The 144,179-nt window shown below is 35.1% G+C and overlaps 5 protein-coding genes and 2 long non-coding RNA genes across 19 annotated transcripts; 1 reads left to right on the plus strand and 6 right to left on the minus strand.

Annotated features, from left to right (window-relative positions):
- Positions 1-27,275: 27,275 nt before the first annotated feature.
- LOC110708990 (protein ACCELERATED CELL DEATH 6-like) lies at positions 27,276-30,432 on the minus strand. Its single transcript, XM_021887214.1, has 3 exons — positions 29,842-30,432; positions 29,037-29,485; positions 27,276-28,222 (listed from the first exon to the last, which is right to left on the minus strand). Exons 1-3 carry the CDS (start codon positions 30,401-30,403, stop codon positions 27,548-27,550), a joined length of 1,686 nt encoding a protein of 561 aa, XP_021742906.1. The 5' UTR covers positions 30,404-30,432; the 3' UTR covers positions 27,276-27,547.
- Positions 30,433-30,767: 335 nt separating this feature from the next.
- Positions 30,768-72,186, minus strand: LOC110708442. The gene is made up of 6 exons (XM_021886571.1): positions 71,047-72,186; positions 55,960-56,534; positions 52,286-52,807; positions 46,131-46,557; positions 45,437-46,029; positions 30,768-31,231 (listed from the first exon to the last, which is right to left on the minus strand). Exons 1-4 carry the CDS (start codon positions 71,633-71,635, stop codon positions 46,393-46,395), a joined length of 1,851 nt encoding a protein of 616 aa, XP_021742263.1. The 5' UTR covers positions 71,636-72,186; the 3' UTR covers positions 30,768-31,231; positions 45,437-46,029; positions 46,131-46,392.
- A 9,978-nt stretch (positions 72,187-82,164) lies between these two features.
- LOC110708443 (peroxisomal membrane protein 2-like) lies at positions 82,165-85,840 on the plus strand. The gene is made up of 7 exons (XM_021886572.1): positions 82,165-82,701; positions 83,414-83,554; positions 83,720-83,833; positions 83,931-84,104; positions 84,883-84,998; positions 85,272-85,344; positions 85,447-85,840. Exons 1-7 carry the CDS (start codon positions 82,330-82,332, stop codon positions 85,450-85,452), a joined length of 996 nt encoding a protein of 331 aa, XP_021742264.1. The 5' UTR covers positions 82,165-82,329; the 3' UTR covers positions 85,453-85,840.
- A 2,029-nt stretch (positions 85,841-87,869) lies between these two features.
- Positions 87,870-92,297, minus strand: LOC110708876 (protein ACCELERATED CELL DEATH 6-like). The gene is made up of 3 exons (XM_021887099.1): positions 92,294-92,297; positions 91,198-91,679; positions 87,870-89,819 (listed from the first exon to the last, which is right to left on the minus strand). The coding sequence occupies exons 1-3, from the start codon at positions 92,295-92,297 to the stop codon at positions 89,169-89,171; spliced, it is 1,137 nt and encodes a 378-aa protein (XP_021742791.1). The 3' UTR covers positions 87,870-89,168.
- Positions 92,298-93,607: 1,310 nt separating this feature from the next.
- On the minus strand, positions 93,608-95,318 carry LOC110708444. The gene is made up of 2 exons (XM_021886573.1): positions 94,810-95,318; positions 93,608-94,604 (listed from the first exon to the last, which is right to left on the minus strand). The coding sequence occupies exons 1-2, from the start codon at positions 95,227-95,229 to the stop codon at positions 93,981-93,983; spliced, it is 1,044 nt and encodes a 347-aa protein (XP_021742265.1). The 5' UTR covers positions 95,230-95,318; the 3' UTR covers positions 93,608-93,980.
- An 8,899-nt stretch (positions 95,319-104,217) lies between these two features.
- Positions 104,218-114,248, minus strand: LOC110708445. Of its 13 annotated transcripts, XR_002508736.1 has the most exons (13): positions 113,895-114,247; positions 113,217-113,447; positions 112,098-112,221; positions 110,986-111,148; positions 110,832-110,882; positions 110,496-110,654; positions 109,364-109,439; positions 109,095-109,174; positions 108,961-109,000; positions 107,661-108,235; positions 106,845-107,515; positions 106,032-106,103; positions 104,218-105,695 (listed from the first exon to the last, which is right to left on the minus strand). It is a non-coding gene; the product is annotated as an uncharacterized LOC110708445 (long non-coding RNA). The 13 variants fall into 13 exon arrangements; XR_002508737.1 differs by having other exon boundaries at positions 104,218-104,514; positions 106,032-107,515; positions 113,895-114,248; XR_002508734.1 differs by having other exon boundaries at positions 106,032-107,515; positions 113,895-114,248.
- Positions 114,249-127,567: 13,319 nt separating this feature from the next.
- Positions 127,568-131,203, minus strand: LOC110708447. The gene is made up of 3 exons (XR_002508739.1): positions 131,010-131,203; positions 129,104-129,431; positions 127,568-128,204 (listed from the first exon to the last, which is right to left on the minus strand). It is a non-coding gene; the product is annotated as an uncharacterized LOC110708447 (long non-coding RNA).
- Positions 131,204-144,179: the final 12,976 nt, after the last annotated feature.

Genomic DNA, 144,179 nt, shown 5'->3' on the forward strand with positions numbered 1-144,179 from the left:
CAAGAAATGAATGAAATTATTACAATATAATGTATATTTTATCTAACTTGATATTGATAAGTCTTTGCGTTCATAGTCTGATCCAATCTTGAAATAAGAACGGCATGAAGCCAAGCAGACGTGTGATCTCCCTGCTGAGATTTCCAAAATGCAGATAGACGAGGGATAATGAAAAGGTGGATAATGAAGAATCGGTCACCTTCGTGAAATATATATTTGCCAATTTCTTCATGAGTTTCGGGGCATCGACCTCACTAGGATTACTTAAAAAATCAAACTTCACCGCGCCATTAAACAAACCCAAAGTGTCTTCAAAAGCTAGACCATGACCAACAATGTCAGCATGTCGTAGAAGCTTTATCTACACCCAGTAGACTGTAACCGAGAAGCAAGAAAACCATAATGCCGAACATCACCTGCAGAATAAACACCAAGGCCTCCAAACGCAAATGGTCGAGTGGCAAGCCGCCACAGTCAATCGCCAAACCCAGGTCCTGAAGCAGTAACAATACGCTCCAAAGATGATCGAAGAGTCTTGTCAAAAGTGCGCTGATGAGCCGCCTCAAAAGTAATAGGGGGACAAGTACGAAAGGGAAAGTAGTGTTTATAAACTCCGGTACAAGCCCTAAGTAACAATAGCTCACTAATATTATTATTATTATTATTATTATTATTATTATTAGTATTATTTTATTATATAGTAACAACAACTGTTTGATTAGTTTTATTTAGGCCAAATTAGAAAATAACACCTGTTAAAAGACCGTATTTTGATTTTAACACCTTAACATTTCAAAGTTTTATTATAACACCTACTAAAAAATTAAAATTTTGGTTTCACCACCAGAAAACGGATTCCGTGACGGAAATTGTGCGTGGGCCCCACAAGTTAGTTCACTTTCCAAATTTCTTCCCATTCATTTCGACTATTTCCCCTTCCATTAATTACCCAACCAGTTATCCTTCATTTATACTTATTCTTTCAATCCCACTCACAATTTCCATCCTTTTCAAAAACCCCATTAAAAAAAATTTGATCTTTGAAAAATTCTGGCAAAATTCTTGATTTTTTTTAATTTTTTTGGAAATATTTTGGATACCCATTTGATTTATTGACACAAATGACAGAAGGGGGGAGGGGAAGGGGGTTTTGGGTGGGGTTTCGGGGTGGTGGAGGAAGGGGGGAGGGGTTTCGGCAATTGGGCAGGTCGCCGGCGAGGGGTGGGGTGGGTGAGGTGGCTGGAATCGAAAAGGGGAGGGGATGGGGGTTTTGGGTGGGGTTTCGGGGTGGTGGAGGAAAGGGGGAGGGGTTTCGGCAATTGGGCAGGTCGCCGGCGAGGGGTGGGGTGGGTGAGGTGGCTGGAATCGAAAAGGGGAGGGGATGGGGGTTTTGGGTGGGGTTTCGGGGTGGTGGAGGAAAGGGGGAGGGGTTTCGGCAATTGGGCAGGTCGCCGGCGAGGGGTGGGGTGGGTGAGGTGGCTGGAATCGAAAAGGGGAGGGGAAGGGGGTTTTGGGTGGGGTTTCGGGGTGGTGGAGGAAGGGGGGAGGGGTTTCGGCAATTGGGCAGGTCGCCGGCGAGGGGTGGGGTGGGTGAGGTGGCTGGAATCGAAAAATCTCGGTTGCTAAGTCCTCATTTTCTGCAACCTCTTCAGCTGATGTTGGTTCAGACTGAGGGTCAGTAGTTGGCTCCTCCATCATTCAAAATATTTGGAACTTGTGGATTTTATCAATTTTCATACAGACAATCTGGAAATAGTCGAAATGAATGGGAAGAAATTTGGAAAGTGAACTAACTTGTGGGGCCCACGCACAATTTCCGTCACGGAATCCGTTTTCTGGTGGTGAAACCAAAATTTTAATTTTTTAGTAGGTGTTATAATAAAACTTTGAAATGTTAAGGTGTTAAAATCAAAATACGGTCTTTTAACAGGTGTTATTTTCTAATTTGGCCTTTTATTTATTTTTAATTATAAAATAACCTAGCAAGCCATTTGTATTCGAGGTTTTAGGGTGTACTGTGCAAATTGTTAATATAAATAGTTAATTATTTTAAGTATACTAAGTATACGCTAATAAAAATAGTTACTTTTTCTTAATAAAGGTCGGTATAGGATTTGTTACTGATTTAATTAGTAATTGATTAGACAATTTAACACATTTGAATTTGTACATGATCAGTGGAAAAATAGGATTTTACTTAAACAATTGTTCTTGTTACTAAATATATATGTATCTATGTTTCAGCCATGAAAGTTGCAGCGACTGAAAATTAATTACCCGTTCCAGTTCAGAATCCAGTTTGGAAATTAGTAGAAATCTTAATACGAGAAATGAATGACATTTTATTTCAATATAATGTATATTTTATCTAACTTGATATCGATAAGTCTTTGCGGTCATAGTCTGACCCAATCTTGAAATAAGAACGACATGAAGCCAAGCAGACATGTGATCTCCCTGCTGAGATTTCCAAAATGATGATAGACGAGGGGATAATGAAAAGGTGGATAATGAAGAATCGGTCACCTTCGTGAAATATATATTTGCCAATTTCTTCATGAGTTTCGGGGCATCGACCTCACTAGGATTACTTAAAAAATCAAACTCCACCGCGCCATTAAACAAACCCAAAGTGTCTTCAAAAGCTAGACCATGACCAACAATGTCAGCATGTCGTAGAATCTTTGTCTGCAACCTAGTAGACAGTAACCGAGAAGCAAGAAAACCATAATGCCGAACATCACCTGCAAAATAAACACCAAGGCCTCCAAACGCAAATGGTCGAGTGGAAGCCGCCACTGTCAATCGCCAAACCCAGGTCCTGAAGCAGTAACAATACGCTCCAAAGAAGATCGAAGAGTCGTCAAAAGTGCGCTGATGAGCCGCCTCAAAAGTACTAGGGGGACAAGTACGAAAGGCAAAGTAGAGTTTATAAACTCCGGTACAAGCCCTAAGTAACAATAGCTCGCTAATATTATTATTATTATTATCATTATTATTATTATTATTATTATTATTATTATTATTATTTTTATTTTATTATATAGTAACAACAACTGTTTGATTAGTTTTATTTATTTTTAATTATAAAATAACCTAGCAAGCCATTTGTATTCGGGGTTTCAGGGTGTACTGTGCAAATTGTTAATATAAATAGTTAATTATTTTAAGTATACTTAGTATACGCTAATAAAAATAGTTACTTTTCCTTAATAAAGGTCGGTATAGGATTTGTTACATATTTAATTAGTAATTGATTAAACAATTTAACACATTTGAATTTGTACATGATCAGTGGAAAAATATGATTTTACTTAAACATTTGTACTTGTTACTAAATATATATGTATCTATGTTTCAGCCATGAAAGTTGCAGTGACTGAAAATTAATTACCCGTTCCAGTTCAGAATCCAGTTTGGAAATTAGTAGAAATCTTAATACGAGAAATGAATGACATTATTTCAATATAATGTATATATTATCTAAATAGATATCAATACTGGAATTTAATTAATTAGCCGTTCACCATCAATTGTTTAATTGGAAAAGCGTGATAGATAAGTGAAGTGAATTTTTTTTAATTAAATTAAAGAAATGTTTGAAATAAATCGATCATGGTGGATTTTTGATTGTCCAAAATCGAATTTTTTTGTCCAGTAAACATGCTCGCGAATAGAAAATTCGGATAACTTCATCTGAGAAATTATTGTCGGTGTTGGATTCCGTAATTTTCACCCACTCTGTTCATCTTCTCCGGCGTCCTGCTTATCTTCGCCGGCGTCCTTTTCATATTAACCTGTAATATGGTTGTGATACCATCAATTATAAAGTAATAGAAATTTAATAAAAAAAATTAAAAACAAAACAAAGATTCATTGTGCATTAAATGAGGTTAGGCGCCAAGAATTTTCGCCACCCATTTTTCCCGCTTAAGTTACTACTTAGCGCCATTGAGGGTGAAATTTTCCCCCTAATATTTCCTCTTCTTTTTTTGGCTCAAGCTTATGTGGCATCACCTAATTGGGAATGTATGTGGGCTCTACATACATTGAATGTATGTGTATCACCCTCCTGTTTGCATAGTGCATACTAGTATCCTCAATTTGAACGCCGCGCTGAAACTTCAATAACAATGGAGATTCGATTGTAACAAGCAGTTTTAGTTTTAGTTTTTTTTTATTATTAAAAAAATTAACTGCAAAACAGGTTTTTGTTTTGTTTTGTTTTTTTTTCTTGCTTATTTTATATCTATCTATACTACTATATAAAGAGAAAGGAATTTTGGGTGATAAATTTGTCTTTCCCCAAAATGCCCTTCTCAATTTACAAAATTACTTATTCATTAAGTAATATTTTTTTTAAAAAAAAGAAAAAAATTCATTCATAACTACTCCGAATATATATATATTCTTTTAAATAAAAAAACAAAACTAAAAACTAACTACCCACTAACCAGAATTATCACTAAAAACAAACAAAAATTATCTACTTTTCATAAATAAAAAATAATGTAACTAACCACATTTACTTTTTTTTTTATTGAAAAAAACCACATTAAACTTTGTTAAAAGATAACTATATCATGATTTTATTAAAAAAAAAGGAAAATTAATACCAATATAGTTCCCTCAAAAAAATCTACATTACAAAGAAAAAAAAAGCTTAAAATTTATTAGATAAAATAAAAGGAAAAATTATACATCAAACTAATCTACATACGAAGATGTTTACTTTATAGTTTTCAATCTTTTATATAAAAACTCAACGATCAACAATATTTTTTATGGTTAACTGAGGTACACAAAGTGGAGTAGATGTCCTATTGACAAAAAAAAAAAAATTCATTCTTAAATTTAAAGTTTATGTAAGTATTGATTTTCGAAAAAAAAATCCACAATAACAATATTATGAGTAAATTAATAAATTTCTTATAATGTACACGCGTAGCGTGTGTCTCGTAGCTTGTTTAAATAATTATTAAAGTCAATTGAATGGATGGACAACATTGATTTTTGTAAATAAAGGGTCTAGATTGAAAATAATTACAATGTCTACAATTTTATTGTAGTCATTGAAAAGTCTCTCTCTTTTGATATTTTTTTTTTTTTTTTTTTTTTTCAGGGTGTTTCGGGTGAAAACAATGGGACCTTGTCGAAGGTCCGATGAAATGGTGAAGACTGGGCTCGGTCCAAGTGATGTTGGGCCGAGGGTTTCCTGCACAGCAAACACACGTAAACTAGCCTCGGGGGTGTTGCCGAGGAAGGCCCCTCCGATGCTAAAGTTAGTACAATGTGTAGAGAGAGAGAGAGAGCTATGCAAGAGATTTAATTGCTTGAGGCTTTTTTGAATGAATGTACAAATGTGATATTGATGGCTTTTATACCTTTGCATATATGGGGGATGTGAGCCTTGGCCCAATTGACTTGCCTTGTGGACTGATCTTGACTTTAGCACAATTGGAGAGATGAACCTTGACCTTGGGCTTTTTAATTGGATCATTTAATGACTAGGCCCAATTGGACTAAATTGGACCCAAACAACTTGCCCCCCAGACCCGACTTGGAAGGATGACGGGTCGGGTTTGATTAATCAGAAAAAGGAGGGAAGTAAATGATTTAATTAATCCAAAAAATTTGAATTTAAACCGTAATTAATGAAATAACGACGGTTGGGCGACTAATTGTGGAAGTTGGACGGATAATGGGCGGTTTAATCACGAGATCGTGTGTTTAACGGTTACTTACTGGGGTATTTAAGAGAAATTAAAGCACGGACTCCCAGAATTCCCACTTCTGGAAACATAATCAAAGAAGCGCACCGTCTCTCCTCATTTCTTCGCAGACACAACCCAGAATTTTCGAGAGAACCCAAGAACCCGCGTCAAAACTTCGCAAATTCCCCAAGCATTAAGCTTAGAAACTGAGACTCGTCACTACCAACTCGTAAATCGGCAATTTCCGCTTCAGATTAAGGTAATTTCCTTTGATTTTAGTTTATTTTTCTTCACATTCGAACTCTTTCTCCTTTTTTTGACTTTTTCTTCAAAACCCAACCATGGTGAGAGGAGTTAGAGGTAGGGCCCGTGCTCCAAGAAGAGCAAGGCCGATTCCCGATCCTAGGAACAGGACTGGGACCTGGAATGGACAGAGAGTGGAGTCTCACCCTGCTGAAGGGATTAGGGCGACTCCAATTTCTTCGGTTCCTCCTCAGGGACTGGAGGGGCTGAGCGTTTCTGGGCGGGACGATGAAGTTCCCGCCATCCTTTGGGATATCCTCCCTGGATTTTCAGAGTGGGAGGATGCTGAAGCAGCTTCGGCCATGATAAAGAACTGCCCCTACTCGTGGTGGGTAGAGAATGCTGAACAGTATCGGTTTGCCGAGCAGATTGAATTGCATTACGACATCCTTGAAGCTGATGGGTATTGGTGCCGAATGCCTGTGGCATCCGATAGGATCCATCGTCCAACCCCGGGATATGTGGGGGTGTACACAAGACAACTTCAGCATGGGCTGAGGTTCCCTTTGGACGTATTCGTCCGAGACTTGCTGATCCACTATAATATTTCTCTATGTCAGCTAACTCCCATTAGCATCCGAAGGGTGATGACGTACTTATGGGTCTGTAAGTTCTTCAGGTATGTGCCGAATCTGCACTGCTTCAAAAAGCTCCATCGGCTAGTGCCAAATATTCAAAGTGGGCACGAAGATCACGGTCCTGGGTGGTACCGGATTGAGTCCCGGCCCCAGTACCTAACCATGTGGCCGAACGACTCTTCAGATAAGGACTGGAGGGGTCAATGGATTTGGGTCAGAACGCCCATGGACCCGGACCACCCTTACGTCTTCAGCGCTCCAAGGTATCTTGCTGAGCCTGATCCCGAAATGGGAAGCTTAGGTCCCCCCGAAGATAACAGCCCAGATCTAAACCATAATCAATAGAATATCTTCGGCAAGCTGCCGAACCGAGGGGGCAGCGGCCGAATGAAGCATATTCCGGAGACTTGGCTCCCCGATACGCATTACGTCTTCCAAGAGAACATGCTAGCAGCTGTCGGCCTCAGCCGAAAGTTTAGGGATGGTAACCTTCTTCGGATGGGGCCGAGGCCTTTTAATTATCTCTTTTTCTTTGTTTTTGCTTCGCACTTTTCTGCTGTGCCGATCCAGCTGAACTAATCTTTGTTCTCTTCTTTTTTAGAGCGAGACGAGACCAACGTCGGCATTAACTACAATCGTCTCGGCGTTAACCGAGAAAGAGTTGTAATTGATCGGACCCCTTCTATCACTGAATCGAAGCACAGGGAAGTTCATCTAGATCATTCCCATTTTCAAATTGAGGTTGTTGCTCTATATCAGAAGCAGAAGCCCTGGTGGAAGAAGAGAGATCCCTGGTTTCAGCTGTTTGACGAAGAAGCTGAAGCTGCCCGTACAACCAAAGAGGTTGCACGGGTTATTAAAGCTTATGAAGGAGGGGAAGGGTCCTCCAAGTCTGCTGAAGAAGAAGCTGCAGCTAGGGCAGCCGAAGAAGACGAGGCTTTGCTGAAGACCTCGGTGAGCTTTTTGGACTTAGCTTTTCAGCTTTGTTTTTTGTTTTTTGTTTTGTTTTTACTCACATTCTTCATGCCCCCTGTCTTTTGCAGTCTGAAGAGAGTAAAAGACAGAGAGAAGGGAAAGCCCTTGCTCGTCCCGAAGATCAAGTACAGGAAGAGTCTGAAGAGTCAGACATGGACGAGCAGCCTCTTCACAAAAGGAGACGAAGGATGGACATCATCGGACCGCATGACTTTCAGAGGAGGCCGATGACCATTTGCATCGAGATAAGAGAACCTTAGGAAGGAGGTGGATCGCCGAGGGTTCCTCAGCCACCACCTCAATCGCCACCGAAGACCCCTCTGCCACCCCCTGAGATGGAGGTGGATCAGAAAACTCCCGATCCTAAGGGAGGGGTCCAAGAGGAGGTTCAAGAAAGTGCTGCTGAGCACGGAACTGAGGATGCTGTGATGCCCGACGCTGAGGGTTTCACAGCTGACATTGCAAGAGAGGTTGAGGCTTTCGTCCTCACACATGAAGAAGAAGCAGAAGTCATAATAATTGACTCGTTGAGAAGAAGGAGGATGCTGAGCCATCTAAGACTCAGGAAGCTCCATCGTCATCCTTTCCTTCTTTCCAGACGCTGAAATCTAGAGAAATGGGTTTCTCGGCCCCCCGAATGCCAATTCCAGATCACATCTGGGACCTCATATGGGTCCAGAACCGAGAAGGTGCTGCAGCCTACTTCGGCGATTTTGCTGGCATGTCCGAAGTAGATAGGGCGAGGATTTGGTCGCTGAAGGCCACTGCTGGGATGGGCGAATCCAGCAGATCAGTTCCTAACCCAGCCAGGTCTAACCAACTGCTGATGATGCAGGTAAATCTCCTTCCTTGCCTTTATCTCTTTTTCAATTCAGCTCTTTAGTTCAGTTTTCAGTTCTTTCTTTCTTTTTTTTTTACTGACTTGTGATCCCGTTTCCAGTTTGTGCACAATCAGACTCTCACTGTAGAGCTGATAGATACCCTACATGAGAGGGTGGATGCTGTTGATTATGACAAGAAGGTAGATGAGGAGGAGCTGAAGCTTGCTAAGCTGAAGCAAGCAGCGGCTGAAGAGAGGCAGCAGAAGGGAGAAGAATACGAAAAGAAAGCTGCTGAAGCCCTTCAGACCTTCTACTCTGCTATGGAGAAGGAAGTTTTTCCCCCACTGATAGAAGGGGAGAAATTCCTTCAGGAGCACATGAGAGTGGACATCCCCAAATTCAAGGCTGCCATCGGGAGCTGAATCCAAGAGGGAGTTGCTGCACAAGCCGAAGTGCAGCAAAAGTTGGAAGCTCTTGAAGCCAGCAGAATGGCTGCTGAAGAGGTGCTCCAAGCTCGGAATGTCCAACTCTCAGAGGTTGCTACTGCCGCTGAAGCTCAGAAAGCTAAGCTCCAAGAGGCTGAGGATCAGCTGAAGGCCAAAGAAGACAAGCTGACCCAGACTCAGACTGAAGCTTCCCATGTTCGGCAGGAGTTGAACGAGCAGAAAGAGTCATCCTCCAAGCTCACTGATGAGCTGAAGAAATCCAAGGAAGACTTGGAGGAGACAAAGAAGAAGTTGGCTGACACTGAGGCTCTACTCAAGGTCCGTATCTATACCCAAGAAGAGTATGAAATGGGTTTCAGAAACGGGTTCAGAGTGTGCCGAAGAGTCTGCCTACATGCTGAGTCGAAGCTCGACTGGTCCAAATGTGCTGAATGGATCCAGGATCCCGAAGATCTTCACATGAAGTAAGCAACTCCAATCGAAGCTGATCCTTGAGGTTGAGGAAGCCGAAGAAGAAGCTGAGAGAAAGGAGTTGGAGGCTGAACAGAGGGAAAGGGAGGCTCAGCAGAGTGCAAAGCCTGCCTCTTCTGCTGCTGGGACTGAGGCCGCTGTGGGACCCAGTAATGCTGATCAGTCTGATCCTCGGGCTGAAGCATAGGAACTCGGGCAGTCGTCTTCAGAATCTTGCGGTTCATCGTGCGCTCAACTTTAGACTTGCCGCTTTCTGAATTTTTTGCCTTGTTTTTTGCTTCAGCTTGCCTTGTCGTACAAAATGCTTTTCTTGTTTTATATATGTACCTCGGCAGCTGTAATTTTCCGCTTGTGGGCGGCTGTCGATGCTTTAATATGATCTTTAAACATTTGAACTTGTAGCTCACTTTCTGAGCATTACTCTCATTAATGTGATGCTTTTTCTTCAATTGCTTTGTCTTATTCTGAATGCTTTACTATTTCTGAACTTGAGAAATTGCGCAAATATTCTGCTAAGTACAAAGCTTTCAGCTTGAAGATGACCTGCACTAATAGTGCCTCTTCCCCCCCTCCCCCAGAAATCTGAAGACTCAAGTCTTTGGATTAATGAGTTGGGTTTTATCTTTTTGACTTTTGGACTAAGTTGGATAAAAGATTTTTAATAGTTGCTGTTTTCCTTGATTTCTGTCTATCTTTAAAAATGGATATCTGACAAGCGCACATTAGGGCGCGCTTTAAGGCATATAAATGGGTGATTTTGGATGTATTTAGGCCCGTTTTGGTCGTTTATTGCCTTGTTACACTCGTTTCCTTCATATTACGTGCTTCACGGGTTTCGGTCTGTTTTTGGTGTGATAACAGGTATAGTTGACCAAGTTATGTCGAGTCCCGAACCATTGGTGCGTAATCAGGCTATTATCGATCCTAGTCCACCAAGCTAAGGCTTTGCTGCGGTTCTCAAGGCCTTGAAAGGCAAGTTAAGTAGCAGACAAGGCAGAATAATTCACAAATATGACACCTTTTCACTATTTTGCTCACAACTTTCGGTATACAAATGATAATGGAGTGATTCTAATTGCATTGGAAAGTAGACTTGAAGAGCTTTCCAACGATATATTGCACGCCTCAAACGGAGCTTTGGATAAGAAGTTGTGACTGTTTTAAGAAGACCAAAGTGCCTGCAACCTTCCTGCCTATGTTGCTCGACCGTGCCAGATTCAACACGGCCGTGCCAGATTCAGCACGGCCGTGCCAGGCATTAGCACGGCCGTGCCAAGCCAATTTCCATGCCCGTGCCAGTGCCAGATTCAGCACGGCCGTGCCAGATTCAGCACGGCCGTGCCAGGCATTAGCACGGCCGTGCCAGATTCAGCACGGCCGTGCCAGGCATTAGCACGGCCGTGCCAGGAAGCTGCACGGCCGTCCCATATATAGCACGGCCGTGCCAATTTGAAGAAGAAACCCGGTTTACTTACTGACAAGCTAGCACGGCCGTGCCAAATACAGCACGGCCGTGCTGATCCAGGGTTAACTGCGCGCTTGACTTCTCCGAATTAGAAGACTTATATAAGGCCCGACTTTAAGAGGATTCAAAGACAGTTTTAGAGATAGTTTTGAGAGCCTTTGTAGAGAGTTATTGGAGAACGTTCTTAGTATTAGAGATTCATTAGTTTTCTTAGAGAATTTCCTAGAGATTTTAGTGTTCTTGGATTGATTTGAAGCAAGATTTGCGAAGATTCTTTGTATAATTCATTAACGACGGATATCAAAGTTCTGAACTTTTCCATTGATTCGCATCAATACAATTGGTATTATTCATTCTTGTTTATTAATCAAGCTTTATTATTCCTTAATCAGAATTCATGTTTATATCTATTATGCTTTTGGAATTCATTATTGCTTTGATTATGAATATGTGTGAGTAGTCTCCTAGCTAGGGTTTCGGGATGAAACCCGGCCTAGGTAATCTATGTAATTGAGGATTGATTTTGATAAACGGATTGTGATTAAATTGATTATATGCGATTGCATGTTAATTCATTATAATAGGAGTAGCTAACCTAGAATCTTGAATTTGATTGCATGATATCCTTGATTTGAACAAGAGATTGTGAATTGAGTATTTCATTATTGAATGTGGTTTGATTATGTATCGAGTAATGTTAAGTGCATGAGAAATCCAAGCTTAGTATTGCCCGTTGTCTTCCTATCACATGATATTGATCAGACATATAGTCTTTGCATATCCCGTTTGTCTCTGTGATTCCTTGTTGCGTAGTTACCGATGGTTTGATGAATTCCCGTTCTCCCTAGTGTCTTAGTTTATTGATTTATTCCATCTTATTAGTAGTATTTTAGAACACCATTTTCCATTGATTTCGAACTAGCTTAGGTTTAAGATTGATTTGCAATTACTCTCGTTCCTCGTGGACCGAACCTTTATTTGCCATTGTACTTGGTTATAGGGTGTTCGTATAAGTATTGTTTGATTGAGAGTTAGATTGTAGCGACCATTTTAACCCTTGTCAAAATGGCAACGTTGCCAGGGAACGGTGTTTGTTAATTGCTTTTTGATTTCTTGAGTCTAGTTCATCATAAAAAAAAGCACAAAAAGATTTTTCCCTTTTGGCTACACTTGTAGCCCTGCTATTAAATTGGTTTGGTTAGTGTGTATGCGCAGGTCTAAACAGAGAGAATTAATACCCTTCGATCCAGAAATCGAAAGAACTTTGAAGAGCAATCGTAAATCTCGATTGACGTCATCAAACTCTCAAGGAAAGGAACACAACACACAACAGGTTCCAATGGCAGACATACCGCGCCAACCCAATCGGCCAGCACCACGACCCCTTAAGGAGTTGGGAACTCCTGGGGCGTATAGAGCTTCAAGTGGGATTGCTCCACCCACTACTGAGGCCAATGATTTCGAGATCCGGCCGGCTATGATCACCCTCATTGAGAGAAGGCAGTTTAGTGGTGCCAAGCATGAGAGCCCTTTGGCTCATTTGAACGAATTTGAGAAGTACTGCAATACCATCAAGGTTAATGGGGTGAATCAAGAGTTCGTGAGATTGAAGCTTTTCCCCTTTTCACTTATTGGGAGAGCTCTCGAATGGTTAGAGAAGGAGGTGAAGCCGAACTCTCTACACACTTGGGATGATGTCACGACAGCATTTTTGGGAAGATTCTATTCTCAAAAGAAGACGGCCGATGCTAGAGCCTTGATTCAAGGGTTTCGGCAAAGGAGTGGGGAGTCGATCTATGAAGCATGGGAAAGGTACAAGGAGTACCAAAGAGAGTGCCCACACCACGGAATCCCAACATATCAAGTTTTACAGATTTTCTATGGAGGATTGAGTCCTCAAGGGAAGACCAGTTTGGATGCGGAGCAGGTGGCCCAATAATGAACAAAACTGAAGAGAAAGTCATAGATATTATCGAAGATGTGGTACGACACCACATGGATTGGCAAGACGGCGATCGAGATGCTGTGAACAAGAGTGGAGGAGCGGTCTATTCAGTGGACCACCTCAATGCCATTAGCAACCTGACATCACAAATTACGAACCTCGGGAAGGAGATGTCAGTGATTAAAGCCAAGCTCGATTCTGTGCCATTGCAAGATCTTCCCTCCCAATCTAAGGGGAGAGGTATGAATCCTAATCCTTCCGTTTCTAATATGCCTGTAGGATGTATTTTCTGTGAAAACTGTAGGTCTTATGATCATTATACTAATGCTTGTAATTTTGATCCCTCATATGATCCTAATAATAATGATGGTAATAGATATAATAATGAACAGGTCAATGCTATGTCTTATGATAACGGACCTAGGAATGACAATAATAGATATCTGCCACCTAATCAAAGAGGGAACAATTATAATCAGGGAGGTAATGATTTTGATTATCAAAACCAGTGGGGAAATAGAGGCCAAAGGGACCAAAATTCCCAAGGACCCTATAATCAACATGGTGGTTTTGGAAATCAAAACCAATACCAACAGGGTAATCAAATGAATCATAATTCCCAAGGGCAATTCAATCAAGGGGGAAACGGCATTAATAACAGGGGAAACTGGAATAATAATAAGGGGTACTCTAATCAAAATCCCCAACAATCTAATGTGCATGGTTCCCGAGCTACAAATGATAATTATTATGCTCATGGACCACCACAGAGATCTAGCTTGGAGGAAATGATGGAGTCCCAGGCCAAAATGTTCAACACTTTTATGTCCACCACTGATAAAAATTTTAGTGAAGTGATGACACATAATAAGATGCTTGAAACCCAGATTTCTCAGTTGGCTAGTGCTATAAAAGATGGGGTTGGAGTTTCAAAACTACCGCCTCAAGGTATTGACCCTAAAAACTCTGTAAATGCTATCACCACTAGGAGTGGAAAGACATTGAGGGGGAGCGATGAAGTAGTACCCCCTAGGAGTCAACCTGTGACTCCACCTATCACTGATAATGTTGTAGGAAGTGAGGATGAGAGGACCAGAGAAAAAGATAAAATTAATGAGGTCCCAAAGGAACAGGTGGGAGCACAAACCAATGAACCCGACCTATTACATAGACACCCCTACCCCCAAAAATATGTGAGACATAAGCTAGATGCCCAATTCGGGAAGTTTTTAGAGACCTTGAGAGAAGTCCACCTTTCTATACCATTCACTGATGCTATCAAGCAAATGCCTAACTATGCTAGGTTTTTAAAAGATATATTGAGTGGTAGAAGAAACTGTGAAGGGGTAGAAACTGTTAACCTCACTGAACACTGTAGTGCTATAATAATGAACAAAATGCCTCCTAAGTTAGGAGATCCGGGTAGCTTTTCAATCCCTTGTGCTATAAACAAAATGAATATTGATAATGCTTTGTGTGATCTTGGAGCTAGTGTTAGTCTCATTCCATATTCTGTTTATCAACGATTAAATATAGGAGAACTTCTTCCCACTAACATATCCCTTCAATTAGCCGATCGATCGATCAAATTTCCAAAGGGTAAAGTGGAAGATGTTCCCCTAAGGGTGGGGAAGTTTGTCATACCTGTTGACTTTGTGGTCCTAGATATGGATGAGGATGTTCATATACCTATAATTCTAGGACGTCCTTTCCTAGCTACTTTGGGGGCCCTTATTGATGTAAAGGGTGCCAAGATTTCATTGAAAGTAGGAAAGGAGGTTTTAGATTTTGATTTAAATAAAACTATGAAATATCCTTGTTCTAATTCTGATAATTGCATGATGGTTGACACTGTTGATTCCATTGTCTCTGATATGCGTAACGAATTATTCTATACTAATCATGATTTTGAGTTGAATGAGAACAAGGAAAACAGGGACATGGAGGAGCAATTTCTAGATACATTAGATGTGGCCACTGCAAAGGAGGCTAATGAAGCACCAAAGGTAAAGCTTAAATCCCTTCCAACACATCAAGGAAGGGTTTCCCCTGTGTTTGTAGTACCTAAGAAAGGGGCGGTGACTATTGTCAAGAATAAGAATGGTGAGCTTATCTCCACTGCAATGGCAAGTATTGATTATGGGCAACCTGTAATCCATGTGTTGCGTCAAGCTAATGACGTTAAAGAAGCGCTTCCGGGAGGCAACCCGAGACCCAGTCAATGAGGTACTTTTCTCTTTCCCTTTTTGCCTTCTAGGTAGTCTCTCGATGCCTGACATTGAGGACAATGTCTATACTAGCTTGGGGGGGGTGAATGGTTTCCTTGTTGATTTTCCCTTGTTTTTCTTCATATTCCTATAAAAAAATAAAAAAAAACGAGTTTCTTTTGGTTTCTTTTTGGTTTGTTTCTATCTAACCTGTGCAGATATGAAGACTCATGGAGGTAGCATTAGGAGCTTCGCCGCATCTCATGTTATCTTAGTGTGTTTTCAAGAAGCATTTGGTGAAATCTTTCCCTTTTTCCTTTAGTTTTTTTTTGTTTTTGTGTGCAATATAGGAAAAGCTTCTGTTATGAGAATGTGTAGTCTAGTTTATATGATTTGCCTCATAGTCTTTTCCTATATTTTTGGATCGTGATAAACTTGTCTAATTGCATAAACTTTTGGAATAATGCTCATATTTGGATTCGAAACGTGAATGAATGTGTGTGGAATATCTATTTCTACTTAAGCCAGTGATGAATACACAGTTTGAGTCTATTGTTGATCAATGTAGACGAGTCTAGGCGAAGGTAGTTGGTTAGAACACTTTTGTCATGTGAAACTCTATGCCTTTGGGCTGTGGTAAGATGGAGTCGCTTCCCATTTGTGGATTTGATCCCCTTAATTGGTAGTTGCTTTGTTTTTGAATCCCGTGAGGTTTTATTGTTCTAGCCTTCATCATTCTTCTTGAGTGGCATATTTGGATCCTTGATTACGCATGTTTCGATCTTTGTGTTGACTTGTAGCTCCCAAGACCGACTTGACACTTTTAAGGGAGGAAGAGGGCACCTTTTTCATTTTTCTTATTCTTTTTCCTTTTGTTTTGTTACAAATTAATTTTCTTTTTACATCATCTTACTTGCTAACCATGTTGAGCCTTTAATTCCATTCTTGGTTACCCATGTTACAAACCCGATGGCCGATGTTTTACCAACCCTTAGTTGTGAAGCGTTTACCTCGCAAGGTTTGTTTGAGCTTATTGTGTATAAATCAAGAATAATGATCGATAGTTGGTTTGAGCAAGTTTGAAAGTGAGCTTAATTGTAAAGATGTAATATGAAAATTTGTTTTTGAAAAAAAAAAAGAAAAAAAAAAGAAAAGAAAATCAAAAAAAAAAAAAAAAGGAGAAAAGCCGTCCGAATTGTGAAAAAGGCGAGGACATATGAATAAAAGCTTTGAAGTTTGAAAAAGGTGATTTGAGTGTGTATAACATAGAGAGTTTGGGATGTGTAAAAGTGTGATCAATGTTTATTGTGGAATGTGAATTGCATCTTTTGAACTATTGTTTTTGAGAATTGTGATTCTTGCGCTTCATTTAGGAATTAACCCCATTTTTTAATTTAAGACCCTTAGACTTTAGAGGTGTTCGGTTCTCAAACGGTGGAGGGAGATACCTTTCAACCCTATGGAAAGATTATGCGTAATCGAGATGTCGGGATACCTTTGTTAATTCCTCAAAATATCACTTTTTCCGGTTCCTTCGAGGAATCACGAGGGGCCAATTAGGGTGGTGATTTGAAGCAAAAGGGGAGGACGTGGCCGGTTTGGTTGGGTTTAGAGGGAAGCATGACTTCTTTGTTCTGTATGCTTGGTTTAGGTTTTGTTTGCATTTTGATCAACGATACCTTGGATTGTGTGTCTCGTTGCTTGTTTGAGTGAGTTTTCATTCCGTGCATGGTTGTTCTAAGTAGGATCCATTGACTTCATTCCGTGCTAAATTGGATTTATATGTAATGGCAATAGTTTATTTGATCACGTGTGTGTGTGTATCCCTTAGTTTTGCTCGAGGACTAGCAAAAGTGTAGCTTGGGGGATTTTGACAAGCGCACATTAGGGCGCGCTTTAAGGCATATAAATGGGTGATTTTGGATGTATTTAGGCCCGTTTTGGTCGTTTATTGCCTTGTTACACTCGTTTCCTTCATATTACGTGCTTCACGGGTTTCGGTCTGTTTTTGGTGTGATAACATGTATAGTTGACCAAGTTATGTCGAGTCCCGAACCATTGGTGCGTAATCAGGCTATTATCGATCCTAGTCCACCAAGCTAAGGCTTTGCTGCGGTTCTCAAGGCCTTGAAAGGCAAGTTAAGTAGCAGGCAAGGCAGAACAGTTCACAAATATGACACCTGTTCACTATTTTGCTCACAACTTTCGGTATAAAAATGATAATGGAGTGATTCTAATTGCATTGGAAATTAGACCTGAAGAGCTTTCCAACGATATATTGCACGCCTCAAACGGAGCTCTGGATAAGAAGTTGTGACTGTTTTAAGAAGACCAAAGTGCCTGCAACCTTCCTGCCTATGCTGCACGGCCGTGCCAGATTCAGCACGGCCGTGCCAGGCATTAGCACGGCCGTGCCAGATTCAGCACGGCCGTGCCAGGCATTAGCACGGCCGTGCCAAGCCAATTTCCATGTCCGTGCCAGTGCCAGATTCAGCACGGCCGTGCCAGATTCAGCACGGCCGTGCCAGATTCAGCACGGCCGTGCCAGGCATTAGCACGGCCGTGCCAGATTCAGCACGGCCGTGCCAGGCATTAGCACGGCCGTGCCAAATTCAGCACGGCCGTGCCAGGAAGCTGCACGGCCGTGCCATATATAGCACGGCCGTGCCAATTTGAAGAAGAAACCCGGTTTACTTATTGACAAGCTAGCACGGCCGTGCCAAATACAGCACGGCCGTGCTGATCCAGGGTTAACTGCGCGCTTGACTTCTCCGAATTAGAAGACGTATATAAGGCCCGACTTTAAGAGGATTCAAAGACAGTTTTAGAGATAGTTTTGAGAGCCTTTGTAGAGAGTTATTGGAGAACGTTCTTAGTATTAGAGATTCATTAGTTTTCTTAGAGAATTTCCTAGAGATTTTAGTTTTCTTGGATTGATTTGAAGCAAGATTTGCGAAGATTCTTTGTATTATTCATTGACGACGGATATCAAAGTTCTGAACTTTTCCATTGATTCGCATCAATACAATTGGTATTATTCATTCTTGTTTATTAATCAAGCTTTATTATTCCTTAATCAGAATTCATGTTTATATCTATTATGCTTTTGGAATTCATTATTGCTTTGATTATGAATATGTGTGAGTAGTCTCCTAGCTAGGGTTTCGGGATGAAACCCGGCCTAGGTAATCTATGTAATTGAGGATTGATTTTGATAAACGGATTGTGATTAAATTGATTATATGCGATTGCATGTTAATTCATTATAATAGGAGTAGCTAACCTAGAATCTTGAATTTGATTGCATGATATCCTTGATTTGAACAAGAGATTGTGAATTGAGTATTTCATTATTGAATGTGGTTTGATTATGTATCGAGTAATGTTAAGTGCATGAGAAATCCAAGCTTAGTATTGCCCGTTGTCTTCCTATCACATGATATTGATCAGACATATAGTCTTTGCATATCCCGTTTGTCTCTGTGATTCCTTGTTGCGTAGTTACCGATGGTTTGATGAATTCCCGTTCTCCCTAGTGTCTTAGTTTATTGATTTATTCCATCTTATTAGTAGTATTTTAGAACACCATTTTCCATTGATTTCGAACTAGCTTAGGTTTAAGATTGATTTGCAATTACTCTCGTTCCTCGTGGACCGAACCTTTATTTGCCATTGTACTTGGTTATAGGGTGTTCGTATAAGTATTGTTTGATTGAGAGTTAGATTGTAGCGACCATTTTAACCCTTGTCAATATCTGAAACACAAGGCCAACTGAAGGCAATGTTTTAGATAATGGCTTTTTGGGATACAAGGCTCAATTAAAGCAATACCCCAGACTTGTCCATGGACTCATGTCTTTGGAGAACAAGTCTTACTGAAGTTTGACTTCAGCTGAAAGACCAGAGTTCTTTAAAAAGACGAGTTTTTCAGCAACCTGAAACCCAGTTACCCCAAGGCGAAGGTTTCAGACGATGCTGAATAAAGACCCTTAAGAGTAGATAGAATAAAGAAAACTTGAAAGGATAAAAAGTTGCAAGTATTTATAAAAATGGTGGCTCTGAGGCCTTTCATTAATAATTCGAAATATACTTACAAAGATTGTTTTACCCCGAAGGGTTTACACATGATATTTCTTAAGTACATCAGCATTCCAGTGGTTTTTCAGCTCTGTTCCATCTAACTAGCGAAGCTTGTATGTCCCTGGCTGAAGCTCATCATAGATTTCATAGGGTCCCTCCCATGCAGCTGAGAGTTTCCCATGGATTCGGCCTTTCTGAACTGCAGCACCATTCCGAAGGACAAGGTCTCCAATTTTGAGAGGCCTTGCATGGACCCTTCGGTTATAAAATTTGCTGATTCTCTGCTTATAAGCAGCCATTCTGCCTCGGGCTGAGTCTCTTACTTCATCGAGGAAATCGAGAGATTCCTTCATAAGTTGCTCATTCTCAGCCGAGAAGTGGTGCACTCGTAAACTTTCAGAGCCGATTTCTACAGGAAGAACGGCTTCGACATCATACACCAGCTCAAAAGGTGAATAGCCCGTTGCCTCTTTCTCAGTCGTCCGAAGTGACCAGAGGGTTCCTGGAAGTTCCTCTATCCACTTAGACTTTTGATCTTCAACCCTTTTCTTCAAAGCAATGAGGATTTGTTTATTTGCAGCTTCGGCTTGGCCATTACTTTGTGGATGACACACTGCTGAATATGCCAACTTGATGCCAAATTAATCTGTGTACCGCTTCAGCGGTAGATTATTGAATTGCCTCCCATGATCAAAGACAAGGACCTTCGGAATACCGAAGCGGGTGATGATGTTCTACCAGATAAATTTCCTGACAGTTTGTTCTGTGATATTCGAAGCTGCTTCAGCCTCAATCCATTTGCTGAAATAGTCGATGCCGACTATTAACCATCTCTTTTGGTAAGGTGCATCTGGAAAGGGTCCCAAAATGTCCAATCCCCACTGGGCGAATGGAAGCGGGTTCAGCACAGGCTGAAGCTCTTGGGCTGGTTGATGGATGACTGGTGCGAATTTTTGACATTTTTCACATTTTCTAACCAGTTCCTTAGCGTTTGAGATCATGGTAGGCCAGTAGTACCCCGCCCTTAATGCTTTGTGGGGCAAGGTTCTTCCCCCGATGTGGTTCCCACAGATGCCGAGGTGAATCTCCCGAAGGATGTAATCTGCATCTGTTGGTCCCACACATTTCAGCAATGGGGCTGAGAAGGATTTTTTCAGAAGCTCCCCTCTGAAGACGATGAACCTTGAGCTGGTTCTTTTCAGTTTGGAGGCCAAAGTTCTATCTTCGGGAATTTCTCCCCGAAGCTTGAAAGCTAGGATGGGGTCCATCTAGCTGGGTTCTGGGTCAGCGCAGCACACTTTAGGTGCTTCGTCGACACTTCTTTCTCGGCTCACTTCCACATATACAAATCTGTTCAGCTTAGTAAGAGTTGAACTGGCAAGTTTGGAGAGTGCGTCGGCTTGAGCATTCTGACCCCTTGGGATCAGCTGAACTTCAAAAGTTCTCAGTTTTGCAATGACTGTTTTGACCTTGGAAAGATAGGCTATCATAGAGGGCTCTTTGGCCTCGTAGCTGCCACCAATCTGATATGCAACTAGCTGAGAGTCTGTTTTCAGGCAGACATGCTTGGCTTCCAGAGAGATGCACAATTCTAGTCCAGCGATTGCTGCCTCATATTCAGCTTCGTTGTTCGAAGCCTTGAAAGAAAATTTTAGTGCATACTTAAAGGATTTGCCTTCGGGAGAGGTTATCACTACCCCTGCCCCCGAACCATTTACGGTGGAGGATCCATCCATAAACATGGTCCAGATTTTCTTTTCATCGTCTAGCGTCTCTTGGTACGGGCATTCGGCCAAGAAGTCCGCCAGAGCCTGAGCCTTGATGGCTGCCCTCGGCTGGTAGCTGATGCTGAATTCGGTAAGCTCGAAAGCCCACTTGGCCAGCCTACCAGATTTTTCAACTTTGCCCAGAACTTTTTCCAGCGGTTGATCAGTTAAGACCACTATTTGATGGCAATCAAAATAGGGTCTCAGCTTCCGAGCAGCTACCACTACTGCAAAGGCGACTTTATCGAGTAGAGGGTAGCGAGTCTCAGCATCCGTCAGAGTGTGACTGACGAAGTAGATCGGTTGCTGAATTTTATTTTCTTCCCTCAGCAGCACTGCACTGATGGTCGCTGGGCTGACAGCCACGTACAGATACAAAGTTTCTCCCTCTGCAGGGCTAGCCAGTGTTGGGAGTTGAGCCAGATGCTCCTGAAGCTGCTTGAAGGCCCCTTTTTGCTCTTCTTCCCAAACGAGCTGTTTTGTTTTTGGGAGTTTCAGGGCCTTGAAGAAAGGTAACCCCTTGTCCGAAGCTCTAGAAATGAACCTCGAGAGAGCTGCCATTCTTCCGGTGAGCCGCTGAACATCCCGCTTTGTTTTCGGCTCAGGAACGATCGAGCGCTGCTTTGACTTTGGAGGGATTGGCGTCAATCCCTCTCTTGCTGACCTTGAACCCAAGGAATTTCCCTGACTTCACGCCGAAGACACACTTCTTCGGATTCAGCTTCATTTGGTGCTTTCTTAAGGTGGCGAAGGTTTCAGCCAGGTCCTTAACATGGTCTTCAGATTTTTTGCTTTTGACGATTGAATTGTCAACATAAACTTCCATGTTTCGTCCTTTTTGATCGGAAAAAACTTGATTCACCAGCCTTTGGTAAGTTGCCCCCGCATTTTTCAATCCGAAAGGCATCATTTTATAGTTGTACACCGCGGCGTTCGTGACGAATGCCGTCTTTGCTCGATCGTCGGGGTGCATGAAGATCTGATGATAGCCCGAGAATGCGTCCATGAAACTAAGCAGGGCATGGCCACTTGTCGAGTCAACTAGCTGATTGATCCTCGGCAAGGGATAGGAATCCTTCGGACAAGCCTTATTTAGGTCCGTGAAGTCAACATACATTCTCTAGGTACCATTGGCCTTCTGAACCATCACCACATTTGCCAGACATTCTGGATATTGACAAGGCTCGATGAAACCTACATCCAGCAACTTTTTGATCTCGACTGCGATGTCTCGGTTCTTATTTGCGGAGTAATTCCGCTTCTTTTGCTTAACTGGCCGACACGTTGGATCGACGTTAAGCTTATGGGAGATGAGGTCTTGACTTATCCCAGGCATATCAGCTGTTGAGAAAGCAAACACATCTCTGTTGTCCCGAAGGAGCTGGATAAGTTCACAACGGGTGTTCGGATCAAGGTCCATCCCAATCGTTACACATTTCTCAGCATCTCCTTCGGTCAACTCAACCGTCTCAGTCTGCTGGTCCATGTCCATTGCTGATGGGCTGGACTCTTCACAATCTGGCCTGCTGTCTATGTCAGCAGGCGTCCCAGACTTTTTCTTCTTCGGCTGGCTCTCTGAGTCTTTCGGCTCAGGCGAAGAGCTAGCCTTTTCCTTTTCTGGCCCTTTTTCTCTGGGCACAGAACCTTGGGCCGAAGCACTTAGACCTTTCGGTTTTTTTGTGCTCGACTCTCTTTCTTTCTCTTCCTTATCCTCATCGTCGTCATCTGGGCGACTAGTGGATGGCTTGAGGTAGTTGCACCTTCGGGCGTCCTTTTGGCTGCCTAAGATCCTTTCGGGGAAGCCGGCGTCTGAAACGTAGATCATCAGCTAATGATAAGTTGAGACGACCCCTTGGATCTCGTGAATTATGGGTCTCCCCAAAATCACGTTGTATACTGAAGGAGCATCGATGACCAAAAATTCGGTCATGACGTTCTTGGCTGCCTTATCGCAGCTGATGGTGACAGGAAGTGTCACCTTCCCGTCTGGATAAGTTGAAGCCCCGTTGAATTTGGATACCGGGTAGGGTACTGGCGTGAGGTGCTTGGGCTTCAGCTTAATTTGATTGTAGGCCTTTCGGAACAGAATGTTTGCTCCGCTGCCACCGTCAACAAGAACCTTGCTGACGTCGTGGTTGGCCACCGTGGCGATGATCACCAACGGGTCCTCATGAGGGAATGTTACCCCCCGGCAGTCGGCGACTGTGAACGTCATGTTCGGCACCGGCGACTAAGGAGACTGAATGTCAGCGTTGTTCACCCGGTGGGTCAGAGCCCTAAGGTGTCGCTTGTGTTCCCTCCGAGAACATATTCCTCCCGAGATAACATTGATTGGAGAGAATTTTCCCTCCGCATTTTTGCTGTTCTTCCGGGGGAAGTCAAGGTCCTGTCGAGAGTCCTTTGCTGACTTCTCGCCTCTTTTTTCTCGCGGTGATCCGCGATGTATTTTTTCAAGTATCCCTTCCGGACCATGTCCTCGATCTGGTCCTTCAGCTGGATACACTCCTCGGTGTTATGTCCCGGTGATTCATGGAACTCGCACCATTGATTTTTATTTTTTCGCTGATACCACTCCAGGAGTGGTCTCGGCTTTCTGTAACTCTGCTCTTCCTTTGTTACGCTGTAAATTTTGGCGCGCGGAAGAGAGAGCGGGGTGTAGGACTCGTATCTGCCCGTAAAAGGAGCAGATTTTTCCTTCTTCGACTCGTTGGCCGAAGATTGTTTCGAGGCTTTCGCCTTTCCCTTTGCCTTCTGGCCTTGGCCTTCAGACGGGGGTATTTGTTTTTGTTTCCCTCCCCCAGATTGAGGTTGGGTTTTTGTTTTGTTCCACTCTTCAGCTCAGATGAACTTATCCGAAGCATTCAGTGCCTCCTCCAAGGTCTTGGGTGAATTCATGACCATGAAGTCGGAGAACTGCCCTGCTCTAAGGCCATGCTGAAGGGCGAAAACTGCCAGCCCTTGGTCCAGTTGAGAGATGCTGGACGACTCGTTGCTGAAGCGAGTCAGATAGTCTCGGAGGCTTTCAACCTCTTCTTGTTGCAGACCCATGAGCTCTGCAGTAGTCTTCTCTCGGCGGTTTGCCGTGGAGAATTTGCTCTTAAATTTGGAGGACAGATCGTCCCACCCAGTGATTGAGCCTTGTTTCACTCCCTTGGAGATCCACTCTTGCGCGACCCCCTTGAGAGTGGTTGGAAAATATTTGCACCAAGTCGCTTCGGACCTGGGGCAAAGATGCATATGAGCCTCGTACGAGGCGACGTGGTCCTTCGGATCTGAAGTCCCATCGTATGTAATGTGCGACGATATTTTAACCGTGGGCACATGCTCTTCCAGAATCTATTGCTCGAATGGGGAACTGGTGGGTAGCATAACGGCCTTGCCTTTGTTCCTGGCCGAAGGAACTGCGCTCCGCCCTCTTAGAGAGGTAGGAGTGGTTTTCGTCCCTAGCTGGGAAGTCTGGGCCTCGGCTACAGGGAACGAGAGGCGGCTGTGCACACTCGGCTCCCTGCCACCGAGTCGGTCGAGCACGCTTCGGCGAACAGTCTTAGGTCGCTCTCGGTGGGCAGATTCTGGCCGAGAGGCTGAGTTGCTGCTCTTGTGCGTTTCTGGCCGAGAGGTTGAGGATCCTCTGAAAAATTGAGGGTTCTTTTTCCTCTCTCTTTCAGTTTTCCAAGTATCCTCTTCCCACTCTTCCAGCTCCTGGAAGGAGGGAGGTTTTCCCCCGTCGCGGTCTAGCTTCCTCCGCTGGTTCCTGGTATGCGGAGGAGTTCGATCACGAGGTGGATGCATATTTTGTGCCCTCATCGCCTCCATGAGCACTGCCAACGCTCTCGCCACCTCTTCCGAGCTGGGCCCCGTCAAAGGGGTCCTCGCCTGAGTGTGACACTACTAGAAAATAGCTTAATTCCGACGGACTGCTTTCGACGGACCCAATATTCCGTCGGATAAAGGGAAATTTACGACGGATTTTTTTTTCGTCGGAAATTTCCGACGAATTCATCGATTCCGTCGGAAATTTCCGACGGAATAAAAGTCCGTCGTAATTTTTGTATGTTCCGATGAAATTTTCCGTCGGAAATTACCTTTTCCGACGGATTTATATTCCGTCGTAAGTTTACGACGGAATATTCCGTCGGAACATAATTTATTTTTTTAAAAAAAAAACCATTTCCGCTACAAAACCCTAAACAAACTTCAAGAAGCGCCTCTTTTCTCTTCTCCTCTCCACTCTCTCTCTTCTCCATTCCTCTGCTTCTCTCTCCTCTCTGCTTCTCCCTCTTATCTTCTTCTCTCTCCTCTCATTCTCCTTTCCTCTGTTTCTCTCTGTTCTCTCTCCTCTCGTTCTCCCTCCTCTCGTTCTCCTTTCGACCACCACACCACGGCATCAACAACAACACAACCACCGTCATCAAACACCACGGCATCAACAACAACACAACCACCGTCATCAAACACCACCGTCATCAACGACCAACACACAAATGACATCAACCAACTACTTGAAAGGTTTTTTAGGCCAAATTCGGCCATAAAAAGTTTAGATCTACACTTTTCATGGCCGAATTTGGCCTTGTTAAACCGTTTTCGTGTTGAAATTCGAAGCATATTTCAATTTCAGGTATGTTTTATGTTTTAATTTTTCGATTTTTGTTTCCGTTTATTTTTTTTTAAAATATGGATTTCGGTGGTGGTGGTGGGTGTGGCTGATGTGCGTGCGTTTAGCATTTGCAGTGGTTTTTTGGTGGCTGTGAGATATGGGCTTAGGTGGGGTCGGGTTCGGTCGGGTCCGGGTTAGGGTTTGGGTGTTTAGGTGGGTGGATCTGGGTATGGGTGAGGGTGGAGTATGGGTATTTTGGTTAGAGTTCGGTCAGGGTGAGGGTAAAGTGGTGGTGGTGCTGTGGATAGGTTAGGGTGGTTGTGGTGGTGGTGCTGTGGATCTGGGTACGGGTGTGGGTGGTGTTGTGGATAGGTTAGGGTTAGAAAGTGGGTGTGGTTGGGGTTGACAGGGGTGTTTTGGGTGGTTGGAGGTTGTCGGTGGGTGGTTGATCTGGTGGTTATCGGTGGTAGATGTGGTGGTTGGGGTGGTTATGGATGACGGTGGTGGTCTGCTAGGGCTAGGTTGTAGGTGGGTAGTGGGGTGGTGGATCTGGTGTAGGTGGTTGGTGGGTAATGTTCTGGTGTGGTTGGATGGTTGTGTGAGGTGGTGTGGGGTGACGGCTTGCGGTGGTACAGCATGGCGGTGGCCTTTTTTTTTTTGTTTTTTTTAAAGCATTTTCCAACGGAAATTCCGTCGAGAATTTACGACGGAATTCAATTCCGTCGAAATTTTCCGAGGGACTTTGCCGGGCTTGAAAATACTCTCGGCAGACTGAAATCCGTCGGAAATTCCGTCGAAAAACCCATTTACGACGGAAATTCCGTCGGAAAAGGGTGTTTTTCCGACAACAACTTTTCCGACAACCGGTTACGACGGAATTCCGTCGTAAATGGGTTTTTCGACGGAAAACAAGGTGTTTCCGACGAAAATTTTCCGTCGCAATTAACATGTTTTATAGTAGTGTGAGAATGAGAGCGGATGGTCAAAGGCTGGCTTTGGGGAACTGAATGAGTCCCGTGATCGGACTGACTTCTGTTAGACTAAAGGGGACTCGGTCTATGATGGGAGTTGTGTATCATGGGAGAAAGGGACTCCTCCCGGTACGATCCTCCCCCGAACTAGCACCCTTAGACGAGTTTCGGTCCGGCGAGGGTGATGGTGTAGGAGTTTTAGGCCTTTCGCCTGCTCCTGGACGGAGGCTTTTGTTCTTGCGGTTCTTAGCCATTGCTACTAAGTTGATTGCAAGATGATTTTGATTGGCTTAAAGATGTTTGAAAGTCTTTCCCACAGACGGCGCCAAATTGTTTCAGGTGCAAACAATGGGACCTTGCCGAAGGTCCGATGAAATGGTGAAGACTGGGCTCGGTCCAAGTGATGTTGGGCCGAGGGTTTCTCGCACAGCAAGCACACGTAAACTAGCCTCGGGGGTGTTGCCGAGGAAGGCCCCTCCGATGCTAAAGTCAGTACAATGTGTAGAGAGAGAGAGAGTTATGCAAGAGAATTAATTGCTTGAGGCTTTTTTGAATGAATGTACAAATGTGATATTGATGGCTTTTATACCTTTGCATATATGGGGGATGTGAGCCTTGGCCCAATTGACTTGCCTTGTGGACTGATCTTGACTTTAGCACAATTGGAGAGATTATACTTGACCTTGGGCTTTTAATTGGATCATTTAATGACTAGGCCCAATTGGACTAAATTGTACCCAAACACAAGGAATGTTAAATGTTAGTTACATTAGAAGTTTCTTACTTGTATTAAGCTTACCCAACTCAAATCTCTCAACTTTATGGTTAGCTGTTAAATTGACTGCCATTACTTACTGATGACATTCATTGTTGACATCTTATGAAAAATTTGTCACTTAAATAAAACAAACGACGGTTAAAGAAAAGTAGATCACTTATAAAACAGAGGATGTTTGTTAATAGTGTGCATAATATATATGTTAACAAAAGTGAACAAATAAAATCCTTAATTTGGGTGTACAATAAGCCAATAACCTTTGCAAGATTAAGAAATTAATCACCCTCATATGAGATATTGTATAATCAAAATCAATACCACACAATAAAAACTTAACCCTCCTAACACACTTGTTATTGGATGTCCCATGGCTAGCAACGCTACAAGGAACATACCTGACACACCGTGATTACGATGGCATCGCTCTCTTTTAATTTCTCTGCTCCTCAACACTGTCGTGATTACGATAGCATCGACCTCTCAACTTGTTGAATTGCTCTTGAATTGGTTCCACAATGAACTTTTTAAACTTGTTGAATTGCTCTTGAATTGGTTCCACAGTGAACTTTTTAAACTTGTTAATAGCAGTAGCAAAACCACCGCCATTGTTAGCAACCAAACTGATTGATTGCTTCCAAGTAAGAAGGAAGGTAATGAAGCAGAGTCCACAAACCAAGAGAGCCAACCATAAACTCTTTTCAGCAGTAACCACAAACACACCCATTGTGAATGTAAGCAATGTGAGGTAGAAGGATGCACGAAGCAAGTGTATAGCGATATCTAATATCCCGAGAGAGTCGTGAATGTTGCCAATAACCATCACCCAAAGTAGTAAGAAAAGGCAAAGCATTGAGCAGCACATTGCACCTGAGTTTGATGTAACGAAAATGATGAATGCCGTCTTTTCCAAAAGAATAGGAGAACCGTCATCGCCATTAAATCCACCAGGTACTTGAAAGGCAGCTGCAAAAGTTATGGTTGCTAACAGGGCAGCAACTACAGAGAGAGCATTGGCAGACTCTTTCGTATCTGTCTTGCAAATACCGTATGATCTTTTAGCTAAGTACACTGCCTCCGGCATTTTATACCGAATTTGTTTTACTATCTGTTGCATGTAATGAAAAGTATTAAACAAAAAACAATAATACAGAAACAATTGGGGTCTAATTCACTTTTTTTTTTTGCTTATATTTCTAAAAAGTGAAATCATATGAATTCAATTGATAAAAAATAAGTTTATTATATCATCGTTTTATGTGCGCTTTTTTATCACTAAAAATCTTTAATTTTATGATAAAAAAATAAACTACCTCCGTTACATATTATTTGCAATGATTAGCATTTTCCCTCTCTACTTTATGTCAAATCGTTGTAAATAATATGTAACGGAGGTAGTAAAAAAAAATTAGATTTGAGGAGAAAGAAAGTGTAACCGGAATGGATAAGGGAAAAAAAAGAAAGGGGTTTGGTATTGAGTGAGCATGTGCCTAGCACATAGTGTAGTGAACGTTGAAAAACAGGGTCGAACCCCATTTTCCAACATAAGGTATGATGTCCAAAAACGTAAAGAGGTTTTTGACAAAAAAAAAAAAAAAAAAAAAATAATAATAATAATAAATTATGAGAAGGGTCTTTGACAAAATTTTCTTAGAAAAATATACTAGCTCAGCTTCATGATGCAACTTTTAAATTTTCTATTTCTCACAAATAATATCCAAAATGACATCTAATATGAAATGGAGGTAGTACATTATTACAAATCTAATAGAACTATATTTGATATATTTTTTCTTTGTACACTATTGCAATGTTTGGTAAAATCAGACAATCAGATCAGAATAGATAAGCAAAAATAAGGTGAATTAAACAAGGCTCGACGATGCTAATGCATGCAAGCAAACAAATAATAATACACATACCTCATTTGGGACATCATGTAATGCAAGTAAATCCCGAATTGTTTGTCCCCTTTTATTTGCCAATTCTAGTTCTGTTAGTTTCGTCTCTAAACATCTTTTAGCTAATGAAATTGTAGCTGCAGTGTTCTCAGTCTGAATGGCATGATGAAGGGGTGTGTTTCCGTCATAATCTTGCACTAATCTTTGTGCATCAGCTTCAGGGATATCGAATAACATCTTCCTATCAGCATCCTCACCCGTAAAACGCAACAAATGCAAAAAAGTCTTGCCACTTGAATCTAGGAGGTATGCTGATTGAGGATGTTGTTCAAGTATAGCACGTAAAACACTGAAACAACCAGACCTAGCTGCGCACATCAATGGGGTTAGGCCTTCATCATCTCGTATATAAGCTGCTTGACTGCTCGTATCACGTAATCTCTTCACAAACTCGTCTGCTTTTTCAACAGCTGCATGATATATACGTTTAACCCATTATGTTGATAGAATCTAAAATCAATTATGATTATGAAACTCAAATCATATTTTCAATTTCTTTTGGGATATTCCCCGTATTGAGAAACGAAATTTGTTTCTAAGGAGCACTTTCGTGAATAAATCAACAACTTTTCATTATTGTGGGCTTCACAATTGAATAAATTTGTTGGTTTATTTATGAAAATGTCATATGAGACACAAATTTTATTTTTTACTATGAGAAATTGGGCTCTTTTTTTTTTTTTTTTTTTTTTTTTTTTTTTTGACATAAGGTCAAGGGTTTAAAACAAAATATAAGATTAAACATAATGTTGGAAAAGAGACTTACTAATAGAAAAGCCATTCTTGGCAAAGGAATGGAGTGGAGTCTCGCCTAAGTCATTCACACGAGAGGCGGCCTCATCGTCACATTTAAGCAGGGTGAACGCATCATTGAGGTTGTTGGTCTGTAAAGCCTCATGAATCGGAAAGTTACCTTTGTTATTTTTCACAGCCCATGGGGCAACATAAAATGCTTTCCGTCTTTCATCTAACTCGCCTAGAAAACCTTTGGATGCATTTACTAGTAATTCCCCTGACTTACTGTCCTTGCACTTCACAGCAAGGTGAAGGGGCGTGTCTCCATTATTATCCGGTCGCATGCTAAGACTCGTGAAGTGTTCTACAGCAATCTTAACAAATTGATCTGCATTTGCACTTCCATGTCTAAGAGCTATGTGAACAATATTATTTCCACCTGGTGTTTGACGACAAAAGTATTCCTCATCAAGTTTTATTTGCCCACTTTCCACATCGATTTCTGTATGAGCTTCAGCCATAGCCTTCTCAAATTTTTCAGTACTTCCTTCTACAGCTGTTTTGTAGAGATCTTCATTCATCAATTTATCCATTGATTCCCTCTCTTTCACATTGCTTCTGCTTACCAATGGTAGCAGTGGCTTCTGCACAAGCAAGTAATTAAAAACGAAAATTTATTAGCATTGTCCAATTTTCAGAAGATAAAAGTGTTTATCAATTGCTTATTCCAAGCTTGTAAGAGGTACATCAATTTCTTGTAAACGGATGCATAACTTTTTCTATTAACAAATACAAGCAATCGATGCATTCCAAGCTTCTAAGAGGTACATCAATTGCTAGCTACATCCATATTTGATACTTTTAAGTTTTAACAAATGCTGCAAGTGAATCCATAACTACACAAATTAAAGATACATATAGAAAGAGAGATGGAGTAGAAGCATTACGCACCATGGTAGGCAAATGGGCTCGTGTTGAGAGTAAATCAAAAACTGATTGACCATCATTATTAACAATGTTTAATTCCTGTTTGTTTTTTGACTGGAGACACACTTCCATGAGAAATTTTGCTTTAGTATAATCCGCATCAACAATGGCTAAATGCAAGGGAGTGTTCCCATCTTCATTTTGTACAATTCTAAGATCATCAACCTCAGAAAACTTGAAGAAATCCTTCCAAACCGGTAATATATCTCTCAAATCATCAGCAAGGTCTACCACCAAAGCCTTTAGGTGGTGCAAAATTGTTTGACCTTTATCATCTCTAAGCCCAATGGATGCAGGAAACTGTTGAGCAAGAAGCCTAGCCATCCCGAGTCGGCCACTTTGTACTGCTCTTAAAATAGGAGTGAAGCCCTCTTTGTCACGCTTGTAAACTAGAGACTTCATTAGTTGAGAATGTTTCTCTAGAAAATCTTTTTCTACAACGTTATACGTACATTAATCATTAGCAGTTCCTCGTTCAACAAAAGATTAGAGTAAAAAATAGGCAAAATTGGTATAAACAATCTTTTTGTCTAACTTTTTTATTTACTAAACCACCTTTTATGTTTTTTTTTTATTTACTAAACCACCTTTTAAGTACCAAAATTCTTAATTGCACCATCAAAATAAATAAAATTTCCTCGTTCATATTGTATATTTTATTAATATCAAGTTTTTATAATTTTTACAATTTATTCAACAGCTTCAATCAATATTATTTACTAAAAAACAAGTTGGGCCCTATTTTTCTTGCATTGAACCAAAATATCTTACATTTGCAACTTCATTAGCAAAATCCTTATAATCGTTAGTAGTAATTATTATAAATATTCAAACATGTAAGAAAATCGGGTGTACAATAATTATTGTACTTTTGTTGTATAGTTTGTTTTAAAGATAAATAATAGTTACAACAACCAAAATAAATAAAAGTTGCCCCAATTTGAATAAAAAGTCCCCTCGATATAAATATAAGTTATTTATGCTTTATTGATAAAAAGAATTTTTCTTAAATGAGTATAAATCAAATTTTAGTGAGGGAAAGTGACTATAATACCCTAATAAAACTTAAATCTCAATGGTTATTTACATTAAAAAAAGGAAAAATTCACATTTACTACCAGCAAAAACACCACGTATCAGATTTATTACCTGTCTTAAAAAATATTTTATATTACTACCACCCAGAATCACATAATTAAAATTTTACTACCACTTAACGGAATCCGTTAAAGTTCCGTTAAGTTTATTAATAAAAATAATAATTAAGATTTTTCAAAAAAAAAATGTAACCCAGCCACCCCCTCCCCTCAACTGCCACCCCTTCCCACCCCCCTGCCGGCGGCCGGAGCGACCCCACCCCCTCCCTCCAGCTGGCGCGACCCCACCCCTCCCTTTCCTCCACCCCTACGCAGCCAACCCCCTCCCTTTTCCCGTTCTTGCTGCCCTTACCCCCACCCCAAACCGCGCGGAAACCACCCCCTTTCCCTTCCCCTCTCACCGGAAATTGCCCCCTCCCTATTCCCCCCGTCGAAATTGACCCCCCTTCCCCTACCCTTTCGGCCATGCCTAACCCTAAACTACCTCCCCAAAACCACCCAAAACGAATTCAATCTTCGCCGGAGCTGCCACTGGTGGGTTCCTTCAAATGCGTCAGGGTCTTAGATCGTCGGCTCGTTCTACAGCTTTTGGTGGGGTTCTTCTTGCTTTGAATGAAGGTGCTGGGATTATGATTAATCGGATGTTGTTGCAATTGGGGGGTTGTGGGTACGCTCAAACGGGTGCAGGTGTGGGTGGTGGGTTTGAGCAGGGGAGCTAAAGTGGGGGCAACAAGAACAGGAAAAGGGAGGGGTTGGCTGTGTAGGGGTGGGGGTGGGGTCGTGTCGGCGCCGGCAAGGGGTGGCAGTTCAGGGGACAGGTGGCAGTGAAGTGAAGGGTGGCTGCAAGGTGGTTGAATTAACGGTTGCTAGACCTAACTAGTTGTTGTTATGGGCCCCTAAAACAGAAACAGTAACGGGGTTAGTCACTAGTAGTTATTTCTAAAGTTAGGGATTTATGGTGGTAGTAATATAAAATATTTTTTTAGACATATAGTAAATCTGATACGTGGTGTTTTTGCTGGTAATAAATGTGAATTTTTCCTTAAAAAAACATAGATATCTATAAAAAAAAAGGAAATTTTGTGTAGAACTACCCTAAAGATAGGGTCATTTGTGAACAACTACCCATTTTATTTTTATTTGTTTAGAACTACCTACAAGTTTGAAAACATTTGGGTAGCACTACCTATTAACATTTTTCGTCCAATTAAGACGTTATTGGAGCTCACTTTTATCACTTTTGCCACTCAATTAACTCTCCCAATTTGTATAAAGGTTTTAATTTACCTTAATTAACCTAATTAAGGTTTTCATCAAAATTTATTTTAGGGTTCATGAGTGTAGTATTATTTGGGGATTTTAATTTCTAAGGTTTGGGAGTTTAGTTGAATCGGGGTTTTTGCTTATTTTAACATTAATTGACCATTGTAATTGAAAAAAGTAAAAAATTGGGCCAAAATAACGTTTTAATGGGACGAAAAACGTTGGTGGGTAGTGCTACCCAAACTTTTCAAAACTTGCGGGTATTTCTAAACAAATAAAAAAAATGGGTAGTTGTTCACAAATGATCCTATCTTTAAGGTAGTTCTACACAAAATAAAAAATTATCTCAAAACGACCGAAAGTTATCCTAAAAAGGTTCTATATACACTAATCATACAAGATCATATCATAGGATGGTTCTACCGTAGTCGTCGACTACGAACAACTACGCACGACTATGGACGACTATGATAAGAAATTAAATCTGCGTCGTTTATTATTTTTTTTTTTGCTTAATCTTAGCCTTTAAATATTACACTTTCAAAAAAAATTAAAAATTTGATTTACACATCATTTAAGTCATGACCAGTCAGCAAACTGTTGTTTGTTTTCATACTTTTAGAAGGTTAATTTTTTTTCCCCCAATTTACAATATTATAAAAAAAACCATCCAAGTCAATTATAAAATAGTTAACAATTATTTTTAAGAGGAGAACTCATATTAATAGTTTCAACCTTCTTTAATGACGTACTTCATCATTAATTTTTAACCTTATTTTTCATCCAAAATTCATTCGTATATATGATATCAATAAGAATAATGTTTTCATCATATTTATGCGTCAATATAAAATTAATTTATGATATTAAATCAATGTAAGTATATGTATACACAATTTGATTAAAGCAATAGCATAATATTTTATAATATTATGTTTAATTTTATTTGTCATATAATTTCATGTTAAATTTTAATTTGTCATATGAGTTTTTAGTAACCCCATTGTTAAAGCTTGAATCGACAATGCCATTGTTTAAGATGGGTGTCTGTTTATGTTGAAGATGAATTTATTTTATTTTATATTTTTCTTTTAGTTTTGTACAAAAATAAATAACAAATAAGTTGAAAAACTTCCATGATTTTAGCATTTTGCATTTTGTGTAGAAAGGATTTTTTTTTTGAAGAAATATCAAAAGGTTTTATACGATTTTTTTTTTTTGAGATTATATAATCAATCTAAATATTTTAGCTAAAACCATACAACCATAATTTAGGAAAAAGAGAAAATGGTATTATTTGAAAAAAAAAGAAAAGAAATATTAGTTTAAAAAAATTAATTAGCCTTGTACTTTCATAGAAAAAAAAATGCTTGTCAAAATACATATAAATAAATAAATTAGTACTTCGTGATTTGGGAGGTAGGGTTGATTAGTAGTTATCTTTGACTAAATCTTTCTTTACTTATTTTTTTTTTCCAATATAATTATCTTTTTATCAATTTATGAATATGTAGTATATAAAAAAAATATGTAGTATAATTATTTTTTATTAAATTAAGGTTGACATTTAATTTTAAAAGATACTCTGAATTTATTATATTTTTTTTTTGAACAAAAAAAGATATTCTAAATTTGATTATAAGTGGGGGTGAGCATAACAGGGTACCCTGTAAAAATTCCAGGAACTGGAACCTGTTGCAACAGGTTCCTCAAAATGGGAACCGGAACTGGAACCTGTTGAACAGGTTCCTGGAAATTGGGAACCGAAACCAGAACCTACAGGTTCCGGTTCTGATTCAAGGTACCTTGTATTATAATATACTCACAAACTTTTTTGCGGATTTTTTAATAAAAAACTGGTTGGTCACTAATTTATAATGTTTGCAGCTTGCAAATAAGACAAACTAATAGTACTTGTCTAATAAATTTAATATATATATTTTTATAATTGTAATTTTGATATTTATTATTTAAAAATTGAGTAAGAATTAGTGTATAATTTGAAATTAAGTGATATTTTATTAGGTACAGGATACCCTACAGGTTCCGGTTCCAAAAAATTGAGAACCTGAACCGGAACCTGTTACTACAGGTTCTCCAGTTTGCTACCCGGAACCAGAACCTCTTGTACAGGTTTCGGTTCCAGAACCACCGATTCCTAGCAGGTTCCGGTTCCATTTCAGGGTACCTTGATTTTTTGTTCACCCCTAATTATAAGTATTTAGATTTTGGAATATTCATATTAATATCTAAGGAGAATATAAGTTTTAAATGAACCGTATTACTATTATTCATCACTAGTGTTATATTTTATTCTTTATCCATTATTCTCTATCTATAAATAGAGGACATTCTCTCTTAACAAAGGGTTAAATATTATATTAATGCTTGAAATTAAGCATTACTAGTACGTATTTTCTAGTACTCGTAATTAACATTCATTTAGGGCTTGTTCACATTTACTGAACTAAGCTGTACTGAACTGAACTAAGCTGTACTGAACTGAACTGAACTGATTGGAGCTGAACTAAACTGAACTGATTGGAGCAGAACTGAACTGTACTGATTGGAGCATAACTGAACTGAACTGAATTGAGCTGAAATGAATATTTTATGAGAGAGGAAAATTAAGAGCTGAATTGAACTGAACTGAACTGATTGGAGTTGAACTGAACTGAATTAAACTGAACTGAATTGATTAGAGATGAATTGAACTGAACTGAACTGAAATTAAGTAAATATGAACAGACCCTTAATTAATACAAATAATTATTTTCCTCAAAAAAACTGCAAATAATTATTTAGTGTCAAACTAAATACATTGAATCTTTCCCTAAAAAAAACATTGAATCAAGACAATTGAACAACATAAACTATTGCATCTATTTTGTCTAATTACATTTTTTTTGGTGCAAGTCAAGTATTTGTAGTTTGGTTGTTTTTTTTATTTATGTTTTCATGTCTTTTCGACTCAAAAAATTAGATTAAAATTGTTTTTTGAGTAAAAAAGACATTTAAAAAGGTGTGTGCGTATTTGAATTAAATATTTTCATGTTGCCCTTCAAATTTTTTTTTGTTGAAATATATATATTTTGTAATATTCAAATGGAACCTTCCCATTAATATATAGGCAACCTCAAATGATTAGGGTTTAATTTATTAAAATAGATATACTACTTCTATTTCATATTTTTTGCAACTTAATCTCACAAATAATGTTATTTTAATACCTCCAAATACTCTTTATTGGAACTCTATAATACTTTATTAAGACTGCTTAATTTGATTATTTATAATACCTCCAAATATTTTTTTTGGAACTCTATAATACCAAATTGGGACTGCCTAATTTGATTATATTACCTCCAAAAGTTCTTTATTGGGACTTTATAATACTTAATTGAGACTGCCTAATTTGATTAAAGTACCTTCAAAAATTATTTATTGGGACTCTATAATACTTAATTGAGAGTTCCTAATTTGATTATAATACCTCCAAAAATTCTTTATTGGGACTCTATAATACTTAATTGAGACTGTCTAATTTGATTATAATACCTCTAAATATTCTTTATTGGGACTCTATAATACTGAATTGAGACTGACTAATTTGATTATAATACCTCCAAATATTCTTTATTGGGTCTTTACAATAATTAATTGAGACTGCCTAATTTGATTATAATACCTCCAAATATTCTTTATTAGGCTTCTACAATACTTAATTGAGAATGCATTATTTGATTATAATACCTCCAAATATTATTTATTGACACTCTATAATACTTAATTGAAACTCCCTAATTTGATTATTTATAATACCTCTAAATATTCTTTTTTGGGGACTCTATAATACCTAATTGGGATTGCCTAATTTGATTATAATACCTCCAAAAGTTCTTTATTGACTCTATAATACTAATTGAAACTGCCTAATTTGATTATACAAGCTCCAAATATTCTTTATTTGGACTCTATAATACTTGATTGGGATTTCCTAATTTGATTATAATACCTCCATAGATTCTCTTTTGGACTCTATAATATTTAATTGGGACTGCCTAATTTGATTATACCTCCAAATAAAATTCTTTATTGGGACTCTATAATACTTAATTGAGATTGCCTAATTTGATTATAATGCCTTCAAATATTCTTTATTAGAACTCTATAATACTTAATTGGGATTAACTCATTTGATTATAATAACCTCGAAATATTTTTATTGGAATTCTAAAATACTTAACTAGATTAACCCCGTGCGATAAACGATTTTAAAATAAGAATTGAATTATAGACTTTTAACACATACTGAAAGAAAATAACTACTTTCTCAATTTTCTTAACTAATTTATAATTAAATATGAATATACAATTCCCCAAAATGCATAATTTTCATATTTAATTAGGAAATTTCAATTATATTATATTATTAACTATTGTTAACAACTCGTAAATAACTAAATAGCATAATATGTATGTGTAGAAAACCCAAAATTAAAAATTTAAACATTCAAATGGAATATATTTTCAGTGAACATGTACCAGATTCTTTTGTGCTGAATAATGATGGTCCGATGGTGGGGGAGGTGTGTGAAGAGGCGCTTAGTGATAATACGGGTGTGGGGAGGGAAATGGGAAGGGTGTTAACTGCTGGTGGGGGGTCTGAGTTGGGGGTTTCAGTGAACATGCCTAAGGGAGAGGGGGGTGTTGTTGGTGAGAAACAAATAAGGGGGGATGGGGAAAAAAAGAAGATTCTGAAGACTTGGAGAAGGTTGGAGAGAATGGAGGAAGGTTATAGTGGGGAGGGGGTTGTTTTGGGCATGGGCAGTAAGAATGAGGAGTTGACAAAGAATAAGAAAAGAAGTATGGTGAGTGAGAATTTAAAGGAGCCAGTAGATAAGAAGAAGAAGATGGACATTGATATTTTTTCTGGGGACAGACACATCCAAGTAGAGGGAAGTGGTGGTGACCACTCCCTCGAAGGGCAATGAAAATATTAAGCTGGAACGCTCAAGGACTTGGCAACCCTTGGGCGGAGAGGACTCTCCTAGACTTGTGTTGGAGAGAGAGGCCGGAGGTAGTGTTCTTGATGGAGACGATGATTGATGATGGTAGGTTAGAAAGAATTAAAAAGCGGTGTGGTTTTGATAGTGGTATTTTCATTAGTAGTAACGGAAGGTCGGGGGGCATTGGGTTTTGGTGGAGGAGTGTAAGGGTTAATACGGTGTCTTTTTCTACTCACCATTTTGCTGTGGATATTTGTAATCCGGATGGGGTACCTTGGTGGAGAGCTATTGGTATTTATGGATGGCCCGAGACGGAAAATAAACATAAGACGTGGGAGATGATGAGAAACCTCAAAAATGATTGTTCTTTGCCTTGTATCATGTTTGGTGATTTCAATGAAATCGTTAGCATGAGAGAAAAGAAGGGAGGTGTGGTTCGGCGTGATTCTTTGATGGATGCTTTCCGGGGAGCGATTGATGATTGTGGATTGAAAGATTTGGGGTACAAGGGTAGTATATTTACCTGGCAAAGAGGGAAAACGGTTGATACTACTGTGTGAGAGCGACTCGATAGGTTTCTTGGTGATGATGCGTGGTGTGAGTTATTTCCAAATTATTCTGTGCAACACTTGGTGAGGGAGGAGTCGGATCACTCCCCTATTTTGCTTGACAACATCAATTACTATGAAAGGGGTAGGAAAGGGAAGTTGTTTCGCTTCGAGAGTATGTGGCTTTCCAGGGATGATTGCAACAATGTGGTGTCGAGCTCGTGGCAAAATAGTGAGGGCCTAGCTCCTCATATGAGGATAGCACATTGTGCGAGTGATCTGAAAAAATGGGCGTCGAAGGCTTTTGGTGACACCAAGAAAAAGTTGAAGAAACTGGAAGAGGAGTTGCGAACTGAATAGGCTGGTCTTGTTGATGCCTCCATGTTAGCGAATTGCGAAAGAATTTCTGGGGAGTTGGGTGAGCTTCGAAGACTAGAGGAGAGCTATTGGTATGCAAGGTCTCGTGCTAATGAATTGCGCGATGGTGATAAGAACACCGCTTATTTTCACCGTAAGGCTAGCCAGAGACGCAAGAAGAATCGGATTGAGGGGCTGACGGATCACGATGGCATTTGGGTTTCGGATGACAGACGTGTGAAAGGGATGGTGGCGGAGTATTTTTCGCACTTGTTTTCTTTGGGTCTTCCATCGGGGTTTGAGGAAAAACTTGAGGGTATCGATAATCTGGTGACTGACGAGATGAATGTTGCCCTTGAGTTGGAGCCGAGTGCAGATGAAATTAAAGAAGCGCTTTTTCAAATGCATCCGAACAAAGCACCGGGCACTGATGGTATGCATGCTCTATTTTTTCAAAAATTTTGGCATATTGTTGGTCCTGATATTATTACTCTTGTCAAAAATTGGTGGAGTGGTTCCGTTGATATTTCTGAAATAAATCGGACTTGCATTGTTCTCATTCCAAAATGCAATGATCCGAAATTTTTGACTGAGTATAGACCGATTAGTTGTTGCAATGTGATCTATAAAATAATATCTAAGACTTTGGCGAATAAATTGAAACCTTTGTTGAATGATATTATATCGGTCAATCAGAGTGCTTTTGTTCCGGGCCGTTTGATTACTGATAATGCACTAATTGCTTTTGAGATCTTCCATTATATGAAAAGAAAAGGGGAGGGGAGACATGGTTCAGTGGCGCTGAAATTAGATATGAGTAAAGCATATGATAGGGTTGAATGGGTTTTTTTTGGAGAAGGTTATGGAAAAATGGAATTTGGGGGAAGATGGATTGAGAGGGTCATGAAATGTATTTCGAGTGTCTCTTATTCTTTTAAAGTGAATGGTGACATAACTGGGAAGGTTATTCCTTCTAGAGGCCTCAGGCAGGGTGATCCTATCTCCCCGTATCTATTTTTGTTTTGTGCTGATGCTTTCTCAGGTCTGATTTCGAAAGCGGCTAGGGAGAAAAAAATCCATGGGGTGAAAATTTGTAGAGCCGCTCCAAGGGTCTCTCATTTGTTTTTTGCCGATGACAGTATAATTTTTGCTAAAGCTACTCTGCAGGAATGCTCGAAAATTGCTGATATTATCAGAGTGTATGAAAGAGCGTCTGGTCAGAAAGTCAATCTAGATAAGACAGAGGTGGCTTTTAGTAAATGTGTTTCGGCGGAAAGGAGGAATTTGATTATTGAGACTCTTGGTGTTAGAGAGGTGGAAAGACATGAAAAATATTTAGGTTTACCAACGATAATTGGTATGTCCAAAAAGGCTATTTTTACCTGCTTGAAAGAGAGGATTTGGAAAAAGGTGAATGGGTGGAAAAAGAGATTGATGTCGAGACCGGGTAAGGAAGTTCTCATTAAGGCCGTGGCTCAAGCTATTCCAACATACATGATGAGCATCTTCAAAATTCCGGATGGATTAATTGAAGAAATCCACTCTTTTGTGTAAATTTTGGTGGGGGTCGAGGGAAGATGTGAAGAAGATGCACTGGAAAAATTGGAAAAAGCTTTGTTTACCGAAGGCTAAAGGGGGTATGAACTTTAGAGATTTGAAGTGTTTCAACCAAGCTCTCCTAGCTAAGCAACTTTGGCGGCTATACACTAACGAGTCAACTTTGCTCCATAAGATTTTGAAGGCGAAATACTTTAAGAACTCGTCAATTTTTGAAGCAAATAGGGGTTTTGATCCTAGTTTCTCTTGGCGGAGTATGTGGGGAGCGAAGGGTTTGTTGAGAGACGGGTTGGTATGGAGAGTGGGAAATGGTTCAGATATTGATATATGGGCTGACTCGTGGCTGCTAGTTGATGGTAAACCTTGCAAAATCCCTCAATTGGTGGATGGGGGTGGTAGTAGGAAGGTGTGTGATTTGATGTATGATGATAGAAGTGGGTGGGATGTTGCTAAGATAGAGAATATGGTGGGTTTTGGGATGGTGTAATGCAATTCTCGCTACTCCCCTGCCAACGAATTTGTGTGCAGATAGGAGGTATTGGGGGGGACAAAATCTGGAATTTATGCCGTTTGTTCGGGCTATTGGCTGGCGAAAATGGGCAGTGTGGAGGGGCAACATGATAATATTGGTGAAGATGTCTGGAGCTATGTTTGGAAGATCCGTGGTCCTCCAAAACTCCAACACTTTATTTGGAGCGCCGTGAAGGGGAATTTGGCTGTCAAAGCCAGGCTCCATTACCGCCACATTGTGAACGAGAGCTCGTGCCAGATTTGTGGGGCTATAGAGGAGACAATCATACATACACTCTTTGAATGTGTGGCTGCAAAAGAGATATGGGAACATAGTGATCTAAAGGCGAATTTGGTGGATGCACCAAATGACTCCTTTGTGGCTCGATGGGAGTGGCTTATGCGCAAATACACACCTGAGGTGCTTTGCTCGATGGCTGTGCTGATGTGGGCTTCGTGGAGATGCAGGAATCTTCTAATTTTTGGAGACGAGAGACCCAATTTCGTGATGCTGGCAGCGGGGTTCTGCAAATTGGTGCAGGACTATAACTCCTACGCAAGTAAGGTTATAGTGCGGGCTATTGGTCCAGCTAGCATTACTAGCTGTGATAGGTGGCTGCCTCCTTCCCCTGGGTGTGTTAAATTTAACACGGATGCTTATGTTCCTAGTTCGGGGAGTGCAGGACTTGGTGTGGTGGGGCGTAATGCCGAGGGTGTTCTCGTGTGTGCTGCAACGAAGAGAGTATATGGCTCACAACCGGAATACATAGAAGCGATGGTTGTTTTATATGCTTTGAGATTGGCGAGGAGATTGGGTTACAAGTCCATTTGGATCGAATGTGACGCGGTAAATGTGGTCAAGCAGGTGAATGCAAATAGCGGAGGTCTTACCCCTTTATTTGTTATCTATGATGATATTAGGATTGATAGAGCTTGGTTTGATAGTTGTGTCATTACTCATGTTAAACGTTCTTGTAATACCGTTGCCCATCTAGTTGCGAGGTGGGATACGGTAAATCACTCCGAGTATGTACGACTTGACTCTTTCCCCCAAAGTATTATGACTTTGGTGGGATTAGATGCTTCTTAATAAATTTGCTCTATCGATTTCTTTCAAAGAAAAAAAAATATTTTCAAAGCTATATTAAATAGGATAGCTTAAAAAAGAAAAAAAATATATGACATCATCTTTGCATTTTGGAGGGGAAAAATTAAATAAAAAAGTGACACATAGGCAGTGATGAAATCAACGATCTATAATACTTAATATAAAAAAATTGAGGCTGCCTAATTTGATTGTAGTAACCTTGAAATATTCTTTATTGAGACTCATAATACTTAATTGGGACTGTTTTCATTAATTATAATAACCTTCAAATATTCTTTATTGGGACTTTATAATACATATGATAATGAAATCTTTAGAATAACTAATATACAGCACGGTGCTAAGCTTGATTGCTAGGTGGAGGATGAAATAAGTGGCATTGTGATGTATAATTAAAGCCTAAGATTAATTCAATTAAACAAAAATTAGTATTCTATTCACCCGATTTTCACTGATTAGTACTTATCTTAACTTATCTGAACTTACCTAAACTTATTTTAAGTTAGTAGACCTTATTAAAACTTAACTTAGTTGTAATTTAATTTGTGCTTGGTTAACCCTTATCAAAACTTATTAAACCTGAACTGAACTTATATGATGAACTTATTACACTTGAAATAAGTGAAAATAAGGTGAATAGAATTGACCCTTAATGAGGCTCCCTAATTTGATTGCAATAATCTTTATATATAATCTATCAGGACTTTATAATACTTTATTAGGAATGCCTAATTTGACTATTACAACTTTCAAATATTCTTGATTGAGACTACATAATATTTAATAGGAATACCTAATTTGATTGAACCTTTATTATTCTTAATTGCCTATAACTATGTGCCGGTCAAATTGTAACACTTAAAAAAACACGGAGGGAGTACATAATACTTTTTTTTTTTTTTAGGAAAAGGGAGTACATAATACTTAGGGTGTGTTCTATTCACCTAATTTTCTCTTATTAGAACTTATCTGAACTTACTTGGACTTATTCGAACTTAGTAGATCTTATTACTCCGTAAAACTCATTTTAGTTGTAATTTATACTTCGGTAACCCTTATCGATCATAACTTATTAAGCCTGAACTGAACTTATTTGAACTTATATATAATACCTAAAATAAGTTAAAATAAGGTGAAATAGACCCTTAGAGTGTGTTCTATTAATCAAATATTCACTAATTTAAACTTGTCTTAACAAATCTGAACTTATTAGACCTGATTAAAACTTAATTTAGTTGTAGTTTAATTTGTACTTGGTCAACCCTTATCAGAACTTATTAAACATTAACTGATCGAACTTATTTGATGTGCTTAATCTTTTTTAATGGGTGTATTCAATTCACCTTATTTTCACTTATTTCATGAGTAATAAGTTTAGATAAGTTCAGTTCAGGTTTAAAATATGCTATAAGGGTTAGCCAAGTACAAATTACAACTGAATAAGTTTTAATAAAGTCTAATAAGTTCATAAGTTCAGATAAGTGAAAATCAGGTAAATCGAACACATCCTATATATTTAAATCGAATACTATCCCCACCTTCTTAATTTTAGAATAATGTTTGCAAGATTGAATTATTTGCATTTGAGCATATTGTATCATTTTGTAATCAAATAGTAGGCAATATGGCTATATTTTAATTTAGAATTTAATTTAAATACGAGTAGAGGATTATTGTTCATTTGACATTACACAATAAATTACTGAGTAATATTTATGATATTTTATCTCAAGTAAAAAAAATAATTTGTTTTTTGTAAAAAAAATATAGTTTTTTTTTTTTGAAAGAAAGTTTTGTTTTAAAGAAGTAAATTAATTTGGTTTTCGAAAAAAAAAAAAGTAAATTAATTTTATTTTACGAAAGAACATATGTAGCAGTTTCCTTGAATCATGGATTCATGATTATATTTTTATCAAAATCCATCCTGAATTATCTCAAAAAAAAGGAAAAAAAAATCAAGTGGTTAAAAGAAACAAAAATAAAGTCCTTTACAAAAAAAAAAATTAAAATTAAAAAATGAAACGTGTTAGTTTTCAATTTTTCCTAAAATCATGTTTTTTTTTTTTTTTTTTTTTTTTTTTTTACTAATTCTAAATATATCTTCACATTTAAATTTACAGTATTAATTTTTGCCAAATTTTTGTTTTTTTTTAATTTATTTTTTTTGAATAGAAAATTTTTGGAGGAAGAATATTACCAATTTGATTAAGTAAATAAAATATCATGATCTTATTTAAGGCAAAGATAGTGGAGAATTAGTCAATTAGAGACCTCCAATTTTTTTTTTTGGATTTATTCATTTTTTTTTTCCAAAAATAAAATTAATGGGCAAAAATTTTTATTGCTTTTTTGTTTTTTTATTTAGAAAAAAGGAAATAACTGCGGATTATATTTACGTGATAGTTAATGACTTACATTCATCAATGAAGGATTAGACTTAAAACATATAATTGATGTCATATTGCAATTTATATTGACTAAAAAAACATAGACATTAATGTGATGATTATAATTTAATTTTCTAATTCACATAATTGATGATGATGATAAAGTTTGAAATAATTACAGGTTAAGGTTGACAATGGAGGTTTTTTTTTTTTTTTTTTTTTTTTTTTATTATTATTTTTTTTAATAAGAACCATTGATGAAAAGGTTGAGTTGAACATAATTGAAACTAACTTGAGTTGAACACAATGGAAACTAACGCTAATTACATGCATATGAATATTTATTCCTTAATAATTTAACCAAACAACACTTTAATGAATTTTTTATTTTTAGATTTTGGAGGATGAATGTTTTTGTTGTTGAAGATGAAGGTTTGATGAAGATGACAAAGGTTGAATATGATATTCATATTCATACAAATTACAAAGGTTAATAATGTGAAAGATGATTTAGGTTGAAGATGGAACGTTTAAAATTTGTTAAATTTTTTTTAATAAAAAAATATTCATGCTCAAAAAAAAAAAATATTAAACAAACAATCCCTTGATGACTGTGTAGCTTAGGTGTTGAATTGGGTGGCTAGGATTAAACAACTAATATATCAAAGGTTCAAATTTAATCTTTAAGTGTAGTCGTCCGTAGTTTTCCGTAGTGGACCACTACGCTATAATTTTATCATAACATATCCTAAAAAGAATGATGAATGCACACTAAATAAAATGTAAGAGGTAGAAAAACATACCTGAGTAAGTGGCGTATCGTGCGATCACATGAAGAACAGTCTCATCAAAACCATTCACATCCGTAATGTCATAATTTTTTAACGCAGATATATGACCCGCAGTCCAAGATCCATGCATAATAATCGCCCAAATTGATGATGTATCATTGTCATCGATTTGCAGCATCGCCCAAAATAAAGAGATAATGTTAGTATTACCAACCCGTGCTGCTTCATGAAGGATTGTATCCCCTCTTGTTGAATTTCTCACCATCCACGGTGGGCTTTTATCATCCCAAACAGTCCATATACGAATACACAACTTAAAGAAATTCAATGCATGATCAGAAGGTTGAAGCCTGGCAGCAATATGTAAAGGTGTATCCCCTTTTGAGTCCTCCTTATATATTAAGGGAAAGGTCCCAGTTTTGAAAGCACTCTCAATGAAGGAAAATTGATGATGTCGAAGGGCTATATGAATGATATTACTTCCATCTGGGGTTTGGGCTGTTTTCTTTTCATACGGTGAATTATGTATCCCCATTTGTAGCTGCCTCATAAAGCATGTCATCCAATGTAGTTTCTACACTCAGTAATTGATTCATGAGTTTCTTCTGCAAAACGAATAATGCATGCGATAATTAACATTAGGAATTGATAAAACTTATATACTGTTTATGGTAATTAGTGACAATAAATTGATGAGATGGATTACTAGGATTTGAGGAATGTCTGATCCATTTGAAATCATGTACCATACTGACTTTCCATCATTGTTCTTCAGGTGTACAAATAACTCCTTCATCTTTAAGCTTGATTTTGCGTTGATGAAATGTTTGATGAAACATTGTACAACCTCAAAATTACGATTCAAGATGCCAACATGTAATGGTGTGTTTCCGTCAATATCTTGTGATGACATTAGGTCACTCATAACAATGGAATCATCTCCCAGTTTTTTTAAGAGCGATTCTAACTCACCAATCACTCATACGTATTGATGTAGGAAAAAAATTGTAAATCCAAAAAGCGACTAAGGTTTGGCCAGAGTGTGCTGCTCTTAAAATTGGGGCGAAGCCATCTACGTCGCGCATATATGCAGCAAACCCACTTTTATAGATGATTTCATTCCCATGCACTACCTTCAACATGCAACAACATAATCAGGAAGCAAGCATATAATTCCTCCATTCGTAAATACATATTTTTTTTTTTTTGCTAATCGAAAAATCAACAAGAATGGATATTTTATAGACTAAAATAAATTCCTTTACTGCTAAATTCACATAGTATTGTCAATGCACAATTGGACATAATTTTTTACTTTTTTATATTAGCAGATTTGTAATGAAATAACTCAAAGAGACCAGCCATTAATTAGTACAATTAGGTCTCCTTTCTTACTCACTAAATGACAAGTTTAAGGGCGTGTTCGGCGCTAGCTTTTGATTAGCTTTTAGGTAGCTTTTAGTGGTTTGACGACCATGTCAAACCACTACTCAACAAAAAATGTGAGTGTTTGGCAAAGTTATGGTTCAAGTAGCTTTTAGTGGTGGAGGTAGCTTTTATTAAAAGCTAGGATTATTAGCTTTTGAAGTTAGAGGTAGCTTTTGAAGTAGCTTTTGAAAATTTAATGTATAGCTTTAAAAATAAAATATTGATTCTTAAATGTAACAGCTAGTCAACCACTACTTTACCGAACAATCATACCTAAATTATCTTTTTTCACTGCTAACAGCTTGTTGACAGCTAATAGCTATTTCCACAGCTCACAACTATCTCTAAAGCTACAGCTACCTTCACAGCTACATTTTGCCGAACATACCAAAGCCAAAATTTAGGAGACAGACTAGACTTCATATTTTACAAGTCTCTTTACTTCTTTCTATAAAAAACCTTCGTTGACTCCTTATAACTGCTAATGTTATTAGCGATATGATTTTAATATAAAGCTGCTAATGACTTTTCAAACCAAAATAAAATAAAACTCTTTATAATCGGTCCTATGTGGACAATATTTTTTGGAGAAAAGACCCTTTATATTTGATCCTATATGTAACGATATTTTGGGAATTTGTTTTATAATCGATGCAAAATGGAAATTAATTTTTGTTTCGACAATATTAAGGATTATCATTCAAGCATTACTGATAGATATTATACGCCAATTTTACAATATCTACAACTTTGTATTCATCATACAAAATCGTTCATGACCTTTGATTTGTAAATGACAATCACAGCCGTCCAATTTGTTGACCATCATTTTTTATTTTTTTTTGAGAAAACGTATTAGGTGTCTTATATTAATAATTTATCCATCAAAACATAAGGAAAAACCTCACAAGTACTATGGTTCTCCCATACTTACTTAACTCCATAAGGCGTCAAAACGGTTAAATCGCTAATTAAATTATATGCAACGGTATTGCCATCCTGTTTAACATGGCACCATAAAACAGAATATCATGAGCGATTTTAAGCTGTTGACCATCTTAGTTCCAACAAAATAATGAAATAAAAATAAAAATAAAAAATTTTCCGATGAATATCGTTTCAAAAAAATTAGATTGTTGAATGAAGACATTATAAATTTCAAACTAGTTTTTATCCCGTGTAATACACGAATGAAATGAATTTTTAATTATGTAAGTATAAACTCGTATTATATTATTAATATATTAAATATTTATTCTAAAATATGAATAATTTAAATTCATATATAATATCTTGTTCATTTAAAAAAGAAAAGTGATGTAAATCATCAATAAATAATACGGAGTACTAAAACGAATAACAAGAATGACATGTGTCAATTACTGGTGCTGTTTTTTTTTCCCTCCATAATTCCCACTTTTTTTTTTCAATACCATCTACTACTTACTATAAAATTTGCACAAATTATTTAACATAGTATATAATTGTAATAATTTTGATTCATATATTTTCCATATATCTTATTTTGTCCATTTTAAAAATTTAAATTAGAGATGACAATTGTATCGTGTTGTGTTCCTATTCAAAATTAAACGGGTTGGGAAGCCTCAACACTAACCCGACCCATATTATGACTGTGACGTGTCGTGGCGACCTATTTAATTAAACTTGTTGAAAATTTTTGGCACAAACCTACTTTTTTCGTGTCCAGTTCGTGTCATGTTGTCGAGTTATGTTGTTACTTCAATCATACACGTGACGTGTTGTGTTCCTATTCGAACTTAAATGGGTTGGAAAGCCTCAATACTAACCCGACCCATATTTATCACAACTTTTTTTTTTTAAGAAAACTACCAACCTGAATTTTAAATAATAATAAAAAAAAAACCTATCATCCTATTCAAATAAATTAAAACAACTCCATAACTCCATATATATATATATAAAATGATTGTAAAAGGGAAATCAATTAAAGATGAAATGACATGAAGGTAAGAAGCAATCAAGCAAATACTATTTTTTTCAAAGACAAGAAAAAAAGAAAAAAAAGGAATATTTATATGGTGACAAGTGGCAGTTTGTATGACCTGTAAACTTTCATGTTATTAAATATTAGTATATACTAGGTTGGAATCCGTGCGATGCACGGTTTATATAAAACCTATTTTTAATTTATACATTTTAAAAATAAATCGTTATACATGAATATAAATAAGAATTATGTATATTTTTAAATTTTTAAATTTTTTATTTTCATCAAAATTATGATATATTATATATTCAACGTTGTCTAATTCATAATTCAATGTAGAAGTTCATTTATTCGTGTACTATTTAAAACTGTTTCAATTTCCTACGATAAATTGATATTTTTTAGTTGTAATGAAGAAGCTTCCAATATTTAAATTTCAAAAATGTTAAATATAATAGCTCTAAAAAAATGTTAAATATAATACTTCACCAATTGTGATGTGAGAATCGTGTAAAAAAAAATGAAAAAATTTATTGAATCGAGATATTTTTCTTTTGTAATATTTCACTCTCCATTTGGTATCATGTAGTTTAGTTTGTTTCACTAAAAAACCTTTGGCTCCTCAACTAACCAAAGCAATGGATTGAAGATAGAGTTCTCAACAGCTGAGCTGACCTGACCTGAAATACCGACTCTAACCCGACCTATTAACCGACCTGTCTGAACTTGAAAAAAATGGTGACCTGAACCCGACCTAAAACCAACCCTAGACCCGAGTCGACCCGAGTATTTGAGATTCGAACTCGAACATTAACCGACCTAGAGACGGCCCGAATGTAACCTGTAAATTATTGACCTGAACTGAACCCGACCTGAACCGAAATTAACCCAAACCCGTTTTAACCCGTCAAAACCCGAATTCAACCCGACCCGAATTCAACCCGACCTGTTTCTAACCCGAACCGAATTTAACCCAACCTGCTACAAACCCGACTCGAATTTCAACCCGACATGTTACAAACCCGACCCAAATCAACCCGACTTGTTATTGACCCGACCTAAATTCAACCCGACTTGTTATTGAATCAATATGTATAAGTCGTTATCTCATGTTGGTATTGGAACGTAAATTGAATCCTAACTCTATTCCTTCAATATTTCACTTTGAATTTTAAGAGGTTAGTTTCACAACATGTTTTTAGGGACGAATTTCAGGGAGGAAACATGTTTTCCGCAAATTATTGACTTGAACCGAACCCGACTTGAACTCGAGAATAACCCGACATCTGAAATGACCCGACTTGATTATAACCCGCAAATTATTGACTTGAACCAAACCCGACTTGAACCGGAGAATGACCCGACCTAATAATAACCCGTAACTAATTGACTTGAATCAAACCCGACTCAAACTAACCTAAGAACGACCTAACTCGTTTAAACTCGTAAAGACCTGAATTTAACCCGACCTATTTTTAACCTGAACCGAATAACCCGACCTTTTACTAACCCAAACCCGATAAGATGTATGACCCGACGTGACCCGACTCAAGCATGACCAAACCTGAACCCGACCCGCATATGTAATGACATTAACCCGTATTGACCCGACCTGAGATGACTCGACTCACACTAACCCGACCCGTTTACCCGAATTGACTGCTCTAATTAAAGACGAAGTAACTAAAGATACATGGATTCAATAAAAATAAAAAGATAATGAAAGTATCATGACATATCGTACGTGAAAAGCGCTAATCAATTCCACTATCTTTCTATGATGATATTTATTCCGTTTTAAAATTTTGATTTAACGGTTCATACAATGGAATAAAAAGATAAACTGTCAAAACAAATAGAGGGATATGATTACATCTAGAAAATCAAGGGTTAGGATTAAATCTAATACACTGTCTACCAAATTATTATACTACCGGCGTGTTCATATTTACTTAACTGAGGTGAACTGAACTGAGCTGAAATTAAATTAAATTAAAGTGTACAGGTCCTATTTCCAGTTTCTTGTTACTTACAACAATTTCCTAAAATGGATGGTTCACATTACTTGCACCTTTTTTTTCTTTCCACTTTTAGTAAGTTTTTGGGTGGAATTTGACTAAAATCCCCCCATTTTTTTTTTTGGATTTTTAGATTTTAACACCACAAAAACGAAAAAAATGATTTTTAACACTACAAAAAAAAAAAAAAAAATTTAACACCAAAATTTTTTATATAAAATTTGATTTTACCACCACTTAACATTTACTGTCCAAAAATCTGTTAAGTGAGATCCATTGTGCCACATGTCATCGTATTATTGGTTTAAAAAAAGGAAAAAAAAATCAAAACCCTAAAATAACCCAGCCAACCCCATCCCTACCGCCGGCCACTACCCCACACAAACACTCCCGTTCCCAGCCCCAGTCGCCGCAAACTCCATCCCCTACCTTTCCCCCTCCATTTCCGCCGCATCAAATTTTCCTTATATATATATACTAGTTTTGGATGGTTGATAATTAAAGTTTAGGATTATTAAATTATATTTTTAGTGATTCTCTATTATTTTTGTAAATAAATTAAATATATTATAAATTGATCTTATTTGGAAAATTAGTCTTACAACCACGTATTAATGTAGTTTTGAAAAATATTGCTGATTAAAAATCTTGTAAATTACTAGTGTAAAAAAATTTAAAATTTTAATTTGACTACAAAACTCCACTTTAGACCATTAATAACATTATATATCCCCTTAATCCACGTTTAATCCTTGATTAACCATTTAAAAGACCCAAATAAATAAATAAATAAAATAAAATTTATGGTGGAAATAGTATCGATTTATAAGATATTTATTCAAAGTTACGAATAAGTTTGTATATATGAAATATTAGAAGTATATCGATAATAAAACTCTATACGACATTTTTATATTTAAAATTCTATTCAAACGTCTTACATAGCATCATATGTGTCACGATAATACCTATTTGGTGTCGCCTACTTAGCTTCACACTTGGCGTAAAATTAAAATGTCATGCGTCGCTGTCTCGTTGCATTGGTGCAAGACTGACTTTATTTATCAGTGATATAATATATTAGATTAGATTTTAAGTATGAAACACCTTCCCGAAATCAAAATATAGGGGGAGGTTCTGGTGTCCACCTAAAAAGACCTTAATACCCTCCTTGCCTTATACTACACAAACAAATTAATGTGCCCCATCATCTTCTATTACAAATTATACACAATCTAAATCAAATAATTCTAAATTTTTAAATTTTTAACCAATGATTTTAATTAATGGATTAATTTTCAATTAATTATATCAAAATTTCCTTAATAACTATTAGATTATATTTTTCATATATCAATTTTCTCATTTCTAGTACAATCAATAATTACTTAATCAACTCAAAACAAAATTAAATTTTACTTTAGTAAGAGAACAGATACTCACCGAGTCACCGTTAAAACGATTGCAGTATTTTGCAAGCAAATGAAGAACAGTCTCACCGCTCTCGTTTATGTCTAACAGTGCTTCTTGGAGATCAGGATCAGTCTCAGTCTCCCAATGTAATAACTCATAGTTACTGGAGCGTACGGCTTCATGGAATATTGTATTGCCTCTGGAATTTTTCACCCTCCACGGCGGTATGCTTAGAGATTGCCTATTCTTATCAATCCAATGCTTTAGAGATTTCTTCACCACTTCCCTTGCTACATCCGATGGTACCCTGGCACCAATGTGCAGTGGAGTATCACCATTTGAGTCTTTCTGGTATATCATATTTGGATATCTGCTTAGTGCTCTCTCGAAGTACTCTGCTTTCCCATGATGTAAGGCGATATAAATGACATTGCTTCCATTTCCTTCAGAAATCAAATCATTTATATATTTGTCTCCATTATGTTGTAAAACAAACCCGTACTGGTCATTATTGGTGATCCTTCCCGTATTGAGCCTATCCATCATATTTTTCTACAAAGCATAAAGTACAAGTTAGTTTAAGTTTTGTTACTGCTAGAATACGAATGCAATTATAAAAGATACTAATCTTCATTTTCGCAATTCACTAATTGCACATGCAATAAAGTAACACAAATTATTCAATGCTCCACTTACCAATTATAATTGCAAAAAGACTTGCGTGGACCTAGTCCATAATAATGTTATTGTAGACCCGAGGTCTATTCACACGCAACTGACTTTATATTGAACATAGTGACCATTATTTTTAACATAGTAACCTTATTTTTAACCTAGTAACCTTTATTAAAACTACTACAACGTTTAATAATATTGTCAACTTGAAATACGACGCTATTACCCTAATTTTAATATAGTGACCTTTATTACTCATATTGATCAGTATATAAAATATTTCATTACAAAAATAACCATTTAGGCCTATATAATACCAAAATGATTTTTATTTCAATATAGTGACCTTTTTTTTAATTATAGTGACCCTTTTTTTTATTAATAAAACAACCATACTTTCTCTAATGTTAGTGGTCCACAATAAACTAGTGTGAACCAGGTCCATTTAAGAATTTGTATTATAATTGTCCAAATTGATTAAATTTAAATTTGGAGACTAGACTTTGTTTGATTCATCTAATTTTATACTTGTTCAAATAAGATTAGACAAAGTCAAAATCTCGTGTACAACGGGTGTACATTAATTTTATTGTAAAACGGTCAGTTTGGACATAACTTTAAGTATTTTTATGGTAACTTTAACCACTTAAAGGGAAACTCTTAATTAGTCGTTGTTTTGAATTTTATATTAATGTGTAATTTCTTATAGATACGTGACTACATATTATAAAATAAAGGCTAATATAATTAAAATACATTATAAGTTTTTTTGTAAGATAAAATTTATTGATAGAAAAATAATGACTTTTGCATTATAAAGGCTAACTTTAAGTAATTTAAATATAACTTTAACCAGTTTTACAATAAATTAATGTACACTCATTGTACACGACTTTGTCTTTGACAAAATAATTTAAAATCATATAAATTCAAACAAAATAATATAAAGTCTAAGTACATAAAATGTAATATATTTATTGTAAATTCAAAATTTTCTGTTCAAGTTTTCAAAAAAAAAATAAAAAAAAAATAAAGCTCGTTCAAAAAATTAAAATAAAATTGTAAATTTAAAAGAAAATTTTGTGAAAAAATATCTATTATAGTCTAGAATTTGCGAGAAACTACCTATTAAAAAAATGTTGAAATTGATTACCTAATTTTTGAAAAATGTTGTAATTTACTACCTTACGCCGGATTATGAAGGAGTTTGACCAAAATTCTCCGGCGTTGACTTGGTCACGTAACCATCACGTGACACTTAATGACCCTTTTCTTTCCCAAATTTTCTCACAATTTTCCCACATGATGGCCACCAAATGTCACGTGACCAAGTCAATGCCGAAAAATTTTGGTCAAACTTCATAATCCGGCGTAAGGTAGTAAATTACAACATTTTTCAAAAGTTAGGTAGTCAATTACAACATTTTTTTTAATAGGTAGTTTTTCGAAAATTCTAGACTATAATTGGTAGTTTTTCACAAAATTACCAATTTAAAAAAGTTCAAACAAATTAAATAATACTCTGTTTCAATTTATTGCAACATATACCTTGAATGAAAACTACAAATTATATGTTTTCATTTCTATCTATCTCTTTATGTTTCTCTCTCCTTTCACTACTCACAAACAATTTTACATGTATACATATGTGATTTTCTGAATTTTATATCAGAAATTACCTATTAAAAGCCATTTTTTGTGGAAAACTATATAATAAAATAAATGTTGTAAGAAACTACCTATTAAAATGAAAATATTGTAAAAGACTACCCTTTAATGGATTTTCACCATTGACTAAAGTTTTCGGCGTTGACCACCCACTTGCCAATCACATGACCTTTTAAAATCTTTCTTTTCCATGCCCCACCAACAATGCTACCTTCCTTATCATTACCCCAACATCGTACTATTTTGACCCACCACCATAGCACCCAATCAAGCCTCAAAACACCCCCAAAACCACCCTCATGCTGTCACGCATCCCAAAACCAACATGAGTTCTCAGGAGTCATGTGACCGAATATAAGGATGAAATTGGGATGTTGGCCTGGCACCAAATTGGGGAAATAAAAAAAAAGTTGGTTAATTTAAATCATGTGACCGGCCAAGGGTGATCAATAGGGGTAAAAGTATTTCGGATTAAAACCAAACCGAACCGAAAACCAAATCGAATTTGTAATTCAATTTGGATTTTTTTTGAATTCGAATTGGATCGGATTGAAAAAATTAAAAAATATGGATTATGGATTGGATTAGTTTAGGGTTTAAAAAAACCGAAAACCGAATTACAAACCGAATTTCGACCCAATACTTTAAGCCCATTTTCTTTTTAAAAGTATCTAACCACTTTCCCCTTTCATATATAAACTTAAAAAAAAATAACCTAATTATCAATTCTCCTTTCTCAATATCTTACTCTCTCACAAAGAATGTAGTTAACAAGAAATGGTTTTAGGAATTTTCAGGGTGAAGTTTGTGTTTCGGCTTTGAATGTTGCAAAAGAAAGGAACAAATTTCGGTTTGAATTGGACTCTAATTTGAAAAATCGAATTAATTCGGTTTGTATTGGATTGGATCGAATCTTAATTCGGTTTGGATTCAGATAGAGATTTACGAAACCAAATTAATTCGGATTAGATTTGGTTTTGGCTATAATCCAAACCGCAAACTTAACTTTCACCCCTAGTGATCAATGTCTGAGTAATTATTCAAAGACTAAAATCCGTCAATGTTCGTTTTAATAAGTAGTTTTTTACAACATTTTTATTTTAAAAGATAGTTTCTTATAACATTTAAATTGCTTTTAAAAAGTAGTTTCTGATTAAAAGTCTTCTTTTTAACATTGTTTGTCAGTTTTTTTTTTTTTTTTTTAAACCAGAATTTTACCTTGGTGAATACTAAACATAACATTGTTTCAAATAAAATGAAATTGAGGTAGTAATATAATTTCATATGATACAAATATAATTAAAAAAAAAAATCAAATGACTCAATTAAGAATAGCCTCATAGAAGAATAGTTGTACTTACGAGGTTTGCAGGAATGTCTGAACCAGATGTAATCAAATCGATAATTGTCTTCCCGTCATCATTTTTTAAGCTCAAAATCAAATCCTTCCTTTTTATTAATCGAGCCATTGAATATGTTGTAGCACGACCTGTTATATAGTCAGCACATGATTGGAGGATCAAGTATGCAAGATCAAATTCTCGATCCAAAATAGCCTTATGCAATGGTGTGTTTCCATCTTGGTCACATGAAACTATAAGAGCATCAACACCAGTTATTTCAAGGATCTTCTCACACATCCACAATGTATGGCCTTTATCGCTTGCATTAAAATCAGCCATTCTTAACCGCAAGTGGTGCAAAAAGTTCCTTCCATTCCGATCACGACATTCAATTGAATGTGTATGATTAGCTAGAATTTGATGAACAACAAGGACACGACCATACTGAGCTGCTCTCATTAGAGGGTTCATGCCTTGTAAGTCATGTTCAAATATAGCCAATGGATTTGCGTTGATCATTTCATCAATAAATTTTAGTTTGCCAACTGCATTATTGTTTTCATCATGCTCTAAGTCTTCTGGGAAGATTGCTCCTGCATACACATAAAAATTCTTACTGTGTTAATGTACTTGTTGACCCTTATGAGGTTTTGATGATGATGGTTGTGATTGAGCAAACTTCTATCTAATAAGGATTTTCTAGTGTTGTGATGTTTGCAAGTTTAGTAAACTCTGGGAGTTGAAGTAAGAATTGAAACGGAATTTAGAAGATCCAGGATGACAAGTAAAGTCGGAAGAAGAGTTCCAGAAATGGAACTTCAAGGTGTTCCCTGACAGGAACATATCAACGGGTTGTAATGACCTAGTTCCGGTGTAATGATGGGGCAAGACCTCAACAACCAAGGATCAAAGTAGAGCTCGAGATATCAACAAAAAGAGATGGACTTCATAACTTAGGTTGTATAAAAGATGGTTGTATAAAAGATAAGTTTGTTTTCTAGGTTGATGTAAACATATATTTGGTTGTTACGCATGGGACTTATTAGAAATCAGGTAAAGCTTGGCAATCTCATTAATTCGTAAAAGATAATCACAAGTTCATGAAAAAGTATTTATTTGATTTTATCTTCTAAAATATAGTTTACTCGATTTTATCTTTTTCATAAAACTTTATCTTTTGATAAAACGAATTTGACTGAAAAATAGGTTTTCTTAAAAACGAGATTAAGTTGTTTTAATTTCGGTTATTAATTGATAAGAATGGATTTCTATATGAACTTATCATTTCTCTAAAAACCCTACTTTGTGAATTGAGGAACCTCTATAAATATAGAAGTGATACAGTGAAGCAAAGTGAAAGTTTTAAGCATAAAAATCACTTAGTTCTTAAAAGTAAGTTTGCCAAAAGTTTTAGCTTTATCATTTTGATTTCGGGTTTCAAGTGTAGATTTCCAAGTGTTAGAGTGAGTCTTTGTGTTGCAATTGGTTTTGGGGTGTTTGTGGATTCTTGACAGTTCACATTTGAGTGTAGGAGTTTGAATTCTCTAAAATTCTAGTGGTAGCTGTGAGAGCACTGTGAGTAAGCTTCAGGGAGGAAGCTGAGAGTAGGCACTCTAGGAGTGCTGACTGAACCTAAGTGGGACTTAGGTTGGGTAGGATAGGTTCCTATCAGGTAGCAAGTGTCCTTGGTGGAACTTGTGACAAAGAGCTGTAATAATAGGTTGTACTAGGAGAGTTGCTGATTATAGTGGAGTTTGTTTGAAAGTCTCAAGAAGGGCCGAGGTCTTACTTCCAGTTAGGCCCTGAAAGGTTTCCTCATTTGTTGTGTTCTTTAAGTTCCATTTATGTTTTATTTTTAAATTCCGCATAAGCTTCACAATTGGAACTTACTACTATTCACCACCCCTCTGGTAGGATAGTTCATCTAACTAACAGTACTACGTACTCATTTGTATCATTTATGGTGTCTGGAAAACTGAAAGATTGATACTCTTTTTTTCAATATTTGAAGTCGTTCCATAAAAAAATTTATGTTTGGTTTGTGGTTATTGGACAGTCAATGTGTGAAACCACTTGATTCTCCAAGCTTAGACGACACATGCCACGTTAGGAGAGAAGAATAACAAACTATTGAGTTTGTTATAAAGTTTAATACAACTGCCAGTTCACCATAGCAGATTTGTGATTTCTATTTATTGTAAGAATGTACTATATAAGCTATTCTAGCATCTGTAAACATTAACAATTCACATTAATGAAATTCTTAATTCTCACCTACTTTCTCTCTCTAGATTTTCCTCTTTTTTCATTCTATTTTCATAATTTTGATATGGTATTAGAGTCGCGAATCTGTTTTGTGCAGTTCTTCGTTTGTTTCTGATCCATTCTTCGTTGATTGTAAGTATTTTAAATCGATTCCAGTTCATTTCAGCAGTATTTTCTCATTGGAAGATTGTTTGATGGATGAATAAGTTGATTTGTGGTTTTGCTTGGAGAAATTCCTGATTGAATTTTCTAGAAATCATTGTCCATATCACTACAAGAAAGCAACCCATTGCCGACGGACTTGTTCCGACGGGCACATAAATCCGTCGTAAAATTTGAAATCTCCGACGGATTTTTGTTCTGTTATATGTTTCTGACGAATTTAAAGAGTTCGTCGAAAATCCGTCATAAATTTACGACATAATTTAATTTTGTCGGTAAATTTGTACTTTCCGACGGAATATTCTGTCGGAAAGAGTTATTTTTCGACGGAAAAATATTCCGTCGGAAAGTTTTGACGGATTTTCCGACTAAATATAACTTTTTCAAAAAAAATAATAATCAAACCCTAACCCTAACCCCCTCTTATTTCCTCTTCCACTCCTTTTCTCTTTTTTCCCTCTATTCTCTTTCCTCTCTTTCTCTCTCCTATCCGCCCTTCTCTTATGTCTTCTCCTTCCTTCTTTCCTCTCTTCTTTTTCTCTCTCCTCTTCTTCTCTTTCCTTCTCCTTCTTTTCTCTTCTCTTTCCTTTTCTTTGCCCCTCTTCTATCCCCTTCTTTGTCCGCCATCACCAACTAACAACACCGGCAACGCGCATCGCCATCACCTACCTACTACCAACACCATCAATTGCACAACCACGTGAGAATCGTCATTCGCTCAAGTATTATAAATCTTGTTTTAGTTTAGATCGTAGATTATAGATCTAGATGTATTTTTTTAATAAATTTCTGATTATGGTTAATTTTTAAGTAGTTTTGATATTAATTTATAAATTTTTGAGGATAATTGTATATTTATTTGAATCCTTTTAATTTTTTTTGTTAATTTTATTTTTCTTTTTACTGAAATTCGATGTGTTCTATATACTTGTTTCGACATTGTTTTGGGTTAATTGTTGTTGTTTCGGTGGTTAACTTTAGATCTACATGTTGTGGTGGTTAATTTTTTTTTTTTTTTGGTTAATTTTATATTTGCTTATTTTTTTTTTCTTTTGGTGTGGTGAACAGTGGTAGTAGTGTGGGGTTTGGGCTGGTGGTGTTCATGGTGTGGGGTTGGGGCTGGTGGAGAGGTGCGGGCTAATGGAGGTTAAGGGGGAGGCAAGGCTGTGAGGTGGTAATGGGGTAGGTGGTGGTTGTGGAGAATATTTGAGGAGTTTTTTTTAGATTTAGTTGTTGCGGTGGAGGTGGTGGTTTTGCGGTGGGGAATATTTTTATTTTTTTTACAGGGTTTAATTTCCCAGCTTTTCTTAGCCTGAAAAACCTCTAATAATTTCCGTCGAAATAGTGTTTCTGATGGAATTTCCGTCGGAAAAGGTTGATTTTCCTACCAACACTTTTACGATGCCACTTTCCGACGAATTATGTCGGAAACACGATTACCGACGGAACTAAGGGTGTTTTCGAGGGATTTTTTCTGTCGAAAATAGCCTTAATTCTAGTAGTGTATTATGAAGTTCTTGATTGATTTTTCTAGAGATTGATTCATTTCAGTAAAAGTTTGGTAGTTTAATTGCTTTTATTTTCTAGAACAATTTGTAGAAATCGTTGAATTCTTATTAGAGAAATGACTAGAGAAACTAATCAATTTCAAGATCCTACTAAAAATTATGTTTCACCAATTATTTCATTCATCCAAATGATAGACTAAAAATGGCCTCAGTTCCTATTAAATTTTATGGTACATGATATGGAGATTTGAATAGATCGATGATGATTGGTTTATCTGCCAAAAATATACTAGATTTTATTGATGGTTCAATTGTAACACGTAGTTTAGTTGATGTTTGTTATAATGCTTAGAGAAGGTGTAACGATTTGGTGATAAGCTAGATTCTAAGTGCTTTAGACCCAGTTTTGGCTAGGAGTGTTCTTTAATTTACTACAACAAGGGAAATCGGGCAAAATCTTGAGGAAATATATGCTCAATCTTCTGAACCTCAATTGTTTGCATTGCAACATCAATTGTCTGATTTACAACAAGCTAATCAGTCCATAGTAGAATATTTCACAAAAATGAAGATGTTTTGGGATGATTTGGATGGCGAGTCCACTTCCAACTTGTACTTGTGCTGGTTGTACTTGTAATATTACTTTGGTAAAACAAAGAGAGGATCAAAGATTGATTCAGTTTTTTATGAATCTTAATGAGCATTTTACAATGACTAAAGGAAACATTTTGATGATGCAGCCATTGGTTCCTGTTAATCACGCATACATGCTTCTCATACAGAAAGAAAGGCACAAGTCAATTGTTAGTTCACTGCAGGTGTTGAGACACATGCATGCTCGTATGGCAGATACAACAAATTCTAGTGAGCCTTATGAATTTGCTGCAGACGGAAGAAATTTTGACAATAGAGGTTATAAGAATCGGAACTCTTAATATGGGAAAGGGAATTTTCAGTTCCAAGAAATAGGCAAAGGGATATTTTATAATAGAAGACCTTCTCAGTTCTTTTATGATTATTGCAAAATTCCTGGTCATACAAAGATACATGGGTATCCAAGGGATTTCAAACAAAATGTCATAAGATATGCTAATTTTGCTTAAGGAGGTAAAGCCAACTGTAATTTTGAAGATGTTGTGACAGCTTCTTTTACCATGGATCAGTATAGTAAGTTCAAACAATTCATGGAGGGCTAGAATGACCAAAAGGCTTCTAAAAGTTCAAAAGAAGAAAGCTCAGCATTTTTGGCAAGTAAACTCTACTTGTTTTTATCTTTTTCGCTCAGATTGGGTTTTAGATAATGGAGCTACGGATCATATGTGTTATTATCTCAAATATTTTACAAGCTTTGATAATGTGCCTACTGGTAATCATAGTATTAAAATTCCAAATGGAAGTGAAGTAGATGTGACTCATATAGGAACAGTTGTGTTAAAGGGTTTAACTCTTCAAAATGTTCTATATGTGCCTAGTTTCAAATATAATTTGGTTTCAATACCAAATACTACTAGAAAAGAACCCATTTCCGATGGAAAATTTTCGTCAGAAACACCCTGAAATCCGTTGAAAAGGGGGTTTTTTACGGAATTCCGTCGGAAGTGGTTGTCGGAAACGGCTTGGTAGGAAAAACCACCTTTTTCGACCGAAAATTCGTCGGAAACACTTTTCGGACGAAATAATCTTTCATATGAGATTTTCTGGCATTGGAAAAGTCCGTTGGAAATTTCCGACAGAATAGTAAAATCTATCGGAAACTTCCGACGGAAAGTTATTTTCTGCAATTAAAAAAATGTTGCGCCACCACCAGCGCGGCGTATCACCACCTCTACCAACCCCATTAAACCACCACTAGCCCCTAACCCTAATCCTCCACACCACCAGCCCCTCTTCCCCACCAACCCACCACCAACCCGTAACCCTAACTCTAATCCCCCACAACCACCAGCCCCTCCACCCCACCAGACCACCACCAACCCATAACCCTAAACCTAATTCCCCACAACCACCTGCCCCTACACCCCACCGAACCCACTACCCCACTTTATCTTAACCGAACCCACCACCCCACTCTACCTAACCCACACCCAAACCTAGATCCACCATAACTGACCTAACTACCTGTTAGTTGAGACGATTGATACAAGAGGGGGGGTGAATTGTATTGAGTTCCTAATGACTACTTTTGCGGATAAATAAACAATGCGTATAGGAACTTAAGCAAACACACATATTTTACGAGGAAACCTTCCAGGGCCCAACTGGAAGTAAAACCTCGACCCTACCTTAGGGATTTCAAACACAAACCACTTCACTATAATAGGGAAAACACCAAGTTACAACCTATTAGACACGGACCTTTATTTCACAAGTTCCTCACTGGACTTGTTACTTGATAGGACCCTATCCTACCCAGTCTAAGCACCACACTTAGATTCACTCGTACCACCAAAGTACTAAAAGTACTACCAAAGTACAAAACACTCGTACCACCCCAGTACAAAAACTCTCAGCCTCACCAAGAAGCTTACACAAAACTGTATAATACTCAAGCTATAAAATAACCCAAATAACCCAACCAATACATATACAAGACGCCTATTATGATAGGTAAGCAATGCACGAAATCCGAAACTAATATGATAAGTTAAAAGCTTGGTAAACTTACTCATTTAAAGCACTGTGATTTCTCCACGCATAAACTCACAAAAAACCTAAATCATTTTGCTCTCTACTATTTATACAAGTAACACTTGTATAGAAAGTAGGTTTTCTAAAAGATAAATATGTTAACTTGACTTATCTTTAATAAACACGGTTTTAGTAAATCAAGTGGAATAAAATCTTTTCCGAAAATAAATACAAAAGATATTTATAAAGAAAGCTTATCTTTTCTTAATAAACCGACTTTAGAGAAAAATAATCTTTTTGTTAGAAAATCTTTTCCTAAAATCTATCTTTTATCATTTTTCATATTTATTTTATTTACCAACAAACTTATCACGTTTCTAATAAATCTTGTGCACTAACCTACTTATCATATTAACAATAATTTCTAAGAATAAACTTTAACCATTATTGCTGCGCCGCACTCTGACCAGATGAATTACTTGGGCTCCAAGCATATCAAGTTCCACCAAAGAACTTAATTGCTAGTCTTCAAGTTCCTGTTAGGGAACGTTCCTGTTAGGGAACTTAGTTATTGTTAGAGAACTCTTCCTCTGATTTGTTTAACTTCTTTAATAAGGATCTTCTTCATGTCTTCTTAGATTCAGATGGTTCTTCAATCACCAAGATTATTGTGCACCTTGACTAATCACACACTAGAGAATCTTTATTAGATGAGTTTTCTTTTAGTTTAAGTTCCTCTTCATCAAAACCTTTATGCTTCAACACCACCCAAACCAAAAACCAACTCACCTAACCCTAAAACTGACTCACCCACCTCACCCTAAAAATGACCCACCCTCCTAACAAACCCAGCTCGATCCGACCAAAAAACCAAACCACCATGGCACCAATCCACTACACAAGCCACCACAACCACACCGAACAACCAACAACCGAAAAAATAAATAAAAAAACCAAAAAAAAAATTAAAGACTCGAAAAAATACCTTATTAACTGAAATTGGCTTTGAATTCTTGAATTTGGTTTAAATAGGCCAAATTCGACCATGAAAAGTGTAGATCTACATTTTTCATGGTCGAATTTGACAAAAAAAACTATTAATTTCGGTCATGAAAAACACCGAGTAAGAGAAGAGAAATGAAGAAAGAGATGAAAGAAGGAGAAGATGGTGGATAGAAAGAGATGGAGGAAGAGAGAGGAGGCGAAGAGAGAGAAATTGGAGAAGAGAAGGGGTGGAGGAAGAGAAAGAAGCGGAAGAGAGAGAAAGAGAAGGGTGGAAATGAAATGAAGGAGGAGTGAGGAAGTTTTATCGGTTTAGGGTTTTAACAAAGGCCGAATTTTTATATGTATATAATTGTATTCCGACGTAAAATTCCGTCGGAAATTTCCGGCGGAATTTTTGGTCGGAAAGCATATTTTTTCCGACGGATTCTGTCGGAAGTTTCAATGTTTCCGACGGAATTTTGTGTCCGTCGGAAGCAGTCCGTCGAAAAATCAACCTTTTTCTAGTAGTGAAAGTTGTGTTCGAATTTGGATTATGAGGTGATTTTTACTTCTAATAATTTTTTTCTTTAGAATCATTCAATGAGAATGCATCTTGGTAGCTTGAAGAAAGGTTAATATGGCATACCAGCCTCAACAATTAAAATGTCACCTGTTCTTTTCTCTTTAGATGATCAGCAGGAAGATAACCAAAAGATTACAACAATTGCTTCTGGAAGTCATTAAGAAGATGAAGAAAATAAGGCCAACTTATTCATCTTAGATTAGGCCATTTACCCTTTTCTCATATTAAACTAGTTGATTCATTGATTAGTTCAAAACAGTTTGTAAACATTATTTGTCAAGTTTGTAAACAGTTTGCGGCGGTCTCAATTAGGCCAATTTTTAATAGTGTTATCAGCTTTTACACATTGATCTTTGGGGTCCTTATAGAGTTGTCTCACAACAATTGCTTGATTTTCCTGGCAATTGTTGATGATTTTTGTAGATGTACGTGGATTCACTTGATGAAATATAAATCCAAAACCATTTCTATCCTGGAATCTTTTAATTTATTGCTTTTGTTGAGAAGCAATATAAAACGCATGTTGAGTGCATCAGATCTGGTAATGCTTTGAAGTTGTGTGAGGGTGAAGCTAGTTTATCTCAAAAGGGGAATTATACACCAAACCAGTTTTGTTGAGATACCTCAGCAAAATAGAGTGGTTAAAGAAAACATAAGAATCTTTTAGAGACAACTGCACTATATTTTCCGTCTAATAGACCACCTGAATTTTGGGGTAAGTGTGTAATGTGTGCAGCTTATATTATCAATATAACCCCTCTGAAATGTTTAGGCTTTGTTTCACCTTATGAAAAGATTCATAATAAAGCTCTTGAAATCTCACACTTGAGAGTTTTTGAATGTTTATGTTATGTTTCAACCTTGGAACAAGGGAGAAGTAAATTTGATCGTAGGGCTGAGCCACATGTTTCTTGGGTTTCACTTATACTAAAAAAGGTTATAGAGTAATGAACTTGAAGTCTAAATCATACACGCGTCTAGGGATATTGCTTATCATCTTAAACTTTCTAATTTTTCCTCAAGAAATTCTCTTTTTCCTATTTTTCTTTCCTCAAATACTCTTCTTGACAAAATTATACACAATAATATTCCTGATGTATTCACCTTCTCTCAGGAAAATGAACCTGTCAATCCCATTCTTGTTCCTTCTGTCAATTCTATTATTGTACCTTCTGTCAATCATATTCCTGTTCTTGCTGTCACAAAATCAGTTCCAAATAATCAATCTCAACCTTTTGTTAGAAAGTCAACCAGACCACTTAAACCACCTTCCTGGATGGACAAATATGTCTGCAATTTTTCCACCACAAACACTTACACTACTTCGTCACATTGGTGTAACCTCATATATTATAAAGATCTTTCTTCTGATCATAAGTGTATGATGGCTAAACATAGTGAAGTGGTGGAGCCAAATACTTATAAGAGCAACTCCAAGGGCAAACTAATTGCCAAATTAGATTGCCATGCCACTTAGGATTGCAAAGCTATTCTTTTTTCTAGCTAATTCATACCACAATGGTTAGGCTAATTAGCATTTAGATTTTTCATCTTTATTTTTTAAATAATTAGTATTTTATTAGAGACAATTAATTTCTAAGCTAATTAGCTTAGTTAAGCTAATTTTCTTGGCATTAGCTTGGCCAAGCTAATTATCAAAGTATCCTCCAATGGTTTGGCTATTAGCTTGAAAATTATTAAAATTACAAGCTAGTCCCTAAAAGCAACCATTGGAGTTGCTCTAAAGAAGCTACCGGGTTTCATTTATAGGTGGAAGTCATGAATAAAGAATTGAAGGCTCTTGCTGATAGCAACACTTAGGAAATTGTTACTTATTATTAGCCACATGAAAAGAAAGCTATAGGAAGTAAATGGGTTTTCAGACTAAAAAGAAATGCAGATGGGAGTATGGAGAGGTATAAAGCCAGACTAGTGGCAAAAGGATTTACACAAAAATATGGCATTGATTACTTAGAAACTTTTTCACCAGTGGTCAAATTAGCAACGGTAAGGTGCTTGCTTGCTCTTGCTACTTTATCAAAGGACTGGAAAATATTTGATCAGTTGGATGTGAATAATGCTTTTTTCATGGGGATTTGGCCGAGGAAGTGTACATGGAAAATCCCAGAAGGTTTACAATATACTCCTAATCCAGTCTGTAAACTTAAGAAGTCTATTAACAAAATTAATTAAACAGACCTCAAGACAATGGTTTGCTAAATTGGTTCATGAATTGCTACATCTTGGTTTTCAACCATCTAAAAATAACTATTCACTTTTCATCAAACATAGCAAGGGTTAGATGACTGTGGTTATAGTTTATGTTGATGATATATTGGTTACTTCCAGCAACATACTTGAACTAAAAAGGCATCTACATTCTACATTCAACATCAAGGATCTTAAAGAGGTCAGTTACTTTCTTGGGATAGAGGTCAATTACATTCATTGGTTTTGTCATGACTCAAAAGAAGTTTACAAATGAGCTGCTAAAAGATTATTCTGGTATGGATTTGTCCAAACTTACAGTCACTCCTCTTCCTATTAACTTGAAGTTATCTACTATAGAAGGAGATATATTGCCTGATCCTACAGTTTATAGATGTTTAGTATGGAAACTAAATTTTTTGACTTGCACAAGACGTGATCTATCATATACAGTTCAAGCTCTAAGTCAGTTTTTAAGTGAGCCTAGAAGTTCTCATTTTGCTGCTCTACATCACACATTGAGATATGTTGTTGGTACAAAAGGAAAGGTAATTTTACTCAGAGCATTAGATCAGCTTAAGCTTCAAGCATTTTCAGATTAAGATTACAGCTTAAGTCATGGAAGGTTTGATTTCCCTAAGTTATTTGCCTAGCTAGTTAAGCTCAATTAGCAGACTTGTTTACAAAGGTGTTGCCCTCGGTCCAATTTAATGAGCTATTATACCCAAGCTTGGAATCCATCTTGCATCCAGCTTGTTGGGGGGTATGAAGCAACTTGATTCTTCCAGCTCAGACACATGCCACGTCAGCAGAGAAGAATAATGAACTATTGAGTTTGTTATAAAGTTTGTTACAATTGCCCGCTCAGCATAACAGATTTGTTATTTATTATGTTTATTTTAATAATCACTACTAAAACTGAAGGTTTTTGCGACCGTCGTAAAAAATATCAAAAACAGTCGCTAATAATAATTGCGACCGCCACCGGTCGCAACGGGCGGTCGTTCTTCACCTGGTCGCAAAAAATCATAATTACGACTGGATGACGGTCGCATATTTTTTTGCAACCGTTTTCTTTATTTTCAACGACCGGTTGTAAATTGGTCGCAAGCAAATAGTAACAACTGCGACTGTTTTAGTACATGTCGCAATTTTAATAAATTGCGACAGCCAAAAGCGGTCGCTAAATTTTTTGAAGAAATAAAAAAAATCAAAACGAATGCATCCCACTGCCTACCCAGCCCCACTACCATTTTCCACCAAACACCTACCCACCGCCCACTCGTACTTAAAACTTCTCCACCGCCGACCACCCTGAAAACCCTTAACCACCGTTGTCGTCAACCCACAATAACCCAGAAAAAAATTAAAAATCGAACAATATCAGCAAAATTCAAACCACCCTAAAAATTAGAACAAAACCAAGGAATACAAAATCAACGAAAACCCTTAAAGAATATAAACCAGGAAATTCGAAGAAAAAATCAACGAAAACACCTTAATCTATCCTTAAAAAATCGAACAAAACCAACGAAAACTCAAAATCAAACCCAAAATAAACGAAATTCGAACAAAAACTCAATCAAGTTAATCCCAAAATTAACAAAAAATAAAAACCGGTTTCTAACCCAAACTCAACAAAAATCAATTAAAAAAAATCAACATTTGAACATGGAAAACTCGAATAAAAATCAACTAAAAATCAAACAAAATTCGAACAAAATAATTAAAAACACGAAAACATACCACAAACCCTGAATTGATTTTGAATTTGGTTTAGTAAGGCCAGATTCGACCATGAAAACTCTAGATCTAGACTTTCATGTTGACCTTAAAAACCATTAGTTAACTTGCTTACCACCAACACCTAAGCATTGAACCAAGAGAATTAGGACCACCAACACCAACTAAGTTGACGGAAAACTTTCAAAAAGTAGATCAGAAGAGGAAAGAGAACGAGAAGGAAAAGAGGTAAGAGTACGAGTGGGAGAAGAGGCGGAAATTCAGAGAAATAGAAGGAAAAGAGGTAAGAGAAAAGAAAGAAAAAGAGAAGATAGAGAGTAGATTAGGGAGGAGGAGAAGCGGGAGAATAGAGAGAAAGAAAAAGGAAGAGGGAGAAAGGAAAGAGGAGAGATGGAGCGGCGGTTCAACAATATTAGGGTTAGTAAATTAGGGTTGAGGTGAGATGGGTGAGTATTTATACCCGATTATTTTTTAAAAAAAAGCTTTTTGAAACCATCTTGGACAGTCGCAGATTATGACATTTACGACCATCTCTTGGACGGTCGCAGATTATGACATTTACGACCGTCTTTGACGGTCGCAAATTATGACATTTACGACCACCTCTTTGACATATCGCAGATTATGACATTTACAACCGTCTTTAACGGTCGTAAACAATTTATTTTAATTTAGAAATAATTTTAATTGTTAACAGTCTTAACACATCCTAGCGACCGTCTAAAAGGCTGAAAACAGTCGCAAATTTGCGACCGTTGTATTAAAAAACAGTCGCAAATTTCATATTTTGCGACCGTTTTTCAAACGGTCGTAGAAAAACGGTCGCAATTTAGCCAAATTTTAGTAGTGAATGTAGTATATAGGCTATTCTAGCTTCTGTAACTGTTGAAGCTTAAAGGTTTTGATGATGATGAACATAAACTAAAGCAAACTCAACTAATAAAGGCATATGAGTGTTTGATTAGTACAGGTGAAATAGATCTTGGTGATGGAAAAGTAACTCAAGCTATGAAGACATGAAGAAGCCTTTAAAAGAGAAGTTAAAACAGAGAAGAAGAAGAGTTCTCTAACAAGAACTAAGTTCCTTAACAGGAACGTTCCCTAACAGGAACTTGAAGACAGCAAGCTGAGATGTCAGCCTGGACTGCATTTGAAGACAGTATGTTTCTTGGGAAACTTAGCCTGCATGAAGCCCAAGTATTTTGACTATGCAAAGATCGGCACAACAAAACTTTTAGTTAAGATTTTATCTTTTAGATTTGTTGTTAAATATGTTAAGTATAGTATGCACAAAATCTATTAGAAGCGTGACAAGTTGCTTGGCAAATAACATAAAAGGATAGATTTTATGAAAAGATTTTATTCAAAACTGTTTCTTAAAATTAGTTTGTTAAAAAGATTTTATTCTTTTTAATATCTTTCTTTCTATCTTATTTTCGAAAAAGATTTTCTCAAAATTGATTTACATAAACCGTGTTTTTGAGATAAGGCAAGTTAACATCTTTATCTTTTATAAAACCTACTTGCTATACGATTACGTTATACTTGTATAAATAGTAGAGATCTCATTTCGTTAGGTTTTTGTGAGTTTATGCGTAGAGAAATCACAGAGCTTTAATAGTGTAAGTTTGCCAAGCTTCTAACCTTGTCATATATATTAGTTTCGGGTTTTGTGCATAACTTGCCTAACATATACTAGGTGTCATATGCTTTGTATTGGTTGGATTATTTGGGTATTTGTGTGTTTTATGTAAGCTTCTAGAGTGAAGCTGAGCGAATTAGTACTTTGGGAGTATGAGTGAATCTAAGTGTAGGACTTAGATTGGGTAGGATAGGGTCCTACTATGTAGCAAGTTCGTTCTGGAACTTGTGAGTAAAGGTCTGATTATAGTAAGTTGTAACTTGGTGTTTGCCCTATTATAGTGAAGTTGTTTTGTGGTTGAAATCCCTAAGATAGGGTCGAGGTTTTACTTCCAGTTGGGCCCTGGAAGGTTTCCTCGTAAAATCTGTGTGTCTTTGCAAGTTCTAAGCTATATGCATTGTTTTATTATTCCGCAAAAGTAGTCACTAGAAACTCACATACAATTCACCCCCCCTCTTGTAGTGTTCATCTCAACAAACAATACCTATTCACATTAATGAGATTCTTAATTCTCACGTACTTTCTCTCTCTAGATTTCTCTCTAGATTTTCCCTCTCTTTTTCATCTAGTTTTCATAATTCTGATACAATGTTGACTAATATTAGGGGGAAGGGGTAAGTCTTAAAGTAACTCTAATCATGCTAGTATATGCTCCTTTTGGAACATTGTGGGTGGATTGTTATGTATTGTACTCATACATGCATCAATGTAATCATAATACTCTATCAATACGTCATTATTCATTACCGATTAAAAAAAAAAAGTAAGAGTGGAGACTTAGTAAGAACAAATATATAATACTTCCAAACAAACAAACAAAAAAAAAAACCTAACAGTAAGAAAAAATATCCAAAAAAAAGAAAAAAAAAAAGTAGAAATACATTTAAAATTTGGCTTATTTGACTTAGGAAAGTGATGCAATAAAATAACAGAGGGAGCAATCTTTTTTTTTTTTTTTTTTAAAATATAAGTACTACATATTTGTTGAACTTAATTTATAAATTACTTTTTTAACCGATTTAATAATATTTGTTCTATTAATATTGATTTTTATAAATTACTCCATCTGTTTTTAAATATTTGCTCATTTTTTTCATGCGCGGAGTTTTAGAAGAAATTGGAGAAAGAAATAAAATACGGTAGTGGGGTAGTTGAGAAAATAAAAAATGTAAAAAAAAAATAGTGGAAGAATAGGAGGAGAGAGAGTATTAAGTTGGGTCCACTAAATGTAAAAATTGAATTTAATATTATAAAAGCTTTTTAAAAAATGAAATGAAGCAAGTATTTAAAAACGGTCGGAAAAGAAAAGCGGAGCAAGTAAATGTCAGTTAAAAATATTGAAACACTACCAAAAACAAAAATGAGTAGTTAAAATAAATTACCAGCGCAATATCGGACATAAAGATGTAGAGGAGTCTCCCCAAAATTGTTGGTGATGAGCAGGAGTTGTGGTTGAGCCTTAACGTATGCAAACAAGGCCTCAGCTGCAGCCATGTTCCGGCTTCTAAGCGCTGAATGAAACGGCGTATCTCGGTCGTTATTCACCTCACACAAATACGGCACACTAGTATTAGTACTTGTGTTACCCGATGTAGAACCACTGCTAACACCGTCCTTGTCTTTTGATAAGTGAGAAATGATGACATTGATGACACTAGTATTAGTACTTGTGTTATCCGAATCAGAATCAGAATCACTGCTAACAATGTCATTGATGGTATCCAACTTAGCAGCTTCATGAAGCGGAGAGTTACCCTTTTTGTTCTTCTCTCGAACAAGGTCGGGGAACCTTGCAAGAGCCTTCTCGATGAATGTCGAGTGGCCTCGCAGAGCAGCAATGTGGACAATGTTGTTACCAAGATCAGGTGTCTTTAGGAGGTATTTGTGTTCCTCTAGTTTAGCATCCTCCAGCACTTTGGTATCTCCTAACACGGCTGCCCGAAACATCGAGGAATCCATGTATCCCTCCATTGATTATGTCTTTCTCTCTCACTCGCTCTCTATGCTTTGTATTTGCTATGGATATGTAGTTTGTGTACATATCTCAGAAAATGATTGGTAATGATATATAGAAAGAATTTTATGATTTCTCTACTTCTACTCCACTGCTCAAACCTTTATTCTTTTCTTTCTTCTTTAATTTGTTCTTCTCTTCACTTCTTTGCAAGCTTTTGCTCTTCTTCTTCTTCTTCAAGTGAATATAAAAAAAAAAAAAGAAGAAAAGGAAAAATAAAAATAAAAAATAAAAAAGGAAACTTAAAGCAAGGAAATTAAAGCAAAAAAATAAAGTAAGAAAATAGCTAGCATAAACAAAAACCACATACTCTTCACACTTTCACTACGAATACAAATTAATGCATCAAAAGAATAGGAATCTTCAAATTTTGACTATAAGGTTATTTCACCATGTTTCTAATAAGTGGTGGAGTACTTTAAAGCCTACTCAAACAAGTTTGTCATTTAAACAAATTTTAATCAATCAATTACCTTAATATGATCTATTTTAATTCTCTGCTTATAAATTATTTCTTATAACGATTCAAATTAGCTGAACCCAAATCATTATGGAACAAAAACTTTGTTATGTTGGTTGTATTGTTTTATAGATTTTTGTGAAAAAATACCTTATATACATCAAATTTTGTGAAAAAACTACTTTATAAAAAAAATTGTTGTAAGAAAGTACCTTATAAAAAGTATATGTTGTAAATTGTTATCATGTACTTAATTTAATAATGAAAGAGAAGAAGAATTAGGGGTTACAAGGGGGCTATGGAGAAATTGGATGAAATGATTGAAAATGGGACATTAAACGTCTCTTATGCAATTTTAATAATTTGGCAAAAGATATTTTTTTACAACATTAATTGTTTTATAACGTAGTTATTTACAACATTTGTTGTATAAAAGGTAGTTTCTGACAACATTTATTTAGTAAGGCAGTTTTATCACAAAAACTGACTTTTATAAGGTAGTTTTCACAAAAGTACTTCATATTATTTGCAACGATTTGATATAAAATGTGAGTAAAAAATTTCTAATCATTGCAAATTAAATAATATGAAATGGAAGTAGTATTTAATTTGTTCTTTTCTCACTTCTTTGCAATCTTTTACCATGTTTCTTCTTTAAGTTGTGAAAAGAAAAAAGAAAAAATAAAAATAAAAAAGCTTAACTAAAGCAAGTAAATTAAAGCCCAAAAAAGAGAAAAAAAAAAAGGTATGAAAGTAGCTAAGCTACTACGTAGCACAAACACAAACCACTTAAATTACAATTCACATTTTCACTAAAATTTTACGCATCATGACACTGATAATCTTCAATCTTAAACGGAGTAATACAATAACTGAGTACTTTTTAAAATTTTTAAGAAACATGACGAGTACTTTTTAAAAAAAAACAAATTACGGAGTACTTAACAATGTATATATAAACAAATTCACACATTTTTATATGTGGCTGATCACACTATAAGGCCGAGGTTAAGTAACCCTTTTTTTTTGGGGGGTAAGAAGAGAACTAGATTAATTAGAAGGTAAATTCATATTTTCTCTGTTCTTTTTTACTTGATTTATTTCTTTTATCACGCTTGCCAATGTAAAACTTTAGCGATCAATAACTTTAATTCTTTATAAGTAAAAAATGCAAAAGTTGTATATTACGATAGTACTTATTGAGACGAATTAAAAAAGATATCATATGAATATATTTTTCCTTACATATCATTCACAAAAGAAGGTCAAGGACAGGTGGTGAATAGTGTAAAAGTCAAAGCGGGTCAAGTAAAAAAGAACGGAGGAAGTACAAGTTATAGACCGTAGGCCAGATACATCCAACTCCACCATCATCTAAGGTGGGTTCAAAAGTAGTATATTTACACCCAAATTACATACTTGGTTAGTAATATGGAAATATTGACAAGAATAATCTTAACTTTGCTCGATTCGCTCAAAATATATAATTCCAACTTTCGATTATATTTTAATAATCCGGATTTTAATGTGAGTTTGCTTCTAATGGTCTCATCCAGTTATATAGCTTGTTATTTCAAGTCATCTGACACGTGTCAGCAAGTGACTGGTTAAAAAAAATTAATTTTAAACAAAATTAAAGGAAAATATTTTTTAAATTAATTATTAACAAAATAAAACCACCACCCCTCCCCCGACAAGCCATACCTCCCTTCTCGCCGCCACCGCTCCCGACGACCGGCAACACCGACGACTAGCCTCCCCAACCTCCAATGTCGGCTGAGATCCATCCCCACCCTTTTCCCATAACTCGATCCTCTCCTTTCCTCACCGCGCGACCACCCAACCAAACCCTAACCCCTTGATACTAACCCCTCCCTTCCCCACCATGAATAGCATCCGTGAATGCTGGTGCGAGGGTTGCTAATATGATGTGGCTTCAAAAATAGTGTATTTACACCCAAATTTAAACTTTGTTATGTTTATTGTACTGTTTCATATTATTTGTAACGATTTGATATAAAATGTAAGTAAAAAATGTCTAATCATTGAATAGTATGAAACGAAAGTAGTATTTAATTTGTTCTTTTCTCACTTCTTTGAAATCTTTTACTGTTCTTCTTTAAGAGATGAAAAAAAAAAAAAATAAATAAATAAATAAAAGGGAAAAACGCTAAATTACAGCAAGTATATTAAAGTCCCAAAAGGGGGGGGGGGGGAGTATGAAAGTAGCTACCTACTACGTAGCATAAACACAAACCACTTAAATTACAATTCACATTTTAGTGAAAATGTGAATTGTAATTTTAACGGGAAAAAATTAAAAAGTTTGTTTTACCTCGTTGTAGTTGTACTATACATGAGTATTTTATTTTATTTTTAAAAAAAAAATTCATGGAGTACGTTTTTGTTTGGAAACAAATCACGAAGTACTTTACCGTGCATATAAGCAACTTTACAAATTCTTATTTGTGGCTGACCACCGTGTGATCAGGGATACTGATAGATTGAGTAACCCCTGATCAAGTAACTCTTGACTCGTCGAGTAGCCTCTAATCGAGTAACTAGCAAAAATTTGAATCTTTTATTATACACCATAAAAAATCAAAAAATTTGATTTCTCCACCACTTAACGTACTTTGGATGGAATCCGTTAAATGGGGTCCACATTGCCACATGTCACTACATTATTGGTTAAAATTAAAAAAAAAATATTAAACCCAACCGCACCACCACCACTGCCGACATCCCAACCCCAGTCACCGGCGCTCTTTCCTCTCCTACCACAACCGCCGACGCTCTATCCTAGCCTAGACGCGCCTACGCACAACCCTAGCCCAACCGCCAGCGTCCCTTCCCACCTACCCTAGCCACCACTGCATAAAATCACCACATTTCCCCACCCTTAAAACACTCAAATCAACCATGGAAATCAACCATTCTGGGTTTCCATGGTCGATTTCGGCCCTTTTGAGGGTAAAAGGGTAAAAAATTAGTGGTTTCAGGCTTTCGGCCGTTAAGGTCATGGTTGGGCTGGCTGTTTCAAGGCTGGGGGTGTTTCAAGGTGGATGGTTTTTGTTCGTGGCTAGTTAGGATGTTTTAAGAGCCGGTTAGGCTTGGTGGCTGGGATTGGGTGAGGTTGTTTCACCAATGATGGCGAGAGGCTGGATTAGTGAGGCTTGGTTAATTGGGCTTGCTACAGAGGAGTAGGGTTGCTAGTTTTGTCAGTCTAGGGTGGTCGTCTGGGGGAGCCGACAACCGGGAATGGAGTGATGGCAGTGGAGGCAGTGGAGGCAAGGAGAATTGACGTCAGTGGTGAGGGTGGTGACTGGGGTTAGGAGTTATGGTTTTTTCTTTTTTCTTTTCTTTTTTTTAATCAAATAGTTAATTGACACATGTAAAGCGTGGTGCTCACTCATGGTTTTTTGGATGGTGTTAGAAAGTGGTGGTGAAATCAACTTTTGTTTTTGTTTTTTTGTGGTGTTTTGAAATTTTGTGGTGATATAATCAAATTTTGTGGTGTTATTTTCTAAAAAATTCTTAATAATAAAAAAATTTAAAAAAAACAATTGAGGGAGTAATTACCTTAATATGATCTATTTTATTTACAAAAAATTTTATGACGTATGATTCATGTTATCCAACCCCAAATTATTATGGGGCTAAAACTTTGTTCTTTTTATAAAGGGTCTTAGTGAAGAGAATTTTTCCTAAAAATAAAATATTACAAAATTTTCAAATCATACATATTAAGGGTCTGTTCTCATTTACATAATTAAGCTAAGCTGAACTGAGCAGAGCTAAGCTGAGTTAAATTGTTTATGAGAGAAGGAATTTAGGAATCGAACTAAACTGAGCTGAGCTGAGTTGAGCTGAACTGTACTGAACTAAACTGAACTGAAATTAAGCCGAAGAGAACATACCCTAATTTTTTGTAAAATTCTAATTATGTAATTTACTACATTTTTTATACTACCTCTGTTAACATTTAGTTGCAATTTTGGGGTATTATTTGAGAGACATAAAATATTTTAAAGTTGCATTTAAATGTTAACGAAGGTAGTTATTCTTAAAATAATTGCACAATTTTTTCTGTGGAGGCGAATGTACGATGCTCCGTGCATCCGTTTTCTCTTTAAAAACGCGGAATGAACATTCCGTTGTTCAATAAAGAACATACATTTGTTTTGTAAAGAACATATAGCTATTTCATAATGAACATCACATATAGTTGTACTGTAATGAACATATAGTTGTTTTATAAAGAATATATACCTATTTTGTAAAAAAAACATCCAACTTCATGGTCTTTATATGTATATCTAAAGAACATCCGTAATATTAATTAAAAACATGATAATTAGAGGTGATCGACTTTGGCCCGACCCAACCCGGCCCGGCCTGATCCAGCCCGAAAATAGGGCGGGTTTAGACAAGCCTAGAAATGTATTTTTAGTTAAAAATAATCCAAACTCGGCCCGAAAAAACCCGAAAAACCCACTACATTTTCCCGGTTTGACACGAGATATTAATTATGTTAAGGCTCAGCTCGACCTGAATTTTTTATCACCTCTAATGATAATATATGTAATGAACATTATTTTTATTCAACAACCATAATCTAAAGACAAAATTCAAAGAATATTTCAAAATAAACAATTAACATATGTCACAAATAAAAGTACATTATTCTGATAATCAAAGAACATGAAGATAAAGAACATTATTTAACTGCACATTATTTTCATTACAATTTTATTACATGTTCTTTGCACTTTAACTGAATGTTCTTTACATTTCTATAAAATATTCTTTACAATTCTATAATATGTTTTTTTCACTTAAACTAAATATTCTTTATATTTCTATGCAATGTTCTTTCTGCTTTTTTTTTTTGGAAGAGATGCACCATGTGGATCGTGCATCCGCCTGCACGAACCATGCTTTGAAATAATTGATACGCTCAAACATGACACATATGTCACTTGTATATAACTCAATATTTATTAAAAAAAAGTTATAAAGTTAATCTTATAAAATTTTATAGGATCTTGCTAACGAACACCCGTTAGATAACTCTTTAAAATAGTTCTTAAAATGGTAGTATTAATTTGGGAAAGTATGTCAAAATCAAGCGACGATCGATGTAATTAATGTTTATTTCAAGTTAATATTTTTACTTTTAGTTATCTTATCAACGGCTTCGGGGCATTTGTTAGCATTTGTCAATTTTATATATAATCTAATTTAACATACCGTACTAATTATCTATAGCCAAAGTTGCTACGGAGTATATGAATAGACAGAAAAAGTAAACACTTATATTGATATACTCTTCTAAGTTTTGTTGAGTCGTAGACTTTTCAAACACGTATGTGAGTGTCCCAAACCAATATAAATATTAATGGTGGATCTACAATGAGGATGAGCTCCACCAAAATTAATGGTGGATCTACAATGAGGCATGAGCTCCACCAAAATTATGTAAGGTGCAATTTTTTTAGCTTAATCACATTTTTCAATGCAATTTTCAGTGCAATTTTTACACTAGCTTTGTTTCACTGGTAATGCACTTTTTTTTTTTTTTTAAAAAGCAAAAATATTTTATTAATTAAAAGTCATACGACATCTACAATAGAGATTCGACGTTAACAAATACATAAGATATTAAATCAAATAGAATTTCCCTTCATAAAAACTACGATCGTCGAGTAGATTTTGCACTGCGGAGCATCTCCCGCTTATATCGCTGAAAATTACAGCCTTGTTGGAGAGACAATCTAACGATCCTTTGTAGCCGTGAGCATGTTTTCTTTCTGATTCATTTGTCCGTATTCGAAAACTTAATAGCTTTTCCACCAACGAAATAATTTCACGACAATCCATTAGATCTGCTACCAACATGAATTCAAAACTAAGAAATTTCTCTCTCGAAAAGAGGAGATAAACCTTGTCTTTCGAAGGAGGTCGAAAAACCCTTGTCTTTCGAAGGAGATCAAAAACCCTTTCTTTCGAGGGAGAAAAGTTCCTCCCAAAAGGAGGAAGCATTATTATAAACCTAAAAAACAATAAAGAAACAGGGATTAGGGCTTTCCACCGATTAAAATCGATGGAAGCCCTTTCAAAAATCAATAATGGAGGCTAGGGTTTTTGGAGAGAGAAAGGAGGAGAGAGAAAAGAAGAGAATGAAAGTTATATATAACCCTCCGTATATATAACTTACCTTACCTTAAGTTTAATCCGTATTCTTTTTAATAGATAACCCTCCAAATTAAAATTTATAGGAAAAATTTTCAAAAATAATACAAACTTAGAGCAATCCCCTTTAAATAATACAAACTTTGAAGGGGTATCCGCTTTAAATAAGTTAAAACCGATTAGTTACCTCATGAACTGGTTATATGGAACACGTGACATTGTATTATTTTTTTAAAACTATTAAACAACTTTATAAGATAAATAAAAAAAATTAGCCGGTTAAATAAGTTGTAGGTAAAATAACTTGTTTAAAGAGGATATCCCTCAAAGTTTGTATTATTTAGAAATAATTAAAAGATTGACTTGTTTTTAGCGGACCGCTCAAAATTTGTATTATTTTTGACAATTTTTCCAAATTTCTACATCTGTCACTCATATTTATCAACATATGTTGCTTCCATATTTATTTGGCATAAATTTTACCTAGCCCAAGTTCAATCATCTATATGGCTAATAAGGAGTTATTCATATAGACATAACACGCAATATGACTTTATAATGGAACCTACTTATTTGATATTGTGAAATAAAATCTTTCTTTTAATGGTGGGTGCAAATGCTTACTCCCTTTAAATTTTTTTTTTTTTTTTTTATTTTAAACTTTTTTTGGAGTCAAACTTACTTCTTGCACAATTTTTAATGTAAAATTGTAATTATAATTTATTTTGAAGCATTTATGTAGTGCTTTAGCATTAAATTTTATTTACTTGTACATATGATCTCTCAAGGTTCCACATTAAAAGAAAAAAAAAAGTACAATCAATTTACAATAACACAATGTAAATAAAGTTAACTTTTAGTCAGTTTGGCATAACTTTAAAAGACTGAACTTGAGATAGAAAAAGTACTTTGTAAGGATGAATCTATAAAAGAATCATATATCCCAAAATCACCATACATTCAACTAATTCAAGCAATCTTGATTAAAAAAATGTTGAGTTTGCATCCATCTACCTATTTTTATGTGGTGTCTCACAAGATTGAGAAGTATATATAATCACGCGACTTTATGTTGCCTAGAAATTTACTCAACTATTTGTGTAAATATATGGTCAATTGCTTGCAATTCAAAAGCATGGCCAAATCCTGAATTGTTTCTCCTGAATGGATTTTTGGATATACAAACTGATTTTAAAAGACAAGACTTTGAGGTCATGCCCTTTGGTACAGGAAGACGAATATGTTCCAAAATGCCGCTTGCCTATAGAATGGCACATCCAACGTTGGCTGCTCATTCATTCAATTGGAAGTATTGTCATAGAAATATGGAATAAATCCATACAATATAGCCTTGGAAGAAAGTTTGGGATTACTTTGCAAAAAGTTGTGCGACTTGAGGCTATTCCCCTCAATGTTGAAACCCATTGTAGCCCACTTGTGAGTGTCCAACATTGGAGAAAGAGGAGAGGTAGTTCCACTTTATAAGGTATAGGAGTTACTCCTACTATTGCCAATTGATTTTAGTATGGAAGCTCCAAAGCCTTGTTTATCGATGATCGATGTCTACGTATAACAAGTCGCTCCATTTATTTAATTATTTTTCAGCACTACTTCGAATATTTTCAAAGAAAATGTAGAGCGATTTTCGTAAATAATGCTAAAATAAAAAATAATTACGTGTATACGTTGCTTTAAAAAATATTTCCCACCATACCGTCCACGTAGGCTCGGATTTTTGGTTCATTTTTTGACTATTAATAAACCGCTAATAAAGATTGCGGTTCTACACAAATTAGAACCGCTAATGGTATTAGAAGTTCTTCAAATAGAACCTCTAATACCATTAGCGGTTCTATTTGAAGAACATGTAATGTTTAGAGGTTCTTTAAATAGAACCTCTAATGGTATTAGTTGTTCTATTTGAAGAACCTCTAATACCATTAGCGGTTCTATTTGAAGAACCTAAACATTAAGCCTAATAAGTTACTGAGTATTTTAAGTATAAACCGCTAATGGCATTAGCGGTTTTAATAAATGAACCGCTAATGACATTAGCGGTTCTTTTTTAAAATCCGCTATTGTTATTAGCGGTTTATAACCTCGGATTTTACAACCCTACACTAATCTTACGTATACGGTATCACGAGAAATAGTTTTAAAACTGACATATATACGAAATTATTTTTTATTTTAACATTATTTACGGAAATCGCTCGAAAATGTATCGTATTTTTATCTATCATTGTTAGTTGTTTCCCTTGTATTTTTGTTTCACGTGATTACATACTAGCCTTAAAATTGGGAAACAACGGTGTTAGATGTTCCATAATTTTTTTAAAAATACCTTGAATAAAGTTTTATGGCATTTATATAATTTATCGAACACTCTACACAATGTTTCCATGCATTACACGAGTCCAAGGATATTCAAGAATTAAAGGCTCATGCGAAGAATCAAACATAAGTCATATAAGTCACATACTGTACTACTCTGTAGTTTATTAACCAAAGATAAACCATTTGTTGATAACTAAAATAGAGTAATACACAATCAAACCTCAGATTGACCATGATATTATCCGAGTTAACTCTATTACCTGTTGCATTATATATTACTAATATAGGAATTTTAAAGGGAGGAAAGTTAGACATTTGTAAATGCATAACATTGATCAAAATATTATTAAAACACATGATAGAGAGTGAAAAGAGGAGAGAGATAAGAAGAGAGAGGTTTGTAGGTGGACCCCACCTATTTTTTGGTCGGATAGTATCACGTAATGGGGAACCAGATGTTGATTGTTTCACGGAAAGTTTATATGGTACCATTGAATCCTCAGTGGTACTATTTATGCATAAATTTTGTACAACTGAATGCATATATAATACCATTATGTTCATATATTTAGTATCACTGTATATTCAGTGGTACCATTTGATCATCCAATGATACCAGAATATACATTCGTTTGTACATATGTATAATTACATGAATACCCCTCGTTATGCATTTGTAAATGCCCAATTTTCCTCCATTTCTAGTTCCTCATTACTAATATATGATTTTAAGATTACCCCTTTTATATATATCCTTTCTAGCTTATTGTTTCCGGAAACAAAATGCTTCTGGGAGTGTTAGGGTAAGGATACCAATATGTCCAAGAATCTAAGCCTAATTGTCTAAAGAGTCCCTTAGCTCCGCCTTGCAAAGATATGTCTGAGGGCTCCGCCTTGAAGCTTGAGAGCTAGGCCTGCAAAACAAAGAAGGCTAGTTGCCCCGGGGATGTGACCCAGGAAAGCCCTTCTGATGTTTCCATTAGTCGGCTAAATACAAAGGGTGAACGAGTTAGGTTAGCATATACTCCTTCAGCCTAGAGGTGTCAAAAACACACGTATCCGACCCGACCCAATCCAAAACCGACTTGAAAAATGTCCAATTCAAATTTGAAATCGCATGGAAATAATAATTTAGCATGACTCAACTTTAAATTGACCCGATCCGACCTCATCAGACCTAATCTGATATTCCAATTGACACCTGTACTTCGACCAACCTATTGAAAGTTGTAACACGACATGAGATGAGACGACAGGACGAGCACACAAAAATTAGCTTCCACATCTTTGACCCTCCATTGGTACCATTAGATAATAATCTACACAAGAACGAGGAACGCGATAAAAATTGCCACGTAATAATTTAATATAAGCCGATGTGTAACTAACGTGGATCACATTTATTTTCTACATTTTGAGTATTTTAAGTGGTTGAACAATTTTGGCTTCTTCATTCAATAAAAATAAATAAACCAACTTGATAACATAAGACCAAATCAAAATTAATAAGCAAACAAAAAGATCAATTCTTCAATCTACTGTTCTTTGATTCTTGTATAAATTCCAATCAAATTTTCCTCACCTAATTTCCTTTTTCTAAGTAGGAGAAAAAACAAGTCGATTATTCAATCGTTCTCTGTTTTACTCCCCACTTCATCAATGGCTTCATTGCGTACAATTTCAGCTCAATCTCTTCCTCCTCTTACAAAACCAAACAAACCCACAAAAACCCAGAAATTACCGTCACTTTTATCGCTACCCACCACTTCCCGGCGCTCCTCCGTCGTCCGCGCCGCCGTTACAGGTGATGTGTCGGCGGTGGAAACCTCCGTGGTTGTTGGGCAGTTGACGTTGGAGGGTCTTGATGGCGGCGGCGGCGGTGAGAGTGGTAATGGCGGTGGTGGTGAAGGAAATGGTGGTGGTCAAGATTTGAATAAGTTGATTGATAGGATTATTAATGCGACTATTGTTCTTGCTGCTGGTACTTATGCTGTTACCAAATTGGTCACTATTGATCATGATTATTGGCATGCAAGTCCAATTTCCCTTCTTTTTCTCATTTTATGAAATGGGTTTTTATTTTTGTGATTTTCTCAGTAATATTGATCATGATTATTGACATGTTGTTTTGATTTTTATTGGGTGTTATTTATTTGTTGAGTTGGTTTTTTGCTGGAGTTGTGATTGTTTGGTAGTTGAGTTTGGTTATAAATGAGTGTACTTTTTCATTTGCATATAGTTTTTTACATGTTGCATTTGCCTGTTTTTAGAGTTTTGTGTGTCAGAATTAAGATAGTTAAGCAAGAATGTGAGATCTTGTTTGTTTTGTGTTGATTTCTATTTTTTAAATGTTCAATCTTGTTCAAAGGCCTGGAACTATGATTTGAGTCTCAAATTTGGTGGAAGCTAATGTCAAATTATGTCAATTTGCTTGCAATTGGACTTGAAATTTAAAAGTTGATTTTAGGAGAAAATTGAGAAAATACAGATTTCCATTATAGAGTTTGAAGCTTTTAGTTATTGTATTTGAGTTAAAGCAAAAACATATCATGTGTTGAGTAATGAGAGCTGTATTTTGTTGGCTACTTACTTTTGAGATGACTCTTGTGCAGTATTGCATTTAGGTTTCCTTGATTCATAATTATGATGTAGAAGATGGCTAATCATTGAAGTTTTTGGCTGTTATCTCAAGAAAACTATGTAGAAGTATTGTATTCATCATTGACACATCTCTTTTTTTCAGGGATGGACGGTTTATGAGATTCTGAGATATGCTCCACAACACAACTGGATTGCTTATGAAGCAATTCTGAAAACGAACCCTGTACTTGCAAAAATGGTGATTAGTGGAGTAGTGTACTCGATAGGTGATTGGATAGCACAGGTTAGTTCTCGTAGTTAGTGGATATAGATGATTTATAATTGGATGATAATAGTGCTTATGCAACAATACATATACCCCGTTTGCTTCACCTAGGACCACCTTGGCTACTCTTGATCTTTAACCAAGTTGACAATCTTGCTGTTTCTGTATCACTTTGATTTGCAGTGCTATGAAGGCAAACCTCTTTTTGACTTTGATCGTGCTCGCATGGTTAGATCTGGACTTGTAGGATTCGCTTTTCATGGTTCTCTTTCCCACTATTATTACGAAATATGTGAGGTAATATTATAGAACTTCACTCTTCTGATAAAGTTTATGTTAATTTTTTCTTCATTGCCTTGTATGGTTGTGGACTTAACTAATCTACCACTTTCAGGCGGTATTCCCTGTCCGTGATTGGTGGGCTATTCCTGTGAAAGCTGCCTTCGATCAAACTGTTTGGACAGGAATTTGGAATACCATTTATCTTGTGAGTTTGGGGTTGATGCGATTGGAATCACCGGCTAATATTTATAAGGAACTGAAGGCAACATTCTGGCCCCTGCTTACTGTAAGTAAATTTTCTGTTTTTTTTACATAGTAACTTTTGATATTATCATCTATTAGCTGTTATATAACTTTTGATACATGGTTGGAAGTACTTGGCTGGTCAGTAAACGTTACAGGATGGGAGTGTCTCCTTTGTTCAACTTTGTATTCACTCCTTAGTCATTTGATCATATGTTTTAAGCTGGGTCATCTTGTCTAAAATGAATACATTTTTTTAAAAAAAAATATTTTTGAATAAAGTTCTTCTGCAATTTCACTTTGACACCCAGATTTGCCTCACAAATCGCGTGTCGTATCAATACTTCCTTGTAAACTATAAACTCGGCTTTTTTCTGCAAAATGGCCGAGTCGGATATTTGGACACCGTATCCGAGTAGACACCTAATATGTGTCTGGTTAACATGAATTCAACACTTCTTGATAATATTGTATCTCAAGAGGCTTTCTGAGGCCCTCTTGTAATTGTATGCTATTAGCACAAAAGTCTTTGAACATGCTGTGTCATAACGAAAATTAAAAGCAAAATTAATAGCCATACTTTTTGGATTTGGAAAATCTACTTGAAATGGGTATGAGATCCTGACTGTTAGCTACCAAAACTCCTTTTTTTTTTTTTTTTTTTTTTTTGTAAACTGATGGCTATTTATTACGAACCTAAATTTTAGGTTTACAGACATTTTCATTGGCTACCTAAATGTGTTGGGGTGTTGCTGCATTGAAGAAACTTTTGCACCTTTCTTATACTCCTCCTAAAAATCTATACTGGTATTAATTTGCAGACAGGATGGAAACTTTGGCCTTTCGCACACATTGTGACTTATGGTGTTATTCCTGTGGAACAAAGATTGCTTTGGGTTGATTGTGTGGAGCTTATATGGGTGACAATACTTTCAACGTAAGCTGTGAATTACTTGAAATATTTTTGTTTTTCGATTTACCTTTTTGCTTGCAAAACATGAGTTTATTTTTTGATATGTTCACCAGCTACTTATTTGGAAGTGACTATTATCCTTAATTGTTTCACATTTTATTGAGTAGTTTAGTTCCCGTATACTATAGTTTAGTTTAGATCCTCTTGGTTTATCACATCATATTACCCTTGAAAAATCTTATGGTCTTTGCTTCACAGTTCACACTGACTCTTTGTTTGTGTTTTCTTATTTGATAGATATATAAATGATAGCAAAGAAGCAAGAATCGCAGAGGAATCTGTTGAAGCCACAATTTCAAGTCCTTCAGAGGTATCGAATCATATTATTGTATAAATCATTCCTTGAAAATATCAAGAGGCAACGAACCTATGATCCTCATTTCTTCTGCATTTATTGTGATATCATTTTCAGGAGTGATGAAGAAGTTGACACTCTGTAGGACAATTGTATGTGAATTTTGCTCAAAACTAACTGTGCTAAGTGATCCAAATGAGAGCTGATTGGTATGTGGTGGACTGGTTGGTTTCGGCTTTTGGAATTTGTAGCTTCACGCTCTCCATATCTGGTTGTAAAGGATAATAGTGGCTATGCTGCCTCTAAGTAAGATGTACAAAACTACGAAAGGAGCATTAGCAGCATCATACATTCACACTTCTGTATGTATTATTTTTTATATTCAACTCTAGATAACTTATTGTATCTTTGAATTTCTTGAGTTGAAATCATTGTATATTTGCATAATCTATACATAATTACTTATAAGAGCATTAGCGTATTCATCTAATCTTGTTGTCTATTGTTTTAATCAAATTGTACATGCATCAACCTGATGTAGGGAAAGAGAACATAATTCCTCTTGTTCTTTCTGTAAATGAACGAATCTGATTTCGTAGAAACAGCTTCTCTTGTGTCTCTGCATTGGCACAAATAAGCAGCAATTTGTGCATCTATTCAGAAGTTATTCAAATAAGCTTTTCCACTGTTATAATTTTTGTATTTCTTTAACTTTGTTTGAAACAAGAAAGTCATTAGCTCAAGTTCTTATCTGGCTCAAGAGAAGCTACAAATGGTCCGTGATGCAGATTGCATGATCTGAGGCATACTAGACAAATTAAGTTACTTGTATGAACATATCTTTTAAATTGTATTTGGGTAGCAATTATAATTATACAATGTGACATTTTCGAATTTCTGCCAAGGTATAAAAAATGAAAATTACAGTACATCCCAAGGGTTCAAAATATGCACAGCTTGTATCTTTTGCTAATAATGATGCAGAAATCAATTTCACATTATTGCATTAGTCTTTTGTCTCCCTTCTCTTGATGAATTAGTTAGGCTTTTGATTGCCAAGCTCAATTTTGTGCTAGGCGTCTACGCTGCCTGGGCGCCTGGGCCTGGGTCGGAGTTGGACACTGAAAACATATAACATGATAACGAGCCCTGTTTATATCGTAGCAGAGGACTCCTGGTACCTTGTGGTGGTTCTTACAAGTGCTAAATAATGGTGAGTACTGACTAGGGTGTGAAGAAGTCTCTACTCTCTACTATGGGCAAATTGTGTGAAAGCTTTAACAGTCAAGATTTAAGAAGTCTGAAAATGTCTCACTAACAAACAAAAAAAAAAAAAAAAAAAAAAAAAATCACTGTATACAGTATATGACAGGGTTTTACAGGTGCAAATACATGTGAAAGCTTCATATGACAGATTTACAGATGTTATGTCAACTGTAACTTGCGAACTACTAGTTGTTCCATTAATTGGTCTATGGAGGTATGTTCAAGTACATAAAGTTGTAACACCTCGACCCCAAACAAATTAGGGAGGGGTCTATTGTCACGAAATGCGCATCAAGGGTCAACAACTGTTCTCACAGACCAACACCAGTCCTTCTGACGCATTTTGTCCTCCCTCATGCGCATCTCCTTAAAAGCAAAATACGTCTTGTTGGTATGAGTATATCAAATCCTTTAAAACAATCATGAAAGTATTACATATACTCTTCATTCAAAGATTTGTTGAATCATAGACTTTTCAAACTATCCAAACCAATAGAAATATTAATGGTAAATCTACATAATATCTCCGTCCATAAAAGTTTGACTCAATTATTATTTATGTAGTTAAAGTTAAAATAAAAAAAGAATAAATAAATAAAAATTGACCGCAGTCTATATTTATGTAATAGAAAGAAACTAGCATGTGGATCTTATTAGATTCCCTTTATTATAAAATTTTCAAATATCAACTTTTTATAATTTTCACACATACATAGTCAAATATATTTATGGTCAAAGGTGATCATTGGAGACCGTGTAAATTGAAAATGAGTCGAACTTTCGAGAATGGAGGGAGTTTGAATATTGTATCTCATTACATTATAAGCGTAATAATTTGTAATTAAATAGAAGAGGGTCAAAGTGACGATTTCAAAACAAAATTAGTACGTAGTGGTAAGGGTTTCATATTTAATCCAATGTGTAATCATTTTCGAGACTTGATAAAACAGCTTAATTATATAAATAATCTTGCCAAGATGATCCAAAAACAGAGTAAAGCACGTTTTTCCATTTCAAATCTGTAAATCATTTTTTTTAAAAAAAATATAAAACAAAGTAAAGCATGTTTTTCCATCTCAAATCAGTAAAACATTTTTTTTCTTTTCAAAAATACAATTAATTGTTTGATTGATATGTATTTCTATGCACTTAGCTCAAAAAGAAAACAATATAAAATCATGAAGCCATCATAATTAGACAATTAGTACAATCCTACAATTTGCATCCATTGCAACAAGCCAACAAGGCAACAAGTCAATAACTTTTACCTTTCATTCATAGCAGAAGCCATAATTACATCTACCCAACTCTCCTCTTCCTCAGTGTTGGGAACTTGAGAGGAATAGGAAGGGTAGCAACAGCCACCTTATTTCTTCTCGCAAACTTACAACCCAATTTTCGGAATAACGTCTTAGACTCAAAGCAGACATCTTCAGATTCTTGGAAGTATTAGTAAAATCAGTCTGAAACTCGTCAACAAATAAGGTGAGAACCAGCACATACCTCATGAACAAGCCTAATTTGTCATCCGCGATCCTATTTTTATCTGAATCAACAAACATTTTATTGAACTTCTGTAAGAGAATTCTTGGGAGGTATTTTTGATTCTTGGAAGATTTGCCGCCCCGCTACCAACAAAATTCCAATTCTTGAAGTTTGAGTTGAGAAATATATGACAAGATGCCAGAAAGCTTCTTTTCTGTGCTTCATCCTGCAGCATCAAGAATAGAAAATAACATACAAATATCTCTGTGAGGAATATAAGACAGAATTTAGGGAAAATTGTTTGGGTTGGTTTAGGCATGTAAGACGGAGACCCGAGACCCGAGGGTGCACCGGTTTGAAAAGTGGAAGTGTGGGACCATGGAGGGGTGAAATGAGGGAGAGGAGGATCGAAAATGACTTGGTTGGAAGGAGTTATGAAGGATATGAAGTATATGGATTTGCATGAGGATGATGCGTTGGATTGTAAGGGATGGAGAGGAAGATTTATGTTGATGACTACATGAAATAATCAAATTTGGTTCATATTAGCCGACCCCACTTATGGGATTACAAACAGTATGACAGACATATACTATGCCAGATTTTGCCGTCTTATTACACAATCCAAAGGTGTATATACCCTATTACCTTATACTACATTTGCCACGAAAGATAGACAATATACCCTTAACCTGCAACAGAGACATCTAATAATTCTAATTCCAAATAAAATCTTATATAGCTTATACAAGTGTTCTAAACTGAATCTATTCAAAAAAAGAAAAAAAAAAAAAGTGTTCTAAACTGAATTATATACAGTCCAATACATGTTATCAGTTACCACTAATTTTGGAAACTTCTTATCTTATTAGTAATGTGGATAGTTAAAATTACTAAATTACACGTGACAGTTGTTTATCTTTGACTAATCCATAAGTAAAGTTCATTAGTAATAAGCACTTCATCACTTGATGAATTAATAATTTGTCCCTCTGCCCAAATGGTACACATAGTACAAAACAATGTCAACAATATCATCAGAATATCCAAAACATTTGTAGTAGCCACATAGTACACCTGAGTAGAACTTAATGCATTTCAGTTACTGCAGCAGTGGACCGATTTATTCCAATTTGACTGCCTTCCGATGCTGCAAGTCTTCTAATGGTTGAACCTCCTTCACTGCCCTCACCAACCGGTTTCGTGTTCTTTTTTTTCTTTCGCAGAGCAAGGTTGATACACATTGCAAGGAAGTTGATTGAATATCTAAATGTGCAAACAAAGGTAAAGAAGCAAAGTCCAAAGACGAAAATAGCTAACAATAGATTCTTTTTAGCAGTTACCACAAACACCCCCATTGTGAATGTTAGCAAGGTGAGGTGAAAGGATCCACGAAGCAAATATATCGAGATATCCAATACCACGAGTGAACCGTGAATCTTTCCAATACCCATTACCCATAGCAGTAAGAATAGGCAGAGCATTGCGCAGCACATTGCAATCGTGTTGGCTACAACGAAAACTATGAATGCCGGTTTTGTCAGAAGAACGGGGGAACCATCATCACCATCAAACCCACCTGGTACCTGAAACGCGGCTGCAAATGTTATGGTTGCCAACAGGGCAGCAACCACAGAAAGGGCATTGGCAGACTCTTTCATTTCTGTCTTGCGAATACCATATGAGCTTCTTGCTAAGTACACTGCATGAGGTACTTTTTTCTGAATTTCGGTTATAATCTGTTTCATTATATGAAAGCCAAAAAGGGATCAACCACAAACATTACCAATAGTAGAACCAATAGCCAAAAAGGATCAACCACAAACATTATACCAATAGTAGAACCAATATATGTGTAAAGGAGCTGCACTTTCTAGTTTCAAACTAAAAGATACAGTGTGTGTAAGTGTGTTTAGTTAGGCACTTAGACTAGGGGTTGTGCCAGATTCGGGCCAAAAAGTTTAGTGCCAAAACCTACTTTCAAGCCAAAATTGCTGACGTTTTGGGCCTTATTTGGGTTGGGCCAAAATTATAACTAACCTTATTTGGGTTGGGCCAAAATTATAACTAAAATTTTTCTTTTTGGATTAATCCAAATTTCAACCCCAGACAATTATTTGGGCCAGTAATTGCCTGGGATTTGGCTGATAGTTGATTAGCTTTAGTAAATACTACATCCGCTTCTTTTTAGTTGACACGTATTTCTTTTTAGGAAGTTTTTTTAGTGACACGTTTTCTTTTTGGGTAAATTTTTACCTTGCATTTACAAGCTACCCTACTTGCTTTTTCATTCTTTCTCGCTCTCTCTCCTCTCCTTAATATATGTGTCTAAATCAAACGCGTCAACTAAATAGAAACGGAGGAAGTAGTAAAAATGAAAGAAGTAATTAACAAACCTATAGGATTTGGAAGGGAAAATTTCCTAAGTTTGATATTTAAACTTATATACTACCTATAATTCTTATTATTTACAACAAAGAAAATTAATTGTTAAAAAAAAAATCCATTTGTTGTAATTCTTGTGAACAATATGAAATACAAGTAATAGTAATTTTCTAGTGAGATACATAATTTCTAATACTATTATGAGACGACTGTTCTATCATTTGTTTCCTAAAAAAAAGTGTTATCTATTGATTGTTTCCATGAAAATTCTATAGTGGTCGTTTGAAATATGACTATTATAGTATTTTAATGATTATATAGTTCATACTTAACTTATTTTTATCCACGTAATTAATTATATTACTCTATTTTTGCTATAAAATATTATTATCAACATTTTTTTTTAATTTATCAAATTTTTAGTTTTATTTATGTAATTTTTACAGTTAATATATAGTTTCTCGAAAAATATTTATTTTATGGTAAATTAAAATTTTCAAAAATTATATTTGCATTGTAGAAATTATAATACTAATTGTGTCCAATTTATAGTGTGAAAAAATAGATCGCTCATATTATTTATCATTAAAATAATAAGATAGCCATATTTCAAACGACCGCTGTAAAAACATTGTTTCCATGCAATATTTAACGAAAAAATTGAGAAAGGATTTGTATACTTCATGTATAACACATCATATATACTTTACGAATGAACTAATTAAAACATACCTCATTTGGGACGTCGTGTGATGCAAGTAAATCAGGAATTGTGTCACCTCTTTTATCTACCAGTGCAAGTTCCCTTGGTTCTTTATCTTGTAAACATTTTTGCGTCAATACAATTGCACTAATAGAGTTCCCAGTTCTAATAGCATCATGGAGGGGTGTGCTTCCTTCATAATCTTGCACCAATCTTTGAGTATCTGCTTCAGGGATATCAAATAACTGTTTCCCAGCTTTCTTAAATGTGCCGGCTAAACTCTCGTCGACATCCTCGCCCGTGAACCGCAGGAGATGCAAAAAGGTTTTGCCTCTTGAATCTCGGAGATAAGCTGATTGAGGACAATATTCAAGTATTGCTTTTACAACTTGGAAACGACCTGACTTTGCTGCGCTTAACAACGGTGTTAGCCCTTCATCGTCTCGTAGATATGCTGCTTGCTTGCTTAACTCCTTCAATGTTCTCACAAAGTTGTATGCCTCATCCTTATCTGTATGGAACAGTGAGTTACCCAATGTACAAAGAAGTAAAGAACAATATCATAGTTTGAACGAAGATGTATGCTATGTGCTATAGTATTAAGCTAGTGAGTAGTGACAATATATAGTTAATACTTAATAGATGTAAATTACATCATGTAGACATATGCAACAAAAGAACACAAATGCATTTGTGAATGATCATGACATTAATATGTTTTGAAGAACATGAAAGGCAGTGGCGGACCCAGGAATTTCCGACTGGTGAGTCACAATCGATAATCAAATATGTAAAATAAAATTTCACAATGACATGTAAGGAGACATTTACTTCCTAAACTTGAAAATAAACAACATGATTGGAGACCAAATTAACTACAACGGATGTAGCCTAAATACATATCAGTCCGCAACATGTTTTACAGGATGATCAATAATTTTGAAGCAATGCCTCAAGGCGTAAAAGCAATCCTTTTTTGGCACTTCAATATGATTCAAGCATATGATCAGGAATAAACACGAATAACAATTGATTCACAATACAAGTATACAATATTCCCAGCATGAAATAGACTCAAGAATTACAAAAATTGCCCAAATTAAAACCAAAATTACAGAGACTCACCCATATCCAGGCAAATTAACAATATACCAACTCTTGTTGATTAGAAAATGATTGATAAGCTGAGTCTTCCCTGCATATAAATTCAACAACCTAATCAAACACAAAGTTAACAAAACAAATGAAATCACAAGTATGAATCATATGCAAATAACCCCAATAGCGAATTACCCCTATTCATAATTGGTTGGATGGTTCATATTCAACTAAATCAAGCAATATTCAACTAAATCAAGCAATATTCCCCAGAAAAATTATTTACAAAGATCATCCAAATCAGTTATTGCGACACATACATGATAAATGCAGAATGAATGATAATAAATTCAATAATTAATATCAATTAAACAGAAAATCAGAAATAATAATCAATATCAATTAAACAAAAATTATAGGGCTCAACTACTCAACTCAAATAGTCAAATATCCGGTCACAACTTCAGTTTCTAGAGGAAAAATTCCCAAATCGGCTAATTAAAACCAATCTTCAGTTTCTAATCGGCTAATCATATTAAAATAAATCATTTGGGACTTAAAAATTATAATGAAGACAATTAGACAAAACTGTAACTAAACACAGTCAAAAGACTCAAAACCAATCTTCAATTTCTACTTTTTTAGACGAAATTGTTTAGTTTAAGCAAACAAAATGATTATACAGATAGCTCATAGCAAGTACTTTATTTGAGCACAAATTCCACATAAATTAAGCTAATTAAACTTCAAAACAATCCTTATTCACACAAAAATCAGCTAATCCTGACTACCCATTAGTAGATAACAAAACCCCTTCAACTTTCCGAGCAAAAACTGGCACAAAACACAAATTTAAACAAAAATGACATAATTAAATCAAATACAGAAAACCTACATCAAAAATCCCCAAATCGTAAATTAAATTAGGCAATTAGCAAATGAAAAACACACATGAAGCCAAACACATTCAAAATTCTAGCTACTTTGCATATCTATATGCACAAATCGAACCTCACCATCGCTGCTCTCCACCACCACCAACAGTTACAAATCGAAACCCTAGAAATCGAAAAAAAATCAAAGATTTGAACTAGTAATTATGCAAAGAAACCTTAAATTTGAAATTTAAAGGGGAAAGTTTAAAGAAGCTCATACCATGAACACCAAAAAAAATCCTAGAAATCAAACCACACAGTCGTTATCTCTCACGACCACCATGACCATTAGTGAATGAGGAGGGAGAATGAAAGGGGAACGCGAAATGTGGTTGCAGCTGCGGCGAGGAGAAGGTGAAAGGGGAACAGGCTGAAGTTAGAATTTTTTATTTTATTTTTTTTTTAAAAAAAAAAAAAGAAAACTTAGAATTTTTTTTGGGCCCTGGTGAGTCACTTGACCCACCAGGCACAAGCCCAGGTCCGCCACTGATGAAGGGGATAAGTTGTTTTATACGGATTATTAAGTTGTTGGCATAGTTATTATAAAGTGTTGGAAATAAATAAAAACAAAAGATGCACTTAAAAAACCTATCTTTTACCATCTATCTCCCTATCATGGTCTCCGTTGTGGATTTTGGACAAGGATGATGTCAACAATTTTGTTTTAATAAACAATTATAGTTAAAGATTGACCTCATCTCATCAAAAATTCGGTGTAATTTTAGGCAAATGTGAGAGTATGTATGAACAATTTATGAAAAATAATACAGTAGCAATTGTTAAGCAAGAGAATTACCAATAGAAAAGCCATATTTGGCGAAAGCATGGAGTGGAGTCTCGCCCAAGTCATTAACACGATCAGCGGCTTCCCTATCACATTCAAGCAAAGCCCAAGCAGCGCCCAAATTGTCAGCTTGTAAAGCCTCGTGAATTGGGTAACTGCCCTTGTAATTTTTAACCGCCCATGGTGCAACATGAAATGCTTTTTCCTCCTTATCTAGCTTGCTTAGAAACTCCTTTGATGCGTCTACTAATAAGTTCAGTGGCACACCCGTCTTCCACTTTGCAGTCAGGTGAAGAGGCGTGTCTCCGTTATTATCCTGTCGCATGCTTAGAATTGGCCACTTGCTTAAAGCAGTCGTAACAAATTTGGTAGCTTTATCGTTCCCATTTGCGTGTCTAAGGACTACATGAATTATATTGCTTCCGCCTGGTGTTCGACGGCAAAACCACTGATCGTCTCTCGGGGGCCTGTTTTCTACATCAGTAGTCTCAGTAGTATTTGCTATTAAATCTCCAAAGTCACCCTTTTTTGCTGCTATGTAGAGGTCGTCATCCATCATTTCTTTTATCAATTCTGTTTCTTTTACACGACTTCTGTTCACCAATGGTTGCAGCTCCTTCTGCGGAACCAATATATCCAAGAAGATCTCAGATGACTATAATATGTGTATTTTTTTTGTTTTTTTTAACACTAAGTCACTAGACGAAGTCACTATTTAGTCATGTGTTAGTTAAAAAAAATCGAAAGATGTACTTCATATTAAAAGAAATGACAACTTAAACTGACAACAAATTGTTATGAAAATCATTGAAAGAAAAATGTACCATGGAAGGAATATGGGCTCGTGATGCGACTAGATCAAATACGGTGAGACCGTTACTGTTAACAATGTCCAATTCCCTTTGGTTTTTTGATAGAAGACAGACTCCCATAAGAAATTTGGCTTTAGTAAAATTGTCATTGCTAATAGCGTAATGTAAAGGCGTGTTCCCATCTTCATCTTGAGCAATTCGAAGATCATCAACTTCGCCATATTGAAAAAAATCCTTCCAAACCGGCATTATATCTTGCAGGTCATCAACAAGGTCTACAGCTTGAGCCCCCATGTGGTGCAGAATTGTTCTACCTTTGTAGTCAGGAATCCCAACAGATTGAGGGTATTGTTCAATAAGAAGCCTAGCCAAGCCAAGTCGGCAACATTGCACTGCTCTTACCACAGGAGTAAATCCCTCAAAATCACGCATGTTTACAAGAGATCTTGTCAAGTCAGGATTTTGTTCTAGGAGATCCTTGAGTGAATAAACTTTATCATCCCTGTGTTCGCTTTTATTGGTTACATATTCTGTAGATTCAGATAACTAAATTAATAAAAGACATTGCATCACGAATCTTAAATCTATAAGTTTCGACTTTTACAAACATGATCTTTTATCAAATTAGCTAATTCAAGAAAAAGTATTTACCAAATTGGTTAATTCAAAAAAATATTTACCAAAACGGCTATTTATAATTTTTAATTTCAACACTAGCTAAATTAATAACTTAGAAAGAAATTATTTACTTATTTTTTTCCCTTGAATTGATTTGGACTTTTTTTTTTGTTTTTTTTTTAAAAAAAATTTTAAGGATGTTTTTTACTTTTACCACAAAAAAAAAAAAAAAAAAAAAAAAAATCAACAAATTGTTTTTTTACCACCAAAACTTTTAAAAGTTTTATTTGACCACCAAAAAAAATTCTAAAAATTGTTTTTTTTACCACCTACCATTAAGAAAACCGTTAAATCAAACGGTTTAAAAAAATCATCGATTTTCGTGTGCAAAACATGTTCTTCTGAGGTTTAGGGGGCATTTTGGTTTTAAAGGGTCTAATTTGAGGTCAGAATTGACAAAAAAAGATCGGAAATGCCTCATTTTGTGTGTTCACGTAAATCGAGGTATCTTTAAACACGCAAAACGAGGCTTTCGATCAATTTTTTGTCAGTTGTGACCTCGAATTGGACCCTTTAGACCAAAATGCCCCCCTGAACCTATGAAGAACATGTTTTACGCACGAAAAACAAAGAATTTAAAAAATTCCATTAGGTTTTTGATGCTAGGTGGTATAAAACAATTTTTAGTTTTTTGTTTGGTGGTAAAATAAAACGTTTAAAAGTTTTGGTGGTAAAAGTCTAAATTAGCCATTACTGATATACGTAAATGCTGGCTCTTAAGAAACCCTAATATTAAAATCACAACAAAAAAAAAAAAACTTTTGTCTAGATTATATCACAAAAAATTGGAAATTCCAGTAGTATTGTTATATCTACACAACCACAAATTTATACGACTATAATAAAGTTTAAGATATTGTTCATATTTTTCATGTATGATAATTGTATGCTCTCTCTTAATGTAGGCTAATTTAGAATATTATTGAGTTTAACGTGTAAAATAGAAATAATCTTGCATATATTTATGTAATATATAGACGCTTTTTAATGTCTAAATAATTGCACATTTTCAAATTTCAAAGACTTTCCCGCCATACCAAAGGTTGACACGAATAAACGCAAGACAACAAAAAGCGTCGCTAAATTTGATTATGTGGACAAGAAAAAGCGTCACTAAAAAACTACATATATTTGGGATAATGCGCGAAATACGTAATTTTCGACGCTTCGTATATTACTTTGGACAATAAAAAGCGTCGAGAATCTCGATGCTTTTTTGTGTCTCTGAAAAATTTTCGACTCATGGATTTGCGACGCTTTTTTGCAGCGTCGAGAAATAATTTTTCGACGCTTTTTAGCGTCAAAAAAAGGCCTAAAAAGCGTCCAAAAAACACGCTTTTTGTAGTAGTGTGGTCGGGTTCAGTTGTTGCGCATGGTCGCTTGAAAGAAAGAGGACAGATGTTAGACTCGCGGTTGTCTGAGAGAAGAGGCTAGACTTGTCGGTTTAATTTTGGGGAATTGGGAGACAGAGAAAATGGAGAGAGCGAGTGGTAACGCAGGGTTTGTTGTTGCGGGGTTTGGGAATAGGAATATAACAAATCTTATACTCCCTCCGTCTCATAATATAGTTTTTGTTTGTGTTTTCTCACGGTATTTAAGAAATAGGAAGAGAAAGTGGATGTGATACATTAATAAAAGTGAAAAGTACAATTGTAGACAAAAGTTAAAGAAATAAAATGAAAACAAGTACAAGGCGTGTGCAAAATTATAGGGTAAATCAGGAAGTAAAATGAATAAAGTTTAAAAAGTAATGGTATATTGGTCTTTACATACTATCCAAAAATAGATTCATGAACAATATTTTAAATCTCCAAAATAAAGCAATAACTATATTATGGGACGGAGGAAGTATACAATCTAAGAGTTGTTTTTCCAACATTCATTCACACTACTCCAAATTCTCATCCTTGCAATTCTAACTCTTCTACTTTTTTATTTTGATTTTGTTTTTTTTTTTTTTAACCACCCTTTACTCATAATTACCCATATCACTCAATTAAAATCTAACACTTCTATTTTTATTCTATTTTTTTTCAAAAGAATAAAATAAAAAATAATAATTACCACCATTTATACTCATGACCACAACTATCCATATCAATCAATTAAAAAAAATAACCAATAACCAAACCCCCATTCAATAACTTTTATTTTTACTCCTTTTTTTTACTTACTGGGGATTCTTACGCTTGCGATGCGCACAGATGGCTAGCCCTTTAAAGGAGAATTATTATTGGTGGTTTTTATGCCTTATGCATATTTGCATGGTATATATATTTTATTATATCGATTTCCATAGTAATTTTTAAGTATTTATTGATGAGACGAATTAAATATCTTAAACAAGACATCATATCATTATATATATTGTAAAAAATAGAGAGTGTAAAAAATGGAGAGTCTATACTCTAAAAAAATGCTTTAAATATTAAAATAAACACAAATAATTAATCAATTTTGGTGATTTAAGAGACAATTTTAAGAATTTTGAATTCAATAAGGTTAACTATGTAAAAGAACATTTTTAGAGATATAGATAATTTAGGGATATATATGCCCACGCACTATTCATAAGAGTATTCTCCCACTTTTTATAAGGTAATGGAAACATATACTTACATACATACTACATATATCATGTGCACGTGTACGGTTACACTCTAGTCTTAATTATATATAATTTAAGAGTCAATTTTAATTTGCAACACTTAACCACATTCCTCTAAACCCACAACTCTCAATTCTCATGCACCCTTTTTTTTTTTGGGAAAAATAACTCCAAATAATTAACTTAAGAAAAAAAAAAAAAAAAAAAACATAACTTCCAACTACTTCCTCTTTTTTATTACTTGACCTAATCCATTTAGGCACAATTATAACGGAAAAGTTGAGAAGAAATTTAAAAGACTATATTGCCCTTATCCATTACCCCTGCTCACTAACCCATTCCTCTTACCTTTCCCGTTACTGTCACTCATCTCATCATTACAACCACCACTATAACCTCCACTACAAGTATACAGCCTCTACCACAGCTAGAGACGTAGAGGCGAGGAAAGGAGTGTTGAGACCATCGACGGTGAAGAGGAAGATAAGGGTTATGATAGATTGATGTTGTGGTGGTGTTTCAAATTTATGGTTAGGGTGGTGGAGATGGGTGGCTGCCATGGTTAACTTGGAGGAGGGAGAGAGGATATGGTGGTGAGGGGTTGAATGATTGTTTGACTAAGGTGAGAGAGAAGGGGGTTAGGTAACAAAGGGATTGTGGTTTTAATTGTGTTGAAAATGTGAGGGCAAATAAGTAAAAGGGTAGTGTTAAATTTGTCTAAAAAGGAAACAAGTCAAGTAAAAAGAAACTTCCCAAATAGAATTACAGGTTAAGTAAGGAACGAAGGAAGTAGTATAACTTTTACTCATACTATTTTTTTTTTATAAACATACATATATGTGATGTATTAGATGCATTAACATCATGAGTATATTCTAGTGTTAGAAACTTTAGAGTCAGTAAATTGTGGGTTCAGTGTCTAAACCTGCTATTTTACAAAAATAAATAGAACATGTGAACATACCCAAATACGAGTATTTTGGTTGGTCCCGTTTTTAGATCAATCTGTTTTTTAGCACAGGGTTTAGTTCGTTAGGTCTAAATTTTAAATATTTGTATTCGTGAAAAATGAATCTGGATCTTCTAATTTGGGTCGGGTCGGGTGTGGATCCATTACCATCCCTTAGGGGATAGCAGGATCAACGGGTACCCAAGTGATTTAAAGTTTGGCCCATGACCCGCATATTGTAACAGCCAACCAAGGGGGCACAATGAATGAAATAGTAAAAGTAGTAAAGTACCATTATATAAATAGTATAAACTCTTAGATTACTGCCAAAAAGTAAGCAAAGCAGAAGAGGTGAAATAGTGCAGGATAGGTACCAGCGCAATATTGGATATAGAGGAGTAGAGGACTCTTCCCAAACTTGTTCTTAATGGCCAGAATCTGTAGTTGTTTTCATCAGTGTATTCAAGCAACGCTTCAGCTGCGGCCAAGTTTCGGCTTCTGAGTGCGACATGAAATGGGTTGTCTCCTTGATTATTTGTTACCGCAGTAGTGCTATTTGCCGTGCTCTTCTGTAGAATAGAAATAAGGTGTTGGACGGACTCCTTAGATCCTTGCCTAACTGCTATGTGAACAGTGTTGTTTCCTTGATCAGGTGATTTATACTGCTGCATTTCAGCTCCATATTTTGCAATCACGGCCTCCTCCAGGTACCTTGTATCTCCTAGTAATGCTGCTTGGTATAAGCTGGATTGAATAATAATATGGCTTATCATTGGGTATCGAACTCCCTATTCTCTCTTCTATGCCTCTCTTCTCTCTCTAAACTCTCTAATGTCTGAGTAGTTTCATTATGATCTCAGTATCTCTATCTATTATGAAAGAGGTTAGAAGGCTAATTAATTACACTCTCTTCGAGTAATGAATTAATAAGTCTTCATGACTTAGCAAACCACAACATCGAAAAAAGAGCACTTAACTACTCCCTCTTTCTCCAAAATTTCGACCCTTTTGACCTAATTTTAGTCGCAAAATAATCGACTCATTTGCATTAAAATACTTATCAATTTACAACAATATTTGTGTAAAATTAACTTTTTCTTATAATTTTTTTATTTTATTTATTTTTAATATTTTATCACTCTCTCTTTTTATAAACCCCATGTATATTTATCTTTTCACTATATTTTTATTTCTTTTTATTTAAGTTTCTTGTGAAATCAACACAAAAAGATTGAAGTTTTAGGACGGAGGGAGTACTCCGATTTTAAAATACTGCTGGGATGTGTAAAAATTTAACAGCAGTAACATGTTCCGACTTTCACGGTTCCAATCATCCTACATCTACAGCTTTAAAATATTACTAGCGACTGTCTATATTTAGCAGTGTCAGTTGTATCCAAAGTCTATCACTATGCCTTTTTTAAAAGTATTTCGAAAACTGTAATTTAGTTGACTTCACCAGTAGATTACAAAAAAATGCAAACTTAAAAAATTTCAAGTTGTACAAGTGGCTTAAATTTAACATTACATCAGTAATAGAGTAGTACGCGCCTACTCGAGGGCTTCCAAACAGAGGGTTTTTACTCTTTTTAGATAATTAGTTGTGGCACCGCGCGCTGCGCGCGCGGTCCCCCAATGGCGGTGATAATTGTTCGTAAATTATGTATACGGTGGTATTGTTACATGTTAATCATGTTTACAAAGTGTCTAAAATTTGTATGCATTTAAATTATTATAGCTAATGTAAAAGGAAACATTGAATTCTAAATTATCATATTAGAAAGATGTAACTTAAATCATCATATTAGAAAGAAGTAATTAACTTAAATCATCATATTAGAAAAAAGTAATCTAAGCTAAAGCATGCTAAATTTAATTTGTTATTTGTTTGTCAATAATTATGATGTTATGTGTTGTTATTCATTTATGCTTTAGGCTTGTTTAATATTACACGTCAATTAATTATATAAGAGGTTTAAAAATTTATAGCTATAGTAGCAATTTTAAATGTAAACATTGACTAAGATTTTTAAATAAGGAACAAAAAGTTGATACATTTTCCCTAATTCATATTATTTACAATAAGAATAATAAATAGTTACAATTCTTCTATTATATATATTGATTATAAAAGTAATGATCTGAGGAAATAATAAAATTGCAAAGAAAATTTATATTACAATAGTTACGTTGAAATATTGGTCGTTTCATGTTGGAGTGGATCGAGGGAGCTCTATATAGAAATTTTGTTAGGGAAACTTCCATTCAAATATTACTCTTCATTCAATTGAAAACAATATTGCATATGTATTGGAGATTTCTCTAAATCAATAAAACAGATTCGGCTTCCAAGATTAATCCAAAATCTCTGCAATATTGTATATTTTTCGGATGACAAATTTTTCCAAATGTGTACCTTAATTTCTTATTAAATTACGGATAGCTTTTAGTTGGAATTTGTTATTGTTAAACGACAAATATTCCGTTACTTAAAAGTATATAGTAACGGCCTAACGGGGGTAGGCTAGCATCAATTGGATCATTGATGTTGCCTTCTAGATTTGGTTATATATATAGATTTGGTTACTATATTAAGAGAAAATAATCTTGCAGAATCATTACCCCTTCAGAGCTCCCTTAACCGTGGTGATATTGCCTCGTATATGATGTGTAAAGTTCTTTTTATTACTTTTATTTTTTTTATTATTTTTTATATATGTTTTCAATTGTTTATTTAATTTTTAAAAACATATGTTTTCAATTGGTGATAAGATAATTATATTTCTTGACTAAAATTATATAACAGGATTTAGTAAAGTAAATATTAAGAAAAATTATGAAAAGTAGAAACATTAGAATTTAATTTAGAATATCAATTGGGGTGATAATAGCACATGTGGAAACTGATCTTGTAATATAATAAGTGGATACAAGCTTATATATATTTTTTTTTCTTTGCTTAATTGTACTGAATACTTTGGCTTGGTATGGGCTTAATATTTTTTTAAAAGAACTTAATATTACGTATGTTAGAAATTTGTTAGCCAATCCAAAATTATATTGATTCCAAAGGTACATATTGTTAAGTGATCTTTCTTAAGTAGTCTTTTTCTCTCCCAAAAAAAAAAATAAAAAAAAAATAAAAAAAAAAAAATAATCTTAAGTGATCTTTTTAAGTGCTCTCTCTCTCTCTCTCTCTCTCTCTCTCTCTCTCTCTCTCTCTCTCTCTCTCTCTCTCTCTCTCTCTCTCAAGTCGTCTATGTCTCCATCAAGTGGTCTTTCTCTCGAGTAGTCTTTTTCTCTCCAAAGCTAATAAATCTAGACGCTTGTAGGACAACTAACACAATTTAGGATTAGGATTTTATGTCTTTAAACATAGTCGAAATAAGTGAACAATCAAAATAGCTCAAAGATCGGAATATCTAAACCCAACGTAAGAACCAACACCCAAAAAATCGAAATCCAGAAAGAAAATTTTAATTCTGAGCTAAAGTGGTCTCTCTCTCTCTCTCTTCCCTAATCTAATTTCCATGATTTTTGTAAGTGATCTCTATCTCTCTTTGTCGCATTTCAGTAAGCCTTTTTCCCAAGCTAATTTTTATGATTTTATTTAGTGATTTTTCATAAGTGGAGTCTCTCTTTCTCTCCTAAGCTAATTGCCTTGATTTTCTTCTTAATTGATCTACCTCTCCTTAGCTATTTGCTTTGATTTTCTTAATCGATCTTTCTTAATTGGTCTAACTCTCTTTAGCTATTTTGCCTCATTTTCTTAAGTGATTTATGTTAAGTGGTCTCTCTCCCCCCCCCCCAAGCTAATTGTCTTGATTCTCCTAAGTGATCTTTCTTAAATGTTCGCTTGATCTTTGTAAGTGATCTTTCTTAATTGGTTTCTTGATTTTCCTTAGTGATATCTTTTAAGTGGTCTCTCTCTCACTCTTTTCCTATCCTAAGAAAGTTGTCCTGATTTTCTCTCCTAAGCTAATTGCTCTAATTTTACTACCTAATTTTATTAAGCGATCTTTCTTAAATGGATTCTTGATTTTCTTAGGTGATCTTTCATTTTTTTCTTAAGTGATCTTTCTTCTAAAGTGATCTTTCGTTTTCTAAGTGATCTTTTTAAAGTGGTCTATCTCTCTCTTAATAATGTTTTCCTAACCTAATTATTAACTTGATTTCCTTAATTGATCTTGCTTTAGTGGTCTCTCCCCTCCCATTTCAGTAAACATTTTTCTAAGTTAATTGTTGTTTTAGCTAATTGCCTTGCTTTTCTTAGATGATCGTTCTTAATGGTCTCTCTCTATCTCTCTTCCTCCCATCCCTCTCTTCTGAGCTAATTGCCTTGATTTTTTATATGATTTTTTTAAATTGGCCTCTTTTTGCTAAGTGACATTTCTATTATGGCCTCTCTCTCTCACACATTTTAGTCACCCTTTTTTCCTAATCTAATTACCCTTTCTTAAGTGATCATTTACATTCAGTCTCTCATTCACTACATGTCTCTCTCCTAAGCTAATTGCCCTAATTATGTGATCTTTCTTTCTTCTTGATCGAGTGATCTTTCTTTTTAAGTGATACTTCTTGCGTGGTCCTAAGATAATTTTTCTTATTTTCATAAGTGGTCTTTCTCAAGCGATTCCTCTCTTTTTGTTAAGAGATCTTTCTTAAATGGTCTCTCTTTCTTTCCCTTGCTCAAGTGATTTTTTTGTAATTGATATATATATATCTCTCTCTCAAATGATACTCCGTATTTCTTATTAGCTTAAGAAAATGTAATTAGCTTACGTGGGCATTTTAGTGAGCTCTCTCTCGATCTCGATAATAATAATCACAAAATCCCTTGCCACGAATGGCTATTAAACTCAAAACTCTACAATAATAACCTATTTAATTGTATTTCCAAATAAAAAAATTAGTAAAGAACACAACAAATAACCACAGGATTATAGATATATAAGCTTGCAACCAAACACTTCCTTTTTACATTGACATGATACTTAGAAAGATATTTTTTTATCACTATACATGGACAATGTTGCCAAGCTCATTAAAGAGCAACAAGGAGCTGATTGATGAGCCTTGTAAAAAATTCCCCTAACATTTGTCTCACATTTTCCAAACTTCTAAAGCATGATTTCTTCCTTTTTGAGCTTAACCTAAAGTGCAACCTCAACCACCAAAAAAAAGCTACAGTTTCAATAGTATCAAGGTTATTTTATACCTTGTAAAAATTTCTCATCTATTTTTGATTTTCAATTACAAATTAAGTCATCTCAACCAAGTCAAAACAAAAATTCAAATTTTTTTTTTTATTTTAATCCCTAAATTCACCTAAGTTTATTGCACTGTTGTATTGGTTTCTCTGGTTGCTCCTAGGATTCATTTTTCTCTTTCAAGAGCTTATCCTGGAATGACTGCTCACGTCCTCTAGCAGCAGCAGCTTGGCATACTGATTTTGAACTCGATAAATCTTTCCCTTCCTCTTCTGAAATGATATGAACAGACAAAAGCAAAAAATGATCTCTTTCTACTGGTAACAAGAACGTCGTAAAATGGAAGGAATGAATTACTAAATTTTCAGCTAGCCACGGGATTCTAGAATTATAAAGGTAAAAATCAAGTAAACAAATGCAATACTACTTATTTTAGCACGGTAGAAAGAAAGCACCATAAAAAGGAAAAAAAGGTTGAAGGAAATTGTACTCTATAATTCTGTATAACCTTTACTTCTATATTGACTAAGATCATATAGCACTGTCATTCTCTCATTCTTCCAGTTCTCCCTTCAAGTAAGATGAAATATCTCCATGTAGCTATGCTGCAAGCTCAAGCTCAAGCTACCATCCTACTTCTGTTGATCTACTATAAGCCTAAAGCCAACAACTTATCCACACCAGAAAATACACAATATGAACACCACCATCAGTGCGCCTTGATGACTATAACCTATGGCAGAGTCTAGAGTTCACTGTTTAAACAAAATTTATAGTAGTGATCCAATGATGAAATCTACAAGTATATATGCTATTGAGATCTCAAAGGACCTACTTGAACAAATCATATGAAGAAGTGGCCTAAAAAACAGCAACCATTGCTTCAGCTCTTGTAATCACATAGCTCAATTATTGCCGGACAATGAGACATCGAACCAAATGATCAGTCCTTGTCTAATTCATACTCGTAGGACTAATGCTTAATTGCTCAAGAGAACAATGAGATTCCCTAATTTCATAGATTCTTCTAATCAAACTATCTAATTCTACAAGTTTCTTCATATTCAACAAGCAATTTCTAAGGTTTAGCCTATTCATACCTAAACATACCAATACTATCATTATAGATGCACCCATTATAATAATACAAAACAATACAAATTAACTACCACCATTCACCAAGATTCACCGACTCGACTAATAAACAAAACATACTCAGTTAATAATGTTTTGTATTAGTATAGTGGCTACAAATAAAAAGCATTAATATCATAAACAAGCAGCATTTTGTCAAAAGATGAGATGAAACGAACAAATTTAATCTACAAATCCACTTGGTAAATCTTTCATAATTTAGTAAATATGCCCAATATTAATCTACAAATCCACTTGGTAAATCTTTCAAAATTTAGTAAATATGCCCAATATTTCATAAGTGGTCTTATCTTCACAACTGTACAAAAAGGTTACAATTAAGAAATCAAATTGGAAAAATACATAAACAACTTTTGACACAAATGTACAAATTAATCTATAACTTCCAGATAACCAGAAACTCTAATATTCTAAAACGATAATAACGACCTTTACCAAAAGCCTAAATCAAGAACCATAAACTCTTTTGAAAAGATAAAAAAAAAAAAACATTAACACAAAAACAGCATTCATAGACTAAACACCAAAAACGGGTTCTAATCATAATTAATGACAGCCAACAAAGATTTTGGACACAATTTCGGATATTATAAGACTCAATGATCTACAAAGATGAAAAGATACATGACTTAACCTGGTAATGTTTCTCCAGGAAACTCAAGAGCACAGAAACCAAGCAAACAGACCAATCACGTCAACAATGAACCTTGTAAAAATGAAAAAAATCCAGATGAAAAGTATGATATATTTCCCAAAATCAACAAAATTTAACTACCCAATTCACACGCAGATCTAAGGAAGTTAATAAGAAAGTCAGGTCATAAAGAAACATTCAAAATCTGACCAATTCAAACACAGTAAGGAAATCCCACAAAATCAACTTTTGATAGTCAAACAAAACAGTAAAACAAATAACACAATCATCTGACCACAACAGAAAATTAAAATAGATAGTTCGCCTCTTCAAATCATATCAGGTGTACTTCCACACCAAGTTTTCATACAGAATTCATAGTCAAATAGTTCCTAATTTTAGAAAATCATGCAACCCCAGAAAACTAATTTCATTCACAATTGGACTTTGAGTTCTTTGGTGCCCAGATTTGCTGCTAAAAAACTTGGAGAAAATACTCACCATTTTGCTTTGAACGGAAGCTAATAACTCACATTGTAGGTAAGATGATTTCAAATCTATATGCACAACACTATTTAAGTTTTTCTTTCTTATGAGTTTAATACCAATCAGAGAGATTGGTTTCCCTTCCACAATTAAACATAATTAATGTTCCAAAATTTTCAAATTAAAGGTTCTTGTTTACCCCCACCTAAATTTTGATTTTATTGTATGTTCTTGTAGATTAGTTGTTAAACTGATGTTAATACCCATGGCCTTTGCCAATCTACAAGAACATACAAGAACAAAACACTTGCTTAAAAATTACTTTACCTGACATTTCTCGGTGGCTTTAACAGCCTCAATTACTCTCGATCTGAGTTGTCTCTTCCCTCAAGTTTGACCATATGAATTGTTGGAAAAATGAGACTAAAGCAACAGAAACTATCTGCTTTCCGTTTCATTCTTTCACAAATTAATTTTAGCATGAATTGCTGCAACTCAGAAAAATGAGAGCTTCACAAACACAGAAAGATAATGAAGAGGCATAAGGGGAAAAAAAAACACATTAAGCATTCAATTAGTCATTCATTTATATAAAGAGCTCAACATATCCCGAATATATGTATACCTATGATTCTATGCTAAAACCTTAATACTTATAAGGTCTTTTTCTAACAATTATGGCAAAGAGAGTGTTATCCCTACCTTATCCAATCTTAACAAAGAAGTAGCGACTTTTGCAAAACCCCTTTTAATTGTGTCTCGCCCTTTTAACATCTCAAGTTTCACAAATAATAGTCAACTTATCCTAATACTCTCACGAGTCTCACTCTAATTAATGGTGGTTATGGAAATGGTTTAACAATTGAAGCCAATAAAAAAATACTTACCAAAAAAATAAAAAACAGTATACCGGCAGAACGGCACTGCAGGAAGTTGGAGGATCTTTTTTCAAATCCTATAGCTCGTTAAAAATCCTCTTTGACGCCACCCCCTAAAACCTAAACAAATCAAACCAATTCATCAGATCAATTCAGATCTTCAAGACCCAACATAATTCATAAAAAAAAAAAACCTTCAAAAACCCCTAAATCAAGCTAAAAACAGTAATATCAATATTTAAAATTAAATTAAAGATGATCATACCTTAGAGAAGAAGTGATAAAATTCTCTATCTGTTTCTCTAATCTCTGACTGAAAATCGCGCAAAATTGAAGAACAAACAAGAAAACAAGAATAGGAAAAGAGAATGGCAGAGGAGTCCTGAGAAAACTCAAAAAGCTAATAAAAAGATCTAGGTGGAGAATTGAATGCAAAATCTGAAAAAGTTAGGAACATGATGTCCCCTAATTTGGACTGGAAAGAGTGACAGCTTCATTTCCTCAATTGTGTGAAATTACTCACAAGTCAAAATTCTCTTACATCATCCAGTTAACTAATTTTAATGTCTGCCTTGGATCTCCCGATGTACAGAAAATTAGCAAATAAAAATGCATGTGATTTCAAAAGAATAGGTCAGAAATACATATGAGAAACTTGCTCTTTCCAGTGCCAAGAGGGGGGGAGGAGTATACAAACGACAGTACAACTTATTTAATTCCCGTCATAAATCAACACAAACCTGCAGCTATAGTACCTTCATGGACTACTCGATCAATCTCATTTGTTATAATGCATCGTCAAATAATACGCGCAGCCGCATCCAAAACCTACCTAGCAATCTGGAGACAGCGATTGTCATAGTTCAATTTAGCAAATTAAATGGAAAAGGGCAAGAGAGTATCACGGTAAGCTGATTGTAGATAACATCAAGACCTAGCCAAGACTTTCTACCAAAGGTGAACACTCAGTCCACAAATGCTAGCTAATCGAGAGGATAGTAACGTCCTACACTATTCCAAAGACAATCAACTATCCAAAACCCTTACCCCACCCCACTGGAAGGTGGTAGTAAACAATACACAAAGAGACTAGGATGAATACCATTATTCAAGGGTAAGCTTATATATACAAATGTCACGTGAAATAGGCTTGTAAAACCACTAACAACACAATTGATCTAGAATAGTGAACCTAATGCAGTTTCACTAAGATCAACGTAATGTAAACTTACCATTCTCCAGTAAGGTTACCCACACATGTAATCATACAGCTGCTTAGAACCAAATCCACTCTAGTCTATAGCTTTCATAAGATATCATAAGCTGACACTTAAAATTAGTAATTAGACTTGTATCAAACATATCTTCCATCTAAGAAGATACTTCGTATGAAACAAAGGAGATAAAATGCTTTGCAAGTTTGCATCATCACAAGGACAACCTCATGGGACTTCAGTTTATATTTATAAGCACTACAAAACACTCACAGATATGGAGCACTCTTTAAAAAGCAAAAAAATTCTAAGGACTTGCAATATAAACCAAAATAAACAAAATGAACTTACCTTGCAAGTCTCCCTCATTCTCTATATCAGTTCTGGAGTTCTAATCTTCAAAATAAGAAGCCAATAAGAAAACAAAAAAGGATAATAATTAAAAAAAAAAAAATTCTTTGGACGATTAATGTCTCTGAGTTTACCCAAGTATGAGGAGCAGAGTAATTAAGCATAACTCGACAATGTGCTGCAGGTTGCTCTCAGGCTCAATCTTAGGGATACCCTAAATGTATTGAAAGCATCTCATAAAGACTTCATAAGTTGCAGATTGATAAATATCAGAGCTCATATATTGGTGCATAAAGGAAAACAAGTATCTCCAAGGGGTCATCATAGTCTCATCGCCGGTAATTGTCTAAAACCCAACATTCAGGGGATATACACTTGTTGACAATAGAAAGAGAAAACTTACATCCATAGCCCAATCAGGTAGCTCAATGTGCTTTGGTATAGTACGGTAACTTGATAAGGGGTACGACCTTAATGATCTACATGGGAAAAGGTTGCAGTTCAGTAAAGGTCAAATTTATGAGATGTCAACACCAAGATGCATGTTTTCATTCATAACCATAGTAATAGTAAATCATAGTTTAAACATATACACAATTATAAGTACGTAAAAAGAAGGGCTGTAATCAGAAATGTATCCACAATAAAGTAATGTTGACATGATACACTGTCCAATCAAAATATGGAAGTTTTGAAGTCCGAGGTTGTCCTTTTTGTAAGCAATAAAGCCAATTTTCACTTTTTTTGTCCACAACAACATCAGTTTGTAAAGTAGATGTATTTTCCTTTGAATGCAATGATTTATGAGAGCTCCAAGATTCCTTGAAACACTCCTAGGAACTACAATAGGTAAAAGTTTGTCAATCAACAGGCTAAAAATAAATAGAAAAACATGATTATGTATCAACCATTTTATCTATGCACCCTTGAAATCATAGATGCCAGAAATTTATATTGTTTCTAAAATCAATGAGATTTGAAACATTAATCTGAAACCTGTTTCATATACCAAATTGAATCGAAACCATCCCAAAATTATGAACTAATTAAATTAAATCAGAAAATAAAACCATTTTTAAAACAAACTGAATTGAATTGACAAAACCCCTTAAATTATAAACAATCTGAACTAAATCGGAAACCCACATTTTTTGAAAAAAGAAAAAAAAATCCCTTTTGGGTTTTATTAGATAATGATCAATTATAAAAATGCAAGCATAAATGAACTAACAAATACTATCATATGAGATCATACTACCAGAATAATAAATTTAAGGGAATAGAAAGAAAAAAAAATCATGATTTTATATCAGATCATTTCACATGAATGACAAAGCTCAACTAAAGTAGAAATTCAACACCCATTAATATTATATACAAAATAAGAAGAAAACTCAAAACTTACAATTTGATGACAAAAAAGAATGCCTGAATTAAGAAGTTGCCATTTAGAACTTTTGTTTATAAAAAATTAAAGCCTGATTTTACATAAACAAGCAAATTTTCCATCTTGAAGGGGAGAGAAAATACATTACCAGTTTAAAAGTTTCATCTATAATAAAAGTGGTTGCAGAGATGGCAGCAGTCTGATGCTGAAAACTTCGCCGCCACAATTACCTCCACCGCCGATCATCGCATTTTCTCTCTTTTTCTTGTTCGACAAAAAAGAAAGCCTGAATCAAAAGGGCGAAAATCTGTAGAGTTTCATCAACACTCCTTCATCAAGAAATAGCTTGATTTCTCAATCGAATTTGTGAAAATTAATTAAAAAGATTAACTTAAAAAGGATTAGTGAATTTGTATGAAAATTAAAGTTGTATCCTAAATTGTCAATTGATATTAGATGATTATAAAAAGTAAAAACATCTTACCTCAAGAAGCTGCTTTAATGGAGGAGATTAAGCTCAGAACACGCTGCAAGCCTTCAATAGAAAGCTCGGATCAATGAGGAAGAGCAAAGGAGAGAGATTGAGAAATTGTAGTGTTGAGGGAAAGAAAGAATATAGTAGTCGAAAATCAAACTACCTTGGCTACTTTTGCACCACAAACGGCGGCCAATACCAGAGGAACCGGTGGAGATATTCACGGTGTTGGCACCATCACCACCGGTACCAACGATATCCACAACATCCCCCAAACCCTCCACACTCTTACAGTGTTTCATCATTGCATTTGCCAATCCAACTATCTGCAATTTCACATAAAGTAGTCCCCGGATCAAAACCAGGTAAATATAAATACATTCATCAATCTCAAAATTAGCAACATTAACATTTATGTTTAAAGTCAAAGGCCAATTGAAAATATGGAATTACAACCAAATTCCCAAAACCCATAATTTTAAGTTGTCATTTAACTGCCTGTAATTGCCAATTTCATAAAATCAAAACCTAGGTCTTTGTGAACTAACCCCATCCTTTCAAAAAAAATCGTAATTAATTTTAGATTACATAATCTCAAAATGTACACCCATTAATTAATTACTGTATTTAATTTAATTTAATATTAATTAAAAATGATAGAATGAAAAGGGTGGATCTTACTTCTTCAAAGGTCTCGCCTTTAGCTCTCAAAAAAACAAGAAAAGAGCTAATTCGAGATTCATTTGGGTCATTAAACAAGAAATTTACTCAGGACAATATACAGTAATAAGGTGTCAAAGTCCAAAATTCAAAGTGAAGCTTGACAAAATATGAGAATATCCTTCATGCCTTTGATAGAAAGAGGAAAGGAAAACAAAGAATCTATCGTAATTGAAAAAAAAAAAAACTTAGCTTTGAAAGCAAATCAATAAGTTGAATGGAACAGTTTAGGTGCTAATTCAGAAACAAAGACGCACATCAACAACTAAGAACACCTAAAATCTTACTCCAAATTCCAACCACGAGTGTAAACCCAAATAAACATCAGGTTAAGGCTTATTATCCAGCCACAAAACCCCTAATCAGTTAGCATTTAGTCTAATAGTATGTGTAACGTATACCAAGGAAAGGAAATAGCATCTACAATTGAATTAATCGATTAGCAGAACTTGACAAGGTTCACCCATCAGAGAACGAACTCCCCAAACCATTCGTCAAAACAAAGCTCACCAACTCAGATTAACTATGAAACTGAGATTGCAGATTAAAACTTACAGCCTCGATAACACGTTGCTACCATGTTGAACAAGTTCGTTAAGATCAAAAACTGAAAAGCCATGCCTGCTCTCATCCTTAAAGAACAATTCCAGCTTCCTCAATTCGTTGAAAGCTCCCATAGCTTCCAAAACACATAAAAAAAATCAGGAAAAATAAAAATTATTATAAACATCTGCAAAAAAAAAAAAAAATCATAAAAGCAAGAAATTACTCACAAGGTTCGAACCCAGAGATAAAAGTCCAATCTTTTTTCACAGACCATAAAAAAATCAAAGAAAAGAAAGTGAAAATGGTGGTATGAGTAACAGTACCTAGCAGCAAAATGAGGCATAAAATGGAGAGGGAAACAAAACTAATGTTGTACCACCAGCAAGTAAATTATAACAATAATTAAGTTGAAATGTAATTATCGCTATATAAATCCATTGTAAATAACAACCTACAAGCCATTTCAAGCAAATATTGATTCAAAAATTTCTCATTCTATAACAACAGAATTGTGTCATTTGCATATATATCTGAATTTCAATCACAATGGAGTCACTTTTGACATATCCAATCTATGGTCCTTGGACTCAATGTTTTTTGGCCCTAATGAAGTGTCCAAATGTCCTACGCGAGTGCCAACGCTAGACTCTCCAACATTGGTAAGACCTAAACTAAGACACTTGGACACTTAACATATTTTCTTCATAAGATAGCCAAGTAGGATCCTTGGACATGTGCCATGGTTCAAGTAACATATTTTTAAATCATCACAAAAAAAAAAATGGCCTATAAACAAAGGTTGTATAATTAAATTCATATTACATTTCTCATATATTAGTTTCTGATTTTCTCAACAGCTAAACAAGATTAACACATAATTAAACTTAAACAAAAAATAAGTAAATACGGAGCACAACACAATTTTTCCAGTGACACACAACATTCTAGCATAACAAAGAACAAATTCAGTACTCCTAATTAATCTATGGCAAAATCAAAAAACAACGAAAAAATGCAAAGCGACAATTGCTAATTACACAATGCTAACATTAATAATTTAATCAAAGAAATTGCATAATTGTTACAATCAACAAAAAAATGGCAACAAAAACTCAGTGAGAGAAAGACCTGAAAGGAGGACGGAGGAAAACAAAAGAATAAGGCAACAGGCAACGACGACGAAGGTGAAAGTGGAAGGGATGAGCGAAGAGTGCTGAATATGCGCCGCAAAATGAAGGATAGATGTATAGCGCTATTACCGGCGTTTTTTCTTTGGCGGCTTTTGCGATTGCTTCAAGGATAGTCGTATACGGCTTCTCTGATATCATGAACTTCCATTGGATCATAACGATCTCAAACCTAAAATCAAATCAAATCAAAAAACACAAAATCAATCACAATAATTAGGTTAAAATCAACCAAAAAGAGGAGAGAAAAAGAGGAACCAAACCATATTAACTCTTGTGCATAGCAGCCAAGACATTCTTCTTAGGATTAAGAAGAGTCTTAAACAATGAAGATGAAACATTAGCAATCGCCATTTTCCTAGGTTTGCTAAGCTAATTACCTCTCTTTCTCTCCCTAAAAATGAGGGATTAAAAATAAGGGATTTTTCTTGTTCTTTGGTTCGAAGTTCTTCCCAAATTGGCAGGATAATTTGCGCCAGATTGATGGAAAAAAAAATTGATGGGGAAAAAACCTTAAAGCAAGGCATAAAATAGATATTGTTTGTAGTTTAGCAACAATAAACCCTAAATTGTGAAATTGATATGAGACTATTACACAAAGTTCAGAAAATATCTTTACCTCAGTAGCGGTGTCGACGGAAAATAGATAGACATACCAGAAGCCGCAAAAATGGAGAACTCAGAGGTACGCTTCCATGGAGGAGGCTCACTGAGAGTATGCTTCTAGTGTTCTCAAACAACAAAATAAGAGGATGAGAGTAAAATCAGGAAAAACAAAGAACGGAAGAGTCAAGGTTCAGTGGCAAGACCGCGAATAGCATCCCAAGCCGAGGGTAATTGCGGAAGGACACTCTCCTACTGTTCATAAGGAACAGTTCCGCATATCTTCTCTCTTTTTAAAGATTGTAGATAAAATCATGTCCTAAAAGGATAATGTAGGAACATCAAGTCTCATTTTAAAGATGTCCCGTTGAGTGGACAAATAATACCATTAAAGCACTAGAGTTTCATTAATATAAAGAGGAACAATCGAACAAAATATAGACCAGTGGTACTGTAGTAGTGATCTTCATAAATTTTTGTCCATTTTATATGTCAGAAAAGTTTTAGTCGGTCCCACAATGCCTATTCTACTCTTGGTAAAGGCTACACATAAACTCAGTTTATGTGGGCCATGTATAAACCAATGATGTGGCAATTTTTTATTGGTAAAAGGTTTGGGCTCAAATATATTCTATCATTTCATTCAAATTTTAAATCAAAAATTTCAAATCATTTTTGTGTTGTCAATGTACAATGAATGACCCCCAACATTCTCAGCCACTCCTTTCTCTATCCTCTCATTTTTTTTTTTTACCTGATTATTTTTTGGTCTTGTTTTTCTCTCTTCTTCTACTTATTCTTCTTTTTCATGTTCTTAACTTCAAATTCAATTTTTTTTTTATTCCAGATTTTTCTGTAATTATTTTTTATATAATTATATTTCATGACTAATTCATCGCATATTATCTTTGGCCAAAAAATTTCGCTTTTTGGAATTTTGATTTTGTCTCTCTTCTCTCTCTTGTTATGTTCTTCATGTTTTTGATGATTTTATGAAAAAATTCATCCTTTGCTTGACAATATTTATTTTTTCAGAAATTTATTGAATATACAATGTTATGTTATACAATAAATTATTAATATATTTTATTTATTTTTATGTTATAGATATAATATTTTATAGTTTGATTTGTAGATTAGCTTCATCATTTCAATTTTTTTGTAAACAAATTATGTTATAAGTATAAAATTCACCTATCCGGATTGAAATATCATGCTATATTATGTGAATTTAAACATCGTTATTTCCATTGTTCGTCAATTCACCTAGATTTTTTTTTACGATCAATTTTCCCAGAATTTAATCATCAAACTTAAAATTTTCTACAAGTTAGATTATTGACCAGTAACAGATGTTGGACATTAGATTAATCACAAGGATAACACATTAAACTCTTTGAATTATCACGATGACTAATGACATATTTATAAGAAATTATTATCCAGTTTTGGCACCAAACTCTCGAAAACAAATCATAGTAAAACATAGGGAAAAATAATTAAAATTATAAATCAGGAAATAATATTAGGTATCTTTTTAAAAAAATGAGTGGTTACGATTGTAAATTTCTAATTTATTTAGTAACACTATTTATTTTAATACTATTCATTAAATAGATTATAGTAAAAAAAAATACATTTAAATAGTATATTAATTACAAGTTTTATAATTTTTTTCCTTGTAACTATCGATTATCTAATATTAAGGAATAAGATCACATTAGTATTGCAAACGCATAATGAATGAATAGTTTATTGAAAACAATTGTAATCTTCTTATGTGATGAGAAAAAGGATAATAAAATAAAAATTAGTTAGAGATGTGGTTACAAAAATAACATAGTTATTAAAATATAGTTTTTTAATTATAAATATGTAATTGTAAGGAGGGTGCGCCCATCGTAAGGGATCCTTCTCCTTATATGCCCATGACCCTTTAAAAGCCTAGGACTTTACACATGTTCGGGTGTATTAGGATTTGAATTCCTGACTGTTTGGGGGACCTTGAATTAGAGTTGATCCTATCATTATGCTTTTTTGTAAGAAACTAGTAAGAAGTCGTCAAAGAGTTTTAGGCAAACTCATAAACCTTATTCATGTCTTTCTCCCAAGTAGGGTTCAAGGGATATTTAGCATGAATCGTAAACTCATGCCCAAATTGGTCTACGTGAACCAAAAATGAGCTCAGGAGCGATGGTACTAAAATAACGTTTCTTTTTAAGGAGGAATTGCTATTCTAGCCCTAGTACAGCCTCCACTAGATCTTCTTTTTTCATAATTTCATTACCAAGCAATATATACAACGTGACAACTAAAATTAAGTTAGTGGATTTTTTTACAAGCATTGATCACATAAGGATTACATTGCAACGAATGTCGTTATTCTTATTGAATTCAAATTCGTGAAAAGAACAAAATAAACAATATTCGCCTTGACTTAGCTGATAAAACAATCAATTAATTAATCAATTCTGGTCTTTATTTAACACAAGAATACTATGTGAAATTAATATTAATTAAAATTTTGTTTAAAGTGATCAAACAACACTAACTAACCAATTAAAGTTATTTAAATAATAAAAGAAAAGTGATTTACCTAAGTGCTCAAGAAAATAATCGTTCTTCTTTTATGCTAATATTCGTCTTATGCGTTTATGGACTTTCTTTCTTCTTTGTACCTTCAAGGGCTTCAATGGATGGATTAGGGTTGAAGAGTAGTTGGGAAGATAGAAGAAAAGTAGTATGATAGTAAGAGGGTTTGAGAGAGATTAGGGTTTATAGAATTTAGGGTTTAGAATTCTAATTTTTCTATTTTGTTTAGGGTTGAACGAAGACTCCTATTTATAGGCGTAAGAATCAAGGTTTAGGGTTTTAGAGCCGCGGCATCAGGTGGCGTGTGCAACTATCTGAGTTTGCCTTATACGAAAGCGCAATTTTAAAAATTCCATATCTTTTAATTGCAAAGTCAAATTAAGGCGTGTGAGATATTGATGGAAATCTCTGAATGTCTACTTTCCAATGCCGTTAGAATTAGGTTAAAATCTGTTATGGGTCATATATATGGCCGTTGGAGTGCAAGGGTGTCGGTTTTAGGGCCCGATTTAGTGTTTTGATCATAACTTCTTCGTTTTAGCTCAGAATTGGGTTTTAATATACCGTTGGAAAGATTTTTGAAAGGGTTATCCATCTGTATAGGCCTTGCATGGAAATTTGATTGTTAGTTTATCTTTTTGGCTTGGTTTTCAACAATGTAAGATCCATTGAATCCAATCATTGCATTTGATGCATTTGAGTCCGTTATTAATCAAGTTTAAACATGTATGTGCACGTTTTAGGCCTAATTAGTAATCGAACAAGGATCTAAAATAACTTGGTCTCAAATATGGGTTTTAACTTACGTCATAATACATTTCGTAGCCCATAAACACTTCAACTTTGATCTAGCATGAAGAACGGTTTTTTGTAACATCATCACACTCCCTGTCGGGGCAGGAGGCCAAAAGTAGGTGTCTACAGAAATATGAAACTTTTCTTTCACATAATTCTAAATTTATTAGTAACTGATAAAACATATTTTTTGTATTCCCTCCACTATCTGATTTTAATCCTACACTTTCTCATTTAATCCCTCCAATTTAAGTTTTATTATACGTATTGGGTGGTTGAAGCAAAAATTGAGTATTTCAAGAGTTAAGGCATGTTCAAATTTATTGAACTGAATTGAGCTAAACGGAATTGTTTATGAGAGAAGGAAATTAGGAACTGTAATGAACTTAAGTTGAAAAGAACATGTCCTTACTCTTAGTTTTTTAATATTTATTTTTGCATAATATCATTTTTTGATAACAATTGATTGATATTAGTATTTGTATATTACAAGATAAATAATTGTAGTGCTTTATAAATAACAATCATCTAATATTAATACTAAGAAGCATTGTTTAATTTTTATAAAATAACAATTGATCAAGACTTAATATTATAAATCCTCCATAAAAAATGATATCCTCGCTTGGATAATCTTTTCATTTTAAGTACATTGGAACCACGACTTATTATTTTGTAATAAAGTACATTGAGATCATTTTTTTTATTGGGACCATTGTAATTAGAAAATTATGGAAAAATAATGAGGATAAGTGAGGAATTAAAATAGAAAGTGGGAAGATCATTTTGAAACGAAACGAGTATATTACAAGTTTATAGTTGGCGTGCCTTATTATAATCAATAACTAGTGCGAGGCCTGGACAATGTCCCAAATTGCTAGTTTAATTATATCCTAACAATAATTTTATTGTAACAAACCATAGATCCAATAATTTATTGTAGTCCTTTGACATGTTATTTTTGTATTATGTAGCTTTGTTTAAAGTTAAATTCATTTTTTATAACAAAACGATGTTTATTGAAATCGGGAGTAAAAAATAAAGGTAGAATACAAAACTATAATAAAGTTAAAATTGTCTAACTATTTAATAATTTCAAAAATATATCAAAATGGATGTCTTTAGAAAGATCATTAAAAAAGAATTTCGATCATTAGTGTCTAATAATATTATAACCTAGTTTATGTGTATCATCTCTCTCTACTCCTACTATCTCTCTCCTCCTTTCTTTCTCTTCCTTATACCTTTATCTTTTTTTAATAGTTTTAAGACATTTCACCATGTTTCACAACTTTGAGCAACATTGTCTAGCTAGTTATGTGATATGTCGATATTGTACCATTATATTTGGGCTATTTGGAATGCGTTTAATATAGAAGTTCAACATATAGTTCGTGTTTATGTATGTTTTATCCAAGTTGGACTCAAATTCTTCTATTCTGGTTGTTTGGTCGTTGTTATGTTGTGATTTCAGGATGAAGTAGAGCATTTGGAGTGATGATGAGCATGCTACGACATTTTGAGATAGATCGGTGAGCTTCATAAAGAGATTTGCAAGTCATAAGAAGTTGTGTATTTGAGTGCTAGATGATGATAATGCTACATGGTCGTGTACCATAAACTACATGGTTGTGTGATTCTTCCATCCACGCTTTCCTGCTACATGGTCGTGTACCCATGAGCTACACAGTCATGCAATAGTTTCCAAGTACGATTGTTTGCTACACGGTCGTGTACCATGAGCTACACGATCGTGTGATGTCATCTCCGTATGAAGTCTGCCTACACGGTCATGTACCCCTTAGCTACATGACCGTTCACGTGTATGATGAAATCTAAAGATCAAGTATAGGCCAGCTACATGGTCGTGTACCCATCAGTGACGGCCGTGTACGTGTGCGAAGGAGATTTATTTCTTTTTATTATTTTACGTTATTTTTAGGAAAGTATAAATAGGGGTTTTAACCCTATTTTTAGAAATATAATTTTATTATAGCTTTTTCTATTTTACGTTGATTTGTGAGAGAACACATAGAACTCCATTGAAGCATTCATCTTAATTCAATTTCAAGTGTTTCTCTTTCATCTTTAATCTCTTTAATTTTCTATTACTATTATGTATTCTTTAATTATTTGTCTAGTTATTTATATCATCATGTGTGAGTAGTTTCATAATCTAGGGTTAGGTTGAACCCTAACATAAATTGATGTGTATTTGATTCCCAATTCCCAATTTGAAGTTATTAGTTGATCGAAAGAAACTCTTAGTATTGTTTTAGGGAGCATCTGTCCTGTGGAATATTTATTGATTTAATTGAGGGAAAGGGATTGTTTTTTGCATTGATTCATATTAGTGGGGATACTTAATCTTAGATGTTTTTAGTTCTTGATTAATTCCGTATTAGTATTATTTATTGCTTATTAGTTAATATTGTTCTAGTATAAATTCCTTGATATTGTTTGGTTACTTGCTTAGTATTTACTTGGATCAATTTAATTAGTTGAATCATAATCTCTTGGGATCCGACCCTCACTTTCCCGCCTACATAGTAGTGGTCTTGTTAGGTTATTTTTGTTAGGTACGCGACACGCCTATCATTATAATACGATGATGCAAAGATTATGGGGCCTTATGAATTTTGAACATGATCATCTTACTATTTAACACTTTTCATAATCTATTTTCTTAATTATTCTCCAAGAAAACTCACTTGCCATCTTTTATTTCATGATCAAACTTGACCTTGTTTTCTTATTCCTTAATCACCATAAACTAGACCTTCCTTAATTCATAAACTCTCTTTTCCAAGTAATTTCTTAAACGAACACTACCATAATTCTTCTTACAAAATCTTGTCTTAATTTTTTCATTCACTAGCATATAAATACCCCTCATACTTCTCATATTCTTCACACCAAAACCTAATTCTTCTTCTCGATCTCTTATTCTTCTTTCACTAGGTGAAAAAACGTAATTGGCACCGCCCTAAGGCCACCGGTTCTTAAGAACCAGTGGGGAAAAAAAGTGGGAAAAAACGAGGGAAGGGAATTGCCACCGGTTCACTTTGAACCGTTGGGTAAAATATTAAACCCACCGGTTCAAAACCGCTGGCTTGATTATTTTTAAAGAAAAAACCGCCCCATATAAACCCTAACTCACCACTATCTCCTCAACCGCTCCTCCTTCTCTTTCTCTCTCCTCCTTCTCTTTCTCTCTCCTTCTCTCTCTTCTCTATTCGTCTCCTGCTTTGATCTCTTTTTTTTTTATGAAACCCTCCTACTTTGATCTCATATCAGCTCTTCTCCTTCTTTCTCCTTGTTTCCTTCGATCTCATCTCCTTCTCTCTTTCTCTTTCGTTCTTCCCCGATTCTTGTCCCCTTCTCTTTCGTTTCCACCACCACGAAAACCACCAAAGGCCACCACCAAAGACCACCACCAAGACCAACACCCGACACCACCAAGAACACTACCGAAGACATCAACATGCAACACCGAATTTAATCGAGGTAGGTTTAATTTTTCTGGGTTTGATTTATGGTTTAATTAATCGATTTTTAATTCAGGGTACATGCATGTGTTTTTTGGGTTTATTTTTTTATTTTTTTTTATTTTGAGTTTTCTGGGTTTAATTAATCGAGTTGCGGGTTTAATTGGATTTTTCTGGGTTTAATTAATCGATTTTTGGATTTTAATTCTATTTTTCTGGGTTTCATTAATCGATTTAAATCTATTTTTGAATTTTATTTCGATTTTTCTTGGTTAATTTTCAATTAAATAATCGTTTTTTGGGTAAACTAATCGAGTTTTGGGTTAATTAATCAAAATCTGGGTTAATTTTTAATTTTATTTTCGATTTTTCTTGGTTAATTAATCGAGTTCTGGGTTATGGCTAGCATTTCGATTTTTCTTGGTTAATTTTTGATTAAAATAATCGGGTTTTTTTTCAAGCATGCGTTTTTGCCACCGATTTTGAACCGGTGGTTTTTTAGTGGAGTATTGCCACCCCCGAATTAGGCACCGGTTCAAAACCGGTAGGTTATGGGGGTTTAAAACGGTGCCTAATTCGATTTTTCTATTAAAAATTTCTCTAAACTAGCTTTTTCTACTTATCTTCTGCTCTTTTCATACAAATATTATCTCGTATACTTTTGATGCCAATTTTCGAGAACTTATGGCCAGTATTGGGTTTTTCTATTTCAAAAAGAATTGTTTCTCTCGAAAAATCATTGATGTTATGCTCAAGAATCACCCAATTCGAAGTTATATTGAAGGAGTTATGGCCTCTACAAATTTTGTCTATTCTTTCCAGCGCAAATTCAATTCTCTTTAATCCTATTCCTTTATTTTATTCATGGTAAGTTTTTTTTTTAAAGAAAAATATAAATACTTATTCCAAAATTATAATTTCATATTAAAGTTTTATTCTTAAAAGAGTTTTATAGTCCATGCACATTAGATTTGGGTTTATGTCTAAGAATGTTGTAATAACCTTATGGTTATGTTAATTGCAAGGTGTATTCGTTGTTGAACTTTAAAAGTACGGCTTGTTAATTAAATTCAGAATTAAGGTATGTTTAGGTAGCAAGAGACCTTCAAAATTGTTGAATGAATAAGCATGTTTGTGTGATTTTAGTTAAATTGTTTTGAATTATGATTTATAAATTAACCTTGAGAATTCATGTTTTAATAAAAATATGTTTGAGAATGGAATTCTATCTTGTTTTGAATGGTTTGAAATTATATATTATGTTTAAAGGAATTTGGTTTATAAAAGCATGTTAGATTGATTTAAAGAGTTTTCAAAAAGGTTTGATTTTAAAAGCTTGTTAAATTAAATACAAAAGAAGTTTTTGAGTTATTCTATTATAAAGTTTGATTCAAAAGAGAAATTTTATGAGAATTATTGAATTATGGAATGAATTATTTATTAAAGATTTACAAGCATGATTATACTAATCCCACTATGCGAATTTGGTTGATAGACGATGGACTTTGTATGACCTAGTCTTTCCTCAAGAGTAGCTTTCTACATACATAAGGACACTAACTTGAGGGGTGCATACTTGGGTGATGAATTGGTTTTTAAAAAGAGGGATTGATTTTATAAATTGTTTTTATCGAATTTTTAAGTTATCGGAATGGTTCTGCGAATATTGAGAATTAGTTTTAAGTCATGAATAGATTTGGTGTTAAAAGCATGTTTGCAAATAAATTAAGTTTATTATACCTTGCACTTATCATACTTAGCATAATTTGTTAATCCTTATTTCCTACTTCCTCTGTTTTTTATTACTTTACCTACTCCATTTAAGCACAAATATCAAAGAAAAGTTGAAAAGAAAGCTAAAAATATTGCCCTTACCCATTATCCATGCTCACCGACCAAACCTTCCTACGCTTCCCGTCACAGCCACCCACCTCACTACTATACCCACCACCACAAATACAATCCCTTCACTACCGCAACAACCTCGGCTAGCCCTTGTCTCTCCTCTACAGTGACCACTCCTCTACGGCGACCAATCCCGTCAATTATTGATGTCCAAATTCAACCAGAGTTTTCATAAATTGCTTGTCAAAAAATGGCGTCAACAATTGCTAGCCAAATTCAACCACCCCTGAGTAGATATTTCATAAATTGAGAGCTTAGTGGTTGAATTTGGCTATGGTGGTTTCAGATCTTCAATTACTAGTCAAATTTGACCACCATGGCCTCGATTTTGGTGAGCTTGAGGTCGATGTTGGAGCGAGAATGAAGAAATTTGATGAATTCGACATCTTTCTGGATCAATTTCCATTTACTAGGGTTGTGATTAACAACAGCAGCTCGTAGCGCCTCTTCTTCTTCGAAAGTACGGGACGACGCACGGTAAAGCCGTGAAGGTGATGAGAGAGAATGGGAGGGGGGAGTTTTGAGACCATCAACGGTGAAAAAGGGAGATAAGAGTGACGATTGATGTTGCGGTTGTGTTTCAAAAATATTGTTAAAATGGTAGAGATGGGTGGATGCCATGGTTAACTAGGAGGAAGTAGGGAGGATATGGTGGTGAGTTGATGCCTGGTGAACTATGAAGAACTAAGGGATTGAATTATTGAGGTGAGAGAAAATGGGGTAGAATAACAAGGGGTATATGGTTTTAATTGTGTGTAAAAAGTAAGGGTAAATAAGTAAAAGTGTAGTGCTAAATTTGCCATAAAAAGGAAACAAGCCAAGTGAAAAGAAACTTTCCAAAAAGAAATACAGATCAAGTAATAAAAACTGGAAGAAGTATTTGTTTTGGTTTGCCCTAGTAAGTAGTATTGGCAATTTTTAGATGGAGTCATGAATAAACATATGGGAGTTCCAGAATTTGTTTCACGTAGTTTAAGAGTGTTGATTTTGTCTTTATTTTTAATACTCGTAACAATGTTTTTATTTTTATAAGTATAGGAAATTTTAAATTTTAACACCTCACAAAAACCCGAAAATGTTTTTTAACACCCTCATAAAAAAATTGATTTTAACACCACCCAAATTTCAAAAAAATTGGGTATTACCACCACTTAACTGATTCCGTTTACAAATCCGTTAAGTAGGGCCATACAGACACGTGTCGCTTTATTATTGGCCAAAAAATAATAAAAAAAATAAAAGAAAAAAGTAAAAAAAAAATTAAAAAAGTAAAACTACCCCCAGCCACCCCAGCCCCACTACCGCGCCACCACCGTCGTCCCCCAATCCACCCCCTTCCGGCGTCCGGCGTCCCAGAGAATTGCCCGGCGCCGGCGACTCCACCCCACCCCCTTTCCTCCACCTACACACCCTACCCCTTCCCTTTCCCCATTTTTGTTTCCCGACCCACAACCCCGAAACCACCCTAAACGGATTTTAGGGTTTCGTTTGGGGTGGTAGGGAATCGATTAAGGGAGGAGGAAAGGAGGGGGCGTTTCCGGGGGAAGAGGAAGGGGAGGAGGGGAGTTTAGGGTGGTGGGTCGGGAAACGAAAATAGGGAAAAGGAAGGGGCGGGGTGCGTAGGTAGAGGAAAGGGGGTGGGGTGGGGTCGTCGGCGCCGGGCGATTCTCTGGGACGCCAAACGCCGGCAGGGAGTGGGTTGGGGGACGGTGGTGGTGGCGCGGTGGTGGGGTTGGGGTGGCTGGGGGTAGTTTTAGGTTTTTTATTTTTTATTTTTTTTAAACAAATAAAATAGTGACACGTGTCAATGTGGACCACATTTAATAGAATTTTTTAACGGAAACCGTTAAGTGGTGGTAATACCAATTTTTTGGAAATTTGTATGGTGTTAATACCCTTTTTTTTTGGAGGTGTTAAAAACCATTTTTGGGTTTTTATGAGGTGTTAAAATCTAAAATAACCCTAAGTATTAATAAAATAAAGTTTAGTTTTCTGATGCAAGTTTTGTTATTTAGTTAAGTATTTTGAGTAGTCTTGCGTAATCATGTGGCAGTAATACGCCTAAGTCAATCTCTATAGTATAATTATATGTATTATACTAGTATTTTCGTAGACGGAGATTTGGGGTATTACATCCATGTCCTAAGCCCAATATAGCTAAAATACCATCCATAATCTAGCTCATCGTCATTAACCATCCATTAGTTATCATAAAGTACGTATTTACCCCTAACCTGTTCAATAAAATACAGCTTTGTCACCTAAAAGTACATTCATAAATACTCCCTCCGTTTTTAAATACTTGCTCCACTTTCCTATTTCGGTCGTTTTTAAATACTTGCTCCATTTTCTTTTTTAGAAAGTTTTTACAATATTTAATTCATTTCTCACACTTGGTGGACCCAACATAATACTTTCTCTCCTCCTATTCTTTCAATACTTTTGTTTTTTTACAACTTTTTATTTTCTCAACTACCCCACTACCTCCATATTTTATTACTTTCTCCAATTTCTCCTAAAACTCCGCGCATGGAGAAATGGAGCAAGTATTTAAAAATGGAGGGAGTAGCAAGCTAATGATTAATGATGAGGACTTTTCTAATCTCTCTCATTCTCACTCTACTTTCTCTCTCTAGAAAGTACTCTTGATCTCTTTACTTTCTCTCTCTTGAAAGTACTTTTCGGTGACTTAAGTATCGGAGGGGCTTTTTTGGGTTAACTCACGGGGCGGCTTACCTAATATGTCTTGCAGGCCTAGGGCAAATTCTTAACTACACAATAGTGTAGCTAAGCTAGCTGCAACAAGTTTAAATATATACATATAATACATAAAAATGAACATACGTATTTTTCTCTTCCTTATATTTTAACTCTATCTCTCTTCTTCTTTCTTAGCTCTATTAATTTCCTCTCTCTTCTGGTTTGTTCTCAATTCAAAATTTTTCTCTCCTCTTTTTTCCCTTTCCTTAAAAATTTACTTTATTACTTCCCTTCAATCTTTAAAATTCTTTGTCCTACTTTGGATATTCTCCAATTTGTCACCACCGTAGCATTCTCCATCGTCATCATCTTAATCGCGGTTATGAATCTTTAGGTAATTTAATATAATATTTTTTTTTTGTTTGTGTTTATGAATATGCATGTGAATGTTGTAAAATTGTTGATTTCAATCAATTTTGAATTCGTGATTAAAAATCCATCATGTTATTGATCAATAATTATTGTCTCTATGATGAATCAAGATTAGATTTAAGGTGGATATTTAAATTCTTAGAGCTAAAATAATTCCAATTGAACTTGTGTATAATTTCTGTAAAAAAAAAAAAAAAAAAAAAAAAAAACATGGAAAACTTTAAAATTGAACAAGTTTGTACAAAATGAACATTTAGTTGACTAAAAATGAACATTTAGTACACAAAAAATTGAACATTTAGTACACAAAAAATTGAACATATAGTACATAAAAATTTAACGATTTATTTTAACTAAATTTTTAGTAAATTTATTATATACAATGAGTTTGAACCTATAAATATATGAAATCATGTTAATTTTAAAAATGTTCATAATATTATTTGACGTGTTCTTTTTATTTTTTTTTTATTTTTTTTTTTACGTTTTTTTAATACTAAATTATCATTTATTTAATGTGCTCATATATTTTTACAAAATGTTCATTTTATTTGGTATAGTCTAGCTATTTTATGGTTGTATGATAAATGTTCATTTCTTCAATTTTTATTACTAAATGTTCGTTTTTTTAACGCATTCATTTTTTATTACCGAATATTCCTTTTTTTACGTGTTCATTTTTTTTTTACTAATTGTTCGTTTTTAAGGTCGTGGTCTAGCAAATATATGATTATATGGTATTCATGTTCATTTTTAATAAATGATCATTTTTTATAACATTGTTCACTTTTTAGTATTACATGTTCATTTTTTTACATGTTCATTTTTTATTATTAGATGTTCATTTTTTATTATTAGATGTTCATTTTATACTAAATGTTTATTTTATAGAATGTGGAGTTGATTTTGGCGGGTCATGAATATATTATCTGGGTTATTTAATTTGGGCTAATTCCATATTTTCTTTGTATATTAATTATCATGTAATCCCGTGATCTTTTTTCTAAAAAATAAAAAAATAAAAAATAAAAACAGGATTATGAAAGTTGATGATAACAATATTCTTTTATAACCTCCTTATTTATTTATTTATTTATTAAAGTAAGAGGAGAGACCCTAATGAACCGACACATCTCATAGGTTAAGCCAACCTCGCTCCGTAGGTCAGCGCTTGAGAGTAGAGGAGGGAAGGTAAAAGAATCCCCCACTCCCAAGCAATTTGTAGTTAGTGGGGCTCAAACTTGTGACCTCAAAGTTATAAGATGAGTTCCCCACCAACTCCACCAAACTTTGCTTGGTTATATAACCTCCTTTATTGATTATTGATTTTTATATCTAAATAACATTTGTACTACTACTAAACTGGTACAGTTTAATCTAATCTAATAATAACCTCCTAAGCATGTTAGGGTATTTCGGATATATCAAGATGTCTTAGAGCCTATGTCCAATTATCCCTGAGCTCCGCCTTACAAAGGTATGTTGGAGAGCTCCGCCTTAACGTCTAAGGGCTCATCTAGCAAGAAAGGAGCAAATCACACTTTCTAGAGAGAGACAATAGAAAAAGTTACCATCATTAATGATTGGAGAGCTATTTATAGTTGTACTTTCAGGTGTCAAAACTGTACATTAGTGGATAGATTAGGGGTAAATCCGTATTTTGTGATGATTAATAATGGGCTAGATTATGGAGGGGTACTATCATCACTTAAGTTCACTTGGCTTAGGATATGAACTAGGCCCAAACAAACAGCATATGCATTTAGATAATCTTGCCAAACAAAGTAAAGCTCCTTTTTCCATTTCAAATCAGTAAAACAATAAAATTTAACACATAAAATGTTTGATTATGTATATCTATACACTTAATCAGAAATATAAAATCAATAAAAGTCATCATAATTTTGATAATCAGTACAATCCTACAATTTTCAACATTGCAACAAGTCAATAACTTTTATCTTTCATTCATAGCAGTCTAGCAGAAGCAATATTTACATCTACCCTATTCTCCTCTTCCTCGGTGTTGAGAACTTGAAAGGAATAGGAAGGATAGCAACGATCACTGTATTTCTTCTTGCAAACTTACAGCCCAAATTCTCGAAATAAGGTCTGACTCAAAGCAGACATCTTCAGATCCTTGGCAATATCAGTATAACCAGTCTGAAGCTCATGACCAATAAGGTGAGAACCAGCACATAGCTGATGAACGAGCCTATTTTGTCATCCGCGAATCGCGATCCTGTTTTTATCTGAATCGACAAACATTTTGTTGAACATCGGTAACAGGATTCTTGAGAGATACTTTTGATTCTTGGAAGATTGCCGCTGCCACCAGCAGAATACCGATTCTTGAAGTTTATGAGTTGAGAAATATATGACAAGATGCCAGCAAACCTTTTCAATGCTTAATCCTGCAGCATCAAGAATAGAAAATAACATACATACTTCGTACATATCTATGGGAAAAATAACAGTATTCAGGTAAAATAATGTGTATTGGATTCAAGATCAATGATATTAGAAAGAGTATTAGGGCAATGAGATCTAGATTCTAGACAGAACAGTTAGGCAGCGAGAATTAGGCATGAGATGCACAAAAAAGCACAGAGGTACCAAAACACTAGCCACGATCAGACAGTATGACCGAGAAATACTATGCCAGAGTTTGCCATCTTATTACACAACAAACCCAAAGATGTATACACACTTTTTACTACATTTTCCACTACAGATTGACAATATAACCCAAGTTCATTATCATTTGCTCTTATGTCTGAATCCAAAAAAACTCACTGAGAGCAACCAACCCCCCCTCCCCCCCCCCCCCCCCAAACCCCACCCCTAAAGACACACACAAATATAAAGGCTGGCAGAATTAGCTCACCTACTTCCCTTTATTTTTCCTTATCTACCTTCTGCTATTGTTTTACTTAAGCAAACAAAAGCACATACCAATTTCAACTCCTTTCCAACACACAATTCTCTTGTAGCAAGATGTAGATGAAGCCTTGATTATCAATACCAGTTCCAAAAAGAACAAAACTTATAGAATGTGTACGATGACAATGTAATGTTTACATGGCATCTCAGGGCCTCAGGGGAAAAGATGTCAAACATACAAGACAGAGTAAAAACAATCAACTTCTCAGCCTATCTACATCTATGTTCTTTTCCCTATACAAATAAAATATTAGGAAAAAGAAGTTCTAATAACTGTAATAAGGTTACCCACTTTCAATTTACAACTGCATCAAGTTCAAATAATTAAATTCTAGGTTAAAATAAAAGTCATCTTAAAAAGTAAATTCACCTTTTTAATTCCACTTTGTAACATCGATTGCACACGAAACCTGGAAAAACATCTAGTTTTATCTCCTACCTAGGTTGCAACAGCTCCAAAATGTCTGTCAAGTAATTTCATTCTCCTTTGAGAATAATTTTATCAAGCAGATAAGCCTTCTCTGGTGCCGTAGCAGAGAGATCATGTGGGGGAACATTGTAGCAAGTGTCCAAACTGGAACTTGCAATTGCTGTCTTGTCTAAAGGAGTTACCTCTTAGATATGGCTTATGGCTCATGGCTTATCTCTGGCATGGCATCAGAATCCACCTTTTGACTTAAGCGCATTGCTTCCTTGTCCTGCAACAGAGACATCTAATTCCAAATCAAATCTGATCTAGATTATACATATGTTCTAAACTTTATTATATACAGTCCAATACATGTGACCACTAATTTTGGAAATTTCTCACTCTCTTATCATTAATCTGAATAGCTACATATAACATATTACTAAATTACACTTGACAGTTGTTTATCTTTGAATAATCCATAAGTAAATGTAGCAATAAGCATTTCTTCACTTGACGAGTTAATTATTTAGCCCTCTGCCCAAACAGTACAAACATACCTCAAGATGCCCCATACAACAACAACAACAACAACAACAACAACAACAACAACAACAACAACAACAACAACAGCAACAACAAAGCCTTTGTCCCAAAATGATTTGGGGTCAGCTAACATGAATCGTCATAAGAAATCGTACGATTTAAGGAAAAGATGTAACAAAATCATCATTTAAAAGAGTTTGCAAAAAGGTGAGTAAAGTGAGTAAATGAAAGAGCATTTAAGAAGAAGTAAGGGAGTTTTGAAGAAAACTAAGAATAAAATTGAAGAAAGTTTAAAAGAGTGGTTTAGTTGAAAACATAAAGGTTTGAGAAAACTTCAGCAAAGAAAACAATACAGTTCATAAAACATTGGTGGGCTAAAATAAAATTATACAAGGAAATAAATTTAGAAAGTATATATAATCACGACACATCGTTGACGTGAATTTTCCCCCTCCACACCACCCTATCTAACACCATATATACCTCAATTCCCAAAGCACTCATATCACTCTCAATCACCCTCTTCCAAGTTTTCTTAAGTCTTCCCGTACCTCTCGTGATCTTAACACTTTGCAATTCTTCAAGCCTCCTTACCGGAGCGTCACTTGGTCTCTTTTTTACATGGTCAACCCATCTTAAACGATTCTCTCTCATCTTGTACTCAATCGATGTAACCCCTACTTTCTTCCTTATTATCTCATTCCTCAACCAATCTTTTCTTGTATGCACACATCCATCGCAACATACGCATCTCCGCCACACTCATCTTATGCACGTGGCAATACTTTACGGCCCAACATTCTACACCATAAACAAAGCATGCCTTATGGTAGAATTTTCCCTTTAATCTATGGGGTACGCCTGGATCACATAAAAAAACTCGCCGCACTCTTCCACTACAACCAACCCACTTTGATACTATGAGCTACATCTCCATCCAATTCTCCATCCTTTGAGTAATGATCCCACATAACATAACATCCAATTCTCCATCCATTTCAATCAAGATGCCCACTTCATTAAACATGTATTGTGTTAAAACTGAATAGACCTATTCAAAAGTTATACTACCTCTGCTTCGCATTACTCGCAACAAACGAATATTTTATATCTCACAAATAATACCCCTTTGTTGCGAGTAATACGAAACGGAGGTAGTATTATAACATAATGCAGAAAAACAAATGGCCGCTGATCTAGATATCTCATTATCAGTTAAGAAGCCAAAGATCAAAGAAAAATGGTTCTCTACATGGTATCACATATTCACATCACATGCCTTTGGTTCCTAAGATCCTAATGCCAAAGATGAGAATCAAACCTTCTTTATAGTACCCTTGGTACCACAACAGTCAGTAAGGTTGTTCCTTTTGAGTCTTCTATCTTCAGCATCATCAATAATCTTGGCTGGAGCTTTTGGTTCCTTTTCAGATACACGCGACTGTAAACACCCATTTGTGTCTCCCCAAAACCAAACCCAGTGATGAGTACCTTTCACGTCGAATCATAATCGAATGAAACGAAAGTGTGGAAAGGTCTAGTGTTGCGGAAAGTTTTTATTTCTTTTCTTTTCTCTTCTCCCTATTTTTGAAAACTTTATTTTAAGAAAACAGCCAATCTAGTTTGGTTGGTCCATGATATGGGTCCAATAGTAGTGTAGTTGGATGGGGTTTGCAAAGACCTTTCCAACGATATATTATAAGCCCAATTCCGATGAATATTGAGGAAGTTATGGCCAATTTACTAAACTGGGCCCGGTTTGAGCATTATGTACGGCCCAATGATCTAGGGGAGGGCCTAATATGATTTATCATTCCTAATGCAATTAGGAATGGTTTTCGTCTTCTAGAAGGTTCTTTTCATTCCTAATTCAATTAGCATTGATAAGTTGACTTTGTTGACTTTTCAGAGTTTTAATCAAAATCAAATAGCATTTTCGAAGAAATTATATTATTTTATCTTCCAGTACGGTAAACTTATAAGATTTTTGAAAACGCGTTGAAATTCAGTTTGGCGTCCAACCCCGGGCCTTGGAGCCTGGAACCAGGCTTGGCGCCAAGCGCTAGCCATTGGCGCCTGGCGCTAGCCACTGGTGCCTGGCGCCAGCTAGCCAGGGTTGGCGCCAATCCTGTTTTGCGAGTGTCAGACTCTGTTTTGTTAAATTATCTTTTTTGGTTGATTTTCTCTATAAATATCGTATCAAAAACTCCGTTTTCATTCATCTACAATCATTATTCATCTACGATCATCATCTACATCTATCATTCACCAAATCTCTTCATTCATCAATTCTCAACAATCATTAATTCTTTAGCATTCTTTAATTTCTTCAATTCTTTCTTATTTTTTCATACAAAATTCCACATTCACAAGATCTAGAAACACCTAGCCATATTCGAAGTTGCCTTCGCCCCAGACGTGAAAGGTTTAATCTGAGGGTTTGGTCCCAAATCTCTCTTTCAATCATTTAATTTAATTGTTTGATTATTATTTTCCTTGAAGTTACTAACGTGTGTGTTTTGTTATTAGAAAGAGATACGAGACATCAAAGTAAGTACTTTAATTGATTTATTGATATTATGATGTAGACACCATGTTTATATTGTTATTATGATTCCTAGTATCATGTCTAGGGTATTTTTAATATATTAAATATGATTGTTACGATGCTTCCTATGTTCTTCCTAATATTAATTCATGTTAGTATCATGTTAGGGCTAAAGACTTGATTTTTATTGCTTAGTGACATGCTAGGGTTTGTTATTAATCTGGTTAGTATCATGCCTAGGATCTTACTTTTATTATGCTTTAACATGAATATTGTTATAATTATAATTATTATTGATTATTATTATTGTTGCTTGATATTTATTGTTTGATCACACCTTTATTACATGTTTAAAGGGAATTTGTACTTGTAATCACGCTTAATAAGATAATTAATAATCTTGTTAGGGTTAATTGTGATTATAATTCAAGTGATCGCCAATAATAGATTTATTTGTGCATTAATATTCAACCAACATAGATTAAACAGGTTTAGGGTTAATCCTATTGATTGCATGTTAATCAGAAAGCGCACATGAATACGATCAGAATAAAGTAGAGGCCTATTATTAGGGCAGGTTCAATCTCTTTTAGGTTGGATTTGTACCTTCATCCTCGAACCCTTATTCGGTTCATGACCTTATGGAGTTGACGATCTCTTGGACCGTTAAGGGGTGTAACCTTCACCTCGTGAACGGTTTACAAGTTCCTTAAAAACTTGTTGGCGACTCTTTTGCTCTATCTTCTTCCCTTTTGGACGCCACCGTACTTTAGTGTATGATCACAGTGGGGTTCAAGCTAGTGGGATTTTAAAGGCTTGAAACCATTCCCCACAGCGACGCTCTAGCTAATGGTTGTAACATGAATATCTGAACATTGTCAACAACAAGGTCCATGTTAGGAAAAGGATTCTAGCTCAAATAGGTGTCTACTTAAAAACTTGCCTGAAGTTCATAATCTCAAAAACACATGAGTGGAAGGTTTAAAATCGTAGTAAATTATCCCAACAAATTGTCACTCTAATGACAACAATCCAATGGAACATTATGCTATTCCTTTTTTTTTCTGCATATCTATATAACAGGGAATGTCATGAATGAATTCTGGAACGCATGATAACTAGTCCAGTTGATGAAAAAATGACACTAATAATGAAATAAATAAGCATAAAAATAAGAATCTTCCATTTCCTAAAGTTGTTCTGAAATGACCACACAATGACACAAGCACAAATCAGTTTCAATTTCATAGATATCAATCCAACAAAAACAAATTTCAACCAGTTGTAATCCCCTTTCTCAACTAACTAAACCAACAAAAAATCAACATTCCTTGGTTGAGAGCAATTAACATAAGCAATTACCAAATGTCACAAATAAACTCATGTAAAATGTACCACAATTAAAATAATAAAACCATGGATGCCAACTAGCTTAATCAGCAATAAATTACATATTTACATGGGATCAATTTACAAGAAACAAACATGAAAAAAGTGAAGGGAAACATACCCAATTAGCAGTAATGGGAAACAATCTAAAAGACTGAGAAGTTTTCTCAAGAACCCCAAGAACATAACTATTCATCCTACTAACAGCAGCAAACCCAAATAATCAACTTTAGACCCATTTGGATTAGCAACAAATTCAACTCTTCCAACCCTTTTCTGGTCCCTGTAAACCCTAGATTGCTTGATTCTGATTTTTTACAGTTTAATGGGTCAAACCCAGATGGGAAGTACCCAAAATTTGGTGCATTTTTCTCAGGTGTTTCTTAAACATCTGGATTAAGGCAGAAAGGTCCAACTTCATTGTTCTTCCTAATATTAAAGTGTTATAAACAAAATTCAGCAAAACATAAGCAACCAATTTTAACTCAATCATCAAAATTAGGCTTTATAAATCGCATAAAAATTGTTCACAAAGTATGCAGTAGAAAAATTCTAGCAACAATATCGCTCGTTATCAATCTTGAGTAATTATAACGAAATAGTTCAATAGTACAACTTAGAAGAAAACTAAACCGACTATACCTCAGAATCTGTTTCTATGGAGAGAGAAAGCTCAATAGCCGCTTCAATAGAGAATTCATAGTACGCTTCAATGGAGGAGACAGAGGGGGGAATATTATTGAGGAGCCCAGTCATCGAGCCCACTAGAGAGAGAAACAAACTGGAGAGCGAAAACGGGTGATTTGGTTAGTTTGAAACTTTGAATGTGTGAGGGTCAGGTGGGTCAAATTGGAGAGTCACACTAGTCACAGTCCCCAACTCCCTATATGGCCGGCTATATGTATGCATTTTTTTTTTGTACTCCCCTCGTTTTTAAATACTTATTTTATTTCTTCGTGCGGTGTTTTAGGATAAATTGAAAAAAGTAATAAAATAGGAAGGTAGTGGGGTAGGTGAAAAAATAAAAAATTGTAAAAAACTGTAACACCCTAGAAATTCTTTTCTTTCAAATACTCATGCTACTCTTTTAAAAATACGATTTAGGAATAACTAAGACATTACCGCCACCGTGAAAACAGCTAAGGTAATTATCAAAGATATACAGCGAAAGACTAAAAATTTAAACCGATTAAACAAGTCAACCCAAAGGCAACCAAACAAAAAAATAAAGTTTAAAACCAACGAACAAGTCAAATAATTTCAAATTACAACTTGGAACCATCAAGGCCCTTATTCAAAAACCGTTCCCAAATCAACCCTTATGTTAGTCCACACATAATATATCATAAATAAATAAATAAAGCATAAAACACATTGTAATCTAATGGAAACTAATACTCCCTCCGTCCCAAATTACTTGCAACGGTTTGACTTTTTGCACTATTCACACATCTCCCTTTGACCATCATTTTTAACTATTATATGAAAGTCAATGTAATCATGTAAGATGTTGTTGGGTCTATTTTAATGTATAGTTTCTTAATATAAACTTTTTATAACTTATATAAATTTATAATAAAAGATATCAACGGTCAAACATGTGCATCGGCAAGCGTGTCCAGTCAAACTGCTGCAAGTAAACTGGGACGGAGGGAGTAGGATTCACTCTTCACTCATGCCTGATCATGCTTCAATACCTGAAAAGTTTGTCTCTACTTGCTTCCACTACTCTCCATTAAAAATGGGTCATCATAGGGCCAAGGTAAATACATGGCCAAAAACACAAACACAGACAATCAGCAAAGCTGAGTACATAAGCGTAAAATAGCCACACTAACATGCTTTCACCTATCACCATACACTTACCTCATTGCACCTGTTCACAAATACCAATCAACACAATACAATGACTAGACCCTAATTAATTCATTTTGCATTGATTACGCATCGAACGGGTTTCCACCTATTAACCTCCCCCAAATAAATTTGAGGTTAACTGGCACGGGAGCTAACCGTGCCAGCGACAAACCACACAAAGGTGGCGGAATTCCGCGTCCTGTACTCCATTGGAAGTTATGGTTAAATATAAAACTCCATAACCCCCCTATTGTTCATACTCAAGGTATATACGTTCCAAGAGTTTTGGTGCGTAATCTCTTTCACTTTACGTTATTTACATTTTATTAGACTTGGTGATGACTCTCAAAGCATAATAAATCAATCAACAATAATTATTCAATCAAACCAACATACCAATTTAATTCTTGAATAATTAGTGACCACATATTATTTAATGTTGAACCCTTTTTAATTCTACCTCAGTGTCAAAGACACCTTAAACGCATAATGCGCCAAAAATCCTATCCCTCGGTGTTAAAAACACCTTAAGTGCACAAAGGCACTAACATACCATTTATTCCTCGTGTACCTAGACACTTATATAGTTCTTCCCTCATGCTTAAAGCATCAATAAAAATTATTTGAACCATAATAAAATTCCTTTTTAATAATCCAAACATAATTAAACATGTAGTTTAATTAATCATGCCTTCTAACATGCCATAAATAAAAATGTGGTTCAACACAACATACCAAAAATACAATTTTCCAATCCATAAACCATCACAAATAATTCATGCTTCACCATTCAATCACAAACACCATAAACTCACAATTCCATACATAAACCTTAGCATGATTCTACTTATAATCAATTACAAACAACCCTAGCATGATTCTACATCACCAAATTATGCTAAGTACGCGTACGTACCTTGAGTACGTTATTAAGACTGCAACAACTAGTAGAAATCGCTTACTTCAAAGTCTCCTACACATTAAATCCATAATAGAGTATAATATCCACTCTAAAAAAATTTCTAGCAATATATACTATTTTAAAACCCTTCATAAATTAATTAGAATAAGCTGAAATTATATTTAAAACACCATAAATTAAGTCCCGATTAATGGGTAATTAAAATTTCTTCAAGAAACCCAATATCAAGTGTTCTACATAAAATTCCAGCACTTTATTATACTTAAAACTTGCTGTAATTTGGTTTTAAAACACTTAAAACAAAGGCCTACCCTATTATACATCATAATCTTTCAATAAATCATGAAACAAGAACCTAGGGTTTCAAAATTGGGGCTTTTTAATTAAAAACCAAATCTGAAAATTAATTCACACAATTACAATGATCAAACATCAAAATTAAACCCCCTAACTCATAATTTATAATTAGATTTAAGCATAGATTAAATTAAAACAAGAAAGCTAAGTTTATATATATATATATATATATATATATATATATATATATATATATATTCGAAAAAGTGGGTAAAGAGGGGGGAGAAAAACGGCAGCCACCGGCTGCCGGCTGCTGGCAGCGGCGGTGGCCACCTGCTGTCGGAGGCGTGCGCTGCTGGCAGTGGCGGCCACCAGCTGCCGGCGGCTGGCAGTGGTGTGGGAAGAGGGCAGCCGAAAAAAATAAGGGGAAGGGGAAGAGAAAAAAAAGAAAGGAAAATAAGGAGGAGAGAGAGAGAAATTTACCTTGGGTTTTCTCCACTCTAGGCAAAGTTGATTTGCCCCATAAGAAGGGTATTTATACCCCTTCTCTATCTCCCCTTTTACCCTAACTTTCCTCCTTTAGTCTTTCCTAATCCCTTCCCTACTAAAACTTGTTTAAAACATCATAATTTTTTAAAATAAAACCCCAACTTCTTATTAATTAATTAATTAAACGACTTTTCCTTTTGTAAAATATTCCAAATATACATGGGATAAATAATTAAAACATCATAATTAAAATGCTAGAGTTATTTAAATACCCTTATAAAATATATATATTAAATAAAATACGTATAAAGTGTATATACATTAAATAAAATACGTATAAAAATACGAGGTATTACAAAAACAAAAGTAATGGAGAGAATTTGAGGAGAGAGGTTTACAGTGGGTCCATTAGGTGAGAGAAATTAATTAATATTGTAAAAGGTTTCCAAATATAGAAATGGAGCAATATTTAAAAACAACCGAAAATGGTAAGTAAAGCAAGAATTTAACGGAGGGAGTATATAGGAGAACAGAAATGAAAAAGCGATAAAGTTTGACATCTAAAATGGTACTCCCTCTATTCCTGTTTACTTGGAACATTTTGACTAGACACGCTTGCTGATGCACATGTTTGGCCGTTTATATCTTATATTATATACTTATATAAGCTATCAAAAGTTTATATTAAGAAACTATACTTTAAAATAGACCCAACAACATATTACATGATTACATTGGCTTTTATATAAAACCTAAAAAAGATGATCAAAGTAAGATGTGTGAATAGTGCAAAAAGTCAAAACGTTGCGCTTTATTTGGGACATAGGGAGTTTTTTTATGGTTAAAATGGTACATTTTTTGTACTATTATGCATGTATATTGTGTCATTATGTTTTTTTTTGGTGTTCCACCCGATTCACCCTTAGGGCTAATCCGGATTCGAGGATCGAACACGAGTTGTAGGTTAGTTCCAGTCCTTCTCGATTGTTGTTGTGGGGAATCGAACACGAGTCCTCTCTACCAAGTGTAGTCGCAATCACCAATACACCGACATCCAATTGGTATATTACACCATTATATGTTAGTAGTACTATTATATCTCATAGTATAATATTTTGATGTACCATTTACATACTTATTTGTACTATTAGCATAATATTTATACCACTATAACATTTAATGGTACTATTTACCTATTAAATGATACTCCCTCCGTTTCTAATTTTTTTTTTACGTTTTCATTTAGGGTGTTCCTTTTTATTCTTTACATTTAGTATCTTTCCTATTTTAGTCATAAATTTTAGACAAAATTACCCTTGTTTTATAATTTTTTTACTCAAAAGTCCTTACTTTATCATGTGCTATTGTACTTTTTGTACTATTTTAATAGTTTTTCAACACTTATTATTATTTTCTCTCTCTTCTCTCCTCTAACTTCTTCACCCCACATGCTCAACATTGTATTTTTCAATAAAATTGTACTTTCAATCATTGAAATATTCCAATATACCTCAACTTTACACAATTTCTTAATAACCGCGCATAATTCCAAACGTAAAAAACATTAGGGAACGGAGGGAGTACTGTACTTTATACTCTCACTACAACAATTTTATTACTGCATTGTCATCCTATGTGAAATGTTTGCATATAAGAGCTATACACTAGCCCTTTCCCAAATTAGAAGGGGGAGATGGACGGTGAGGAATTAGGATGTGTTTTTAATTTTAAAATTTTACAATATGAAATTACTGCTCCGTAGTAATTTACAAATGTTAGGGTGCCTAAAGTTTACTATGATGCGTTACTTCAAAAAAAAAGTTGCGATGCGTCATAGCCAGTCATACATTAATGGGAATCAATTCGATTTGGTCTTATGTCTTAACTGATAACTAGACCTGGTTATTGGGCAGGTCGGGTCAGGGTCGGTGTGGGTTATTTTCAAGTTAGATCAAAGAGGATCATATCTTATAAGGTCAATGGAAAATTGTGGGTTGATGGCGGGTAGGCTAATGTAGGGAATAGATTTCAAGCGTTAATCTCCTAGCTTGAACCCCACTGTGATCATACACTAAAGTACGGTGGCGTCCAAAAGGGAAGAAGATAGAGCAAAAGAGTCGCCAACAAGTTTTAGGAACTTGTAAACCGTTCATAGGATGAAGGTTACACCCCTTAACGATCCAAGAGATCGTCAACTCCATAAGATCTAGAACCAAATAAGGGTTCGGGGATGAAGGTACAAATCCAACCTAAAAGTGATTGAACCTGCCCTAATAATAGGCCTCTACTCTATTCAGATCGTATTCATGTGCGCTTTTTGACTAACATGCAATCAATAGGTTTACCCTAAACCTGTTTATCTATGATGATTGAATATTAATGCACAAATAAATCTATTATTGGCGATCACTTGAATTTATAATCACAATTAACCCTAACAAGATTATTAATTATCTTATTAAGTGTGATTACAAGTACAAATTCCCTTTAAACATGCATAAAAGGCGTGATCAAGCAATAAAAATAAATAATGTATCAAGCAACATAATAATAATAATCATAATCAATCATTATAATAATCATAATAATAATAATAATTAAAATAATCATGACCATAAATTATAACAATTATAATCATAATTAACATAATCATGTTAAAGCATAATAATAATAGCAAGATCCTAGACATGATACTAACAAAATTAATAACAAACCCTAGCATGTCACTAAGCATTAAAATCAAATCTTTAGCCCTAACATGATACTAACAATCATAAATATTAGGAAGAGAATAAAAGGCATAATAACAACCATATTTAATATTAAAAATACCCTAGACATGATACTAGGAATATCATAACAACAATTTAAACATAATTTCTACATCATAACATCAATTAAAACCATTAAAGCACTTACTTTGATGTCTCGTACCTCTTTCTAATAACAAAATACACACGTTAGTAACTTCAAGGAAAATAATAATCAGAACAATTAAATTAAATTAAATAATTGAAATTGAGATTTGGGACCAAACCCTCAGAAATTAAACCTTTCACGTCTGGGGCGAAGGTAACTTCGAATATGGCTAGGTGTTTCTAGATCTTGCGAATGCGGAATTTTGTATATAAAAGACTAGGTTTAGAAAAGAGAGAGATGGTGAATGATTAAAGAAGAGAATGAGAGAATTAATTGAATGAAAACTGATTGTAGGTGAATGTTAATGAATGTTGATGAGAATTGGTGAATTGAAATAAGAATTGATGAAATCTGGTTAATGAAAACGGAGTTTTTACGTCGTTATTTATAGAGAAAATCAACTAAAAAGATAAATTAACAATACAGAGTCTGGCGCACGAAAAACAGAGTTGGCGCCAACCTTGGCTAACTGGCGCCAGGGACCAACACTAGCGCCAGGCGCCAGGCCTGGTTCCAGGCACCAATGCTGGAGTTAGGTGCCAAGCCTGTTTTTAACGCGTTTTGCCGTATTGGAGGATAAAATCATATATTTTCCTCGAAAATGCTATTTGATTTTAATTAAAACTCTGAAAAGTCAACAAAAGTCAATTTATCAATTTATCAATGCTAATTGAATTAGGAATGAAAAGAACCTTCTAAAAGAATCTAGAAGACTAAAATCATTCCTAATTGCATTAGGAATGATAAATCTATATTAGGCCCTCCTCTAGATCATTGGGCCGCACATAAGGCTCAAACCGGACCCAGTTTAGTAAATTGGCCATAATTTCCTCAATATTCATCGGAATTGGGCTTATAATATATCGTTGGAAAGCTCTTGTCAAGCCCCATCCAACTACACTACTATTTGACTCATATCATGGACCAACCAAACTGGATTGGCTGTTTTCTTAAAATAAGTTTTCAAAAATAGAGAGAAGAGAAAAGAAATTAAAACTATCCGCAGCACTAGACTTTCCACACTTTCATTTCATTCGATTATGATTCGACGCGAAAGGTACTCATCACTGGGTTTGGTTTTGGGGAGACACAAATGGGTGTCTATAGCTAACAAGCTATCATCTATTGATTTATAACTAATACAAAAATAACAATCGTTGATATCATCTTCCTCCCAAGATGTATACATGTCACTATCTTACAATTTTTTTCCCGCTAAATGCAATGATGACATCACTTTATATATATAAATATATATACATATATATATACATATATATACACATATATATACATATATACATATATATATATACATATATACATATATATATACATATATATATATGTATATATATATATGTATATGTATATATATATATGTATATATATATAGGGGAAGGCTCTTGTGAGAATTTCTCTTATGTGAGAACACTCTTTATGTTCTAAATTTTAAATCTGATGTTCTAAACTTTTCCTTAAGTTTCTAAATTAAATCAATTGTTCTAATTTAGTACTCACATGTTCTAAACCATAAATTAGTTAAGTTTGATGTCATAAATTTTAAATAACTTGTTCCAAAATTTTAACTTATATGTTCTAAATTTTAAAACGTGTGTTCTAAGATTTTTAATTATATGTTCCAGATTTTAAAGCGTATGTTCTATTTTTTTACACGTATGTTCTAAATTCTTTACTCACACTTTCTATATTCTATATCAGTTTGTTCTAAATTTTTATTCACACGTTCATAATCTTAAGTCAAATGTTCTAAATTTTACTCATATGTTTAAAATTTCATAAAGCAAATTTTTTAAATTTTTAATCACTTGTTCTAATTCTAAAATCATTTGTTCTAAACATATTACTCACACAAATGTTCTAATTTATTACTCATATGTTCAGAATTTTAATTTGAGTCACATGTTCTAAATTTAAAATCAGTTCTCATATAATTATGAATTCTCACATATGGACCTATTCTCAGTGTAACCCGATTGTATATATATATATATGTGTGTGTATATATATATATGTGTGTATATATATATATATATATGTATATATGTATATATATATATGTATATATATACATATATATATATATATATATATACAATCGGGTTACACTTTCTTCCCCCAAAAATTCTTAATTCTTAACACTCTTTCATATTTTCTTAATTGTTGCTTTCTATTTAAGTTTATGTTCCTTTTTCTCTCTAATCTCCATTAATCAACCTCACTAATTTCATCGGGTCTATTTGGCCAAACTTAAACCAGAGAACTACATGCAATGGAACTAGAACATTAAGAACATAAGTTCAACCCTTCAACTTTCGGTGTCATCATCTATCATGTTTTAAAAACTACTGGGACAAAGGTCTTAACTCTCTTAAGAACCTCAATCTATCCCAGCTCAGAAAACAACTGGACTAATGACATTAAGAGACAAACTCATCCTAGCAGAATCTAACTGGTAAAACTTACCACTCTTATAGAGTAATATATTCAAACACATGCTACATAAATAACAAATCCACATGATTCATGCCAATGAAACAAACAAACCAAAACAGGTTCCAGATTTATTAAAACCAATGTATAATGTCACATAGCTAGTATAGCTACCATTTCAAATCATTTCAACATAGGTCCTAAACCCATACCAGTTGATGACTTCACCACTAGTCTACGACTTAATCCCTTAGTAAAAGGGTCTGCCAGGTTTTTCTCTGTTCGAACATAGTCCAACGAAATAACCCCATTCACAATAAACTGCCTCACAGACTCGTGTTTGACTCATATGTGCCTTTTCTTACCATTGTAAACGCTATTTTTAGCAGCACATATAGCAGCTTGTGAATCACAATGCATAGACACAGGTGGTGACGGCTTCCCCCACAAAGGAATATCAATAAGCAAATTTCTCAACTAATCTGCCTCTTGTGTAGCAAGATCCAATGCAATGAACTCAACTTCCATTGTTGATCTAGCTATACACGTCTGCTTTCCAGACTTCCATGAAACTGCACCCCCACTAAGGGTAAACACATAGCCCCTTGTATAACTTGTTTCATCGCTATCTGTTACCCAATTTGCATCACAATACCCTTCAAGAACCAAAGGATGATCAACAAAATTCAATCCCCAAGACACGGTTCCACATAGATATCTGAGCACACGCCTCAAAGCGACCCAATGTTGCTCACTAGGATAATGAGTATAGCGACTAAGTCTACTAAATGCAAAAGCAATATCAGGGTGAGTGCAGTTCATCAAAAACATCAGACTACCAAGCACCTTAGCATATTCAATTTGAGACACACCGTCCCCCACATTTTTCACCAAAGTTCCAGAAGGGTCAAAGGGAGTTCTCAATGGAGGCAAATCAAAACAATTAAAGTTCTTCAGAATTTTCTCCACATAATGAGACTGAGATAGAAAATACCCTTTCTTGATTTTAGTAACTTTAACACCAAGGATTACATCTACCTCTCCCAAATCCTTCATCTCGAACTTTGAATTTAAATACTTCTTAATTTCATTTATGACATACATGTTTGTGCCAAACAAGAGCATGTCGTCAACGTACAGGCATAATATCACACATTGCGCACCAAACATCTTAGAGTACACACATGCATCACTACCATTGACTACAAACCCAAAACTAAGAACAGTTTTATGAAATTTTTCATACCATTGCTTCGGAGCTTGTTTCAAGCCATACAAGGATTTCTTTAGTCTGCACACCTTATTCTCCATGCCAGGAACTACAAAACCCGGAGGTTTCTCCATGTAGATCTCCTCCTCCAAATCGCCATTCAGAAAGGTTGTCTTAACATCCATCTGATGCACAATCAAGTTGTAAGATGAAGCTAAGGCAAATAAAACACGAATAGTGGCAATTTTAGTCACAGGAGAATAAGTATAAAAATAATCAAAGCCAAATTTTTGAGTGAATCCTCTTATCACCAATCTAGCTTTGAACCTTTCCACGGTGCCGTCGGTTCTCATTTTTCTCTTGAAAATTCACTTGCACCCAATAGCTCTGCTCCCTTTTGGCAGGT

Source organism: Chenopodium quinoa, unplaced genomic scaffold, assembly GCF_001683475.1.
Source record: "Chenopodium quinoa cultivar QQ74 unplaced genomic scaffold, ASM168347v1, whole genome shotgun sequence".
NCBI lineage: Eukaryota > Viridiplantae > Streptophyta > Magnoliopsida > Caryophyllales > Amaranthaceae > Chenopodium > Chenopodium quinoa.

What these genes read in the sequence shown, in the direction of transcription:
- LOC110708990 (XM_021887214.1), bottom strand. Translation starts at nt 30,403, where the DNA reads ATGGATAAATTGATGAATGAAGATCTCTACAAAACAGCTGTAGAAGGA. An exon ending in CAAGAATGGCTTTTCTATTA is followed by an intron (nt 29,486 to 29,841) that starts GTAAGTCTCTTT and finishes TATATCATGCAG; the next exon opens with CTGTTGAAAAAGCAGACGAG. An exon ending in TACATGATGTCCCAAATGAG is followed by an intron (nt 28,223 to 29,036) that starts GTATGTGTATTA and finishes TACATGCAACAG; the next exon opens with ATAGTAAAACAAATTCGGTA.
- LOC110708442 (XM_021886571.1), bottom strand. Translation starts at nt 71,635, where the DNA reads ATGGAGGGATACATGGATTCCTCGATGTTTCGGGCAGCCGTGTTAGGA. An exon ending in CAGACATTCCTGCAAACCTC is followed by an intron (nt 52,808 to 55,959) that starts GTAAGTACAACT and finishes TATGCTTTGTAG; the next exon opens with AAAAATATGATGGATAGGCT. An exon ending in ATCGTTTTAACGGTGACTCG is followed by an intron (nt 46,558 to 52,285) that starts GTGAGTATCTGT and finishes TGCATGTTGAAG; the next exon opens with GTAGTGCATGGGAATGAAAT.
- LOC110708443 (XM_021886572.1), top strand. Translation starts at nt 82,330, where the DNA reads ATGGCTTCATTGCGTACAATTTCAGCTCAATCTCTTCCTCCTCTTACA. An exon ending in TTGATCATGATTATTGGCAT is followed by an intron (nt 82,702 to 83,413) that starts GCAAGTCCAATT and finishes TCTTTTTTTCAG; the next exon opens with GGATGGACGGTTTATGAGAT. An exon ending in TGGGTGACAATACTTTCAAC is followed by an intron (nt 84,999 to 85,271) that starts GTAAGCTGTGAA and finishes CTTATTTGATAG; the next exon opens with ATATATAAATGATAGCAAAG.
- LOC110708876 (XM_021887099.1), bottom strand. An exon ending in CACACGACGTCCCAAATGAG is followed by an intron (nt 89,820 to 91,197) that starts GTATGTTTTAAT and finishes ATAATGAAACAG; the next exon opens with ATTATAACCGAAATTCAGAA.
- LOC110708444 (XM_021886573.1), bottom strand. Translation starts at nt 95,229, where the DNA reads ATGCGTGATTTTGAGGGATTTACTCCTGTGGTAAGAGCAGTGCAATGT. An exon ending in GAGCCCATATTCCTTCCATG is followed by an intron (nt 94,605 to 94,809) that starts GTACATTTTTCT and finishes TTGGTTCCGCAG; the next exon opens with AAGGAGCTGCAACCATTGGT.